Source organism: Amblyomma maculatum, chromosome 1 (assembly GCF_055883805.1).
Source record: "Amblyomma maculatum isolate TAMU_Amacu chromosome 1, ASM5588380v1, whole genome shotgun sequence".
Lineage (NCBI taxonomy): Eukaryota > Metazoa > Arthropoda > Arachnida > Ixodida > Ixodidae > Amblyomma > Amblyomma maculatum.
In genome coordinates, this window is record NC_139344.1 from 348,322,267 (window position 1) to 348,449,533 (window position 127,267).

At 42.9% G+C, this 127,267-nt stretch overlaps 5 protein-coding genes across 5 annotated transcripts in view; 4 read left to right on the forward strand and 1 right to left on the reverse strand.

Moving 5' to 3' along the window:
* Window positions 1–3,679, forward strand: part of LOC146207708 (nose resistant to fluoxetine protein 6-like) — a 36,718-nt gene extending 33,039 nt beyond the window's left edge. Inside the window, exons 12-13 of the mRNA XM_084577330.1 lie at window positions 1,494–1,645; window positions 3,434–3,679. Of these exons, the coding sequence (XP_084433456.1) occupies window positions 1,494–1,645; window positions 3,434–3,679 (398 nt within the window). The remainder of the gene's footprint in view (window positions 1–1,493; window positions 1,646–3,433) is intronic.
* A 5,336-nt stretch (window positions 3,680–9,015) lies between these two features.
* Window positions 9,016–50,240, forward strand: LOC146207709 (nose resistant to fluoxetine protein 6-like). The gene is made up of 15 exons (XM_084577342.1): window positions 9,016–9,304; window positions 15,094–15,305; window positions 16,109–16,220; window positions 20,687–20,771; window positions 23,374–23,459; window positions 24,045–24,224; window positions 24,696–24,789; window positions 27,126–27,212; window positions 30,990–31,155; window positions 32,844–32,926; window positions 35,856–35,978; window positions 43,363–43,483; window positions 45,723–45,912; window positions 46,756–46,898; window positions 49,922–50,240. The coding sequence occupies exons 1-15, from the start codon at window positions 9,016–9,018 to the stop codon at window positions 50,174–50,176; spliced, it is 2,226 nt and encodes a 741-aa protein (XP_084433468.1). The 3' UTR covers window positions 50,177–50,240.
* An 11,015-nt stretch (window positions 50,241–61,255) lies between these two features.
* Window positions 61,256–79,792, forward strand: LOC146207710 (nose resistant to fluoxetine protein 6-like). Its single transcript, XM_084577356.1, has 11 exons — window positions 61,256–61,379; window positions 64,279–64,487; window positions 65,322–65,427; window positions 67,991–68,165; window positions 69,814–69,902; window positions 70,651–70,830; window positions 72,082–72,175; window positions 74,583–74,669; window positions 76,959–77,124; window positions 79,503–79,585; window positions 79,693–79,792. Exons 1-11 carry the CDS (start codon window positions 61,256–61,258, stop codon window positions 79,790–79,792), a joined length of 1,413 nt encoding a protein of 470 aa, XP_084433482.1.
* Window positions 79,793–82,960: 3,168 nt separating this feature from the next.
* On the forward strand, window positions 82,961–92,708 carry LOC146207711 (nose resistant to fluoxetine protein 6-like). The gene is made up of 5 exons (XM_084589809.1): window positions 82,961–83,077; window positions 86,413–86,533; window positions 88,885–89,074; window positions 90,739–90,881; window positions 92,454–92,708. Exons 1-5 carry the CDS (start codon window positions 83,052–83,054, stop codon window positions 92,706–92,708), a joined length of 735 nt encoding a protein of 244 aa, XP_084445935.1. The 5' UTR covers window positions 82,961–83,051.
* A 21-nt stretch (window positions 92,709–92,729) lies between these two features.
* LOC146207712 (defensin-like) lies at window positions 92,730–99,595 on the reverse strand. The gene is made up of 3 exons (XM_084589821.1): window positions 98,948–99,595; window positions 97,213–97,310; window positions 92,730–94,784 (listed from the first exon to the last, which is right to left on the reverse strand). Exons 2-3 carry the CDS (start codon window positions 97,307–97,309, stop codon window positions 94,672–94,674), a joined length of 210 nt encoding a protein of 69 aa, XP_084445947.1. The 5' UTR covers window position 97,310; window positions 98,948–99,595; the 3' UTR covers window positions 92,730–94,671.
* Between the last annotated feature and the right edge of the window lie 27,672 nt (window positions 99,596–127,267).

The following is a 127,267-nucleotide window of genomic DNA, read 5'->3' on the forward strand; positions in this document are numbered from 1 at the left end:
TGCTAGTGCAAAAACACTTTGCATGCATTTCCTACAGCCTATGTAGATTTGAACCCTTGAATATCGCGAAATTCTCGAAAAGTGATGCAGCTGCTCTTTAAAGTTTACTGAGTTGAGCGAACGTTTGCATTCGTGCTTCGTAAAGACACATATATGTAGATTAAACATATTTACGCACGTCATTTTCCGGCGTGTACAAGAACATTGCTTCAAGGCGCCTCTGTACAGTGCGATGTTTATTATTTATTTATTTCCGATACCCTCAAGCGCCGAGGCATTACAGAGGGCAGTGGGCAAGCAAACAACGCAAGAAAATGTTTCTTTATTTTTTAAAGGCGGCACAACAACATAGTTAAAATGTAGGAATATACAATATTCTAAACAGTCAAGGAAATGCAGAAAAAGAAGTATAGAAACAACAACAGTAACAAATGCAACGCAGCAAGCAAAGTGATCATGGTGAAAAAAATGATAATAAAAACGAAGAAAATAACAAAGTACAAAGAACTAACTGTTCGCATCAGATAAAACCAACCTCATCAGAAACTGACGATTTGTAGCATAATCACGTATACAAACCACCGCAGCGGGAAGGTGATTCCACTCTTTTGATGTGCGAGGAATGAAGGAATGCAAAAAAGTGCTCGTATGGCGAAAAATAGATCCAGTTTTGTGTTGATGGTCGACACAAGAAGAGCGATAGTTGGATGTAGTGATAAAACGAGAGTGCAGTAGCTGGTGATAAATATAATGAAAAAAACATAGGCGTAAAAATTTCCTACGTTGTGCGAGAGACGGTATAAGGAGAGATTAGATTTCATAGCTGTGACACTCGCGGTCCGGTTAAAATTAGAAAGTATAGAACGAACAGTATTATTTTGAACAAGCTCTAGTGAAGCGCAAAGCAAGACGTGATGAGGGTCCTAAATGGGGGCGGCATATTCTAATTTAGGAAGAACAAGTGTTTTATGCATTTTAATGGATTCAAGGGGTTCGAAATGTTCTAATTTCAGGAGCCCTCCGCTACAGCGTCCCTCATAGCCTGAGCCGTTTTGGGGCGTTAAATCATACAGACCAAACCAAACCAAAAGCCCTGTTTCGTTCCCTACAGGGGTTTTTGGTAATAGGTGGGACGAAGGAGGCCCCCCTGTCGCTCGCTTCGCGGGAGTCCAAGCCATAGCAATTGGGCTCCTCGAATTGCTGTTCCAGCTTTGGGACCGCAGAACTGCATATTGTTTCGTATACTCCCACTTCAAATGCAACTTCACCACCGAGAGGCAGCACAGTTTCTTTGTCGGTGAGCAGCCAAGCCGCAATGTGGTCAGTGTTTATTATGATGTTATGTCCTTAAATTAGCAACAATCAATCCGCGTTTTCATTCCTCACATGGTTCGCATTTGTGCTATTACCACTTTCTCAGTTGCGTCATTTTGTCAAATTTAGATATTAACCTAAACTTCTTTTCTTTTCGAACCCACTCCACTGCGGCTCAGAACCGCTGAGACAAATATTGTCTTGGCAAGGGCTCCTGCCGCTGAGTCGTCTCTCGTTCGGGGTCTACCTACTGCACTTTCCAATACTGAGCCTAACCCTCCACATCGCCAGGGAGCGCACCTTTTATTCCCACTACACGTTGGTGAGTAGTGTCGCCTCAATTTCTTTGCTTATGATGACGACCAATCAAGGTGTGGCTCGGCTGGCGTTCTGACTCGAATTTTGGGCCGTATTTGGGCTCCTGGATGCATGTGGTTTTAAAATAAGTATCATACTACAAATCTCAGCGTAGTCTCACAACTCGGAACAGCCTTATAGTATTCAACCCCTCCCCCCCCCCCACCCCACACACACACGCACACACATAAGAAAGTTTCATTAAAATCACGGAAAATCTACGCTTTCTTCTGTAACGGGCAACCATTCCCCTATGACACTAAGCGAGTATATCCATCAGTCAAGAAAGAAAAGACTTAAAATGGTAACGGTCGCCTATAGGCTTTTTTTGTTTTGTTTTACAAAGTTTTGGCGGAAAAAAAATTGGCCAAGAAAATCTTGTTTTCTGTCGTCTGATTGAATTTTAGCGCGCGTACACACACGTGTGGACTGTGCCTGAGTCTGTGCACGTTTGAATGGGGTATGTGGTACATATTTGCAGCAGTTACAAAATGAAACTGCTTCCTTTTAAAGGGAACTTTCACGAGTATCTAAGCAACGTATACCGAGTAGTAAAACACGCGGGAGCGTTCGTTGGCGCAAAGAAACACAAAAATGCTTTTTATATCTGGTTGCGAATACATTACCTTCTTCAGAGGCAGCTTTCGAAATTCAAAACATATATTAGCACAAATATATCGGCATTTAAAACAGATGCTCATTTACGCTTGCCGCTATAGGTCATGCAAGTTCCACGTATCATCTGACTTCCATGCACGTGCTCTTCATAACGCAGAACACTAGGGATTTTTAAACATTCAAAGCTTTTCAATCGCAGCTGAGATATCATCATATTCGATTCTTTTGTAAATTAAATAGTGCGCGTAGAAATTTAACACAAGCACATGGAATGGGGTCTTAAGTTTTCAAAGAGTTCTCGAACAATTGGCACGTAGTTCTACGAGTAATAATTTATGCCTCAGTTTTCTCCCATGATTTTTCCAAAGACGGTCTATTTTAAACTTCGAATCATGAAGCCCCATGATTTGTCTTCACCAAATTAAAGGTTTATGCAGATCATGGACGCGATCTGTTCGCGTGGCGGAACTCGCAATACTTGGACTCGGCTTCTATGTTCTGGCAGTTCTGGTATAGATATGTCCAATCGAGCCTCTATGCACGATTTCGGAGGCCATGGTTCATACGTAGCTCTGGCCCGTCTTGTATCCAGAGAGGGACCGCTAGTTCATTTGTTGCCGTAATCAGCAGAAAACAGTTGCAAAGGCGAAAGCCTTTCTTGATTCACGCTTCGTGTGATCAGATGTGTCCAGAAAATGTCCTTCGCAACTGTCAATCTTCTATAAATCGAGAATAACTAAATCAATCACTGATATGTGATCACTAATTAGGGTTTAGAGGCCCCAGTACAGTGTCAAAATGTGGTACCTCTTTCTGTAACCTTCTGTATAATCAATAGATTTGTATATACTTCTGAATAAGCTTCGAACTTTGAACTTTGATCAGTGGAGTTGTGAGTAGTCATAGCCATTGTCATTTTTGCAGTGTCTGACGTCATTTGATTTTGTTTTTTGCATTTAATAACACATACTTTCACATTTCTCGCGCCTATAAATCCTGAATACCATTGGAAACACTATTTGTCAATTTGTAATTCAATGCCCTTTTGCCTATTCTTATTACCAATCCTATTTGCAATATGCGCTCAACGAGGTGCGAATAACACTTATTTCTGAACGCTCTCTTTATTTTACAGGTATCTGAGAGCTTTGCAGTGCTCATCTGGAGCTGTGTCCTCAGCTACCTAATGTTTGTGATGTGCGAAGGTCCGACGGCGAACTTGGAAATGTTGTTGTTCCTGGGTCACAAAGCCAGGCTAAATGAAGGCAAGAGTGTCGAATCTACGAATGGCCAGGTTGAACCAAAGGAATTGCAGCCCTCCTCGAATATTGGAATGGCCTTCGCCGCCACTGAAGGCTGCTCGGTTGCAGAAAAAATATGTCGTCTATGACATTTGGTTCTGTAGCTATGTGCAAAACTGTGATTTGTCATAAAGAAGATGGCCCACATTTTATGTACGCTTTTTAGCTTGTTTTTGTACCAAAGCCTGGCCAGTAGTAAGCACCGATTCTCATCTTCGTGTGAGTCGACAGCAACATGGCGTAGGCTGGGAGCTTTTTCAGCCAGCTTGAAAAGCTGCTGTGGAACTAATGCAAAAGAAATGATGCGCTACAAATTTGATTCGAAAGTAAGAAGATCAAGCATCGTGGTCGGTCGGCAGTTTTAAAGCCGCCGCTGACAATTTAGCAAGCAGGTAGATCATACGAATATTGTAGTGTAAAATAAGATTGTAGGTAACATAGGCCCGGAATAGTATAAACGCCTAGAAATTTTAACCTCTCCGGACGCATGAAAGATGCTGCCGTTGGCAACGGAGAGGATGCCTCACTAATAGCCAGACCACACAACATTGCGCGAAATAAAAAAAAATTAGTTGTGGTTTAACTCCGGTTAACCCTAGTTGAATTGCGATAGCAACGGCGATAGCTTCTTTTGCCTGCTACATTATTTCCCTATCACGCCCTATCACTTAAGCTCATTCTTTAAGAGCACGACGCGAGAGCGTAAGTTACCAGTCTTCTTCTTCTTCTTCTTCCGCTCCTACTCCTCCTCCTTAGCTCTTCAAGGTCAAGCGTGGCCTCTGCCGGGACTACGCAACGGCTCGACACCTGACGCAGTATTGCTATCGCAATAAAAATTAAACATCCGCTAATACAAGGGTGCTGAATTCTCATGAAGCATAGTGAACCTTGTTAGTGCCCTGGTTGTCTCACTTTTGCCTCTACCGATTGGCCAGAACCATTGTACTGGATAGGTATTAACTGAATATGGCCTGCATGAATAGGAAAGGCTTGCATGAATAGGAAATCAAAGAGCTCAATTCCCTCAAGTTGAGTTTCTGTGGTTGCTCAAACGTAGGCTCAGGCGATGCTGAATTGTATATTGGAAAATCCGCCTTTGCTGTCGTGATTTGCGCTCGCGTTCTTGAGATCATGTGAGCAAAGACTTCGGACATCCAAGATCTGAAAGAACACAGAAGACTGAATTAGCAACAGTCAGCAGCGCATAAAACCATAACTTGGCGGTAATGCTTGCTCTCCAAATCGGCCTGTTGATGAACAAGTAAAACATCTTGCTCCCGTTGAGCCAGTGAGATTTCTGCCCAAAAAATACTTGCGCGAACATAATGCAACCACCGTTTGCATTAGACTAGTCTTTCTGACAGGAAGAGGCAAATTATGCGAGGTTCATTGTGAATTCAGACACCATTCTCAAGGTTTTGAGTTAAAAGCTTGACAAAGTAGGGCCACGCATTTTCCATTATGCAAATACGCAAACTCCCCAAGCTACATGTGATTACATGAGGCGACACAGTAGCTATAGCAGACCGAATGCCAGTGCAAAATCCGCTTCTACAGTCCGCACATATTACTTCGCGCTTCAATTGGAGCCAACAACAGGATATTTGTTCACGAGGAGGTACCGTTCTTATTGCAAAAACCTGACACAGAGAACTACATTGGCTAGGCTGTTTCGCTTTCTTTTTTATACAAGAACGGAGACCTACGTACCGTAGGTGACGGTGTAAATTTGTGGTTCACGTGCTTCCACGTCATCCTAAAACAGGCAGAACTGATTAATGATTCATGTGCATCTGGTAAGCTATAATATTGTTACGAAGCGGCAAGCCGATGAAAACAGGAGACAGAACATGACCGATGACGATGGTAGATGACGTTTAATGAATGTTCGCGGGCCTAGCGCGAGCGCTCCTGCCCGCGCCACTGCCCGCTTCTTCTTCCTTGTCGTCCGTAACATGACCCGGGGCCACCGAGCGATCGTCCCGATCGTGGACGAGGAAGTTTAGCGATGTTAATGATTTTATGACATGATGATGGGCGTGTCTGGATGCTTGAAGAAGAAGAGGAAGAAGGAAGAATAGAACGGCTTGCCGGTACGATGTCTGATGCGTGGGTGATCCGCCTTCCTTGGAGCTGTCAACCATCCGTCACCAGAGTCCATGGGACCGATGGCTCGAGGTCACGTCGGGCAGCTTGGGCGGGAGTTGCGTGTTCATGTCCATCGGTTCCTTCGGGTCATTCGGGTCTTTGGGTCCTTCATCTCGGTTCTGATTGGTATGTTTTTCTCCTTGTCTTCAGGTCCGGGCTGGGGGCTAGGCGGTGGTAGTTGTTCAGGTCTGGGCTTGAAGGGCTGGGGCGAAGCTGCTCGGCGATGTCCCTGGGCCCTCGGTGATGGTTCCGGCTTGAAGATGGCGTCGATGCTCCAATGTGAGGATGGGGATGTCGTACGCCGCACCTCCAACCAAATGTTACGAAGCGGCAAGCCGATGAAGACAGGAGACAGAACATGACCGATGACGATGGTAGATGAAGTTTAATGAATGTTCGCGGGCCTAGCGCGAGCGCTCCTGCCCGCGCCACTGCCCGCTTCCTCTTCCTTGTCCGTAACAATATGTTTTTACAGTCCTTGTTTTTGTAGACGACATTTCTCACACAATCAAGGGGGCGCCAAAATACAAACTGCCAAAGATGCTTAATACAGTTCCAGCAGTGTAATATCTGCCAAACTTACTCTATAAAACTTCATTCCCAATAATAATGATGACTTTTTTATAGATTTTTCTGCACTGCTTTCTCATTTTTGAACTCTTGCGTTCAATGCTAAGTTAGCGTAACCATTACTCTTGCAGTGTTGCACAAAGACCCATGTATCGTATTTGATATCTCGCTTTTGCGAAGTCTCCCTACAACAGGAGTCAACGAACCTTCAGTTCACTCCAGAGGCTACTCCACACGGGTTTTGTGTAACAACTGCATGGCCCCTTTCCCCAACCTGGTCTTTTCACACGCCCCACTGCGTGCCTGCTCTGCTCCTTTGGTTCGACGAAGTGGAATTTGTGGCCGTTCTCGAAGCATGTTTACATGGTAAAATTGTATGTCACTGCGCTTGTTGCACTCAATGGCATCAATGGCTCGCTAGTTTCGCGAAGGGTAATGTAAAACAAGCTTCAATGACCAGAAGCCAGCCATCACGAAAGCCTTTAATCTAGAGTAGGCATTCACACAGTGAAGAAGCGCCGTGCCCCCTATACTTATTACCTGTTGAGAAATCGCAACCAAAGTACACACTCGCGCCTACTTACATACTAGCACCTTCCTTTACAGCTGCGCACATCCGTCCCGGCTCACAGGCAGAAAACAAGCGGATCGTTCTTTTTCGTGTTTGTTTCATGGGTGCTACAACATGAATCATTGCCACCTTGACAAAACTTAAACCCCAAGGCAATTACGAACGGGTATGTGTAAGTCGTCTAGGCGGTTATTTTAAAGCGAAAACTTTACTAGCCTCGTGGAGCCAAGGTCATCGGCGCAGAAGGCTATTTTCCCCTCCAGAACAGTACTAATTTTTTGGGAAGCAATGATGATCAATTGGTGAGGGAAATCTTCGAAGCGCATGAAATTGCGAAATACAACAGTGGTTGCATTAGCACACCATCTGTTTGTTCAATGGAAAAGGAAAATAATATTTTTTAACCGTACTTGTGGTTGAACCTGTTTTCATGAGCCGTCACTGTTCGTTTTCCTTTTAATTTAGATCACCAGTGGTGGGTGTTATCAATTTTTTTGAAGGTGTGCACATGCGTATTGTTCCTTAATGATGGGACGTTTTTTTCGACGTATGATTCCGTTCCGTTGTAAGTTGTAGCTATGTCCTGTCCTCGTTTTCATTTTCCTGTCAAAACGCTGCGTTTTTTGCTAAACTAATGTCTGACCAACTTTCCCCACTTTATGCTGTGATAAATTTCACTAACCTTGGAAATCGACCAAAATCAGCATATTTCCATAATATTGAAGCGTTCGTGATCATTGTACAGTACTAAAATAGGCAGCTATTTATTTTCCTTTATTTCGCGTTTTATTTGCTCTCATGTACACGGTACTGATCCCTGAGCAGACAAGGCCAGAATCGGTGGCTTCCAGGTCAAGTAGCCACGTGGGCACATGATCTGCCTTGCGACTGCCGATCGCTAAAAACGCTGAAAGTCACAAACCGATTTGACAAGCACTGTGAGGAGAGCAAGTTCGCCATTCTTTATCGCGTCAGATTTGCCCGGCGTACTTACTACACACTGCGACCCTCTTCGTTTGTGGTAGAAGGTCACTACTCGCATAGAAAAACCAGTCGCACGAACCTATACTGACCCGCACCACCTCAGCGAAAAACCAAGGCAGTGATTTCTCTCCTCTGCAAGAATCTTACAGATAGAGGGTATGATATCCTTATTGAAGACAAATTGTTAGTGTACTTGTAGTCCTCGTTTCAATGGTGCCTCGGAACGAAGACGCTACTAAATTTCGGTGCTGACGTTCCAGATAAACATGCCGCTAAGCACAAGACAGGCCTAGTGCATGCGATTCTCCTTTGCATATTACTGCAGCCTCTTGAACGGATGAACGAGGCGACATGAAACTAGCTGTACCTCGTAAGGTCTCGCATTCGTTTTCTCCCCCTTGTCCTTCAAAGGGTCAGTGATCAACCGTGTCATGTTTTAACATTTTCAAGGGTCAGCAGACTATATACCATTACTGCGCCAAACGCAATCAATATCCCTGCTGATTTGCAAGCCCTATCGGCTACCTGCAACACGTGTGCTACCGAGCAGTGATGAAATGATAATGCGTGTCTGCATGATGCTTTCTGCATATTCACTGGACGGAAGAGGCGCTTTGCGGCAGCCCTGTGCAGTGGAGCGGCGCTTGAATGTGTCGAGAGTGCATCAAAGAGAGAAAGAACAATCCGGACCGCTCGAAAGGTCTACCGCAGCGGCATTACCTCAGGACACCAGCAGTCCATCTAGTGTGCTCTTGAGCGTGCGGTGCGCCACACTGTGGCTATCATCAGGCGGGACAGATATACAGTGGATGCTGGGCCTTAATCACTGTTTTTGCTCGATTTGACGACTAATTTGCATACCTCAAAGCAATATATTTACAATCAATTGACTGCGGCAGTGTTGCCTTGCTCCAGTAGCGCTGGACAGAAGAGAGCAGCTGACCTAAACAAGGGAGTGAGAGTGCGGGGAAAGAAAGTCTAGAATAATCTCTCGGACGAGCTACTGATGTGCAGTAATATCGCTATCTGGCACAGCCCGCTGCAACAGTCGAAGTGAGGCAGTGTTTGAGAAAAGGTGTTCAAAATGCGTCTGAAAACTAGGTGGATTTTTTTCCCCGTATATCTTTACGTGGCTGCAAATCTTCCAAGAACATGCGAGTGCACGGCACAGTCTTCCTCAACTACGCGAGCTTCTGCCGTTTCACAAAGTGCACCAAGTCATCTCTCTACGACAGTACCCCCGACACGACTACCAGCACAACAACCACAGCGAAGCCCAGTCCTTTGGACACTTTAAGAGCATTCATCGCTAAGACGATGTCCGGCGGCGGAAGTGGAATCGCTCGCAAGCTCCTGCAGTCAGACATATCCAGCCAGTGCAGCATCGGGATTCTGAAGTTTATGAGAGCACTGGAAAATGTGGAACCATGGGCTTTGCGGGGTAAGCAAACATCCCTTTTGTACGGCTTATAATCGAAAACCGGCTAGATAGTAGTAACTATAGAACGTTGGTCTGATTGCCTTCTTATTTGCGTGAGTCTTCTGTTGAACGGGTGAAATGACAAATGCTCTGGTTATTTAAAGAATGTGTGTTTCGTTGCCATGGCTAGAAAACCCATTATAATATATTCAGTTCTCTAAAATATGTACGGAGTTGTTCTGCAATCCTAAACTCATCGAGATATATATTGAAGGTGATACCATTATGCACTGCATCGAAAGAGTTCCACAAGACATTGGTTTTCAATTAGAAAACGCAACTGCAGAACTTCGCAATTTGGACCTAATATTTTCGTCGCCTGAATTACTATCGAATACTATGAGAGCTTTAACATTTCTTCTCTCTGAATCGTAGAGTTTGACGTTTATGCATACCTAGCTTCTGCTAAAATATGCGAAGGATAGAAATTCAACGAACTGCTTGCTTACGTATTATTTTTGTGTTAGGTATTGTAGTAGTTCGCACGTTTTACACAGGAATTGATACCAAACGTAAACCAAACTACGGATTCCTGCATCACAAAAAGCGTTAAGCAATGTGTTTTCCTAGTAACATCAAGCATAGTTTTACCATGACGTTTATCGATCACGTAAGACACAGTTCATGGCGTGTTCCTTGAGACATTGATGGCCTCCTAAGACCCAGTACATCAACTATTGTGCCAGGTTTTTTTTTTCTTCTTTTAGCGCTTATAGGTTGCAATAATTGAAGCGGAAAACCTTGTTTGAAAGCCGAAATGATGCATTTTTCGCATTTACCTAATGTCAGTTGCATTCTTACTATACCAATTTATCAGGCAAACGAGAAAAGGCCTGCTTTCTTTCCTCAAATACATGATTCATTGTGTTAACTACTGTGTCACAAAGGCTAACAGGTGCTTAAAAAGGCTCAAGCTGAAAGTATGTGAAAGCAACGAAGACCGCGGTGAGCGTCCGGACTCGAGAAGCGCACCGGGCGGAGGAGGTGGCCATCGCCTTGGCCGTTTCCGACCCCGGATGCACTACAGTGTTGTGTGACTCTAGAACGGCAGTGAAGAACTACGCCAAGGGTAGGGTATGTAGTGAGGCCGCGCGCATACTGCGCAAGGCCGAAGACATCGGACACAAAAGTCCTGTGGTGATCAAGTGGTTTCCGGCCCACATGGGCAGTGACGTGTCGGAACGCGGAAACGTGAACCACAACGAGACGGCCAACACGGCCGCGCGAGGACTAACCAACCGCGCGGCTGCAAGCACGGCCGACTCGGAGTCTTGGTCGCGACGCAGTGCCAAGGACAAGATGACCACCTTCAACGAAATAGTGAAATGGTACAGACTAAACAGACAAACTATGCCGCCACCTCACCCGGCGCTTACCCGGAAGGAGGCAGTGTTATACAGACAGTTACAGACGGGGTCCCTGCTCACCCCGGTGCTAGCTAAGCACATGTGTCCGAGTGTGCACGCGAGCGACATGTGTAGACTGTGCGCGAAGGAGAGAGCCAGCGCGGCTCACATCCTTTGAGACTGTAGCGTAAATCCGCGCGAAGCCAGCGAGAAGACGACGATCCCGCCGCAGCTAGAGTCTGCAACGAGTAGCTGTGATCAAGAGACACAACTCAAGGCCGTCCAGCAGGTCTCGGCAGCTCTAGAGAGGCAGCGACCGAGCGAAACCGAGGAGAGGGGGGGCAGCACCCCCACGAAGGGGGCGGCGGCCCTCTCGAACCCGCGGAAGTAGCGAGGGACGTAACAAGACCTCAAGGAGCACAACGCACGAGACTGACGTAGTGGCCGCGTCATGGTAAAAGCTTGTCCTCCCTGCTTGGAGGGAGCCTAACCGATTCTGCAGGCATTTTAAATAAAAGTTGTTCTCTCTCTCTCTCTGAAAGTATGTGCCTAAATCAGCTTACATTTTTGGTTACTCCCTCGAAACGCGCCCAACCTCACTCCTGCCATTCTGAAATGCGGCTTTAACCCTCAGTTCAGTTCAGTCGTTCAGTCGTGTTCCACTCTTCGTGACCCTATGGACCATATCACGCCACACTTTCTGGTCTCCCACCATCTTCCTAACATCACATAACTTCATCTGCAGCGCCTCGAGGATGCCATCTAACCACCGTGTTCGCTGCCTACCCCTTCTCCGGTGACCGTCAACCTTTCCCAAAATCAAATCTTTCTCCAGCGACTCCTCTCTTCTCATCAGATGACCAAAGTACTTAAGCTTTAACATTAGAATTTGACCCTCCAATGAGCAGTCAGGGTTTATGGCCGACAATATCAACTGATTTGATCTTCTGGCAGTCCAAGGAACTCTCAAGAGTCTCCGCCAGCCCCACAATTCAAACGCGTTAATTCTTCGGCGGTCAGCCTTCTTCACAGTCCAACTCTCGCATCCATACATCACAACTGGAAAGATTATAGCACGAGTTATACGGATCTTGGTTGGCAGTCTAATGTCTCTGCTCTTTACTAGGCGGTCAAGGCCAGCCATGGCTCTCTTTCCCAGAAGCAGGCGTCTCCTAATTTCATGGCTGCAGTCTTCTTCCAGTGTAATCTTGGAGCCCAAGAAAAGAAAATCTCTCACAGCTTCCACTTTTTGTCCCTTGATGCTCTAGGACTTGACAGGGCAAGACGCCATGATCTTTGTCTTTTTAATGTTCAGTTTAAGCTCAAACTTCTCACTCTCTTCTTGTACGCGCATCAGAAGTATCTTGAGTTCTACTTCACTTTCTGCCAATAAAGTGGTATCATCCGGATATCTACGGTTGTTGATACGTTTTCCAGCAATCTTCACTCCAGCTGAAGACTCGTCCAGACCAGCCTTCCTCATGATGCACTCTGCATATAGGTTAAATAGGCAGGGCGACAGTATGCAGCCTTGTCTCACTCCTTTCTCAATCGGAAACCAATCAGTAAGACCATGCCCAGTTCTGACTGAGGCTTCTTGCCCTTCATACAGATTCCTGAGGAGACAGATGAGGTGAATTGGAACTCCCATTTCTTGGAGAGCTTGACACAATCTGCTGTGATCCACGCATTGAAACGCTTTCGCATAATCAATAAAGTAGATGATAGATGAGTTTCGGGAACTCTCTTGCTTTTTCCATGATCCAGCGAAGGTTGGCAATCTGGTCTCTAATTCCTCTGCCCTTGCAAAACCCAGCTTGCACGTCCGGATGCTCCCAATCCACATACTGCTGCAGCCTACATTGGAGGATTTTCAACATCACTTTGCTAACATGCGAAATAAGCGCGATCGTGCGGTAGTTGGAGCAATGTTTGGCACTGTTTCTTTGGAATGGGCTTTAACCCTACTCGTTGATTAATTAGCAGGATGGAAGTCACTGAGAAATATTTTTTTTTTTTGCTTTCAAACATCACGAAATTACTGAGTCACTACGCTGTTTTCATTTCAAATACAGATATGCCACACATGCAATGAAGCAGAAAAAAAAGTGTTGAAACTTAGGTTGCATATTGATGCATTTGCTGTTGCAGGGTTGTTCGACTTTGTATCAATATGGTCGACCTGTTTGAAATGCGTTCTTCTAACTAGACTGGAAATCGAATCGCACCTCTAAATGCCTGGAGAACGCAAGAGGACAGAAACGCACTGCTTGAATATTTTGATCGGGAGATATTTAGGTGTCCTGGGCTACTTTACTTTCCCTTCTCAACTGCGAAATCATGACGATGCTCCGATAGGTTTTCCTGTCCCCTCATATTTGCTTGCGTTGCTTCAGCCTACTGGTTAGACATCTTCAGGTCTATATAATGCACATTCTGTCACTTCTCAATTGAAATCAGTACGCCGCCCTTTCAGCGCACTGGGCATACGTGTTTCAAAACTTATTCATAAATACATGTATGCAACTGAAGAATGGATGCATCAACTCGGGCAGCTTGGCTACCTTCTCTGCGGTCGAAAAAAATTATTAGTTCATGCGCAGGCCGGGGAAGGTGAATGAGGGACTCGTTACAAAGAACTATCAGGGACTAAAGTCTCTGGGCCACACGTCTGGATATTTTGGACTAGAAGGTCGATACAAATTACCATTTTATTTCTCTAGCACGAACTGCAGTCTGCATTGTCCATAGACGTTTGTTTCAGATAGTACATATCAATGATGCCGACCGAAACCTAGGAAATCATTGATAATGTCCCCTTTGTATTTTTGATGTTCACAATGGGAGATCAACAGTGTAATAAATTTATGGTTGAATATTTATTATTTAAGAGAAGGAAAACAAAGCACGCAACCCTGGTGAGCTCCGAACCCGCGACCTTTGAATTCCGCGACGATGCTAGACCAAGTGAGCTATACTGAGGCGGTTGTCCGCTCTGCCTGGTTAGGAGCTTCTTTTAGGTTTAACCAAACTCTGAAGATGTTCACCAGCGGCACCGCTGTCCATAGGAGCCAGATTAGAACGTCAAATATTAGGGCGAGTCTCGAGTCTCACGCGACATGTGATCGAATTGGGAGGGCGGAATATGGAGCGGGAACCATATTATGCGACGTATGCGACAGTGCCAAAACCGAGCCCTCTGAAACTTTTAACCAGACGGCTCATTATAAACAAAAAACAAACCAGCAGCCACACTGCAACATATATATATATATATATATATATATATATATATATATATATATATATATATATATATATATATATATATATTGTCACGTGCACGGTGATTCAGCATACCAAGGATAGCAATATATATAGAGTGTGTGTGTGTGTGTGTGTGTGTGTGTGTGTGTGTGTGTGTGTGTGTGTGTGTGTGTGTGTGTGTGTGTGTGTGTGTGTGTGTGTGTGTGTGTGTGTGTGTGTGTGTGTGTGTGTGTGTGTGTGTGTGTGTGTGTGTGTGTGTGTGTGTGTGTGTGTGTGTGTGTGTGTGTGTGTGTGTGTGCGTGCGTGCGTGCGTGCGTGCGTGCGTGCGTGCGTGCGTGCGTGCGTGCGTGCGTGTGTGTGTGTGTGTGTGTGTGTGTGTGTGTGTGTGTGTGTGTGTGTGTGTGTGTGTGTGTGTGTGTGTGTGTGTGTGTGTGTGTGTGTGTGTGTGTGTGTGTGTGTGTGTGTGTGTGTGTGTGTGTGTGTGTGTGTGTGTGTGTGTGTGTGTGTGTGTGTGTGTGTGTGTGTGTGTGTGTGCGTGCGTGCGTGCGTGCGTGTGTAGGGTGCCCAGCTGACTTGGGCCAAATTTAAAAAAAAATGTGGTTTGCCCTAGCACAGTGAAACAAATTAAGAGATGTTGAGAGTCGCCTATGCTAACCTTCATAATTTTTCTCGTTCACTACAGTGGAATAATCAGTAACGATTAGTTAACTATTTTTTATTCTTGGCTTGTGAGAAATAGCGTGAATGCAAAATTTGTATATATATATATATATATATATATATATATATATATATATATATATATATATATATATATATATATATATATATATATATGAATTTCTTCCACGACTCCTATATCTGACGTACTGTGCACAACCAAGTCAGCTATGGTGGCGGTTGTTCTATCTTTTGTTATGAAAGTAAACTTTAGTCGCAAGTCAGCGCTATATTTTATCCTCGCATATCGATGTCCACGTCTGCCATGCAGCTTCATCGATATGAACAACCAGATATCCCATTAATCAGGCGCTCTGAGCAATGTAGCCACCTCGAAAGGATGTACGACCATTCACTGAGAGAGTAAGATGTGTTGTCGGCCTGAGAGAGATACTGCCTGGGTCTCCTCGCTTGCAGTGATCGATGCAACGGCAAAGTTCCCGACCGGCCTGTTCCAAGCGAACACCGTCGAAGCCGGTGCTTACGACGAGTGCGTCGAGACGGTGGTTCGAGGCGACGACGGAGCAGAGCGAGTGCGGGCCCAGTACTGCAACTTTTATTTCCAATCGGGAGGAAACCCAAGGGAAATGGAGGAAATGCAGCCGATGTTTCAAATGGGTCACAAACGGGTGAGGTTCTATCACCTTCAGTGATTTCACTTTGCGGCAATAGAGAACGATATGCCATAAATGTTGCTAAAAAAATCCACCAATATTAAAACAATTATTTCGCAATATCCCAAGCTCACCTAGAAAAATCTTTGAGGACAAGCAAACATCAAGAAATATCACTTGGTGAAAATTCTGCACTTGTACAGTTCGAACAGCCTCAGTGTTGTCAGTAAGAAAGTAAACAAAAAAAATAAATGAAGCTCAAGTTTCATAGCATTATTGAATTCAACAACCAAACACACAAAAAAAAAACAACCTTAATAACGGTCATCGGCTTTTCAAAGCACGTGGATTGCCTTTCGTAAGTCTAAGGGCATTCTTCGAGACGTCACACGGCATTTTTAAAGTGTTTTCGGTTTATTCAAAATACCAACAAGATGCTACAGCATCACTTGAAATGTGTTTAAAAGGATTGGTTGTAACTCTGTTTATTATTTTTTTCTCAAAGAAATTCGATTATCTCTCCTTCAACGGCTCCCGTGGTACTCGTTCAGCATCAAAACAAACATTCATTGTGAACAATTGGAGAGTTGATAATGGAATTAATTTTTTTCCTGGCACTTGGTGACCGCGGTCCGGGGCCTAATCGCTAATCGCGCATTGCGCTACCGGTCCCGGGGGGGGGGGGGGGGGGGGGGGGGGCGCACCATGCACAAGAGGAGTCTTGAGAGATGATATCGCGGCAGCACGTCGTGTGAGCCATCTTTCGACTTCATATGTTTCGGTGGTCCTAAACGTCTCTGCTCGATTTTTCCACTCAGGCTAGAAACTTCTCAGCGTACTTGACAGGAGAAAAGGTTCCTGGCCTGCGTCTCGGTGTGTGTTTCATAAGCGACTGCACGGAAGGAGATCTACAAAAGATTGTGGACACACGTGAGTAGAACCTCCCTGAAGAGACATGCCTCTCTGCCACCGTATCCCTTATTGTACAGTGTTGCCAGTGGTACAACAATACACAATAAATGAGCATGGACAAGCGCATTTATCCCCAAGCAAACAAGAGGTTACTTTTCACAAGATGCTAAGCATGCGAATCCGCCCCATTTCTCACCTTATGAGCTCAGTGTATTGTATGCATCGAACGTTGTACTCATGTCAGCGGTAGATAATGCTAGCGCAGGTAATGTGGTTAACGTGCCAACCAAATCTCTGGAATTAAAAATATGCGTGGTTTCAATATATCCTAATAGAACTAAACGATTGACAATTTGCTATGCATTGGCTCAAACTAGGACTGAACCACTTTCCAGGTGACTCTCGCGATAACACGACGTTCCACATCAGTCACTATGGAAGAGAGTGGCGCTGGTGAACACTCTCAAGGTCCGGTAACCGGCAACATTAAAACACAAACAAGTAGAAAATTGGACAGCCGTCGATGTAGCCCAGTTGGGAAGAGCACTGGACGCGATATTCGAAGGTCGTAGGATCGGTCCTCATCATCGGCGCGTTGCTTTCCCTTCTACATTACCTTCATCTTTCACCCAAAGCTGATTGCAGTGCTCCTTTAGTTCTATAACAAAGTAATGATTTTAAAAAAAGTCCCCTACGCTTTCTATGGCCTGCCGACTGCTGACTTGTTTCTTTATGTATATATATAGTATATAGTGCCACCTGGTGTTCCTGATGTTGTTAGGTGGCGCCTGAAAAAAGAGGACGTTGAAGTCGGCTCGCGTGATGTGTGCGGAGCTTTTTCTTTATATCTATATATATATATATATATATATATATATATATATATATATATATATATATATATATATATATATATATATATATATATATATATATGTATATATATAGCATAAGTAAATAGACGGACTTGGTTGCTAGAGGTTACATACAAGTGAAAAATTGCTTCATACTGTTTCCAAGTTTATTTGTAGTCGACGTTTCGGCAGGAGCCCTGCCTTTCTCAAGACAGAGGGTACATGATTCTTGTTCGTTTTCTTATAGCGTTGGCAAGAGGTGATGCAAACAGAATATGGGCACATACAGATGAATCAGCTGGACACGCACAACACATACATACACACACAGGTGCGGAGAGCAGGCTAGGCCCAAAGGGTCATCAACCCAAGGCACCGGCCGCCAGGAGTCATCTGTATACAATACAATACACAAAACAGGCAACCGCGGAACAACCTTGAAAAAAAAAAAAAAAACAGGTGGGGGAACGTGTTTGCTGCAGGTGGTGAGAAAATTATTTTTCTTGTTCTCACTAAAAGATGGGAGCGCCCAGCGTGATGAAAAAACCAGGTGGACATTCTTCTAACCAGCAATGTCCACCTGGTTTTTTCATCACGCTGGGCGCTCCCATCTTTTAGTGAGAACAAGAAAAATAATTTTCTCACCACCTGCAGCAAACACATTCCCCCACCTGTTTTTTTTTTTTTTTCAAGGTTGTTCGGCGGTTGCCTGTATTGTGTATTGTATTGTATACAGATGACTCCTGGCGGCCGGTGCCTTGGGTTGATGACCCTTTGGGCCTAGCCTGCTCTCCGTACCGGTGTGTGTATGTATGTGTTGTGCGTGTCCAGCTGATTCACCTGTATGTGCCCATATTCTGTTTGTATCATCTCTTGCCAACGCTATAAGAAGACGAACAAGAATCATGTACCCTCAGTCTTGAGAAAGGCAGGGCTCCTGCCGAAACGTCGACTACAAATAAACTTGGAAAAAGTATGAAGCAATTTTTCGCTTGTATATATATATATATATATATATATATATATATATATATATATATATATATATATATATATATATATATATATATATATATATATATATATATATATATATATATATATATATAAAGAAAAAGCTTCATACTGGTTCCAGTTTTATTTAGAGTCGACGTTTCGGCAGGAGCCCTGCCTTTCTCAAGACTGAGGGTAAATGTTGTTTTTGCTGTCTTCTTATAGTGTTGGCAACTCACCAGGTGATATAAACACGGACGACATAATATGGGCACATACAGGCGATCCAGTGTGCGCAGCTGGATCGCCTGTATGGGCCCATATTATGTCGTCCGTGTTTGTATCACCTGTTGAGTCGCTAACACTATAAGAAGACAGCAAGAACCATTTACCCTCAGTCTTGCGAAAGGCAGGGCTCCTGCCGAAACGTCGACTCCAAATAGAAGCGGGCCTTTTGATATCTGAGCCGCTCAAGAGAATGTTCAGTGTCATAGACTCGACTGTTTTCCTGTCGCCCTCAGCACCGCATGTTCCACACACATGCATCCGGCGGTCCTCTCGCAGCTTCCTGCAGAAACTCATTAGCCTTGGAAGCTACAGCGAAGTAGGTTGATGTGGACGGCAGGCCTTTTCATGTGCCTTGGTAAAAACAGAATCAGAACAATGAAAAATACTAGCAGTAAATGAAAAGCACTGTGGTTCATAGAAATTGTGTAAACATAAAGTTATGGTGAAGAAATCCTCTGCAAACTCAGTACAAATATAATAACTTCACAAAGGAGTTAGTAACTGAAATTGGAGAAAAAATTACGAGTAACACATTTTATGGTCTATGGACCGATTTAGGCATCTAAATGATATAGACACACAAATCCAGGGCGTGTACGTGTCTTGCCACAACTGTTGTAGAGTGCACAGTATAGGGGAGCCAAAGGTGCCATAATAATTTCACTTTCCCTTGAGTTGTTGGATCCCTTTGCAGGTGCCAGCATCAAAGGAGCAAGACAAAACTGAGGCTGACGAACCCTGCAAGACAGCGGAAAGCAGACTTATGGTTCCCTTTCCTGTCTGCCATTTTTGTCATTTTCATAGCACCTTTTTTAACTCTGTAACTGGGTTGGATGTACTTCGTCAAAAGGTCGAAACAAGCCAGACGGGCCGAGCAGCGTGTGAATAAAAAAAAAATACGGTATTTATGCTAACAAGCTTCTCTGTCACAGACTTCTGGTGAGAACGAAACTTCCCGAGTGCCTAGCTAGGGAATGAGTTTATGGTATCCGACAGCATAGATGTAAATACGCATGAGAAAGAGGCGATGAAGCACGCAGGCTTTTCGAAGGCATCTCTTATTACTCTCGCATTCTTGAGGAAAGCAAATGCATACGTGCACGACACACAGAGTCGACATAGTAACATAACACGCAAATGCAAGGCACTTGCGTGCTGAAATTGACATCGATAAGGGCGACACCATCAGCCACGAAAGAATTATTGCACTATTTCAGTGAAATGTGCTATTAATGTAAGTGCACTATCGTGAGCAAGCCAAATCTCGTCAAAAACCACATTTGTATTAAAATCACCGTGATTACTCCTCGCCACGAATAGCTTCATGTTATCTTCGGAAACAAAACATACCGTAGACTAAAAAACAAAAAAACTAAGGTTTTTCTGGTGACCACTATCAAACAGCGGCAACACGATCGACGACTGGAGGTTCGTACAATGAGCGCAGTGCCTTTCCATTCATGCTGAATAGTGGCGAAATCGTTCAGGTGGTAATATATATATGTACCTGTGGTAATATATTACCTGTGGTAATATATTACCTGTGGTAATATATATACAAAGTGCAGTGCCAATATACTTCTATTTCTCGGAGACATCGGCGACACAGTAACACGGTGCTTTTCTTCGCTGTAGATTTCGTAAACACGTTCTGCATTTAGATCGCGATTTCTTGGGGATTCCCATTAACGCCGGTGCCAGAACGTCAGTCTGATAGTACGTGGTGCACTTGGAGCATGTCAGAATGAAGCGTGAACCGTCATGAACACGACTACTCTCCACAAAACACAACAAATTTTGTCACAAGTAAGGCACGGCAATAAATTTACTAGGGACGAGTTACGCGCGGACCTCATTATTTCCGCCATATTGCCCAGTGTATCCAGACTTCACAGCGCCCCGTGTCGTTCATTAACGTTGCGAACACGCACACACACACGCACGCACACGCACGAACACACACACACACACACACACACACGCACACACACGCACACATAGGTATATATATATATATATATATATATATATATATATATATATATATATATATATATATATATATATATATATATATATATTCAAACCAGTTGGGCAACCACTTAAATCTTGTTCTCTCATCCCTCCTCTCATTTCTAGATTATTTCCCCTTGTATGCATGCGATTGACAGATTGGAGTCGCCGAATTATTGTGCATTCATCTCCATCAGGTTCACAAATTAATAAAACGCACGCACTCCTTGTAATGAGAATGCTTCTAATTGCAATGCTTGTAACTGTATATCTGGAGTAAGTGAAGATCTTTCTTTTTGTCACGTATCTTTTTTTTTTTTTTTTGCTAACTTTCAGTTCTGGGAGGAGTGTCCAAAATAGTCGTTAGAAACTGTGTCACCAGCGGAGCCGAACCTGTTAATACCACGCAGGTGTGCATAATGTAAGTACATATGTTGCAAACCCGTGCCATATGTGCTGCATGTAGACTGAAGTGTTTCTGCATTGATTTCTGTTCTTCTCACAAAAAAGCTTCAAACTCGCACTACAGTCCGATATAGCTGGAAAAAAAAAAGAGCTCTTCGTGCATCAAGACATTCATTTGCAATAGCTAAAGTTTTCTCTTGTGGGCTTGTTCACAAAGCCATTACCTCCTCCAAATGAAACGTTGATATCCAGGTCAGTTTAAATACTCAACAATATTACTATTTCAACAGAAAAGCATATACGTTTTGAAGGGCTCAATCTGTTTAATTGACTTAGAGCTATCGCGAATATGGTAATTTTTAATGTTAATGAAGCACACAAGAAAAACGAGGATAACACAAGACCGTATGCTAAGAACCTCAGCATAGAATGAAGTCGTGTCGGCTTTTTAACAAGTATAATTTTCGAACGCCTAGTGACTTCTTAAATAATGCAAAACTGCTGACTTGGAATGTGGGCATGAATACATCTTCGCAAGTGACCCTTTTCTCACTTGAAGCAGATAAATGAAGGGGAAATGAGGGTGCTCGTTATAATACATGAAGGAAAGAAGCCAACAGTCGGCGAGGCCAAGGAAAGCATTGCGGATTGTACTTTGTCTTTTTTTTTAATTTTTACTTCATAATTACGTAAATTAGTAATGTAATGTGTTTAGGGGAAAGATAAATAAACACAAAGTAGAAAGAAAAACAACGTGGCGATGGTGGGAACCGAACCCACGACCTCCGAATATCGCGTCCGGTGCTCTTCCAACTGAGCTACATCGGCCGCTGTCCCCTCCCTGCTACTTTCTTGGGTAGTGGTAGTAATGTTGTCTGTATACGAACCTTGAGAGTGTTCACCAGCGCCACCCTCAACTCTAGCGGTGGACGTGGAACGTCCTGTGTTGCCGCCAGCGTCACGTTCTACAACATTAATACCCAAGAAAGTAGCAGGGGGGACAGCGGCCGATGTAGCTCAGTTGGAAGAGCACCGGACGCGATATTCGGAGGTCGTGGGTTCGGTTCCCACCATCGGCACGTTGTGTTTCTTTCTACTTTGTGTTTATTTATCTTTCCCCTAAACACATTGCATTACTAATTTACGTAATTATCAAGTAAAATTTAAAAAAAAAGACAAAGTGCAATCCCCAATGCTTTCCTTGGCCTCGCCGACTGTTGACTTCTTTCCTTCACCTTCTCACTTGAGGCACACGTGACAAGAGGCACTGCTACCCATGCAAATACTGAATAAACAGAGGTAAAGCCTAATCGGGTGATTGCGAGCGTCTTCCACATTGAAAGCTGGAAAGGTGGTTATGAGGACATGTGCAAGCCATCATTCGGGAAGCTTTGTTGCAAATGAAATGGTGCTCCTCGGCTCAAAGCAGTGATGGCAAAGCGAGCGGGAAAGCAGGTAGCAGCTATCATCTAGTATTTCTTATCAGATCCGCGTCTCGGGATAAAGACCCCCGCTCTATGTTAAGCAAAAGATACCGCTTCTTCTCTAAAATATAAACGGTTTGTAGGGAGAGCCTCCTGCACTCTAAAAACGAAGTACCTTATAAAGAAGTACTAAGAGAATAAGCGCTCCTCTTGCGAACTCCTGACAAAGGAATTTTATGATGACCAAGGCCTTAGAGGGGCAAATTTTCATAACCATAAGTACGGAATACTTACGGTTGGCTAAGGAATTAGATTCTTCTTTCAAAACATACAAAACTATTGCAGTCATATAGATTTTAAGTCCAAGTTCAATAGCTTCTATTTGCTAACCAAGAGACCTCTGGCGCAATGGTTACGAGTCTACTTCTCTTGCTAACTGCCTCAAATTTAGATTTTATTTATTTATTTATTTATTTATTTATTTATTTATTTATTTATTTATTTATTTATTTATTTATTTATTTATTTATTTATTTATTTATTTATTTATTTATTTATTTATTTATTTATTTATTTATTTATTTATTTATTTATTTCAGATACTGTTAATCCCCACTGCGAGTTTTACAGGATGGGCATATAATTGAACAATGACTACAATAATGGAGATACAAAGGTTGCAAATACCCGAATATAGAAAAAAACACAGTTAGCAGATGATAAACAGTGTCATACACAGTATACCTGCTAGGTAATAATGCAGTTAAATAAGGTAAATAATGTAATAATACACTAGCTTTCATGTAGAGTATTGTAATTGCCTTGTTATATTTGGTTGAAATGGTTTACGTATTGTGTAGTAGTTCTTCTAGAAGGGTTACAAATTTCGGCAATGATGTGCTGTTAGTGATGTGTGGATCCAAACCATTCCATTCGGTAGTTGCACGTGAAAAAAAATGAATATCTGTTATGATATCAAGTGTTGTAATATTCCTCTATTACCAACAGTAAAGCAATCGGTATATTTATTATTTGGCCTGGCCTGCAGATCGTAGCTCACCTAATATGCATATCATATTTACTGGGCAAGAAATAACACATCGACTGACTGCTTCATGTCACAATATTGGCGGACGCAAACAATATATGCAGCCTTCTTCTTAACATGCTTGCATTTATTTTGATTCCATTCAGGGCTGTGTTGGGGACAATCTTGGCAACAGTCATATTGAGCACTGCATTTGACTACTCGATGAAGTGGAAAAACTGGAAACGTAATGGTAGGTTGGACGCAACATTTTTCAGCATTTATCTTTTCAAAATTTAGTTGCACATAAGCGGAGTAAAAATGATAGGCTCAGCAAAAAATTAAACTTAGAACCACTCTGAAGGGTGCCATAATTAAACATTTTCGAATGCTGTGTAGAATACAATTCAGTTCCTTCGTCAAGGCGAATAAATATCGAAGTTTCAAAGTATTATCAAACAAATATGTTTTTATATCTCTCGAATACGATTTCGAATAATTCGCAAGAATTTCTGATAAGGCCTCTGTTGCTTTCCTGAACCACTAAATAAGTATGCCTCTCTCCGACGCAGCACAGTACGCTGCTGTGTCCGCACTGCGCAGGAACGCCGATGCAAGTAGGCAGTATTTTCAAAACATGTTTATTCGCATTCTGTTCACTCTAATCACTGTTTGTGTCACTGTCGAATTATTTTCAGCAGTGGTATTTGTATTCAAATGGGCACTAAAAGTACACTGTTCGCGCTTACTTCTGCATTCAACAGGTATAATCGCTCACCCCTGGCTCCCTCCCCCAGCAATGTTTAATGTGTTTCTTGCTTTTTTTGTGTGTTTTCAGGTTACTTGTTCAACTTCTTGACTGCGTTCTCGCTGATCAAAAACACGAAGTATCTTTTCAAGGCCAACAAAAACAAAAGCTCGGAGACGTACGCCTATGGTTTCGTACATGGACTTCGCATTATAAGCACATTTTGGGTCATACTCGGCCACTCGTACGCGGAAGCAATAGACAACGCTTGTAAGCATCACTGCAAAAAAAAAAAACAAAAAAACTTTTGCATTCTCCATTTTTACTCAGAGCCGCCGCTGCTGACTTCAACCGTATAGCGCAGTGACAAAAAATCTGATTTCGTTCTCTAAAAGCAGCCATCAGTTTCTTTTTTTTTTTGTGACGAATATTGGTTGTTCTTGTTCATGACAGCCCTACCTGCACTACATCCAGCTCTTTAACCCTAACTGATGATGATGATGATGATGATCGTGTGGACCATCACTATGTTATTCAGATTTTTGCTCAAACCAAAGATGCACATAAAGAAAGACACCCCGACTGTTGAACCCATCGAAGTCACAACTAGGCAATGTAGCCTTCTTTCCTGGCAGACGAAGCTTTACGTCATGTTGTTTCACTATTGGTGCTAGATATTGCAGCCCTTTCTTTTCGCGAATGACACAGTACTGCTTTTCTTTCTCTCACTTTTATTTTCAGCGAGAATGCTTAACGCGATGTACATGTTTGAACACTGGCACGGCGTGATCGTAACATTCGGATTCCAGGCTGTGGATACGTTCTTCTTCCTCAGGTTGGTCTCATACATCAGCGTTGCTCCTTGGGGTACGTACAGTCGCCAGCACACCTGTCCAGAGCGCTGGACCGATGTTCAGAGGAGCAAAGGATGTGAACGCTTGGCTCACTTACTCTATATTCGGTATAATGTAGTTGTCACGGCAAAGTGCATGCCTACGTGCCTTCTTCCTGTCACCATATCATTGCCTCGACAGGCGGGCACATGATCAAAATTTCCCCTTTCTTTGTGCGACAAATCGGTGTCCGAGCGCTCTTGACAGGTGTACTGACGAGTGCACGCTACTATGATATTGTTTGTGAACGAATAATTTCACAGCATTCCATAGGCTCTTGGTTTGACCTGCTTGCAGGAATAAAAAAATAACATGGTTTAACTCAGCTATAGCTTATGCCTAATAATTCCAGACGAAGCTTTGTTTGACATGGAGAGACGCAGTTACGTGGTGAATCTCTTGAGTGACGCACTCGGGGATGCTGCAACACTCAGCCTAGCCTGGCTTTCTTGATGATACTTTCGTTGTTTTGGTCAAGTGAACTTCCTTCTTTTCAGGTGTCTCCCCGTTTATAACATAGCCTTCGCAGAAGTTCTGCAATGCAAGCAATGTAGGCCGGGTGGTCCGACACAACTTGGCGACTGTATTTAACGTTCTTGCATAAGGTTCCTGCCCCTCTATGGCCCCGCTTAGAACCATCATACTATCTGATACTGGTACTGGAGCATTGTTAAACAACGGCGAAAGCAACTGGAAAGCGAGAACAGTTTGCGCCCTCAACATACGGCAGGTCACGAAGTGTGGCGATTACGAGGCGTAGCGAGCAGGAGAAGCAAGCGCAGTGGCGAGATGCGGCTAGTCACGTGGTTGAGGATCGCGTGGCTAAGCGGAGGAGGGATGGCGATAGCGGCACAACTCCAGTCGCTACTACTGGTTTGAAGGTCACTGAGTGACCTTGTTGAGTTTGCAAGTTGTCGGTCACAGAGTAGAGCTTTGGCTCTAAAAGATTATACCGGTAATATTTATTAAGACGAAAGCCTTTTAGGCTCATGAGTGTGGACCGGATTTGTGCGTCCGCGGATAGAGCGTCGTTGTCGAGAAATGAATTGACTGATTAGTAAAAACATGGTTTTGTATTGTAGAGGGTAACAAAATGTGTCTACGTGCAAACTTTTGCATGTGGAGTAATTAGTTGACTAATTAAAGCAAAAAAAAAAAACGTCAATACGACATTAATATAGCCAAAAATGTTGATATAGTGCGCAGACGTCAAAACAGCGATGGAAGCCGAAAATGTGTAAAAAATGTATAAAAACTTTGCTAAGCTTTAATGTCAGGCCTAGTTCTTGCGTTACACCACCGAGAACAGTAACAGAGGAAAAAAGTAGCAAAAAGTAAGGAGAGCTCAAAGAGTAAAAAAATGAAAACAACCAAAAGGCAAAAACTACAAAGAGTAATAAAATATAAAAAACAAAAATAGATACAAATGATCAAATAAGGAGAAAAGTGAAGCAAAGGCGTGAAAGGGCGGCAAATAGTGCAAAGAGTCGCATGAAAAGCTTTCTCCTTACCGCACTTAAGAGAGGTCATCACAATAGAGGACATCACAATAAACAAACTGTATTCTGACAGCTACGGCTGGATACTCGCTTTACGACTGGCATCATCAGTCGACTTGTTAGTTTGTTGTTGTGTTTCATTTTTTTTTTCACTTGCGACAGAGCAACGCCACTGATAGTAATGCAGTATCAAGAAGATGGTGATGGCATACTTTCACATTTCAGGACTTTGTCATGTGCCTTCAGATGAACCTGAATCTAATCGAAGACACCTTTAAATTGTCCTAACCTTCACGTTATCCATGTGTTTATAGATGTTTCACTGGGATAAAGGTTAAAGGTCTCCGACGCTGATTATGAGGGTTCAGTACTTTTCGAAGTTATCCACACATATGTCTTAGTGCGCTCTGGGTGCGGCTTTCGGGTCTATTACCTCTCAATGAGTTTGCGTGCATGTCGCGGCAGGTTGCTTACTGTTGTAATGTGATAACGTTGAGTTCCCTCTCGGGACACACGCCGCTTCTATTACATGTTGATGTATCTGGCATAAATGAATTTCTGTACTCCTGAAGAAAAATGTAGTGAATCCCGGTGCTTAAATGTCCATTGATCGCCTGACCACCTTTTTTGTTCAATATGTCCAGGCCCTGATCACTGATACATCAATTCGTTAGTCATTGTCATATTTCATCAGAGATAAGACTTCGCCGAACTTGCCTTTGTGAAAAGCGCCGGCATGAACAGCATTCGTAATGAATTGTTTTTCTTTCTTTTTTCAGTGGCTTCTTTATTTTCTTCAAGTTAGATAAGGAGAATGGAAATCGGATTTTTGTAAGTCTCGTCGCAGTTGTGCGCAGATATATAAGGTAAGGTTAATTAGTGGTGCCTATTATTGCGCACTCATAGTAACAACTTTCTAAGGTTTCTCGTAAAGCGGTCACGGTGGGCGCTTTTCGATGGAGGTGAAAAACAAGGCGTCCGTATGCTGTGCATGCCATTGCACGTTAAGAACCCCAGGTGGTCGAAATTTCCGAAGCCCTCATCTACGACATTTCAGATAGCCTGAGTGGCTTTGGGACGTTATACAGCACAAACCAAACCAAACCGTTTCTTTTTGGGGGCCGTGGAGTAGGAGTAGGGTGTATCAATCTACATTAATAGCAAGCGCTATAATATCATAATACGATAGTTCTTGTTCAAACAGCAAATCGAACAGCAGCTAGCCTTAACAGACCGACGTACCAAAATGGCTAAAAAGAGCAGTACCGGTCATCTATTTATTTTAATTGCTTGCGTACATACATACATACATACATACATACATACATACATACATACATACATACATACATACATACATACATACATACATACATACATACATACATACATACATACATACATACATACATACATACATACATACATACATACATACATACATACATACATACATACATACATACATACATACATACATGCATACATGCATACATGCATGCATACATGCATACATACATACATACATACATACATACATACATACATACATACATACATACATACATACATACATACATACATACATACATACATACATACATACATACATACATACATACATACATACATACATACATACATACATACATACATACATACATACATACATACATACATACATACATACATACATACATACATACATACATACATACATACATACATACATACATACATACATACATACATATACTTGCTCAGTCTTACTTTCTCACTCACCCACTCACGAACTCATCTACTTACATCTATATTGCGGCCCCGTCGGAGCTATCGCAGGAGTCGGGGAAAAGTACGGCATAATTAGCTGTCAACTGTAAACCACACATCATAATAAGACAGCTGTAGAATCAGGTATTAGCAACATGAATGCTAAAGAAGAGGTCTAATTGGCACACTGAACATCAAGAACCACAGAGCATAAAAAGTGAAAAGCAAAATCAGGAACCTGCAAAAGGGTTCAAAAAGTGTTCTAATAGCAACGAGCGTTCATAACCGGACAGAGGATTTCGCTACTGAGCGACACGAGGGAAGAAACTAATTTTGAAAGTGTCTGTAAATGCGTAAATAGGCGACACATTCAAGAATTGATAGTTTCTGTCAGATTAAGGTTTTCAAATCTTCAGGCATTCATTCAACAGAGTAAAACGAGATAAATGAACAAATTGCGAAAATACTTTTAAGCCCTCATCTTCGTGACGAATACACAAAAGGGTAAGAAGAACCGATGCTGGTGAAAACTTCCTGTCACATGTTCGACATATAAACCGCACTAATTTCCTTTAAAACGACTCAAGCTTAATTATGTCGCTTTGTCTATGGAGATTCCAAATTATCGACCCATAATATAAAACTGTACTGATTGCAATCTTTAGCGACCAATTTATTTTCCTCAAAGAAAAGGGAGGTGGGGGGGGGGGGGGGGAGAAGAAAGTTTCAGGTACCCTAGCTTCCTTATTGCATTCATGCATATCGTGTTAATGTGCGTCGACAACAACAAATTTGAAAAAAGAGCCCCTAAATATTTGTATTTCGATACATGTTTCAAAGATTTACCATAGCAGGAATAGCGGTAAGAAGACCCTGTACGGTTACAAAATGACATGCAGACAGATTTACGAAAATACATTTGCATTTGACACATTTCACCCCATGAGCAGAAAGATAAAAATAAGCATTCGTTTTCTCATGATTCTCAGGTGCGTTAACTGAGCGGTACACTGCACAATAATCGGCATACACGCATAGTTTAGAAAAAATATTTTGTAGTAAAGTATTGTTCTATAAAGTAAAAGTATCAGTGGCCCCAGCACGGGTCCCTGTGATGTGTCGGATGGTACGTCAGCAGTTTCAGGTGAACAAGAGTTTAAAGAGATATACTGCTTTCGCCAAGAAATAAAAAACTCATACAGTTCATAACTAAGGGGTATTTAGGTATTGTATTCATCTTGCAAAGACATTTAGGTTGAACAAGCGTATTGAAAGCTTCACAAAGATCAATAAATGAAGCGTCAAACTCAGAGAAAATATAAAGGGAACTAGCAATACCATATGTGAATTGAACGAGTTGTAAATCAGTGTTAAACCCTCGTTAAAACACATGCTGAAAAATACACGAAATGTTACTGACTTCAAGAAATTCCGTAGTGAGCTTGTGAACTATATTTTCAAGTAATGTACATAATTTTGAAGTTAACAAAATTGGGTGGTGGCAGCTGGACAAGATCTGTGTGCTTACAGATTGAAGCAAGGGAATAGTTTTTGCAAGTTTCTAAGATACGGGAGCTGGGCCAGATGATAGGGAATTTTAGGTGATAGTCAAATATCGGCTACTTCAAAGAGAATAATGGTGTAAAAACATATTAGGGATGTCATCGAGGTCACTGCTCTTTGTATTTTGGTTCCGTATGAGGTTCAGACCATCTTGACTGCTTTTTGAGACATCCCCAACGGAGCATTCTGTGTTGCTTGTAAAATAATTAACTTCCAGGTATTCTTGAAATGACCGGCTGAAAACATGCATTTAAACCAGTTGATATGGCTAATGAATCAGAGAGAGGTTCATCATTAATAATAAAGGTATTGGGAATGATGCCCTTTGATATTATGTATGCCCAGAATTTTCTGAGATGGCGTTTCATTAATTCCTGCGATGTATTTCCATAGTAAAAGCTTTTGCCGGTTTAACCTTAACGCAGACTTGTTCTTTAGCATTTGCGAAGAATGTAATAAGCAAAGAGTCCTCATTGCACTTGCAAACGCGTAATCTAGACACAGCTAGAGCAATGCAGTATATGTTTTGTTATCGACGGCATATTGAGATCCTGGCTACTATTCTTTAGGGGAACAAAACGCTGAATAAATACTTTCACAGTGTTTCCGAAAAGTTTACTAGAAAATTCACATTACCCAAGTTGCTGAGGTGTTTAAATTTCTCGAATGAGTCTCGTAATAAGACCTGTGTGCCCTCACCATCGGCAGAACTAAAATCTGAAAATGTTGAATAAATGCAATGCTACTCATTAACAGAACATTGAATAGAAACAAGGACAGAGTTGTGATTGAATATTGCTTTGATGACCTCACATGTAAACTGTTTGCGAAAAGAGAAGACTTTAAAAACCCCACATCCACTGTTGCAGCAAGCCTTGTGAATTTATCATCTGTCTTTCAAACCAACTGACTAATATTTATAAACTCGGTACTTATTGTGATGTCATCACCAGTAATAGATAATTTAGGCCAGTGGATTCTGGAAAGTTGAAATATGCTAGAGAAATTATAGTTTCATTTCTTATGTGATAATTATACATGAAGTTACTTAAACCATGAGAGCAAATTTTACGGTTAACTTCGAAGTTTTGAGACTCGCTCCTAGCAGCCGACAGAACGCACTGCCAGATAGCATCTATCACTTATTCATCACGACAACCCTGAACGAGTGTGAGGGCGCCAAGGTACATCATATTTTAACACTACGGTAGGTTTATAATAGTAATTAGGCCTACAACAATGTTTCATTATGCGCTTGTACATTCAATAATCTAAAGTATAACCTTTTTTTTTTCCTTTTTTTTTTGCAGGATGACCATCCCGACATTTTTTATGATCATGTGCATGTATATGCTGCCATTGATAGCTTCTGGCCCGAATTCAAAAGAACTTTACAGCAGATTTTATGCAGAAATCCGAGACACCTGGTGGAACTTATTGCTCCTAGTACGAAACTGGAAAGAAGACGCCGTCATAGTAAGTTTAGCCTCGTGCCTATTCTAGAAGGAACCGCTTCACAAATCAGCACTATGCAGTGGGTCAGCCAACCATTTTTAGATGAGAAATATACACGGCATCCACTGATTACGGTTTCGGTTTTCTCATGAACAACAAATATAGCTAATATGAGGACGACCATATTTGGAAAACGGAATGCGTGAAGCGTAGGGTGAGCTCGAAGTCAGCTGACACCACCGTGATCTTGACAAAGATAGCGCACCCCAGCAGCCTACGTCACGACTGCGTATGTGCGATAAAGTTCCAGCAAATGAAACTGAGAGCGCAGATCTGAGTCGTCACATGGCATCTCAAGCCGATGCACGCAGACTCATTTACACATCTTTTAGCACCCATACGCAGTCGTGACGTTGGGAGAGAAGGTCATGCCCCGGCCTTGTTCGATTGTCGGTGGTGAAGACTCAGCCTCCACTTCGTCTCTATTACTGTACCCGTGAGACAAATGCTACTAGTTTCGTCTCTGTGCTTTCGTGTTTAAGAGCCAATGATCTCAATCTCTAAACGTTGTGTGACAGGCTCTTCTCACTATACACCTGTTGCCTATTTTTAATGCAGTTTTGATAGTTGTATCTTGGGGGAAGTCTCGTATTCAATTCGTTACCTCAAACTCTCAGGATGAGGAACACTACAGAAAATAGTGTTATCATAGTTACATGTAGTTATTAGAACTGATTTTGGGGGAATACGCACTTGACGCCATTTTTAATTTCTGATGTAATAGTAAATGACTCGCTACGATGGTAGCGGTAGTGCCAAACAACCTTTGCTAACTATGATGTGACGTGAAATATCCCAAAATCCCATATGCTTGAGAACTGCGCTGAAGTTGAAGCCATGTAAATATCGATCATGTATTGACTAACAGGGTTATGTGGCGTAGCAGATACGAGTCCCTTTGTGTAGTACTGAGTGATGCAGTGATTATTAAAAAGTGAATACTTAGGCAACCAGCGCAGAGATCCTTTCTTTCCACTAAGAAACACAAACATGTTAAGAGACTACAGCTAGTGCCACAGGAAGTGTCATGCATGAAATGAATATTCTTTCCCTGCCTGTTCCAAACAGTTCACTTGGAGCCAAAGCATACAAGTACCAGACCAAAAATAGTTAATATTTGCTAGCAAATATTTTTATTTCGCCTCTCCTGAGAATTGTACCAACCTGCAATTTGTTCAGGAATAAGAAAACTGAACTTGTACAGTCAAAACTACCTGCACACCCGATTTATAAGAAAATGATGAAAGATGTACATTCCTAATCCGGGCAAAACGATGTCAGTATACTGTCAATGTCACACTCGTTTAAAGGAAATCGTAATAACGACAATGAATAATGCAATGAATACGAAGTTAATGCTTGGAGCTTGGAATAGCGAAAGTTCTGTAAATGCTTTTTCTTCAACAGTAATTCAATAAGACCGCAACGAAAGCGGTTTATGAAATGCTACCAGGAGCAAAGCTTTCTTTAAAAGTATCCGGCGCAAATAGTTGCCTTTACCTTGAGCCCTTTATATATATAGCCCTTTCTTCAAAACCAATTTGAGCGTACTGGTATATATAAAGTATACGCATTATTGTCGTGCTAACCTTCGTCTATCTTATGTTTGATACAAACTGTCACTATTTTTATGTTGCTCTGAATTTCAGCCCATTTTACCTCATCTATGGTACCTCTCAACTGATTTCCAGTTATTCTTGGTGTCCATGATAGTTATACAAGCCTTCAAAGCGTAAGTTCTTTGTTTGATAAATACTATAACTGTTTTGTATTTAAGGCACGGGATAGGTCAAAATGAAACAAAAAAGAGATTTAATTTTATTTCACTCGCAGTGATCGTCCAGGACAGAGTTCAGTGACTTGCTTAGTTTGCTGCTCTTCAAGGATGTAACAGCGCAATGACGGACCAAGAAAGAAAATCATAGCGCTGAAGATTCGTTGCTTTCACTGGTCCTCCGCTTATGTTGTGCTGTTACGTTCATTCGAAATGCAATGCCAACTCGCCAACTGTGCGATGTTACCAACTCGCCAACTGTGCGATGTTACCGCTCTTCAGTTAGCTTTTAGTTAGCCTGTAAGTTCAAAATGGAGGCTGTAGGCTAGCACGCCTGATTTTTCTTTTTTACTTTGCCTAATCATATGCACGCTTTAAAATTGAATGAAAAAGGCAAAATTTTGCATTTTAATGCTAAATCATTTCTTAGCTCATAGACAGCGTGCACAATTGTGTGACCGAAAATTATCCACCGTAGTGGGGGTTAAAGATCAAAGGTCACAGCTAAAGGTCAAATTGCAATTAGACTGTAAGCTGTTGCGGGCAGTCTAGTTGCATGACGGACCTGCCGTCATAGAGTTTCTTACTCTTACCTAGAGGGAAAGCTGTGCTGCCGTCTATGGGCGTTTACATGGAGTTTCCAGACGGCCAGTTCAGCCACCATGGGCGCTCAAAGCATCATGGGCCGGTGAGCTACCGAGTGCAGAACTACAACTTTTGGCCAAAACTAATGCAAAGATAAACGTTGTTCTACCGTAAATAATGCCCTAAGATTGAATATTGTGACTATAAATTGTAAAGAGAGAGAGAAACAGCATGTCAGTGTGATATTTATCAAATATAAGCGATGGCTCTTTCTCCTATTGGCTTAGTTTTGAGCAGCACAAATACCAATATTTCGCACTTAATATGCAAACTTTGAAATAAAAAAACGTTATAAAAATATTTATGGTTGCGCAATCACTTCAGGAAGTTTTTAGTGGCATTTCGGGAAACAGAAACCATTTATTGGCGACGTCTGCTTTTGAGCCTTCGCTACTATGGCTTTCGCGGTCTATGTACGCACCTTCAAATGATGATTATGACGAAAAAGAAACATCGCAGTAACGCCACTCCACGTACCCGAGAAAAACCGACTGTCCCGCAACAAGTAGCACACCGGCCCATGATTCTTAGCGCGCCCATGGTGGCTGAAGTGCAGCGCCCTCAGCTTTCCCTCTAGTTAGTGTAAGGAACTCTATGCCTGCCGTAGTCCCAGAACGTTCGCAGTGTCATTTTTAGGAGGTCTCAAGCGCCTCCTCGAAGTTTTCAAAACTCAGCTGAGATTTCACGGGATTACCAAGAAGTGGCCATCTTACTTCTTGTGAGGAAGCTGAATCCTTGACAACTTCGACACTATATTAAAGGTTCTTTTTTAATTTTGGTGTTTCGGTTAGCCATGGTTCGGCAGAATGACTAAAGTTTACGTCCTGGAAGCACATGAGTATCATTGAGGTAGAAAATCGTGATACGGCTGCGCGAAGTGGGCAATTGTAAATACTATTTGGATAAATACTGAAGATATATAAAATGGTAGACATATAAACATAGTGACTGACAAAGGAGCGCACTACTGGCTACTCATCTGGTGGAAGCTAAAATGATTTTAGTGCGTATTGCTTGTGAAAAGGTGACGTAGACTTAACTTTTTTATTTGTGTTTGATCTTGAGTGTCACAAAGTACCATGTTTTGTTGGAAGTTGGTTATCATCCCATACCTCTACAGAAACTGAAAAAAGAAAAATTAGAGGTAGAAGAGATTCTGACGCCAATCGGCGCAGATGTGCAGAGCAACTGAAAATGAAATGACAAGCATAGATGCAGTCGTTGTTGTTGATGTTTTTTTTTTTTTTTTTAAGAGATTTATTCCTTAAATACTTACAAAATGGGTTCCAACAAAATTAGAAAGCTGTGCTCAGTAGAGCTAGACACAATAATTCCACTTCAATTAAACTAATGAAGCACGTAAGAATGATATTAAGTAAAAATGAATAGACGATTCGTCGAAGTTGCTAAAGAAACAGGTACACGAGTACATGGGAAGTAGAGGACACAGCCATATGGACTTAAACAACGCCAGCAAGATCAGAAGTCGCGTAGCGCAGAAAGAAATAAATGTATCTCAAATATCGCTTTCATCTAAAGCTAGTGTGCCATGGATTTTACACAATGAAATATTTGCAATATTGTAAACAATATTTACAATATCTACAAGGAACGCTGATCTATTAAAAACACGGGGCCAGGAGCTGCTGGGAACATATAGGTCCCGCAACTAGGGAACTACCCCATCTGGTGCAAGCATGCACCACCGAATTATTTGGGGCACAATAAATGTTGATTCCTCCTCCTCCTCCTCCTCCACTTAATTTACTAGGTCATTTTCGTTCCATATTTCCTTTTTCATGACCTTGACGTTTCTCATGAGTCGCACTAATTTTTTCATCGAGGTACCTCAATAGGTGATTATACACAGGCCTTGAGCTCCACGTCTCTTTTATCTTCCCCTCTTTAATGCCCTTACCCTCTTCCCCAGTGTAGGGTAGCCAACCGGAGGCCTGCCTTTATGATTATCCCTGATTTCTACATTTTCGCTAAGAATATATTTACATACGTTGCCGAATTCTCACCCAATCCAACATGGCTAATTATTCACTTTCTCTGATGCCCTTAATGTCCAAGGAGTGACAGGACATTAGTAACAAACTTCACTTATGTATTCTTAATTATTCTTATCATGCTGTGATGGTATGTAAATAATGCCACTTTTATTATGCCTCCTGAAGCACTTCTGCTCCTGTTCGTTATTTTATGATTTGCCTGTAATCAAGTCTGTTTCCATTTACAGGAAAAAAGCGCTAGCTGTGTCTCTTTTCGGTGTGTTGTCCTTGGGGTCCTGTGTTATTGCTGCCTGGCAAGTGTACGGCACCCGTTTACCGCCCTTCATTATTGCCCTGACACAGCTCCTCAGGTGGGTCCCTCACTTATTGCCAAGAGTAAAAGTGAAAAAAATTAAAGATATCGCTGACGAACAAGCATTCCGCTTTCACTACGGAATAAGTCTAAGTGGCCACGAAATGAGTGATAGCCACACATTTATTTATTTATTTATTTATTTATTTATTTATTTATTTATTTATTTATTTATTTATTTATTTATTTATTTATTTATTTATTCGCTTTTATTTACATTTATTTGTTTTTATTTATTTATTTAGTTATTATTTATTTATTTATTTATTTATTTATTTATTTATTTATTTATTTATTTATTTATTTATTCGCTTATATTTACATTTATTTGTTTTTATTTATTTATTTAGTTAGTTATTATTTATTTATTTATTCATTTATTTATTTATTGTTTCCTTGGATGCACCCTGAGAGTGCCGAGCCTAAAGACGACAAAGCACCAGAGAAAAGCATAAAAACCATCTCATAAAATAAACACAGAAAACATATAACAAAATTTAACAGAGTCTGGCTCAGCGGTCGTCTGAGACCCAGGAAGTGAGAACTGATACAGGAAGGAACTAATCACTGCTAGAATGACATACCATAACAAACAATTTGATTTCTGGTGCAATAAAGCAGTCAAAAATAACAGTTATTGAACAGTACATCGGTAACAGGTGTGCGTCAGCAGAACAATACGTAGAACAGCAGTCCCCAATCGGCGCTTCTCTACACCTTCACGCATAGCCATGTTAAGTGTCGAATGCCCAAGGCACTGAAGCAAAATTTCAACACAATTCATGACAACTGTACGAAACATCAGGAACATGACATAAAACACATTTCTTTCAATAATTTATTATTGCTATTCCCAAGAAACTCCTTCCAGTACTTCTTAAATGTCCTTTATTAGAATCAACCTGTAACATAAAAAGGAGTGCTTGTTTTCCTTTGTTAACTCTGATTTGCGGCATTTTTCGTTTTTGGTTCTTAAAGGTTGTTTAGTATCTCTATATTTCACTATACGTAATAGTCGAAATAGTATTCATTAGACTTATAATAGAAATTACAGAGCTCGTTATCGTTACTCAAATCAAGATACCACAGCTTATTTTGAGGGCTAACAAGCGTGTAGTATAGGGCCTCTTTTAAGCGTTTGGGTATATTATTATTGGGTATATTAGCGATTCCTAGTAGCTCCAGGACGGATGAAGCGGCTGGGCTAAAGCCAAAAGGACGCTCAGTTGTGGATGTGTCGGGAAGCGACCGGAAAGTCCGATGTTGCAAGGAGATATATCACATAGCAACATGGAATGTAAGATCTATGACGCAAGGTAAACTGGATATCGTCAAGGGAGAAATGGACAGATTGAACATTGATATCTTGGGTATCAGCGAGCTCAAGTGGACCGGAATGGGAGAATTTAACTCCGGCGACCATTATGTCTTTTATTGTGGGCACGAATCCAAGAGAAGGAATGGGGTCGCTCTCATAGTAAACAGAAGAATGGGCAAAGCAGTGATAGGGTACAACCCCAAAAACGACCGAATGATGTCACTTCGGATCCATGGTCACCCTTTGAACATAACAGTTATCCAAGTTTATGCACCGACCACTACTGCTGAAGAAGCTGACGTTGAGAGATTTTATGCGGACCTACAATGCCTTTTAGACCGCACCCCATCATCAGACGTCGTTTTTCTCATAGGAGACTGGAATACTAAGGTCGGGAGTGAAGAAATATCCGGAATTACAGGCAAGTTCGGTCTTGGTGAGCCAAATGAAGCTGGGCAGAGGCTAGTGGAGTTTTGTCAAGAAAACAAACTGACCATAGCGAATACTCATTTTCAACAGCACAAGAGGCGCCTTTGCACGTGGATTTCACCGGACGGTCTGTACAGAAATCAGATCGATTATATTATTTGCCGGCAGAGATGGAGAAGCGCTATACAAGCAGTAAAAACAAGGCCTTTGGCCGATTGTGGCACCGATCATCAGCTTCTTGTTGCCAAAATTAAGCTTCGATTGAGGAAAACGCAGAAAACTAGAAGGCCTTTCAGGTATGATCTGGATCAAATTCCATTAGAATATGCTGTGGAAGTGAGGAATCGATTTCAAGAATTAGATCTAGAAGACAAAGAGCCCGAAGAGATGTGGACTGATGTTCGTGATATATTACAAGAAGTTGCTACTAAGGTAGTTCCAAAGCAAAAGAAATGCAAAAAAGCAAACTGCTTATCTGAAGAGGCTTTGCAAATAGCTGAGGAAAGGAGGATGGCAAAAGTTATGGGGGAAAGAGAAAGATAAAAGGTTCTCAATGCGGATTTTCTGAAAATAGCAAGGAGAGATAAGAATGCCGTCCTAAACATACAGTGCCAAGCAGTTGAGGACAACAGATAATTAAGGAACACAAGAGCTCTGTATAAGACAATCAAAGATCTCAAAGGAAGCTTCTGTGCCAAGCTGGGCGTGATAAAGGACAAACGAGGCAAGGACCTCACTGAAGCCTCACAGATAAAGAAGAGGTGGCAGGAATACACAGAAGAACTGTACAAGAAGGACCCGGATGTGCAAACCCAACATAAGACGGTTGTGATTACTGATCTCGAGCCGGGCATCCTGAAGAGTGAAGTTGAATGGGCCTTAGCCAGCCTTGCTAAGAACAAAGCTAGCGGAATTGATGGTATTCCAGCTGAGTTACTTCAAAACCCCAACCACGACGCTGTTAACACTCTGCATACATTATGTCAGAAGATTTGGACAACCCTGCAGTGGCCACAGGATTGGAGGAGGTCAGTTTACATCCCCATTCCAAAGAAAGGCAGTGCCAAAGATTGTTCCAACTACCGCACGATCGCGCTTATTTCGCACGCTAGCAAGGTGATGTTGAAAATCCTCCAAGGTAGGCTGCAGCAGTATGTGGACCGGGAGCTTCCGGACGTGCAAGCTGGGTTTCGCAAGGGCAGAGGAACTAGAGATCAAATTGCCAACCTTCGCTGGATCATGGAAAAAGCAAGAGAGTTCCAGAAACCCATTTACTTCTGCTTTATTGATTATGCGAAAGCGTTTGACTGCGTAGATCACAGCAGATTGTGGCAAGCTCTCCAAGAGATGGGAGTTCCAATTCACCTCATCTGTCTACTCAGGAACCTGTATGAAGGGCAAGAGGCCACAGTCAGAACTGGGCATGGTCTTACTGATTGGTTTCCGATTGAGAAAGGGGTGAGGCAAGGCTGCATACTGTCGCCCTGCCTATTTAACCTATTTGCAGAGTGCATCATGAGGAAGGCCGGTCTGGACGAGTCTTCAGCTGGAGTGAAGATTGCTGGAAAACGTATCAACAACCTTAGATATGCGGATGATACCACTTTAATGGCAGAAAGGGAAGTGGAACTCAAGAGACTTCTGATGCGCGTACAAGAAGAGAGTGAGAAGTTTGGGCTTAAACTGAACATTAAAAAGAGAAAGATCATGGCGTCTTGCCCTATCAAGTCCTGGAGCATCAATGGACAAGAAGTGGAAGCTGTGACAGATTTTCTGTTCTTGGGCTCCAAGATTACCTCGGAAGGAGACTGCAGCCATGAAATTAGGAGACGCCTGCTTTTGGGAAAGAGAGCAATGGTTAGCCTTGACCGCCTAGTAAAGAGCAGAGACATTAGTCTGCCAACCAAGATCCGTATAACTCGTGCTATGGTCTTTCCAATTGTGATGTATGGATGCGAGAGTTGGACTGTGAAAAAGGCTGACCGCCGAAGAATTGACGCGTTTGAATTGTGGTGCTGGCGATGACTCTTGAGAGTTCCTTGGACTGCCAGAAGATCAAATCAGTCGATATTGTCGACCATAAACCCTGACTGCTCATTGGAGGGTCAAATTCTAAAGTTAAAGCTCAGCTACTTTGGTCATCTGATGAGAAGAGAGGAGTCGCTGGAGAAAGATTTGATGTTGGGAAAGGTTGAGGGCCGCCGGAGAAGGGGTAGGCAGCGAACGCGATGGTTAGATGGCATCCTCGCGGCACTGCAGATGCAGTTATGTGATGTTAAGAAGATAGTGAGAGACCGGAAAGCGTGGCGTGACATGGTCCATAGGGTCACGAAGAGTCGGACACGACTGAACGCCTGAACTGAACTGATATTATCTTGCACTTTATAAGCGCACTCAATGATTCGAAAAAGTCTTCATTAAGTTCAATAACACTCATGTTTCATGAGAGGTCGGGGCTGATTCAGTCCCGAGAAACATTTGCTGGGTTACCTATTACATAGAGCATTCTTCAAATCGAATGATAACCGAGTTTCAGTCATATTTGTCAATTGACTTAAAAATATATACTTTATTATATATGCATTTGGACTCCAGCTGTTTCTTTAAAGCTATTTAGATAGCTTATTTAAATTATTATTAACAGATTTCTCTATACAACCAGCAGTTTCTCTAACTAAACAATGTTAGTAGCATCTGCACACAATATTATTTGTGAGGCTCCAAATATCGTAGCCATGTCATTTATGCAAACAAGAAAAACTTGGGGTCTCGAAATTGAGCCCTGGAAAACGTCGTGTTGCACTAGAGTTCTCTGGGGATGCAGTTATTAATACGTACATATATATTGATAACATTTTTCAAGATAACTTCGAATCATTATCAGCGCCACTCCACTAAGGCCATGTATTCCAAGTTTTCTTGACATATCACGATCGACAGTGTATAATCTAGAAATATTCAATACTAGGCCTGTTCCTTCCATATATTCATTTACTTTATTGCTTATATTATTGAGCGCAAGTTCTAATTATCCTTTTTTGCTTCAAAACCACTTTCTACTACTGTTACTACTCAGCGTTTGAAAAAAAAAAACGCAACCTGTCACTTATGGCATTTACAAATACCTTGGAAAACGCTGTCAGAACTGCAATTGGCCTGTAATTAATAATGTTGGTCTCACCTCCGCCTTTGTAGATAGTTATATGTCTCGCAATCGTCAATTACTATAAAATATATGCGCAAAAGGGCATCTGGTTTATTTTGTATGATGATGGGCTTATCTAGGATGACACATGTTTAATAGAAAAGGCTTAAACTGTCATTGACAGATTAGACTGATGCTTAGGTTTTCAAGAATATATTATATGTGTTGTAGGAGAAAGCATAATTGACTGTAGCAAGCCATTCGTGTGTAAACTCTAGAACGGAAAGGTTTACCAGGCTTAAAAGAGGGCAGGTATCCTACAAGCAAGCGCGAAGACACTGTTGAGTAAGACGCACACCCCAAAGAGTAAGAAGAACAATTGTATTATCAGTATGGATAATAGTCAAAATAGCCGAAAAAGTCAACACGCATGTGTGCAGCAGCCAAAATAACCAAAATATAACAATGAATTTGAGGGAGTCGACGGATTCGTCATCCCGGTGGTAACTGGAGATCACGTAAATGAGGCCCTACGTGCAAGGCAGAAAGGGAAATCGGCTGTTGAAGGCCAAGGGACCACATGCTTGCTGAAGGACGGTAGGACATAGTGAAAGGAAAACCGACCACCCTGTATACGATGGGCCTACGACCTCGAAAGCACCATAGTCCCGGAAGCATGCTAATCAAGTAATTAAAAGTCTTCAGGCCGATAAGGTTGCTATTCGTTAGCAAACAAGGTGCTATGCGATGGCAGATGGGCCCCATTGCGAAAAAACGTCGCCATCGCGGCGTCCAGTATCACATCTGTCACCATGACCAAGGTTGGTAAACGCAAAAGATAAGAGCTTTTTGATCAGACCAGTTGGGAAACTCCTACTCAAAAGGTGACTAGCTTTAGTAGACATTTCTCGGGTGCTTGTGAGGCGTCCTCTAAGACATTGAGTCTTCATAGATAAAAAGAAGGCATTTGACGGACTGTCAGAACCTCAGCAGTAATATAGGCTTTCCAAAATCAGAGTGCACCGAAGGTCTATGTGGAGGTCCTGCAGAATATCTATAGCGATAACACAGCGGTGATAGTTTTTCGCAGAAAACGTTATCAAGTTCCATTCCAAGCGATGTCGAGCATGGATGCAATTTTGTGCTATTAACCGCAAGTTTAGAGGAATTATTCAGCAAACACGATCAAGAATTGTTATGTCAGATGCAAAATACCTGGCGTTACTAGGTATGCCATGAAATTTTCTTGGTAATTATTCTAGGGCCACAATTCCAAGGCATGGTCAATGACATAGGCAAAAGAAGGTCGGTGGGCTTGAAAGTCAAAATCAAGTACATCTAGAGTATATTTCTAAGAAGAGACAGTCTCGGAGCAAAAGGCCAGTTTATGATAAGCTGCGAAGCATTGGCATAGTAAAGGAATATACCCGGTCATGGCACGTAGTCACAGCAGATCTAGAACGTGACAGTGAAATAATGGGAGAATACGAACGAGACTGAGCGCGTTAGGCAAGTACCTTGAAATTTTCCATGGCAGTTCAACAGTGTCCTTCAAGTGAGAGGTATTTAGAAGCTGCATTTTGCCAATGCCGATCAGGATGTCAGGAAAGCTCAAGTTAACAAAAAAAGGATTCAGCTTAAACTGAGGAAAACGCAGCGAGAAATCAAAAGAAGAATGATCGTCTTAACCCTAAGAAACAGAGAGAGAACAGACCGAGTTTGGAAAAAAGCGTGAGTTAAGTATATCATAGGTGAAATAAAGAAAATAAATCGGTATGGCTAGGGTAAGCAATGCAAAAGGAAGAAAACAATGGCTCCTTCATTTAATACGGTTAACTGAAAGAGAGTGGAGACGTGTCAGATGGTGCCGGAAATTCAGGTAGGTTCATAAGATTATGAAGCTTGCAGGGACGAAGGTGGTTCTGGATGGAGAAGTCCCGGATTAATGGGAAAGATTTCGGAAATACGTTTGTCCCGCAACGGATGTAGTTAGGTTCTGCATGATGACAGCAGATATTTGTAATGTACGTTACTATCAGGAACGCTGCTCAAACTGGATGCTTTCTTGAATATATCTGACCGTCTTGTAGCCCCTGTAAATCCAATCACGCACTTAACGACAGTGGTGACAGGGGCGAACCATTCACTTTGTTGAGTTTCAGCCCAACAGAGAGCGAACTCAAGAGTAAGCACAAAACCTGTTTGTATAATCTAAGCAATGCAATCGAAAAATATATTGCGGTTGCCTGGATAGGTGACGGTTACGTTCAGTATTCAATTTAGGTCTGTGCATGCATTATAAAGACAGGAATGGTAGCGGATATAACTAGATTTTCATGCAAGCCTTCTACTTCTGACATTACTTAAGCCTACCATCCTATCTCTCTGTTATCCCTTTCGTGCCTTTCCACATTCCCCTTCTTCGAAGGAAGTTACTCCCTGGCCAATTTCTCCGCCTTTCCTACAACTGATGTTTTCTTTTTCTTACAGCCTATTCATGGACCAGTATAATAAGTACTACAAGCTCCCGTTCTACCACGGCGTCTGCTTCTTCTCCGGTTGCATCACATTCGTTATTGTGCAGAAGTACAGCCACAGAAGAATGTCTCGAGTAAGCAGAACTTCATACGATTGGTAGCGTCTAATTTCTGCAAATTATGACATAAGAAATGATAGCTCATTACATACTAAGGTTACAAACGCACAAGTCGTTAAAAAAAGCAACAATTTACAGCACGTGTCCACAGCTTCTCAAAAAAGTTTCTTGATTACTACATGGTAAGTTACTCGTTTTAGACAATAGACCACTCCAGCGATAAAGGTATTAAGCTGTGCAAGTTTATTTTAATAACGCGTCATAACGACTGAGCATATGAACAGCGAGAAAGAACAGCAGTGGACAAAAGGTTGAAACTTTCGGAAAACGGTTTCACTTGAATTGCTAGAGCACGTGATGGCCTTCAAAAAAATGTTGTATTCGTGAACAGTGCTGCGCGTTTTCTTTCCTTCTTGCCCTGTTTCTCTTTTTGCAATGTTCATCAAACTTTTGTACATAACGATGCGCATGACCGTTGCGTATTGTTTCTTTTCTCTTTTGATGACAAGGTAGAATCGTCGTGTGCGCAGCTAACGTTTTCACATTGAAGCGTTTCTTGCTGTGTCAGTTATACTGCCAAATACTCAGCATTGGAGCATGGTATAAGCCTCGTGATAGCGTAACATGTCGACGAGAGCGTGCAGTTACATCTTTCCACACAACCTTGCAAAGCGGGCGTAAACTCAGTTCCGGCTATTAAGCCCAGCCTGAAATTCTCCGGCAATATTTGTTTCAGTAACAAGAAAACTCAGTATTGTGGGAGTGGTTGCTGCAGTACTCACTTCTTATTCTGAACTTAACTCTACTCATGAAGGCTGTTAATAATTGGCAGACACCTTTTTTTTTTTTTTAAGGAAACAAAGGGGTCAACAAACGCTGCGGTGTAATGCTCGATATAGCTGGTGGTGTTAAAGCTGGTGGAGCCAATAACTTTGGGAAAGATTAACCGAACTTGCTTGCACAGGTTGCGTTCTATACTTGCTAGTAAACTCTTCAGGTGGTGAACAAAGCCAGTCAAATTTCTTGCGTTTAATTGTGGAGCCAGTTGGTAACCACACTTGAATTAAACCTTTCATAGAACAACAAAGAAGTTACATGGACCCCAACGCTCCCTTGTTATGCTCCACGCGACGTTGGTCCGCGGCCACTCAGTATACGTAAAAAAATTCTCTATGGTACTATCGCCGCCTGTAACAGCCTTTGAAAGTTTGTTTTAAAAACGCCGAAATAAAACATGGCTAGAGCATAGTACATTTACGATGGGAAATTTCCCACTGTAAAATAAAATAAAATGAATAAATAAAATAAACCGCCCCTAATAAAATAAAATAAATAAAACGCCCGAATAATGAGGTGTGCTGAAAGCAGCGCATTTCTTTCGCGAAGTTGTGTTACGAAGAAATTGTTGTTCACCCTGAGAACTACGCACAGTAGGAGGAGTCGTGTCAACCAAGTAACATGCATATACGGCATTCGTCTTCTTTTCTTCTGCCTATGCGAGGCATACGGCTGCCATGTGCGCCATCAGTGCCCATCAAGCCATCGCGCGGGGTCGCATAAAGTTCTCATTGCCAATCAGTTAAACGCGTCTTTTCGCAAGCGTCCAACCCTCAAAGTGTTTCAGATATCAGACTGTTTCTAGTCACTTAACTCACCCAGTGCCATCAACCAGCTGCAACCCTGATGCCGCATAGCCAGTGCGCTGGCAGATAAGTATGCCAGATATATGACAGATGAAGAAAGATCGACTACGGTGATGACAACCACATCCGTTCTTTGCTTTTGTGGCAATGCGTGTGTGCGTATGGTACCGTCACCCCCTCTAGTTTCGCGGAGCCCCAACTAATGCCCTAAAAGGGACGTTGCTGTTCATTACCAGGTGGATCAGTTCTCGCTAGTTCTTGAACTGCCGAGTTGCATCTGATCTTCTCTAGCCTAAAAGGGATTTTTGCATTGCAAGAACGAGGATACATCTCCAGTTTAAACATCACATCTAGAGAAGCATCAAAATATTAGACACCAAAACGCAGAAAACTTTTCACGCGGTGAAATCCGAAGCCCAGTCACACTTGCAACAGCACGGTCGACGCCGCATATCTTTTATTTTTTTATTTTTGTCTCGTATTTGTTTAGTCCTTCCCAGACATGAGCTATTGACTTATCTCCGGATATTTACGTGAGAATACGAGAATACTTACATGAGATTTACCTCCGAATATTTCGTGGTAACCCATCTCTTGTAACTTTTCTTCAGATTTTCCAGGCTGCTTGCTGGTGCGTGGCACTGTTCTGCGGTCTTTTCTGCCTCTTCGTGAAGCACGAATGGTACAGACGCGATGGCCGAGCACCCGAGCCGACACGGATGTTCTACGCCTTCACTGACCGAATCTTCTTTTCCGTGTTCTTGTTCTGGTTTGTCTTCGCCTGCGCCACAAGAAGGGCAGGTGAGAGGCAGCGAAGCTGCAACAGTAACTGAATTTTCGTCGCAATTTTTTTTTTTGTATTTTAGTGAAGTAAAGAAAGTGCAGATCACAGTACGTTGAAAAACATCGCTTGAACGTTTTGCGGACATCGCACTATTGCTTTATTTTCCTCTTCATGTTCTTGATATGACAACACTGTTCAAACCAGTCAGGCCCAGTACAACCAAAGCATGCAGCCATGTTCCAGTGAGGCAACGAAGTGGTGCTTCCAGTTTAAAATTTCACTTTAATATTTTCTTTTCATGCCTGCTCAGTATCGTTCGGCACTCTGTTCGCGCACATGGAACACGGCAAATGGAAGCGTTTCATCGTAGGAAGTTCTAAGCAACAACTCCGCAACCAAAGATCAGGGGGATAATAAAAGCGGGACATGAATTACTCCTTTGAGATTAATTACGCCGCTACAAACCACTGGTCTCTCAAAGAAGTTACTCGAAGGGAGTAACATTACTCTTATTTACAATGGTCACATTAGCCGCATTTAGTCAGCATTTCCGAATATCGAACTACCACTCTGACAATGAGACCACAGCACTTTCCTTCGTATTGTTTCGTAAGCTCCCAATTTAAGCGCGATTTATCCACCAAAAGTCTAGCTTCCTCGCCTGCGAGCAGCGTCGCTGCAACGTTGCTTGTATGTTTATCTATAGATTGTTTTTGTAAATTAGCAACAATCCAGTCTTCTTACCAGAGATTACATAATTTGCACTAGTGCTCTTACTGCTTTGTCTGGAGAACCACTCTATCACGCTGAGGAATTAACCTGAATTTTTTCCTTTCCCAACCCACCCCGCTGCGGACCAGAACCACTGAGACGGCTGCTGTCGTGGCAAGGGCTTCTGCCGCTGAGTCGTCTCTCGTTCGGCGTCTACCTACTGCATTTACCAATGATTGTTGTAACCCACCACATTGCCAGGGAGCGCATCTTTTTCTCCCACTACACGCTGGTGAGTGGTGTATCGCCTCAATTTCTTTGCTGGCAATGACAACGGACGACTTCATTAGTTCGCCAAACCTTGTCAATACAACCGGCTGGCATCCTTACTCTCATGTTGAAATGCGTCCGAGCTTCTGGGTGTGTTTGATTCTTGATGCATTCGTCGCAGCCAGGACGTAAGTTTAATGTTCTGAATTCTGGCGTAATCTCTCAACTCGGAGTAGCCATATAGTAATTGATCAGAAACTAGTTCAAATAAAAAAAAAACAAAGCTTTATTGTAATCTTAAAAAACCTACGCATGCTTTTGAAATACTGAAACACCTAGACTGTCGTTCTGCTACATTTTTTCCGCCAAGGATAAAGCAATAATGTGCAGGTTCGCTGTTTGCTTTTACAGTATTGAGTTCCAAATAGAATAATAAATCCAAAGAAAACTAACCTTTTTGCCCTTTTAGTCTCATTTTAAGAAGCGCGCATACATATGTGCACTGTGGGTCAGTCAGTGTTCATTATAACGCGCTGAGTGGTGCCTATTTTTAACAATTACAAAGCGAAATATGTTCGTTTTAAACTGTACTTGCAAGAGCCTGAAAGCAACTTGAATCAACGCTTAGTTGTATGGAAACACGTGGGCACATTCACCCGAGCAAAGAAACAAATAAATAGGTTTAATTTCTGGTTATGATCCAGGAACGTTCTTGAGGTACAGCTCTTAGGATTGCTACGCTGTGCGATTTACCCCACGCCACACACTTACCAAACAAAATGTGGCCTCGTGCGTATGAAATTTTACTGTGTTGTCAAAAGAGTTTATCTTTCTTCTTTGCTGACGACCCTTTACCGTCTTCTGCTAACTCGGAAGGAGCTGCAAATTTTTATTTGGAATCACTTCCCTGCCGTCGACGCTCAGCTGCAACATACAAATTATACAAACACTAAATAAAACCGCACCCACTCTATGTCTATAACTCACAACCTCCAGAAAGAGTGCATTGAGATTCTGATGCACTCTTTATTGGGTGCAGCAAGCACCAATGCACCCATTATAAGGGCGTATCAGTACCTCAATGCGCTCTTTCAGGAGCTTTCTAGAAGGTGTGACTTATAAAAACGTAAATGCAGCTTTAAATGTGCGATTTTGTTTACAGTCGACTGAACCTGCACCACCTGGTTATTTATTATTCTCTTATTTATTTCAATATACCTTATAGGCCCCAGTTCAGAGCATTGAGTAGGGGGCAACAACAATGTACTTACACAAACTAGAATTTACATAATAATCAGACAGCCAACGAAATGGAGAGGCGGTAAAACAAAATAACAGCTGAAAACAATACAAAAATACAATATATACAAATCAAAAAGTAAAATGCAAAAAATACAGCACCGGAACTAAAAAAGCATTCATCAAACTCAGACCACAAAGGGTGTATGAAGATATCGAGGGAGAAAAGTAAATGGAAAAGGGCGAACCCACAAGCGAATAAATAAGCGTGACAATTGAATGAAAATAATAATAACCGCGTGGAAATTTGATAATTAGCGTCGGTGTATGTAATGCTGGGGCAACCTGTCTTAAAATGCATCGCTGTAAGCTATGGATAATACCGGAAAGATCATTCTAAAACGATATGGCCCGTGAAAGCATACACGAGCTATACCGCGAGTGGTACTAATGCGTGTAAAACTGAAATTATTGTGCAACCCCCGGAATGTTTGTCAAGGAACACTATATAGTAGAAGGGGACGTGTAGCGGTGCTGTACACAGGTCTATGAAGTAAGGAAAGAAAAGAAGAGAGACTAAACGTCGAAAGCCTAATGATTCAAGGTTAAGGTCACATTTTTTTGTGCTGTGCTCAGACTACGATCATAATTTCTGGATATAAATATTGCGGCATGGTCCTGAATGGCTTCAATCATGTTAGGTAAGTAACGTTGAAAAATGACGCAAACTCACTGAGTGTTGTGTACCACCTAATGGAGATCATTGTAACATTTATTTTTATAAAGCCACAGACCAAAACCCATCCATACATTTTTCTGCAGTACCGCGGCGTATACGATAGCATTCGGTTGTTTTTCACTATTATTCATTTATTGCAAACATATTCAGCATGCGGCGTCGGGACCTACATAGCGATGTATGCAGTAGCCACTTGCATGACAGTGGTTGGAAAGAAGACTTTGGAAGCGTTTAAAAGTATGCCGATAAATAGGATTAAATGCAGCAATAAACGGCAGCAATGCGGCTCTTTTGGTTTGTTTTTTTTCCCGTTCTGAGGAGTTCTGATCACTCATTAGAAAAACTTGTCCATATGCAACATTTTCTTTCATTTTTTTTTTTTTTTACTTTTCGGGGCTCTTCGATTTATTTTTTTTTTTTACCTTCTACACTATTCGTATTTTTCTTCGGTCACAAAGTAACACTAAACCTGTTGTCATCAGTTATAAAAAATGTTATATCGTATCGATACACAGTAGAAGAAAACTCACAACGTTTTGGCGTTCGTGATGCGCGTGTCAGTTTCATGGCTCGTGAGTGAAGACATGCCTAAATGTGGCTCTGTCATTCCCCAAAAGGAGATTTAAGAACTCCGGAGATCTTATGGGAAATCCGGACGTCCCGCAACGTAAGGAATGGTCGGTAAGCCAACTAGTAACATCGCACAAGAACGCTTAAAATAATTAGTGGCCCGTTCTTAGCGGTTCTCCTAAGAGATTGTTAAGGAGTACGACCCTTAAACTAGGAGATACAACTATTTGAAAAAGCCTCATTGCACCACAGAGAGGGCAGTGGTCAGATATATTTTTGCATCCAACTTCTTTCATCCTATGCAAGTTCCTGTTTCTATTTATTTTGTAAAATATCTCACTTCCGTCCCGCCTGAATCTTGAATATTGATGGAAACACAATTCGTCAAGTTATAGTGCAATGCTGCTTTGCCTATTCCTATTGTCAGGAATCACGGGAATCTGAGTTAAAACACCTGGAAACAACACCTGTTTGTGATTGTTTCATTTATTTTACAGGTTTCAGAGAGCTTCGCAGTCCTCATCTGGAGCTACATCCTCAGCTACGTAATGTTCATTATGTGTGAAGGTCCAACGACCAACTTGGAAATTTTGCTGTCCATGGGTCACAAGCCCAGGCAAAATGAAGAGAAGAATGCCGAATCTACGAGCGACCAATTCGACCAGAAGAAATTGCAGCTTTCCTCTAATAATGCGATAGTCCTCAGTGTCACCGAAGAACCCTGTATTGCAGAAAAGATGTGTCGACTTTGACAGTTGGTTATGTACCCATGTGTGAAACAGCAACTTTTATCAAATAAAGAACATCGCATGCATTCAACGTACACGTTCCAGCTAGTTTTTATACTACTGCCTGTGTGGTAGTGAGCACCGTCCCTCGTGCATGGCTGATACAACAGCAACAGAAAGCAGGTGAGAAGTGTTTTCAGCATTCTTTCAATAGCTGATGCGTAATTGATAATGGAGAAATTCGGCACTGCAAACTTCACCAAAACGTGAAAAGATCAAATCATCGTGTTGATTTGGCAGTTTTACAGGGTAATTTTCAGAACCATTTGTGTAATTTTATCTCTCGGCAATATTGTCGGCCGAAGACGCTGTCCTTCCAACAATAAAGTCGTTCATACAACTACTGTAGTGAGAAATCGTGTTGTGTATTTAAATACGGAAAATTGTAACTGCCATAGTTTCGCGCATCTATCGAAATTTTGGCTCTCCGTGGATATACAAAATGCTCTCTAAGGCATTAAAGAGGATACCAGTAATTAATTAGATTATTTAGAGGTTAATTATCTTGTTCATGTGTAATATTTGACCATTGAAATAGCATTTGACTGCTACAGTCCGTATACTGTCGAAGAGCAGCAATAAAATGGTAATTATCCGATGTCAGTTTCCGCACAGGTGCACATTTAGTCTGTTTTATAATGTCCACCACGGATGCTCCAGTTACTTGAAAGAAAAATGAGAGCATTTGAAAGCAGCAACCTTTGAACATTACCACATTTTGCACCGCGAACACCGTGTATTTGAAAATATTTTATATGACTACGCATACCCGCGGGAGCAAAAACTTTCTTTTTCAAGCTTCATAGCAATACACTATAAGTTAAGACCTATTTAGAAATGAAGAGTTTTTTTTTTTTTTTTTTTTTTGTACCTTGGGGGAAATCACTGCTTCATATGCCACAAGCCGGAAAGTATCGAACACGTTTTCTTAGACTGTTGGGAATCCTTTTTCTTCTGGGAATTTCTACAACGAACGATTAAAAAGACCTACCTATGGATGCATTTGAAATTAGATGTTTACCAATTCAAGACGATGCTGGGCTACACCTGGACATGATCATGTTACTGGGCTTGCACAGTATCTGGCGATCCAGAATGGCTTTCAGGAATTCAGATATTGATGCGAGGAAAATACGGCAGCATTTTCGAGAATCCGTTGCTAGTGTTATTGATGTTTTCAAGGCACAAGACCAAGTGTCTGAGTTGCTTCCGAGAATGAAAACGTTGCTACACATGCCTGAATTTTATTAGGTCACGCAGCTCGAGCTAATATTGCGTATAATGCGTTAGTGTAAAATTTGGTTTTGGAGGTGGCATAAAGAAAAAAGAGCCGTGGTAGCGCACTGGTTAGGGCATCCGTCTACTGTTCCCGACGATGCGGGTTCGAATCCCGGTCTCGGCGGCCGTTTTTCGACGTAGGCGAAAAGCACGGCGCCCGTGTGCTGTACAATGTCAGTGCACGTTAAAGAACCCCAGGTGGTCGAAATTTTCGGAGCCCTCCACTACGGCGTCTCTCAGAGTTTGAGTAGCTTTCGGAAGTTAACCACCACAAACCAAACCATGCCTACACATGGCTATAGCTGTCGCCGGACGAGGATTTTTAACTTCATTACCAACCGGATGTTCTTTTGTATAAACGACGCAGCATAGAGAGAAATAACGTACATTAACGTTCGCTCAGCACAGCTGTCGAAGTAACAAGGTGATGAATTCGTCAGGATTGCATATGAGAGCACCGTGCGCCGGTCTAGCGTCGTGGCTCTTATTTTTGTAGCGATTGGCCTGAGCCATTGCACTGGCTTGCTAGTAACTGATGTGCGCGAATGGTGTTAAGGATTCAGCCTCTACTTGTCTGTGCCAGAATCACAGTTAGCAAACAGTCGCATAAGTTTCAGGGGCACTTCCTAAGTTGATTGGGATTAATTGCATTTATAGTTGATTTCAGAACAACAGATAGGAGCATATTATTCGAGTATTGTATTTAGGGGAAACCCCGTGGTGAAGTAGCTTTGTAATAAAAGAGTATATACTCTTTGAAATCCACCGAAGTGCAGCCATACAACTACAAAGGAAAGCTATGCAACTTTCTTAGAAATTTCGTAGTTAAATAAATATTCATTCTGGTCCAGAAATCAAACGCGGGACCACCGCTTTTCCGGGGCAGTGGCTCTACCAACTGAGCTAACCAAGAAGGCCATTGTTAGCTCAGTCAGCTTATTATAGGAGCACATTTTACTGTACCTACAGAAAACGTGACCATTTCTCATATTACCTGCATTCACGTAGAATATAATATCACGTGATACATGCTTTTTTTTTTTATCAAACACCAACACAAGCGCTTATTCCAAAGTTGTGCGGGACATTGACAAATTCAAATTTCCGCTGCCCAACTATCGCAGCTGTCAAGGAAAATAGACCGAGACGAAGCTGCTCCAGCGATCTGGACAAGGAGCAGAAGAGCAGGAGCCGGTTGATCCTTTTGCTAGCCACAATAAGTTTTACTTGAAAAGCTCGAATGAGTACAGTACACTGGGTCGAAATAAATAACCGCAACTAAGTTGGCGAACTCCGTAAGTTTCGAAGCGTTTCTTAACATAAAGCAACTTCCTATCACAGATAGAATCGGAGCATGATGAGTGACGAAACAATTCGTGGGACTTTCTACAAAACAAGTGAGTGTTATCAGCATGAGTAAAAAATCAAAGGACTGTAATCTCAGAGGTTCAGTTTTCGTGGTGGTTCAAACGCAGGTGCAGACTATGTTGAATAACCCGTTGCAATATCCCCATCTGTGGTCGTAATTGTGCCCGCATTTTCGAGAACATGTGAGCAACGACTTCGGAAATCCGGGACCTTAAAGAACACAGAAGCCTCGCTTAAACACCGTCGACTGCGCAGGAGGCCATAAAATGACTGCAGAGCTTTCTGTTTGTGTCTTGCTGCCTATATGCACAAATAACACGTCTTACTCTTATAGAACCAGTGTGATTTCTATGCTAATATAGGCGCGCATATTATGTGGCCATCGCCGTTAGACCCATTTCTGTAACAAAAAATAGCGAAAACTACGAACTGACTCACGACTTCAACTAAATTTGGAAGGCACTGAGTCAAAAGCATAGAAAAATGGTCATCACGCATTTTTCGAATTGCAAAAACACAAACTCACCAAGTCACTCGGCGAATTCCTGGACGCTGCAACTTAAAATTGGCAATAGCTTCTCACGTACGAATGAAAGAGAGTATTTGCAAAGATAAAATTACTAAATTACCGATCAGAGATATTGGCCTTGGCTTTTGATGCTATTTTAGGCGGCAAGCTAATCCTCGCGGACCAAACGCCGTGGTAAAAACCGCTTCTATCGATCGCACATTTTACTTCACGCTTCAGTGGAGCAAGAACAGGATATTGTTTCACGCGGAGCTCGTGTGTGCGCGTGTGTCACACCAAGGGCTTTGACGACGTCCGGCTTTTGGACAACGTAACTTGTTTAGTGCTCTCGTTTTCGGCCGCTTGGCGTTACGTAAGCAGCGAAACCTCGATGCCATCAAGCACACTAAGTGTCATGCAAGACTTGATAATCATGTAGCCACCATGCGAAAGTAGAAACCAAATCGCACATCCAATGAGAGAGTTAAAGCACTCTCGCAGTGGGACATGTGAAACGAGCTCGTTCAAGAATGAGGCTAGTGCAATTTACCACACTGTATACGCGCACAGGTGAGCCTATTTTGGTTCGTTTGGTGTGAGGAAGCCAACTACCCAAGTACGATGGGTGCCATTGCCATTTAGTGGTTTACGCGTTCCTATACCAAACAGGAAAAAAAAATCCCATGTACGAGGAAAGTTACAGTAATTTTTGTTTTCTATTTTCAGTTCTTTTAGGAGAGGTTTCGCATACAAAAAAGGCACGAAAATGGAAACTGCCAGATAGCTGTCGTCAATGAAACTGGTTTTACGAAAACAAAAATCGTAAAAAAAAAAAAAAAGAAAAAGCGTAAAAGTGAGAAGAGCTCCCTGTTGAGAATATCATTCAATATTGTCATGTTCCCTTCTTATTCTTATTATTATTGTTGTATTCTTATTTCATTTTTCTCAACACTGATTTGATGTTTAAACGCTCGCGTTCAATACAGAACGGCCTCGCTGAAACAAAATAACGGTTATAACAATAGAATAGCCATTTCCCCTTGAAGCTCATAGAAACCTCAGCCTTTATTATTCTTTTTTACGGAAAGAAGTTTTCTAGCAATGCGATACAATGAGCCTCCCATGCCTCCCTCTGGGGATTTCGTGCTATGTCCCTTTGTAGCAATATCCAACATTTCTGGGCCGGTCAGCTGCGAAGAAATGCAGTTCCCCGTTGTCTAACCTGCTCGCTTCGTGGTGTGCTGCGCGGGTGCACCGTTTAAATAGGCAGTTTAGTTACTGTTTTTGCAACCTTGTTGCATGGTGAATTTGCTTGACGCTATGAAGATTTTTCTTGTTTTGCACGTCCAGGCTATTAAAGACAATAGCGTGCAAGAAGTTGCAATAAGCAAAAGCAGGCCATTAGCAAAAGCCTGTTCTGCACCGTGCGGTTTGCGCATTCTCCAGAACACATTATTCTCAAGTGAGGAAGTGTTGTGTCCCGCATGCACGTAATCTGTGAGCACAAGCCAACCAAACTAAGGCAAGCACGTGGTAATCGCTGCTTTGCGTCTTCTTTTACAGCGACTTGCATCAACCCCCCTCCCCCCCCCCCCCCCCCCTCGCACACGAAAGATCATGAAACGAATCTTTTTTGAGCAGGTGGAATATGTTAGGCTCCGAGCAATGCGCGGTCATGCAGGAAAATATGGGTGCGCATTGGAAAGTCTGGAATATGTGGTTAGTATGGTCAAATGCGGTTTCGTAGTAAAAGCTTAACGAACATGATAAAGAGGTTAAACTTTATGTTTACTGTAGATAGCTCAGTTCTGTAAGGATAGAGAATTGTTGCCCGTATCAAGTGCTCGTAAACAAATTCCCATCCAGTCTCTTTCCCTCTTCTTGAACGGAAGAAAAACAAAGCTTCCCAAGTGAACACGAATCGCCGTCAAAACTGCTAATATTAGTACCACGGCGTATTTCTTTTTCTTTTTTTATAAGCACGTGTTTCACTCATAACTCACCGATGTCGAAGAGTGTTACCTCATATGTTGCCACAAAATTCAATACGGCGGCAGCGGCAACTACCAGAACCACGAACACCAGCAACATTGTGTTAAGTCTGAACTTCAAATGATATATATAAAGTGCTTCATCTACAGGCTTTTTTTTTCTCTTTTTTCTTATCTTCCCCTGATTTTGCATCGAAAACAAAGCCGTACACCAAGCTACTAGGCGTGCCGTACGAAGAGACTCCACGTTTATTTCAGATGATTTGGGCCTTGAAATATGCAACAAAACATCATTATACCGGCATCACTGTATTTTTTTTTTTTCATTGAAATTCGAACGATGTAAACGGAATAAAACTCGCAGCATCGTCGGCTTCAGTTAAATGCCAGCACCCCTGCGTCTGAAAGCTGTGACAGCTATGAGGTTAGCATCACAATTAGAAATAACGCTTCACAGAACAAAAATCATTTTTACAAGAAGGTTGGCTTCAGGTAAGGCAACGCGAAAATACTTCAGACGCCGGCATTCATTTTAGTCGTACATTCTCGGGAACCAAGGCCTTAAAGTGTGCTCTGATTTCAACACTTACATGTTATCGCTAACTGACCCCTGAAAGCTCAATATTGAACGCCTGTATTCTAATCCCCACATACAACGGGTATTCCAGATCGATGAATGGAGTGAAGGACCACCAACATATTATACGTAATGACGTACAAGTTTCTATCTCCAACCAACACGCACATACACAGAGAAAATAAACCTGCTTCCTTAACTTTTGATAGCTCTTTGAGTGTGTTTTCCAGTATCTAATTACCAATCAATATTCACTAACCAACAAGTCAACCAATCGCACTATCAACTACCCCCAAACGCTCCACCAACACTCACTATAATCAATAAATCGCACTATCAACTACCCCCAAACGTTCAAACAGCATTGCCAATACCGTATGCACTCCATACAAGGCTTCTGTAATTTTCGCGGCAGCTTTTCCGGCTCAACTTTGAAGCGCAGTTTAATAACAATGCATTAGGACTCAAACAGGACATTTACCTCTGCGAACGCGTATCACGTCCTTAGTTCCTGTGGCTGCCGCATCCTATGACGGCGCCACTCAAACGTTTGCGCCAGAAGGAGTTGAAGTCATTCTTGAAAGCTTCTTTTCAAGCCGGGGTACGGCGATTGCTTTCCGACGCAATAAACCCAGTACGCTTCGCGTAAAAAAAAAAAAATAAAAAATGGTAAAAAAGAAAGACTGGCATGCATGCGACGCAATTGGGCCTAATAAAAGCGCTGGAAGTTCCCATCCTGTCCTGTCTTTCTTGTCTGTTTATGTGTCGAGTTTTTTTTTTATTATATTTTAATTTTTACATACTGCAGCTCCTAAAGGGACTATCGCAGGAGTGGACGTATGCAAAACATGGAAGGTACAATCCACGCTATAAAGACATAGGAGCAGACATTTAAACAATAAAGTTGAAAACGTACAAAACAACGGAGGTTGGGTACGTGGGAACAGTAAACAGATTATGAATTAGTTATGACATGCATAAATCAATGTATTGGCAAAGAATGCACAGAACCTGACAATGGTACGCGGTTAGAAACTATAGTTGAACAAATCAATGCGAGTTAAGCATAATTAAGATTATCCTAACTTCTTGTTGACGACGGTACGGCACTCAGGGTGTACCCGTTGCTTGAGAGTCGGTAGTCCAAAAGAACAAAGAAGAGCAAAATTTTTAAAAATTTTAGTTGCCGGTAGATGGCGAGGAAAGTTAATTTTAATGACGGTGGAAACCAGCAAAAAACGACTGGAAGATTGGTGGCTTAAATGCAGAGAAGTGACATAATGTTAGTAATGTAGGAACAAAAATTTAATAAATAGAATGATGGTTTAGTTAACCATTCTAAATCAATAATTAAGATATATGGAGAAAAATGAACATGATAGCTACTGCTACCACCCCGTTTCAAAGGGGACGCTCCTATATTCCATCCATCCATCCAATGAATCGAGGAAAGAAGAAGGTCAAAATTTATTACATACGAAGCGAAATAATTTCCTTTGGATGGCCTCAACATTCTCAATCTCTGGTATGTTGTAAGCATTCCACACAAAAACAACCATAGTCAAGAATTCGGCGGATTAGGTATTTGTACATTAGTGTCCTCCCTTCCTTCGAAACCTGGTTATAGTTCATCCTAAATATCCTAATTTAATATTTAGGGCTTCGTTATAATGACACCAATATGTCTGGGTCTTGATAATTCGGGGGCAAACATAATTCGTAGACACTTATGCTCGAACACCCTTTCAAGGCGTATACCTTATAAAAATATTAGTCAGAAATCGCGGAAGAGCAACTATTGACGAAGTGCATCACAGTAGTTTTGCGGGAATCCATGTTCATCTGCCAACTCTTACCCATCCCAAAGAAGCTAGAAAATGATTCATTAGTGCGGGAATGATCCTGTGAAGAGTGAAAAATGTAATGTCGTACAAAACGCAATCGTCCATGTAATTCCAATGTTCGAGAGGATGTTAAAAGGCAGCTCATTAATATGCAATGTAAATAATAAAGTTCCTAAAACCTAACTAAGTGGTGCACCAGATGTCACAAAGGCAACAAAATACAGGGCTGAATTTCAATAACATACTGTAGACGCTCAGAGAGGAAATTCGAGATCCAATTTGCTAAGGTTGAGTTCTGAAGTAAAAAAATGCAATTTGAACATTACCATGAATCACAGCGTCGAAAGCTCTTGAAAACTCAATTAATCACGTGTCGATCTGATGCCCACTGTATAGATTAAAAGCAACGTATGCACGACTTCTGATTATCGGGTAGATGTGCTAAAATCTCGCAAAAAAACTATACTAGACAAGAAGAATTACGATCGGTTACTCGAGAACCCAGCGTGGTACTTTTAAAACAGTATAATCTGCACTGTGAACAGAAAATAAAGGAACAAAAAGCCAGCCTGGAGTAGCGGTTTTTGCGCGCTCGGCTAAGGAGAGGAGCAATAGTGGTTCGATTCCTGGCGGAGACAGATTTTTTACTTTGTATGTGCCAGTTTGCCTGAATTTTTCCTGCAGACGTTTCCTGCGAACATTTCAGCAGTACATGACCCAAGAAAGACTTTTGTTTTAACAACGCAGAAGGTTCGCCAACTTCCAAGACTTGGGTAAAATATCAGAAGTAAGGGGGATTTATTAAATATAGCATGTAGCTAAGGACATGTCCAGAGTGAATATCCAAAAAGGGATGCACTGAATATTCCATCAGGCCAACTTAATTTCATCCCATTAAATTCTCTGTCAAGAATCCTCCAAGGAAACTGTTACATTATCAATTAACAAATAAGTGCAACGGAAATTACCATGCTGAAAAACAGACTTCATGAAGGAAAGAGCTAAAATCATCTGAAATGCATTTGCGGTCCTGAACTCGTTTTTCGCTAACAATAAATGAATTCGAAGAAGTATATTTTGGAAGGATCGCACGTCAAAAAACTTTTGGGGGTGCTGATCAGTAACTTTTGCCGCTTAATAATAAAAATCTTTCAGGGGTAGCCTCAATACGAAGCTCTTCTCTCGCTTTGTTAAGACGGGCAGTGCTCTCGGGATCAGAACTTGATCTCGATGACCGTAACCTGTTTATCGGACTTGACAAATACAAAATGTCACGGTTAATCCAGGGTACGATTAAGCTTTTCTTTTCAATTTTAACAGGGACAAAACGATTAATGAAGTTTTAACAGTGTTCTAGTAAGGGCAACTAAAATATCAACATCACGTGCTTGTTCTTTTTTGTTTTCTAGCATTAAAATCTATCGAAACCATAAGCAGGACCCCCAATCACAAAGACATCGTCGGCACTTTTGAAATTTATAAATGCTTAATACCTCAGCACAAAAAGAAAACAAAAAAACTTTAGAGCACTGTTGAGGTCTACCTTGGAGAAATGCGAAAACATATACGTTGGCTGCTCTTTAATAACTCCTTGAGTGTCACGACTGAGCATTTTTAAGGCAGCATGACTGCACTTCTTGAGGCGGCATGACTACACTTTCTGGGGCGTAATAGCCACTAACCGGGGCGGCATTACTCAGCACTTTTCGAGGCGGCCTGACGCGGCAATTGTCTAATGTCTGACCAACTGATCCCACGGTATACCCTGTTAAATTTCACTTAACGGTTGCCATTTAGTACCAGGGGCATATTACTAATTGCTCCCCTATTAGAAATATACTCCACCTTGTGGATTGCCTAAACTTCTACCAGAACTAGCATTATTGCATAATATTAAGGCATTCGTGCTCATTGTATTGCAGTAAAACAAGCAGTTAATTATTTTCCTGTATTTTTACTTCGCGTTTTATTTGCTCTCCTGTACACGGCACTGATCCCTAAGCAGACAAGGCCTCAATCGGTGGCTTTCAGGTCTAGTAGCCACGTAGGCACATGAGCTGCTTTGCGACTGTCGATTAATAAAAATGCTAAATGCAAATCTAAAACCGCTCAGCTTTTACAAGCACTGTGAAGAGAGCAAGTTCTCCCTTTTCTATCAGGTCGGAATTTCCCGCTGTATTTGCTACCCACTGCGACCCTGCTAGTTTCTGGTAGAAGGTCACTACTCGCATGGAAAAACCAGTCGCAAGAAACCAAACTTGCCCGCACCACGAAAGCGAAAACACAAGAGAGGGCGTTTATCCACTCTGCAACAATCTTAGATGTAGAAGGTATGGTGTCCTTTATTTCGAAGACAAATAGTTCGTATACTTGTAGTCCACGTTTCAATGGCGCCTCCGAATTTTCTTCGCTGACATTCCAACTCCCGAGATAAACACGCCGCTAAACACAAGACAAGCTTAGTGCATGCAATTCTCCTTTGCATATTACTGCATCCTTGTTACCGAGTGAGTGAGGGGACATAAAGTGACGGTCTCGTATGCGCCTCTCGTCCTTCAAGGGGTTATTTATCAGCTGCGTCATGTTTGCCCGTCTTCAAGTGTCAGCAAAGCAAAATTCTATTTCTGCTCAAAACTCTATCACGATCTTTGCTGCTTTGCAAACCCTATCGGCTACCCGCAGCACGTGAGGTAGCGAGCAGCGATGAAGGGATGATGCGCGCATCGGCACGACGCTTTCTGCATATTAACTGAACGGAGGGGGCTCCCTCCACGTTAGCTGCCCCGTGGAAGGGCGAGACACTTGGATTTCTTGAGAGTGCCTCAACGAGAAAAACAGCACCCTAGACCAGTCGAAAGTCGACCGCAGCGGCATATACCTGCGCACATCAGCAGTCCCACCGGTCTGGTTTTGAACTTGTGGTGTGCCACACTCTGGCTATCTTCAGGCGGGACAGCTATGTAGTAGGTGCTGGGCCTTAATCACGGTTTTTTGCTCTATTTAGCGACGATTTTATAGAATGCAAAACTCGTAGATTTATAACCAAGTGATTGTGGTGCTGCTGATTTGTTTCAGTAGCATTGGACATAGGTGTGCGGCCGACCTAAACAAGGGAGTGAGAGCGCAGCCAAAGAAAGTCGAGGATAATCTCTCGGACGAGCTACTGATGTGCAGCAATATCGCTACCTAGCTTCGAAGTGAGATAGTGTTAGAGAAAAAGTGTTCAAAATGCGTCTGAACGCTAAGTTGATTATCTTCACCGTATATCTTTACGTGGTCGCACATCTTCCAAGAACATGCGAGTGCAGGGCACAGTCCTCTTCAACTACTCAAGCTTCTGCCGTTTCACAAAGTGCGCCAAGTCACCTCTCTGCTCCAACGACGATAACCGACCGTAGCCTCAACACGACTACCACCACAAAGACCACAGTGAAGTCCAGTCCTTTGGACACTATAAGAGCATTCATCGCTAAGACGATGTCAAGCTCCGGAAGTGGAGTTGCTCGCAAGATCCTGCAGTCAGACATATCCAGCCAGTGCAGCATCGGGATGTTGAAGTTCATGAAAGCACTGGTTAATGTGGAACCGTGGGCCTTGCGCAGTAAGCAAATATCCCTTTTCTACGACTTATATTCGAAAACCGGCTTAATAGAAATGCTTATTGAATGTTGTTCTAATTGCTTCCTTATTCACGTTAGACTTGTGTTCAACGGATCAAATGACAAATGTTCTGGTTATCTAACTTCTTTAATTAGCAATGTGTGTTTCTCTCCTATATCTAGAAAACTCATAGTAATATATTCACTTTTCTCAAACACGCACGAAGTTGTTTAGCGATCCTAAATTAAATGAGATGTATGTTGAAGTGGATACCCTTTTGCATGCCATCGGAAGGGTTCCATAAGGCATTTGTTTTAAACTAGAAAACGCAACGAAGCAAATTTGTTTGAATTGTGGATCTAATATTTGCGACGCCTGCATTACTATCGAATTCTATGAGAGCTTCAATCATTTACTCTTTGAATTTCGCGGAGGTTGACGTTTATGCATACCTAGCCGCTTCTGAAATATGTGAAGGTTAGAAAGACAACGAACAGCTTGCGTTTCGCATTGTTATTGAGTTAGGTATCGCAGTAGTGCGCACTTTTTACAAACAAGAATTGATACCAAATGTAAGCCTAATAATGAATCGCTTCATAGTAATATACCAGCAATATACCGTGGTGGTTCTGGAATACGTAAGACATAGTTCATGGTGTGCTCCTTGAGCCGTTGATGTCCTCCTAAGGCCAGTTACAACAATTGTTTTGATCTTTTTTTTCTTTTCACATTTGTCAGTAATGACAATGGTTATGATAATTTATAAGGGAAATCGTGTTTGAAATGGCAAATTGGTGCATTTTTAACATTCAACAGTGCAGTAAAGTGCATCCTTATTTTAAAGAATTATTAGGAAAACCAGAAAAGACCTGCCTTCTTTTCTCAAATACACTAGCCCTTGCATTAACGGCTATTACAAAGACTAAAACGCACTTCACAAGGCTTCTACATACATCCAGCTCAAGCTGAATGTGTGGCTGAATCAGCTTAGATTTTTGTTACTCCCTCAAAACGCGCTCGACCTCCCTCCTGTCATTCTGGAATGCGGCTTTGACCCTACTCATTTATTTAATTAGCAGGATAAAAGTAGCCGAGAAATAAATGTTGTGCTTTCAAGGATAACAAAGTTACTCCGTCAAACAGTTGTTTTCATTTCAAACACAGATATGCCGTGAATACAGTGCAGTAGAAAAAAAAAAGTATTGAAATTAAGGGTTGATATTGGTGCATTTGCGGTTGCAGAGGTGTTTGTCTCAATACGGTGCACCTGTTTGAAATGCATTTTCCTGGTCACCATGTTAAATTGTTTTTCTAACTAGACCGGAAATCGAATTGCACCTCTAAAAGCCTGGTGAATGTTAAGAGGACAAAAACGCATGGCTTGAATATATTGATTGGCATTTACCTAAGGAGTATTTAAAAATGTAGGTGGCCTGGGCAAGTGGAGTTTTCATTCCAACTACGAAATCTTGACGATGCTCCAATAGGTCTTTTTGTCCTCTCACATTTGCTCGCGTTACTTCAGTCTACCGTTTGGGCACCTTCAGGTCTGCACAATGCACATTCTGCCACTTGTCAGCGGAATTCAATACACCGCCCTTTCTGCAAACTGGGCGTATGGGTTTTAAAACTTATTCGTGCATACACGCGTGCAACGTAAGAATGGATGCATCAAGTCGCAAAGCTTGGCTACCCTCCTTGCGGTCGAATAAAAATCCTCACTTCATGAGCGGGAAAACAGTAGGTGAATAAGAGGTTCGTTAAATGTATTTACATATCAATGAAGCTCACAGTATTCGAGACCTAGGAAAGCATCAGAGAATGTTCCTTCTTTTAAATTTTTGGTGACCACGAGTGAAAGATATCGAGTGTAATGATTTTATGGCGGAATAAGCATTGATTCCCGCCGGAGAAGGGGTATAGGCAGCGAACGCGATGGTTAGATGGCATCCTCGAGGCACTGCAGATGAAGTTATGTGATGTTAGGAAGATAGTGAGAGACCGGAAAGCATGGCGTGACATGGTCCATAGGGTCACGAAGAGTCGGACACGACTGAACGACTGAACTGAACTGAAGCATTGGTTAGAAAATAGTAGGAAAACCAAGCACACAACGCTGGTGGATTCCCAACCCGCGACCTTCAAATTCAGCGTATTATGCTAGACCACCTGAGCTACTACGGCGCTTTTCCGATCTTCTTCCTTGTTGAGAACTTATGTTAGGTGCAACCAAACCCTGAAGGTGTTCACCAGCGCCACCGCTGTTCATAGGAGCGGGCCTATTACCCCCAGTAATCATGAAGAGCGAGTCTCACCTGAAACGTGATCGAATTGAGAAAACGGGAGATAAGCTGGAACCATGTTATGCTACATTACGGCGCCAACAGTGCCGAAATCGAGCCCTCCTTTAAGCTTTTGAGCCGACGAGGAAAGGTACAGAGGGGCTCGTTGTAACATAGAACAAACCAACAGTCACTGTAACAAAGAGAAGCATAGTCGATCGTTTGCATATATTTTAATTGATAGCGTTAACGGATCAGAATTAGTGGTTTAATTAATTTATGGCTGAGAGATAACTAATTATAAATACAAGTTAAACTGATCACATCCCACAAGTAGGATGCGAGCCTACGGCCTCTGAATATTATGTAATGTGCTCAAGCAAGTCAGCTGTCGTCGTAGTTGATCGCTCGTCAGTCATAAAAGTAAAATTTAGTGGCAAGTCAGTCTGTGTTTTCAACCTCGCACATCAGTGTTCACGCCTGCTGTGGAGCTTCATCAATATGAATAACCAGATGTCCCAGTAATCAGTCGCGCTGAGCAATGTACCACCTCGAAGGGATGTACGACCATTCACTGAGAGCGTATGTGCACTGCCGTCTGGGTCTCCTTGCTCGCAGTCATTGATTCGACGGCAAAGCTCCCGACTGGCTTGTTCCAATCGAACAACGCCGAACTCGGTGCTTACGACGAGTGCGTTGAGACGGTGGTTCGAGGAGACGACGGAGTGGAGCGAGTGCGGGCCCAGTACTGCAACTTTTATTTGCAGACGGGAAACCCAAGTGAAGTGGAGGACATTCAGCCGATGCTTCAAGTGACTCACAAACGGGTAAGGCTCATTCACTTCCAGTGATTTCACATTGCACCGATAGAAAACGATATGTCATAAATGGTGCTATAAAAATTCAGGAAATATTAAAACAATCTTTGAGCGGTATTTTAAGTTCATATGAAAAAACCCTTTGATAACATCTAAGCATCACTTGGAGAAGATTCTGCAGTTGTACAGTTCAAATAATAACCCCAGTGTTGTCAGCGATGAAGTAAAAAAAAATTTAAATGAAGCTCAATTTTTACAGCATTACTGAATCCAACAATCAACCATAGAAACATTCCATAACACCCAGCGGCTTTTCAAAGCACGTGCGTTCTCTTTCGTGAAGCTAGGGACGTTCATCGAGACGTTAGTCGGCGTTTTTAGGGTGCTTTCGGTTGGTCCAAAATGCCAACAAGATGTTACAGCGTCAGTTGAAATGTGGTTAAAATAACATTGATCGTAACATCAATAATGTTTCTCATAGGAATTCAGCTATCCCACATTTAACGGCTCTCCTTGTATTCGTTCCGCATCAAGACAAAAATTTGTGGCAGACAAATGTGGAGTTGATAATGAACATTAAGTTGTTTTTTCTGTAACTTGCTGCAAACATCTATGATGTTGATGATGTCGACAAAATTATTTAGTACGTGACCACCTTCTGAACATTGACTGCGGGGCTCTCATCATGCATCGCGATCATCTGCTACCGGTCCCGTGGTGGCTCGCGCCACAGAAAGAATCTTAGGGAGAGGATGGCGCGGCAGCACGCTGCATGAGCCATCTACGCCTTCATATCTTTCGGCGGTCCTAAACGTCTCTGCTGGATTTTCATTTCCACCTCAGGCTAGAAACTTCTCATCATACTTGACAGAAGGGCCTGGCCTGCGTCTCGGTGTGTGTTTCATAAGCGACTGCACGGAGGAAGATTTACAAAAGATTGTGGATACACGTAAGTAGAACCTCCTTTTAAGAGCCTTGCATGCCTGACACTGTATCTTTTATTGTGGAGCGCTGTATATGGTATAGCAATGCACAATTAATGAGCGTGACTAAACGCGTTTCCGCCTGAGCGATCAAGAAATTACTTCCACAAGAGGCTAAATATGAGAGGTCGAAACATTTCTCACATTATGTGCACAGTGCATGCACCGTTGTGTCCCCGTTAACAGTAGATAAATCTAGCGCAAGGAAACGATCGATAGTCAATTCTTCATTGGCTCAAGGTAGGATTGAATCCCGTTCCAGGGGACTTTCGCGGTAAGACCTGACGTTCCCTGCCCGCCGCTATGGAGGAGGGTGGCGTTGGTGAACACTGTCAAGGTCAAGGTTCGGTAAAATGCACCACTAATACCCAAACAAATAGAAGATTGGAAAGCTGTCGATGCAGCTTAGTTGGTAAGAGCACAGGACGCGATATTTGGAGGTCATGAATTCTGTTCTCACTATAGGCGCGTGTTTTTTTCTTCTACTTTGTATTTATATTTCACCCTGAACAAATTACAGTAATAACACGGTAAACATTAAAAAAATACCCTACGCTTTCTTTGGCCTCCGCGACAGTTGGCTTCAACTTTTGTGTGTATATATATATATATATATATATATATATATATATATATATATAATTTTTTAAAGCTTTTACGCTCACACTGCTACTGTCATTTCTACATGTCTCCCTTGTCTGCATGCGAGTCACAGGACAGATGGGAGTGGGCGAATTTTTACGCATTCGTCTCCCTCAAGTTCACGCATTAACAAAAGCTATAGGGAGCCCAAGCACAAGTTTCGCCGCGCGACGGCAGCGCCGCATTCCTGGCGCGGTGGCGAAATGTGAAACGATGGGGCTTCGCCGGAGCAGACGCTCCGCTAGATTCCTGTGCACGCGCGGCGATCGCGTTGCGTGTGGCGGTTATTTGGCGATACAAAAACGCTTCCGCTGATGCGGAACGGATGTACTAAGTAGCATTGTGTCATGGGAAGCCACAATAGTAGGCGAAGCACCAAAATTCGAGGCTCACGTGTGAAACTTTGCAGATTCCTGTGGAAGCGTGTCCGCAAGACCTGTTTTCCAACACCATGACAGCGTTCTGAGAAGTCTTGCGTTCTTTGTGGAAACGAAAAGAGCCAATTTCCCCTTTCTTCGTAAACTCAGAAATGTTGACAGTTGACAAAGACGGCTTGGAGAGCCATCAAAAAAGTACAGTGGTTAAACACCATGCATAAAAAGTGAAGAGGATGGAAGATTATCCTGCTCGTCGCTCCCCGCGTGTCTAGTTTTGCCGATTTTTTGTGCTCTCTCCCTGCTCTGAGTGCTCTGAGAGCAACCAAATCAACAGATGTGACGTCCGCAATCGAGACTGATGTGTGAATGTGCCCTAAGTGTCCACAGCTGCCTTTTCATTTTTAGATTGACCAAGAAAATATCTAGGAACGAGGCCTTTTTGTTTTTTTTTCGGGGGTGGGGGCGGCGTTGGAAAACATGCCTTGCTGAGACGCTTTTACAGATTTTCGCAAATTGGCCAATAAGTGTACCAATTATTATTATTATTATTATTATTATTATTATTATTATTATTATTATTATTATTATTATTATTATTATTATTATTATTATTATTATTATTATTATTATACCCCATTCGCGTCACAAGGTTCGTGAGTGCAAACCAAATATTACCATAAATGAAGCGCAGCCGTTTAATAAGAACCGAAATAAAACACTGTGTAGTACAAGCTTGGATTTCACCTGCCTTCCGAGCCAGCGAGCGCGGTTATATCGCGTGTAGCGCACGGAGCACGCATGTGCTTATGAGATTGCTAGCGTTCTTGTCTTTGATGAAACACCTCCTTCGGACGATATACTTATTCTTCTACTGCGAAATTTCCTTTGCTAACGTCGTAATAATAAAAAAAAAGAAATCCGTATATAGATCACATGCTACAGGCTAAAACGATGGTCAACGAGCGGGCCACTTTATTCCACAGTACTGATGATACTTTAGCAGTTTTTAAAGATATTATGTACGATAATATAATTACATAGCGGACTTACCTCGAGATGCATTCCTACCTTTTTGCTAACGTGGGACGCATTCACAATCAGTATTTACTCATCCCCGTCTGTCGTCTGCTCCACAGTGCAGACGTGAATAAAAAGTTTCCCGCTTATAATAAAGTACTCTTCATGGAAGTACGCGTCAGGTTGCCCAATAAAGACGGAATGCGGGTTGCATGTCGCGGTGCGCCTGCGGGGGCGCGTCAATGCTCGTGCGAGAGAAAGCGCGCCGCGCAGCCGGCGGCGTCCGGTGAGTGCCCGCGTGACAAAGCAGCGCGAGACGTCTGCACGTGCGCAGAAGCGAGCGAGCGAAAGGAGAAAACTTGCACGGGATGCCTTGGTGGTGCCGCCGCGTTTATCCCCAGTTTCTATTTTTCTGTCAGAGAGGGCGCTCCCTGTCAGGAGCAGCAGCGCCGCTCGACGGTGCTTTGGAAGCCTATACCCTCCTTGAAATGAGAATGTTTCAAATTCAAGGCTCGTAACTGTATATCTGGAGTAACTGAAAGGTCTTTCTTTTTGTCAAGTATTTTTTTCTACTATCTTTCAGTTCTGGGAGGAGTGTCCAAAATAGTGGTCAGAAACTGTGTCACCAGCCGAGCCGAACCTGTTAACACCACACAGGTGTGCATAATGTAAGTATATACGCAACAAACTTATGCCATATGTGCTGCATATAGACGTACGTGTTTTTGCGGTGGTTTCTGTTGTTCTCGCAAAACGTTTCAAACTCGCAATACAGTCCTATATAGCCGGAAAAAAAAAAAAAGGCTCTTCGTGCATAAAAAAATTCGCTTTCAGCAGCTAATATTTTACTTTATGGAGTTGTTCATATAGACATTACCTCCTCCGAACGAAACTGTCCTTTCAATTTAAACAAAGGTTAGCCTAAATGTTTCAACGATATTGCCTTTGCAACACCAAAGCATACATGTTTTCAAAACCTCAACCTGCTTGAATTGTCTTAGGCTATAGCGATTATATTAATTTTTTATGTGATTGAAGAACAACGCTGAAATCACAGGAAAAGCGGGAATAACACAATGCCGTGTGATAAAAACGTTGTCATAGTTACAGTGGAGTCGTGTCAGCTTTTTAACAAAGATAATTTTCAAATGTCTAGTTTATTCTTAAAGAAGTACAAAACTGCTGACTTAGAGTGCGGGCATGAATACATCCTCACAAGGACCCTTTTCACTGGAGGCACACGTGACAAGCAGCACTGCTGTCCATGAAATGCTTAATTAAACACGGAAAGAAACTAATCGGGTGATTCCGAGCGTCTTACACATAAAAAGCTTGAAACGTGGTTGTGGGGACATGTGCGAGCCATCATTCGGGAAGCTTCGTTACAAACGAAATAGGGCTGCTCAGCTTACAGCAGTGATGGCAAAGCTAGGGGGAAAAATGGTATCAGGTGTTTTTATCATGTACATGTGTTGACTGCCAGCTGTCACCTTGTATTTTTATCGCGTCCTCATCTCGGAACGTAATCACCGCTCTATGTTAAGGCAAAAATTACCGCTTCCCCTCAAAAATATAAAGGGCTTGTAGAGAGGGCGTCCTGCACTCTAAAAGCGAAGTACCTTGTCTTCTTTGCGCTACGTTTCCTAAAATGCGAATGCACCAACTCACCCAATTCAGCATTCTTATGGAGGAGTACTACAAAAGTGAGAGGTCCCCTTGGAAACTCCCTAGCAGAGGAATGTTATAGTGACAAAGTCCTAAAAGAGGGGGTGGGAAGGGGGGCAAATTTCCCTAGCCAGAGCTACGGAATACTCATGGTTGGCTACGCAGTTTGATTCTTCCTTCAAAGTATGCAAAACTGTTGCATTTATCTCGGTTTAAAACACAACAACGTCAATATGATTTATTTGCCAGCCTTGAGACCTCTGGCTTCGCGGTTACCAGTCTTCGTCTACTGCTAACTGCTTCAGATTGTTATAATATCAAGTGTTGCAATATTCCTCTAATGTCAACAGTTAAGCTTTCAGTATATTTATTGATAGGAATATCACCACTTTATTGGCGGCGCGCTAAAGAACCAATCGATGCCGTCTCTACAGATTCTGCGCGAGCATTTTAGCACAGAAGTGTGATCCGTAATTATTTGGCCTGGCATGCAGATCGTTCTTCTTACGGCAGCTCAGCTAATGTGCACATCATATATATTGGTCAAGAAATGTGCACACCTATTGGCTGCTTCATGTCATATTAATGGTAGACGCAAACCGTATAAACCATTCTTCTTAACATGTGTGCATTTACTTTCTTTCCATTCAGAGCTGTGTTGGGGACAATCTTGGCAACAGTCATATTGAGTACAGCTTTTGACTATTCTTCAGCGAAGTGGAAAAACTGGAAAAGTGATGGTAGGTTGGAGTTAACATTTTCCAGCACTTATCTTTTCAAAATTTAGTCGCACACGGGTGTAGTAAAAATGAAAAGGTCAGCAAAAAAAAAATAAATATTAGAACCACTCCGAAGAGTGCCGCAATTTATAATTTCCGAATATTGCTTAGAATATAATCCACTTCATTCATCAAGGGGATCAAATATCGAATTTTCGAAATATTCTCAGACAAATATGTTTTTTACATATTCGATAAATTCTGACAAAGATCCAGTACCTTTCCTTAACCACTATTTTAAAATGCAGGCCTCTCTCCGACGCCGTACAGTATACGCTGATGTTGGTTTGTGGGGTTTAACGTCCCAAGTCAACTCAGGCTATGAGAGACGCCGTAGTGGAGGACTCCGGAAATTTCGACCACCTGGGGTTCTTTAACGTGCACTGACATCGCACAGCACACGGGCGCCTTGCTTTTCGCCTCCCCAGAAAAGCGGCCGCCGAAGCCGGGATTCGATCCCGCGTCCTTGGGAACAGTAGTCGAGCGCCGTAACCACTGCACTACCACGGCGGGGTCATACGCTGATGTGACCGGTCTGCGAAGGAATGTTGACACAAATAGGCAGTATTAAAATTTTATTCGTATCCAACCTGTTCCCATCGCTATTCGAATCATCGTCGATTTGGTTCTCAGCACAGCTGTTTGTATTCAAATGGGCACCAAAGACACACCTTTCACGCTTGCTTATAGTCTTCTTTTTTCTTTTCAGGTTACTTACTGAGGTTCTTGACTGCGTTCTCGCTAATCAAAAATACGAAGTATCTTTTCAAGGCCAACACCAACAAAAGCTCGGAGACGTACGCCTATGCTTTCGTGCATGGGCTTCGCATTATTAGCACATTTTGGGTCATACTCGGCCACTCGTACGGGACAGCAGCGGAGAACGCTTGTAAGCATCACTGCAAAAAAAGTTTTGCATTCTCGATCTTTATTCTGAGCCACCGCTGCTGACTTCAACCGTATAGCGCAGTGGCAATGTTATTTGGTTTCTGAAAGCAGCTTTGAAGTTTTTTTTTTGCTTTTGTGACAGATATTAAGACGAAAGCCTTTAATAACTTATACTGTCGGCGTTCGTTCGCCCGGACACACTATAGCTGTCAATTTAATGACGCGAATCCTGAAAACGAAGCTAATTTCATCAGAAGAATAAAAATCTGGTGTCCACTGAGAATCTAAAACCCATCCATCGAATCTCCAGCCGAGCACTTCACCCAGCTAAGCCATGCCCGGGATCGTGAAACGCAAGTCATAATACTCCTTGTCCGCAGTGAGAATGATAGTAGTGATGACAACTACACTACAATTAGTGATAATGACAATTATGGAATTGACAATGATAATGATGGTGCATTTAGTTGATAATGACAATGAGAGCAAACTTCATCTATCGTGTGCGCCAGCAACACTCAGACTTTCGCATTTCTTCAGTGTAGATTCCACAATGCTCTCGGATTCTTTTATTTTTTATTTTTTTTGTTATACTTGTTGGCTCACGACAGCCCTACCTGCACTGCATCGTATTCTTTAACCCAACCTGATGACGATGATTATGATCACATGGCTACGCCCCGCCACGGTTACTGAAAAATGAAGAAAAAAAAATGTGGTGACTCTGTAAGTTAGGGCGATTGAGTGCTGAGCCATTAGACCCGGGCTCACTCCCGGCTGCAGCCTCCGAGTTGTGATCAACACGGAGGTAAAACGCAAAGCGCACGTGTTCTGAATTATGTCACGCCATGTGCAAGACCTCCGGGTGGTCTACATTCTCCGCAGCCCTCTACTGATGTTTCCCACAGTCCCTATGTCACTTAGGTATGTTGAATCCCCCCCCCCCCCCCCCCCCCGCTTTGCGCCAAAAATTTCCGATCAAGCAAGAGGAGCACGTACGCGCGTAGCTCAGCCTGTTACAAGTATATCACACCAGACATTATCTGATTCAGTTTTTTTCTCAATCCAAAACGCACATAAAAAAACATCCCGACTGTTGAACCCATTCGGAATCACTACTAGGCAGTGTAGCCTTTTCTCCTGGCAAACGAAGCTACGTCATCTTGTTTACACTATTGGTGCAAAACATTGGAGCCCTTTCTTTTCGCGAATGACACAGTACTGCTTTTCATTCTCTCACTTTTATTTTCAGCGAGAATGATTAACGCATTATACATGTTTGAACACTGGCACGGAGTGATCGTAACATTTGGATTCCAGGCTGTGGATACGTTCTTCTTCCTCAGGTTGGTCTCATACATCGGCGTTGCTCCCTGGGGTATGTATAGGGGCCAGGACACCTGTCCAGAGCGCTAGAGCAAGGTGCAGCGGAGCAAAGGATGTGAAACCTTGGCTCACTTACTCTATATTCGGTACAACGTAGTTGTCACGGCAAATTGCATGCCTACGTGCCTTCGGTCTGTCACCCTTATTCTCTCGACAACCGGGCAAATGCCAAAAAAGCTCACTTTCCTTGTGCAACAGGTTGGTCTTCGAGCGCTCTTGACAGACGTGATGACGACCGCACGCTAGTGTAATATTGTTTGTGAACAAATACTTTTACGCTCGTGATTACGTAAGCGCTTGTTTGACCTGTTTGCAACAAGAAAAACTTACCAAGTTAACTCTGCTATTACATATACGTGATACGAGAGAAAGCTGTTTGGCATGGAGACACTTGGTTAGCGGTGAACCTTATGGGTGCCGCACTCGCAGATGACGCAGCACTCAGCCTAGCACGGCGATCTTGATGATACTCTGGTTGTCTGGCCAAGCGAACCTCCTACTTTTATGATGTCTCTTCTCGTTTAGCACGTCGTTTTTGCAGAAGTTCCGCATGCGGGTCAATATCAATATCAGTCGGGTGGTAATACGCAGCCTAGCGACTGTACTGAACCGTTTTTGCACTGGATCCAGGCACCTCTGAGGCTCAGCTAAAAACTGTCAGACTACTGATGCAGGTGGGTTGTTAAACAGCGGCGAAGCAACGGTAAAGCGAAAAGAATTTCGGCGCCCAGCATACGGCTAGTCACGAGTTGTGAGGATCAAGTGGCCATAGGGAGACTGGAGAAGCGAGCGCAGTGGCGAGGTGTAATTACGTGGTTGGCGATCGCGTAGCTGTAGCGAAGCGGAGAAGCGACTGTGGCAGTGACGGTGGCACCACCACGCCTGTGGCTAGATGCAGCTAGTCGTTTCCTAGTGTGCCGTGACTACCGCATAGGCGTTTCTACTGGTTTAAACGTCACTGCGTGACATTCCTGACTTTAGAAGGTGTAGCTGGGAGAGTATAGATATGGTATAGAGCTTGGACTCGAACATATGATACATGTAATAGTTAGGACGAAAGCCCTTATAGGCTCATCGGTGTGGACAATATTTGTGCGTCCGCTGAGAGTGCCACACCGTCAATCTCGAGAAATGATTTGATTGATGAGTAAAAGAATGGTTTTGCAATTAAGAGGGTGACAAAATGTGTGTGCAAAATTTTGTTCACGTGGAGTAATTAGTTTAATTATTTTGCAATGTAGAGGGTGACAAAATGTGTCTGTGTGCAAAATTTTGTTCATGTGGAGTAATTAGTTCATTAATTAGAGCCCAAAAGTAAATTCGACTTCAATAAAGACAAGGACGTCGATATAGTGCGCAGACGTCAAAACAGCCATAGACGTTGAAATTACGCGAACAAACGTGCAAAAACGATGCCAAGCTTTAATGTCAGGTCTCGTCATTGCGTTACAAAATCAAAAACAGTAAAAGAGGAAAATGTAGTAAAAGCGAATAAATAGTAGAAACAGAAAAAAAAGAAAAAGCAACTAAAAAAAAATAGGAGAAGTAGTAAAACAGAAAAATCAAAAAAAAAAGGAGCAAGAAAAGAAAAAAAGTGTTACCTTCTACTATACAACAAAGATAATACACTTTATCCGCTATGGCTGATTATTGGTCACACGACTGGTGTCATCGGTGAAATTCTTTGTTTGCTGTTGTTTTTTTAAACTCCCACTTGCGACAGAACAACGCCACTTACTTTCAGTGATAGTAATGCTGTATTCAGAAGCTGGTGATGGTATACTTTCAGATTACAGGACATATCTTGTGCTGTCATATCAACCTAAATCTAATGGAAGATACTTTTAAAATTGCCCTAACCTCTTACTCAGAGTCATCTCACATTATCCATGTGTTTGTAGATATTTCACAGTAATAAAGATTAAAGATGGTTGATGCTGAGTAAGCAGGTTCAGCATTTTTTCCAGGTTGTCCACACAGTTTGTGCGTTTGGGTGCGGCTTCAGCACATATCACCTCTCAATGAATTTCGCGCACGTCGTGGGAGGGTGCTTCTCGGTGTATTTTGATAACGTCAAGTTCCCTCTCGGGACTCACGCCTCTTCAACTACATGTTGATGTATCTGGCACAAATGAATTTCTGTACTACTAAAGAAAAATGGCAGTGAAGCTCGGGGCTTAACAGTACCGGTCCATTAACAACCGCACCACCTTGTTTGTTCAATGTGTCCAGGCCCTGATCACTGATACACAGAGTGATTAGCCTTTGTCTTATTTCATCAGAGATTAAATTTCTCTGAAGGCACAGTTGCGAAAAGTGCCGGCACGAGCAGCTTTCGCAATTACTTGTTTCTCTTTCTTTTTTCAGTGGATTCTTTACTTTCTTCAAGTTAGATAAGGAGAATGGAAATCCGATTTCTGTAACCCTCGTCGCAGTCGTGCGCAGGTTTATAAGGTAAGGTTACTTAATGGTGCTTATTCATTACGCACTCATTAGTGACAACTACTTTTCAAGGTTTCTCGAAAAGCGGACGCAGCGGACGCTTTTCGAAAGGGGAAATGGAAGGCGCCTGTGTGCTGCGGAATATCAGTACACGTTAAAGAACATCAGGTGATCGAAATATTCGGAGCCCTTCACTACGGCGTCTCACATAGTCTGAGGGGTTTCAGGACGTTAAACACCACAAACCAAACCGTTTCTTTTCGTGGTGAGGAGTGTGTGTGTGTGTGTGTGTGGGGGGGGGGGGGGGGAAGCAGGGTGTATCAGGCTAAATCAGTGGCAAGCGCTGTAAAATATCATAATGTGATAATTCTTATTGAGACAGCTACTTGGACAGCACATAGCCTTGCGGTGTAGACCAGCGTGCCGAAATTGCTTAAAAGTACAAAGGACTTTCAAGTCACTCATATAATTCTGGGATCGCATTTTTTTTTATTTGAAATACTGCGGACGATCTGCATTTCATTAAATGCTCCGATGAACTTCCATATTCGAAACCTTAGGCGGATTTAACCTTACCACGGACTTCTTAGCCATTTTTGAAGAGCAATAAGTTAAGGAGCCTCATTGCGCTTGCAAACGCGTAATATAAAAACGCGGCGAGAGCGATGCAGTATATTATTTGTTATCCACGGCATACTGAGATTCTTCCTTCGACTCTTTAGTAGAACAAAACGCTGAATACAGACCTTCGCGGTATATTCGAAGAAGTTAAGAAAGAATCCAGATCATCCAAGGTGCTGAGACGTTTAAATGTCTCGAATGAGTCGTAATAAATCCTGGATACCGTCATCGTCGTGCGTAGTAAAATCCAGAAATGTTTGGATTTGGTTTGTACGGTTTAACGTCCCAAAGCGACTCAGGCTATGAAAGACGCCGTAGTGGAGGGGTCCTGAAATTTCGACCACCTGGGGTTCTTTAACGTGCACTGACATCGCACAGCACACGGGCGATATGCTTTTCGCCTCCATTGAAAAGCGGCAGCCAAGACCGGGATTCGATCCCGCATCCTTGGGAACAGTAGCCGAGCGCCGTAACCACTGCGCCACCCCGGCGGGGTTAAAAATCCAGAAATGTTGAATAAATGCAATGCTACTCAAGAACAGAACATGGAATAGAAACAAGAACAAAGATGTGATAAAATATTTCATCGATGACGTCACATGTAAGTGTTTGGCGAAAAAAAGAAGAGCCTAAAAGTATTCCAACCATTGTTGCTGCAAGCCTTGTGAATTTATCAACTGTCTGTTTCAAATCAGATGAAAAATATTTATGAGGTCGTGGTGATTGTAATGTCATGACCAGTAATAGAGAATGAAGGCAGTTGATTCCGGAAAGGTAAGATCTACTAGAATAATATTTGGATTTCTTGTGTGGTGATTAGGCAAGAAGTTACTTGAAGCACGCGAGCAAATTTTACGATGAATTATGAAATTTGGAGACTTGCTCCGAAATTCTCGACAGTAAGCACTGCCAGCTCACGTTTGTCACTTATGTATGTGTTAAGAAAAGTCTTATTGGATATTATACTTTTACATGGGCGGCAACAAATGACCAAAGCAGAAAATTTACATGGTTAAGAACAGATGAAAGTGCATAGACATAGATGAATAGACATTATAACGAGGAAAGACATCAAGAATCAGCACTTACATACAGAACAAAATTTGGCTGTTCGTGCTGATGATATTACAGGCCCCTACCCTACACAGGCCCGTACCGTATCTTGCGCCGAGTCCCCGACGTCACATACGAAATCAAACCTTTGAACCCGAAGTCTTCTGCATCACAAGCTTGCGACATTGTGCATGTGACACGACTCAAGCCGTATTATTCACGCCCTGCTTCGTTTACCTAGAACGCACCGGGACTGTGCTTCTGCGGCGGGGATAATGTTATGTGGTGTACCATGCTGGCATTCAGCAAGCGAAGAAAGAAGTGTCTGGGTGTGTGGATGAAGACAACGCTCAGTGTTGAGTTGTGCGGCTAAGCGGTGCCCAGCGATTTCAGAGTGGTGTTCCCCATCAGTGCGTGATTTCCACTCGTAACAATATATGCAATTTTGAAAGGCAATGTACATGAACAGCTGAATAGCATGTACATGAACAAGTATGAGAGCGCAAAAGCATATCCTATATTGACACTGCAATTGATGTATAATAGTAAAATAAGCCTACAACAATGTTTCAATAGGCGCTTGTATCTTCAATAGTATAAAACATAACATTTTTTTTTTTTTTGCAGGATGACCATCCCTACATTTTTTATGATCATGTGCATATATATTCTACCATTGATAGCTTCTGGCCCGAATTCAAAAGAATATTACACCAGATTTTACGCAGAAATCAGAGACGTCTGGTGGAACTTATTGCTCCTGATACGAAACTGGAAAGAAGACCCTGTCGCAGTAAGTTTAGCCTCATGCATATTTTACAAGAAGGCACTTCGCACATACGCACTATGCAGTGGATCAGACAACCATTTTTTGACGAAACATAAACATGGCATCCACTCATTACTGTTTCGGTTCTCTCATAAACAACCTATAGAGCTAATATGAGGACGACCATATTTGGAAAACGTAGAGCGAGAAGGGTAGAGTGAGCTCGAAGTTAGCTGTCACCACCGATATCTTGACCAAGACAGCGCACACCAGCATCCTACGTCACGACTGAGGATGGGCGATAAAGTTCCAGCAAATGAAACTGAGAGCGCAGATCTCAGTCGAGTCCCGTGGTATCCCCCAGCCAGTTTACCCAAGCCCGTGCATGCAGATTCAATTGCTGGTCTTTTATCGTCCACCTGCTGTCGTGACGTCCACTACTGGAAAAGAAGGCCATGCACCGGCCTTGTTTAATTTTCGATGGCGAAGCCTCAACCCCCCCCCCCCCCCCCCCCCCTCCCTTCATCTCTATTACTTTACCCGTGGGGCAAATGCTACTAGTTTTGTTTCCGTGCTTTGGTGTCCAAGGGTCAATGATCTCAATCTTTAAAGGATGTGTGGTAGGTTGTTCTCACTACAGACCTCAAGCTTATTTTCAAAGCGAGAGTTTTGATAGTTGTGTCTTGGGGAAAGCGTTCTGTGTGGAAGTTCTGTGTAGGCGAATTCTCTGACTGGTGAGAGAACTGTGACGTCATCAAGGCCATGTGACATGAAGAAACCAACCATATGATGACGGCAAAGTTTATAAATGCTCAAGGAGCACCAAAAATTGGTTATACCCCCAAATATTTCGCAGTTCGCTATGCCTTTAAAAAGAGTTACCCAAGAAATTCAAAGCTGGTTCATAAAACGAATCAGATCCCAGGACATTTAGGAGATTACACCGAATGGGTAGCTGGCTTAATGTAGAATAAAGGGTCATATTAGTATAATCCGTTAGTAGATATTATCAATATATATACTCCAAAAGAATTGAAGCCCTAGAATTTACCCATGCAAATTAAAACCTATATCGCATTATTGATTCCACGAAGTCCACGCTTTTTACGAGAATTTGCTACATTATGCCCTATCAGCTGCTCTCAGTCCATATCAGTTCAATTTTGTCTCAAAATCTTTGTGAGCGAACACTACAGAAATGGTGCTCGCATAGTCGCATGTAGCTATTGCAGCTGACGTACGTTAGTGGACATACGCTCCTGGCTCTATATTTAATTTCTGCCGCAACAGTAAATGACACACTACGATGGTATCGGTAGTGCCAAACAACTTGCTAACTTTGAGAAGGCGTGAAATATCTCAGAAACACGTGTGCTTAAAAATTGCACTGAAGTTGAAGCCACGTGTTTATCAACCGTCTATGGGCTAACGGGTTTTGTGGCGATGCAGATACGAGTGCCTTTGTGTACAAGTGAATGATGCCTTGATTCTTTGAAGGTGGATTGGTAAGCAGTCGGCGCAGACACCCTTTCTTCCCGCCAAGACAAATCTTTTAAGAGACTACAGCTAGTGTCACAGGAAGTGTCACACATGAAATGACTGAATGATTGATTTAATGTCCTTTATTGAATGGGAAGACTCATTGCCATGAATGGGGTTAAAGGGGAGTAGACAGAATCTTCATTGTTTAGGTCGTCACTCAAATAATATTGGTCTAACCAGGCCACTAAGGGAGCCATACTTGGCAAATATCATCTGTGTGTTAGCATCAGTTATTCTTTTCCTACCTGATTCAAACAGTTCACTTGGAGCCCGAACACATACAAGTATCAGTTCAAGAATAGTTAATATTTTCTAGAAAATACTTTATTTCGCCTCTGTTGGGAAACCTGCAATTAGTTCAGAAATAAGCACATTGAACAGTCTTATATTAGTATAGCTTTTTGTGTGTCAGAACTATCCGAACACCCGATTTATAAGGAAATGATGAAATATCTACATTCCTACTCCGACCGAAATAATGGCAGTATGTTATAATTGTAACCCGTGTTAAAAGAAAATCGTAGCAACGATGATGGAGAATTTAATGTTTGTAATTTGGAAATAGTGGCACTTCTGTAAATGCTTTCTTCTCAACAGTAATTCAATAGGACGGGAAAGAAAGCGGTCTATGAAATGCTACCCGGGGTCGTCTCACTTTAAATGTATCTGGCCCAAATAGAAATAGTTGCCTTTACGTTGAGCCCTTTTTATATAGCCCATTCTTTAAAACCAATGCGAGTGTACTGGTATCCATAAAGTATGAGCATTATTGCAGGCGCTAACGTTCGTCTGTCTTATGTTTGATAGATACAGGACGTTCATACAAACTGTCATCATTTTCGTGTTTCTTTGCATTTCAGCCCATTTTGTCCCATGTATGGTACCTCTCTACTGATTTCCAGCTGTTCTTGGTGTCCATTATAATTATACAAGCATTGAAAGCGTAAGTTCTTCGTTTATTAAATTCTATAACTGGTTTTATTAAAGACACGGTACCGGTCAAAATGAAAAAAGATGAGAAGGTTAGATATCATTTTGTTTCACTCACAGTGATCGTCCAGAGCACAGTTCAGTGACTTCCTTCGTTTGCCGCTCTTCAAAGATGCAAAAGTGCAACAAAGGATCAAAAAGGAAAAAGTACAAGAGATGAAGTATCGTTAATTTCCCTGGTCCTTCGCTTAAGTTGCGTTGTTTCGTTTATTCGAAATGCAATACCAACTCGCCAACTATGTAGCATTGCCGCTCTTCAGTTAGCTCTCTGTTAACCTGTTAGTCAATTCAAAACCAGGCTCTGGGCGAGCACGCATGATATTTTTAACTTTGCGCAATCACATTCCTGCTTTAAAATTGGACGAAAAGGCAGAATTGTGCATTTAATGCGAGATAATTTTTTAGCTCATGGGCTGCGTGCACAGATTGTGTGACCAAAAAGCGTCCACCGCAGTGCGTGTGTGTTTGCGTGTGTGTGTGTGGGGGGGGGGGGGGGGGGGGGGGGAATCAAAGGTTAATGTCAAAGGAAGAAGCTAAAGGTCAAATTAAATTCAGACTCTAAGCGGCTGCGGCCCCTCTTGTCACATGGCGGTCCAGTCGTAGCCCTAAACGCACTCGCAGTATTGTTTTCACGAGATCTTAAAATCTTCCTCGAATTTTTCACAACTCAGCTGAGATTTCACATGATCGCCTAAAAACGTTAATTGCATGCTTTTACATGGCGCTCATCTTATTCCATGTGAGGTGCGTGATTCTTTGACAACTTCGAAAGTACTTCAAAATTTTTATTCTACTTTCGGTTTTTGGTTGGCTTTGGTATGGCAGTATGACTAAATTTAAGTCTTGGAGGCACATATGACTGAGTTGGCATATCGTGGTACGGTTGCGCAAAATGGGCAACTGCAGATACTATTTGCATAAATGCGCAAAATATATAAAATGAAGGCCATAGGAAGAAACTGACAGGAAACGGAACGCAAAGTCAACGCAGCTACTGACTACTCACCTCGTGGGAGCTAAAAATGTTGTTTAGTGCTTTTTGCATGCGAAAAAGTTAAGTGGACACATTTTTTATTTGTATTTAATCTTGAGTGTCACAAAGCGCCGTGTTTCGATGGATATCGGTCATCATCTAATGATGGCCCACATCTAAACAAAACAAAATGGGAGGTTGAAAATATTTTGGCGCCGATTGACACAGACATGCAGAGCATTTGAAAAATAAAATGATTTGCACAGACGCAGTCGTTAACTTTACTGAAGTTTTATTCCCTAAATAGTGACAAAATATTGTTCAATAAATTACAAAGCTGTGTAGAGTAGTGCCAGAAACAATACTTCGATTTAAATTAAAGTAAAAGGACACAAGTGAGATTAAACAAAAATACTTATGCGTCGTGGTTGCTAAAAATACGGATCTGGAAGGCATGAGATACATAGGGCGCATGGAAGTAAGGTGTACACGATTACATGAGAAGTAAAGGGCACAATGGTATGGACTTAAACAAAGCAAATAAGGATCCGAAGTCGCGTAGCGCAGAAAGAAAGAAACTTTTTATCAAATCTCACTTTCATGTAATGCTAGTGTGCCCTCCATTTTGCTTACAAGGAACGCTGATCTCTTAAAGACCTTCGTGTCCACTTTCACGACTAGTTTATTCTCATAATTTCCTTTTATTGCGAAAGCAATACTAAGACAGCCAAAGCGAGACCTCGAGTGGCCGCAACTACGCCGTGAAGAGGCGCAGTGAAGAGGCGTGAAGAGGCCTCTCCGCGACGTAGCTACGGTCTCCTCATAAAACAATCAGTCTGCCATGACATTTGAATTCACATTACCCTTATTCCGCGGGCAGGAGCTGCCAACTCAGGTCGCTCCTTTCATATGGGAGTGTGATATCAGAATCAGTCTACCAGAACCATTTGCATTCTCATTACCCCTACGACACGCAGGCACGTTCATACGGCTTGGTTGAAGCGTGACTTTATATGTGGGTGGTAGCTTACGCTCTCGCGTCATACCCTTAAAGGATGAGCTTAAGTGTCACCAATAATGTAGCACCTTACACTAATAGGGCGTGATAGGATAATAATGTAGCAGGCAAAAAAAGCTTAAGCCGTTGCTTTCGCAATTCAGCTAGGGTTAACCAGAGCTACACCACAACACATTTTTATGAAAACTTTTCTTGTGATTCGCATTAGTTTTTTCCTCAGGGTGCCCCATATCAGTCATTGTTCATAGGTCTAGTGCTTTTACGAGACAGCACATGCTGTTCTGTATTTTTATTGAGTTAAAAAAGAAAGAGAGGATGTAAAATTACAGTGATGATATGCAAACAGAAGCGTAGCCAAAAATTCAAAACAAGAAGGGCATGTACATCCTTAAACAAGAACCCACATTATCCTCCTAGCCTTCCACGCACAAGCACTAACCTTTTTCCCACACCACTGTCTACGCCGTGGTGAACGGTGGCAGCAAGAATTATTGTACCAGCCACACAACGCGCAATTGCCTTAAGCCTACAGCACTGAAAACACCATTCGCTTTCTTTGATTCGCCCCATGATTACTCGCAATACTTAAATACCAAGCTTAGCATAGGTAACATTGAAAAAAATGAGACGGCTGCCGCCGTAATTTGTTAGTACAGAATCAAACGCCACATTTGGAGGTAGTGGGTTAGTGTACCAACCCGCGATTTTTCTCTTGTACATGCATCCATTTCGTTCAAAATGATTGTGTTGTCAAAAAATTCTGAATCATTCGCTATCATTAACAAAAGTGCAGAGAAGAGAACCAGAGTAATATTCCTTTATTATTCCTTTCGTAGCCGCAAATACTTATGGATTCTTTCTGAGCGTCCTTGAACGAGTTCCAGTAATTTATTTCATGTAAATAAAATAGATAGGCTACCATCTTAGATCTATCGCATATTGTACAACGTATATATCTTTTAGGTAGGGGTGTATATTAACATTTCATTTAAAAACAAATAAAAAAACTCCTCATGTGCAGATTCTGTGAAGTTCCATCGCAATCTCTCAGCTTGCGACCATGCCATTCGTCTTTAGCTTCATAATAAAATTCAATAAGAGAAATGTTTTTACATTTTCGGCAGCAATCTGTAACACATTAGCAACAGGAAATAGTAACAGGTCTCAATTATGTATTCATAATTATTTTGTCATGCTATGATGTTAAGTAAACAACACTGCTTTATTATCCCTCCTGAAGCACTTTTGCATCGAAAATCAAGACGTGCACTCACTCCAACTCTGTTCGTTCTTTTATGTTGCGTTGTAATCAAGTCTGTTTCCGTTTACAGGAAAAAAGGGCTGGCAGCCTCACTTTTCGGCGTGTTATCCTTGGGGTCTTGTGCAATTGCTGCCTGGCAGGTGTACGGCACCCGTTTACCACCCTTTATGATTGCCATGACAGACCGGATCAGGTAGGTCTGTCGATACTGGAAAGATGAAAAGTAGAAAAATTCAAGATATTGATTATGAACAACCTTTTTTTCGTTTACTGCAGAATGACAATCTGAGCGGTCACGAAATCAATGATAGTCATATATTTCTTTGTTTCTTTCGTTCTTTCTTTATTTCGTTCTTTCTCTCTCCTTTTCTTCCCTTAGTTCTTTCTTTTGTTTTTTCATTCTGTTTTCCTTTCTTCCATTTTTCTTTTTTTGCGTCTTTATTTATTTATTTATTTTTTCCTTAGAAGCACCCTGAAAGAACCGAGCCTAAAGGTAAAAAAGCACCAGATAAGAGCCCCAAACCTCTTGCACAACATATACAGACAACATATAACAAAATCTAACAAAGTTTAGCCCAACAGTCGTCTGGTCTCACACTCTGGCGATGGGAACTGATACAAGAGGAACTAAACACTGCAGGAATGACACCATCACGAATAATTTGATTTACGGTGTATTAATATGACAGTTAAAAATAACAGTGATTAAATGGTACATCGGAAACATGTCTGCAGCAATAGATCAATGCGCAACACACACCAGTCCCTAGTCAGCAGTTTTCTGCACCGTCACCCATAGTTATGCTAATTGTCTACCGAGGGCAGCGAAGCACAGTTTAAACACAGTACATCGCAACTGTAGGAAACAACAGGAGCATGACATTATATACATTTCTTGCAATAATTTAATACTGCTGTTCACAAGAAACTCATCCAATACTCCTTAACTGTTTTCAGGCCTTTATTAGAACAAACCTGCGTATTGTTTGTATCCAAAGCCTTAGTATATGAAAAAGGAGGGATTGCTTTCCGTAATTAGTTCTGATTTGCGGAATTATTAGTATTGGGTTCTCAAGGATTCTTAATTACTTCTATAATCATTCAGCGTACGCAATAGTTGATTTAGAATTAATTAGGCCTACAATACTACTTACAAAGCTCGTTGTCGTTCCCCAAATCAAGATACCACAGCTTATCTTGAGGAATAACAAGCGCACAGTATAGAGCCTCTTTTAAATGTTTGGGTACAGGCCCTTTATAAATGCACCTAATGATGCGAAAAAGTCCTGATTTAATAACAATAACAATAACACTCATGTTTCACGAGAGGTCGGGGCTGCATCAGCCCCGAGAAACATTTGCTGGGTTACTCATTGCATAGAGGTTCTTCAAATCGAATGATAACCGAGTTGCAGTCATATGTTTGTCTATTGGCTTAAAAATACTTACTTTTCTACATTACTTTGATAAATTTCTACAAACCAAGCCATACAAAGCCATGCTGAGACCCCCTTTGGAGTACGTGAAATTGTGTGGGACCCTCACACAATGGTATAAATAGAAAACTAGAAAAACTTCAAAGGTTGGCCGTTCGTTTTATTTAAAACCGCTATAAACGCCGAGACTCTCCATCTGCTATGTTAAATGACGCAAATCTGGAACGATTCAATGAACACAGAAAAAATTTGCGAATTAAATTCCTTAATCGCTTATATTTTTTTCGAAACTAGGTATTGATCCACAAGAATACATAACTAAACACTCCTCAAGGAAGTCTCGTCATAAGCACAAGCACTACATAGAACCTATTTTTGCTCGCACAGATGTCTATAAATTCTCCTTTTATCCTCACACGATATCGGATTAGAATGCACTGCCGCATGATTCCCCACTGCTTGTTTCCGACGAGTGACTGCATCATTAATTGCCACTGTCTGTAATGCGGAGTGTTGTTGACTTTGTGCAGTGTTTCTTTCAACTAGAGTAGTCTTTTGATGTGGGATTTCACCCCATTTAGTTTTGTATAAGTATTCATTATTCGTTTTTTTTTTTTTGTTGTTTTTTGTTTTTGTGCGTGTTCTGTCAATACCAATGCTGTCCAGGGCCAGTTTTTTTTTGTACTTTGTTTTGTACCGTGCCTCTCCTGCTTGGGCCATGTTTGGTCCGCGGTATGTGATGAATAAATAAAAAAAAAATTGTATTTAAACTCAAGCAGTTTCTTTAAGAGCATTTATATACTCGTGTCAAATTATCATTAACGAAATTATGTAGACAGTAAGCAGTTTCTCCGGTAAAACAACACCAGTATCACATGCGCACATTGTTAATTGTGGCGTTCCAAGTATTGTAGTCATGTCATTTATGCAAACCAGAAAAAGGAAAGGTCTAAAAAGTGAGCCCCGAAGAAACATTGCGTTGCGCTTGGAGTTTTCTGGAGATCCAATTATTAACGCCCACATATATATCGATAGCATTTTTCAAGTTAACTTCAAATCATTTCAGCGTCAGTCCACTAAAGTCATATATTCCCAGTTTTTCAACACTAGGCAGTTTTAATCTATGTTTTCATTTTTCTTGTCATTCAATGGGCGCAAGTTCTGGTGATATCTTTTTTTGTACTTTTCTTAGCAGACTATCACCTTCGGCACTGTCAGGAAACGTGCTTAAATCTAGAAAAAAAGATCAACACATAGGCAGTTTTATTTATATGTTTTCATTTGCCTTGTCATTCAATGAGCGCAAGTTCTTATGGTATCTATTTTTTATTTTTGCTTTAAAACCGTGTTCTGCTTCTTTTACTACTCGGCGTTTCTAGCGCAACCTATGACTTATGATATTTACAAATACCTTAAAAAACACTGTTGGTCTTCCCTGTCTTTATAAATAGATGTATGTTTCGCAATCTGTAATTAATAAGGGAAATCGCAGCAAAGGGCGATCCGGTTTATTGTGTATGATGATAGGCTTATCAAGAATGAAACATGCTTAATAGGCAAGACAGAGAGATTTGGGAAATGTGTTTGTCGCGGAACGGATGTCATTGATGTCAGCAGGAATTGTAATGCAGGTTATGCTATTAGGTACGCTGTAACCTGTATGTTTTATTGAATATATCTGGCTATTTTGCGCCCCTATAAATTCACGCACGCACTTGACCACAGTGGTGACAGAGGCGGACCATCCACTTTGTCGAGTTTCAGCCCGACAGAGAGCGAACTCAACAGTAAGCACAAAACCTGTTTGCATAATTTAAGCAATGCAATCGAAAAATATATTGCGGTTGCCTGGATAGGTCACGGTTACGTTCGGTATTCAATTTAGGTCTATGCAGGCATTATAAAGACAGGAATGGTAGCGGATATAACTAGATTTTCATGCAAGCCTTCCATTTCTGACCTCACTTAAGCCTACCTTCCTATCTCTCTGCCACCATTTTCGTGCCTTTCCGCATTTCCCTTCTACGAAGGAAGTTGCTAACTGGCCGATTTCAGCGCCTTTCCTGCAACTGATGTTTTCTTTCTCTTGCAGCCTATTCATGGACCAGTATAATAAGTACTACAAGCTCCCGTTCTACCACGGCGTGTGCTACTTCTCCGGCTGCATCACATTCGTTATTGTGCGAAAGTACAGCCACAGAAGAATACCTGGAGTAAGCAGAACTTCATACGATTGGTAGCGTCTAATGTCTGTAAATTATGACATAAGAAATGGTAGCTCATTACATCCTAGGGTTACAAACGCACAAGTCGCTGAAAAAAGTAACAATTTATAGCATGTGCCCACAGCTTCTCAAAAACGTTTCTTGATTACTACATGGTAAGTTACTCGTTTTAGACTATAGGTCACTCCAGGGATAAAAGTGTAAGGCTGTGCAAGCTTATTTAATAAAACGCCATATGATGGAGCATATGAACAACGAGAAAGCTATACCAAAAGAAAGCAGAGAGCAAAGACTTCAAACTTTCGGAACCCGGTCTTGCCTGAATTACTAGAGCCCGATGTACCTGTGAAAGAGTCGTATTTGTAAACAGCGCTGTGAATTTTCTTCCCTCCTTTTTGATGCATAAGAATACACCTCGCCCTTGAGTATTATTTCTTTTGATTTAGACAACAAAGTAGAATCCTCGTTAACGCAGTTAACGTTTTCACCATTGAGGTGTTGCTTGGTGAGTCAGTTACACTACACGAATGCACAGCATTAGATTATGTTAATTTATAAGCATCAGGATGGCATAACATGTCGCCAAGTGCATGCAGTTAGATCTTTCTGCACAGTCTTGCACAGCGTGCATAAACTCAGTTATGGCTAATAAGCCTAGTCTGAAATACTATTACAATATTTGTTTCAGTTACAAGAAAACTCAGTATTGCGGGAGTGATTGCTACAGCAGGAAGTTTTTATTATTCTGAAGTTAACTCTTCTGGTCAAGGCAGCTTATCATTGGTAGATGCCTTCTCTTTTTTTTTTTTTTTTCGACAAACAAAAATATCAGCAAGCGCCCGGTCAAGTGTTCGATCCAACAGATGGTCTCAAAGTTGGTGGAGTCAGTAACTATATAAGAAGAGTTAATTGAAAGCCGTTGCACAGATTACATTCTATACTCACTAGTAAAGTTTGCAGGTGGTGCGCATAGCCAGCCAAGTTTCTTGCATTTTAATGGTAAAGCCAGTTGCTAGCCCCACTTAAATTAAACCCTTCATAGAACAATGAAGAAGTCATACGGACACCATTGCTCCGTTGTTACCAATTGATGCTTTCTTGCTCCATGCGACGTGAGCCTGCGACCACTTAATATACATAGACTATTCTCTATGAAACTATTGAGGGCTGCAACAGCCACTAGAAGCAGCCGCTAAATGTTAATTCTTTAGAACAAGTTAAAAATGCGGCTGGGCCATGATACACTTAGGGTGGAAAATTACTGGTGTTTTATGAACCTCTCTCTTCGCTCAGCTGTTACTAAGGCTGAGATGTGCTAAAAGAAGCGCATTTATGTCGCGAAGTCGCAATACAAAGAAATTGTTGCTGCACCCCGAGAGCTACACACAAGAAGACGAGTCGTGAGTCAGATCAAATCCATGTATGGCCTTCATCTTCTTTCATTCCGCCTATGCGAGGCATTCGGCTGCCATGTGCGCCTTCAGTGCCCTTCAAATCATAGCGCGGGGTCGCATAAAATTCTCATTGCAAATCAGTTGAGCCCGTTTTTTCACAAACATCCACCCTCGGAATGATTCAGTTTCTGGTCACTCGACTTATCATCCAGTGCGGTCAACCGGCTGCAGTTCTGGTAATACGTAGCCAATGGGCTGGCATATAAGTGTGCCAGATATGATAGATGACGAACGATCGACTATACGATGATGACAACCCCATCCGTCCTTTGGTATTGTGCCAGTATGTGTGTGCGTGCTGTAGCCGTCACCCCCTGTGGTTTCGCACAGCCTCAACCAGTGCCATAAAAGGGGATCCCTTAATTGATGTTGCTTGCACCTATTCACTGCCATGTGAAGCAGTTCACGCTAGTTCTCGAACAGCAAAAGCTTTCGTATGCAGTTGCGGTGATTGCCGAGTTGCATCTGATCTGCTCAAGCCTAACAATAATCTTTGTCATGCAAGCACGAGGACACCCCTCTAGTTGGAACACTACACTTGGAGAAGTATCAAAATCTTAGAGACACCAAACACAGAAAACTTTTCTCCCGTTGAAAACTGAAGCGCAGTCACACTTGCAACTGCGAGTTCAACGCCGCATGTCAGGTTTGTTTGTTTGTTTGTTTGTTTGTTTGTTTGTTTGTTTGTTTGTTTGTTTGTTTGTTTGTTTGTTTGTTTGTTTGTTTGTTTGTTTGTTTGTTTGTTTCGTATTGGTTTATACGTTGATAGAAATGAGCTAATGGCTTACCTCCGAATATTTACTTGACACTATGAGAAAACTTACAAGAGACTAAGACTTACCTCCGAATATTTAGTGGTAACCCAGCTCTGTAACTTTTCTTCAGGTTTTCCAGGCTGCTTGCTGGTGCGTGGCACTGTTCTGCGGTCTTTTCTGCCTCTTCGTGAAGCACGAATGGTACGCCCACGATGGTCTAGCACCCGAGCCGACGCGGATGTTCTATGCCTTCGCTGACCGCATCTTCTTTTCTGTGTTCTTGTCCTGGCTAATGTTCGCCTGCGCCACAAGACGGGCAGGTGAGAGGCAGCGAAGTTGCAACAGTAACTGAATTTTTGTCATGAATTTTATGTATTGAAAACAAGTAAACCGGGTGCGAATCAGAATACATTGAAAAAAATCGCTTGAAGGCTTTGCCGACGTTGCCCTGTTCCTTTGGTTTCCTCTTCGCGTTCTTTTCTTGATAACACTGTAGCCACAAGTCAACAGCGGTAAAACCAAAGCATGCAACCACGTGCCAGTGACGCATCAAAGCGTTGCTTCTAGTTTTTCTTTTCACTTTATTCGTTTTTTGTTTTTTTCACGTACGCTCTGTAGCGTTTGCCACACTGTTTGCGTACTATGGAACACGGGGAATGGTTTGGTTTGTGAGGTTTAACGTCCCAAAGCGACTAAGGCTATGAGAGACGCCGTAATGGAGGTCTTCGAAGGTTTCGACCACCTAGGGTTCTTTTCCGTGCACTGACATCGCATGCACAGCACGCGAGCGCCTTGCTTTTCGCCCCGAATGAAAAGCGGCCGCCGCGGCCGGGATTCCCACATCCTTGCGCACAGCAGTTGAGAGCCGCAACCACTGCACCACCACGGCGGGTACACAGGGAATGGAAGCGTTAAGCAACAGCTGTGCAACCAAAGGCGAGAATCAGGAAGAGAATAAAAGCGCTACATGGATTACTTCTTTCATAGTAACTACGCCGCTACAACCCCTAATCTGTCAAAGACGGGGAAGTTACTCTGTGGGAGTAACGTTATTCCTCTTTACAAAGGTGTCTTTAGCCACAATTAGACTTCGAGAGTAACCGTTTGTGGCGCTAAGCATGCCAACAAATATGTTGATTGCTGCAAAAATGTTGTATATCAAATTCCGACTTCCTGTGGCCACGCTTACATTGGCCAAACTGGACGATGACTAAGCATACGCCTCATGGAACACAAGAATTCATTCAGCCAAGACCACTCTAACCTGACTGACCACTGCCGGGATTGTAAAAGATTAGGAAAGCGTACGCGTTGTATTCCAAAATTCGAGAATATTACTGTTCCTTTTACTCACCCTAACAAATTTTTAACACCCTAACGAAAACCTACTACATCGCAAAATCAATTGACACATGTGTTAGCACCCGCTCTGTCACACTAACAACCTCTGAAATTGAATTTCTTGATGACAAATGAGTTTGCCGCGTGCTTGATCTGTGCCGGTGTTCTCTATTTTACTTCACGTTTTATCAGGCGCATGTTTTCATGCCGTAAATAGATCCCTGATGCGGCTTCAGGTTTTGTTTGTTTTTCCCCTTCTCTTGTGTTCTTGAGCTGTCTTTGCCAAATAAACCATTCACTTGCTAGTGAGCGCTTGTGTTATGCTTTATTCTCTTCCATGTTTGTTCTTTCGCACTCGTTTATCACGAACTCAGTCATATTGTTTCGCAAGCTTCCAATTCAAGCGCGACTTATCTGCCAAAAGGCCAGTTTTTTTCGCCGGCGATCAGCGTCACTGTAACGTGGCTTGTATGTTTATTTGTGGATTGTTCTTGTAAGTTACCTATAACGCAGTTTCTTTTCTACAGGTTATATGCTTTTAACTTGTGCTCTTAGGGCTTTGTCTGAAGAACCAATTTACCAGGAGGAAGGATTAACCTGAATTTTCTTCTTTTCTTTCCCAACCATCTGCGCTGCGGCCTAGAACCACTGAGACGGCTGCTGTCGTGGCAAGGACTTCTGCCGCTGAGTCGTCTCTCATTCGGCGTCTACCTACTTCATTTCCCATTATATATGCTAACCCACTACATTGCCAGGGAGCGCACCCTTTATTCCCACTACACTCTGGTGAGTGGTGCACCGCCTCAATTTCTTCAATGGCGATGACGACGGACCAGTTAGTTATTTCACTCATCCTTGCCAATACAACCGGCTGGCATTATCTCATATTGAAAGTAATCTGAGCTCCTGGACGTGTTTGATTCTTAATGCATTCACCGCAGCCAGAGCTTAAGTGTAATGTTCCGAATTCTGGCACAATCTCTCAAGCCGGGCCATCTAGCAATTCATCAGAAAATAGTTCAAATCAAAACGTTTCAGCGACATCTCGGAAAACCTATACTTGCTTCTGAAACACGTAGACTGCCGTTCGGCTCCACCACAGCACCAATATCTCCTTCAGTCAAGTATAAATTAATAATATGAAGGTTCACTATGTGTTTTTAGAGTATAGCGTTCCAGAGAGAAGAAATAATCCGAAAAAAATAACTTGATGTTTTCCCCTTTTAGTCGGATTTTAAGACGCGCACATACGTGTGTGTACTGTGGTTCAGGTAGTGCACATTAGAATACGGTAAGTGGCGCCTATTTATTGCAAATACAAAGTAAAATGGATTCGTTTTAAACTGCAGTTGTAGGTGCATCAAAGCAACGTGAGTCAGCGCTTATTCATAGTGAAACAGGTGGGCGCATTCACTGGAGCTAATAACAAAAGAAATATTTTTACTTTCTGGTATCGTTCCAGCAACGTTGAAGTGCAGCTCTCGGGATTGCAACGCTGTGCGAATTGCCTCGTGCCATACACTTACCAATCAAAATGCAGCCTCGCGTGGATGCAAATTTACTTTGTGGTCGAAATTGTTTATCCTTCTTAGTTGAATACCCTTCACCGCCTTCTGCTAACTGAGAGGGAGCTGAAAATCTTTATTTGGACTTCGCTGCCGTCGACGCTGAATTGGAACGTACAAATTATACCAATATTGTAAACAAAATTGCACCCTTTCTGCATTTATAACTCATACCCTCCAGAAAGAGTGCATTGGGACTCTGATGCACATCCTAATTGGTGCAGAAAGCAGCATTTCGCCCGTTACAAGAATACATCAGTACTTCAATGCACCCTTTCTGGAGCTTTCTAAAACCTGTTTCAAGCGTAAATGCACCTTTAAATGTGCGATGTTGTTCACAGTGAATGAACCTGCACCCACATGGCTATTTATTATTCACTTGTTCATTATAATATAATTTACGGGTCTCAGTTCAGAGCTTCAGTAGGGGACAACAGTGTTCATGCACAAGCTAGAATCCACATAAGAATCAGGCAGCCAACGAAATGGAGAGGCGGTAAAATAAAATAACTAAAAACAATCCTAAAATACAATTTACAAGATCATAAAGTAAAATGCGAAAATGGTTCGCAGGAACTGAAAAAAAAAAAAACTATTAGTCAAACACAGTCCAAAATTATGTTTAAAATATATTACTTCCATCCTAGTTGAACCTTGAATATCGATGGAAACGCTACTCGTCAAGTTACAATGCAATGCGCATTGGCCTATTCTTATTGTCAGGAATCATGAAAATATATGTTCAGACAGCTGCGAAAAACACCTGTTTGTGAATATTCTATTTATTTTACAGGTGTCAGAGAGCTTTGCAGTCCTCGTGTGGAGCTACATCCTCAGCTACGTAATGTTCATTATGTGTGAAGGTCCAACGGCCAACTTGGAAATGTTGCTGTTCATGGGTCGCAAGTCCAGGCAGAATGAAGGGAAGAATATCGAATCTAAAAACTGCCAATTTGACCAAAAGAAGTTGCAGCTCTCCTCTGATAATGCGATGGTCTTCAGTGGCACTGAAGTATCATGTGTTGCAGAAAAAGTGTGTCGACTTTGAGAGTCGGTCATGTACCTATGTGTGAAATAATAACTTGTATAAATTAAAGAACATCACATGCATTCAACGTACACTTTTCAGCTATAGTTTTTGTACCACTGCCTACGAGGAAATGGGCACCAACCCTCGTCCATGTGTGAGAGAACAGCAATAGAAGGCGAGTTAGAATTATTTTCAACCCTTCCTTCAATAGCTGCTGTGTAACTAAGGCAAGAGAAATTCTGCACTGCAACCTTCACGTGAAGGTGAGAAGGTCAAATCATCGTGGCCCCGCCGGGGTGGTGCAGTGGTTAGGACGCTCGACTACTGTCCTGAAGGATGCGGTACCAAATGCCGTCCGCGACGGCCGCTTTTCGATGGAGGCGACAAGCTAGGCTCCCGTGTGCTGTGTGATGTCAGTGCACTTTTGAGAACTCCAAGTGGTCGAAATTTCCGGAGTCCTCCACGAAGGAGTCTATTATAGTCTGAGTCGCTTTGAGACGTTAAACTCCATAAACCGAACCCCTCAAATCATCGTGTTGATTCAGTAGTTTTAAAGGGCACCTTTCAAAACCAGTTGCGAGATTTTATGTCTGTATAGTACTCTCGGACGAAGGCGCTGTCCGGGAATCAAAAAAGTCTTCCATATAAATCTGTAGTAAGAAATCTATTTGTGTATTCTGATGCGGAAAAAGTGTAATTGCCAGCGCACTGCGGTACTATAGACATTTCGACTCTCCGGACGTATGAAAAATTATCTTTTGGACAAGGAAGAAGACACCTGTAATTAATTAAGTTAATTAGATATTTCCATGCACGATATTATAATGGAAGTTACAAATGACTGCTACAGACTGCTTAATGTCAAAGTGCGACAACAGAGTGCTATCAGATGTAGTCAGCTGCCGTACAAATGACACTTTTGATCAGTTTTATAATCTATGCCACGCAGGCTCCAGTTACCTCAATGACAGCATTTGAAAACAGCAACTTTCGAACATTACCGCATTTTGCACAGCAAGCGCCCTGTATTAGAAAATATTTTATATAACTGCATATGACTATAGCTGTCGCCGACGATGAGGGTTTTCAACTCCATTACCAACCGCATGTTATTTTGTATAAACCATGCCGCATGGAGCGAAATAACCCAAATCAACGTTCGCAGAACACAGCTGTCATAAACTAACAAGATGATGACTTTTTCAGGTTGCCTGTGAGGGCACAGTGCTCCGTAGTCTAGCGTCATGGCTGTCTTATTTTTGTGGGTAGCGATTGGCCCAAACCATTTTGCTGGCCTGCTAGTAATTGATGTGAGCAAACGATGTTGTCAACTCAGCCTCTGCGTATCTGTCCTAAAATCAAAGCTCGTTAGCAGTCGCATACGTATCAGGGATAGTTCCTAAGTTGATCGGGATTAATTGCATGTGTAGTTGATTCGGGAACAACATATAGGAGCATATTTTCCTGTACCTACAAAAAAACGGGATCATTTTTAAAAAAAGGTTGTTGCTTGTGTTGACGCTAAATGTAACAGCACGAGATCGTATGCCTCTTTCGCGAACATCAACAAAATTAAGCACTTATTGCCAATTTGAGCGGGATTGCGTCGAAATAAATAACAGCAATTAAGTTTGCAAACACCAGAACATTGAAAGCGTTTCTTAATATAAACACACTGCTAGCACAGACAGAATTCAGGAGCCGGTTGATCCGTCTGCTAGCCAAAATAAATTTTATTTGAAAGGCTCGACTAAGTAGTGCACACTGCGTCGAAAAGAATTAACAGCTGTTAAGTTTGCAAACGCCAAAAAAAATTGGAAGCGTTTCTTAATATAAAACAAAAACTTGCTATCACAGACACAATCTCAGCATAATGAGTGGCGAAACAATTCATGGGGTCTTCTACAAAACAAGTAAGTGTTATCAGCGTGATTAAAAAATCAAACGACTGTAATCGTGGGGGTTCAGTTTCCGTGGTGGTTCAAACGCAGGTGCAAACGATGTTGAATGGCCCGTTGCAGTAACCCCCTCTGTGGCCGTAATTGTGCCGGCAGTTTTGAGAGCACGTGAGCAACGACTTCGGGCATCCGAGACCTGAAAGAACACAGAAGCCTCTATTAAACACCGTCGACAGCGCAGGAGGCCATAAATTGGCTACAGTGCAGCCTATATGCACAAATAACATGTCTTGCTCTCATAGAACCAGTGCGATTTCTACGCGAATTTAGGCGCGTGTAATGTGTAGCCACCGTTTGCGTCAGACTCATTTTCGTAACAAAAAGTAGCGAAAAAAATACAAACTAGATCCCAACTTGAAACTGCATTTTGAAAGTTATTGAGTCAAAATTATGGGAAAAAGACCATCCCGCATTTTCACATTATAACAATACAAGCTCATCAAGCTACTCGGCAAATTCCAGCACGCTCCAACTTAAAATGGTCCAATAACATCTCATGCATGACGACGAGCGACTATTTGCTGGTATCAAATTACTGCACTGCCGTTCAAAGCTATCGGCCTTGACTTTTGAGAATATTTTAGGTGACAAACTAACCGTCGCAGACCAAATATCAGGGTAAAAACCGCTTCAACCGGCCGCACATTTTACTTCACGCTTCAGTGGAGCAAGAAAAGGATATTTGTTCACGGGGAGCTCGTGTGTGTGTGTGTGTGTGGGTCACACCAAGGGCACTTTGATGACGTCCGGCTTTTGAACAATGTAACTTGTTTTGGGCTCTCGTTTTCCACCGTTTAGCGTTACATAACTGGCGAAACCTCGATACGATCAAGTACATTAAGTGCCATGCCAAACGTGCTTAACCATGCTATAGGCGTCCGTTCGATGTCAGTGCAGGTTAAGGAACCACAGGTGGTCGAAATTAAACGAACACTCCACTACGGCGTGTGTTACAGCTTGAGTCGCTTTGGGACGTTAAAACCTTACAAACGTACAAACGTACAGCCTTTATCTAAAGTTTACAGCCCAGGGGCACTACTTCTGAGTGATACTATGTGGCTTGTAATGCATTCCCAGGTTTCCATACTTGCTGAAGGCAAGAAGATTTTTCGTCCTAACCTCTCCATTGGCTAGGACTTCTACGATTAGTAAAAAAGTCATATTATTCGGCTTAAAAGCAAACCCTCTGGGCTGCAAACTTTTGATAAAGGCTGTACATGCTTAACCACGCAACCACGACGCACAAGCAGAAACCAAATTGCGCATCCAATGGGAGAATCAAATCACTCTCGCTGTGGAACATGTGAAACGAGCCGATTCAAGACTGGGGCAAGTGCAATTCACCACATTGTACACGCGCACAGGGTACAACACCAGTATGCCTATCATGTTTTATTTGGTATAAGAAGGAGCCGACAACGTAAGTACGATGGGTACCGTTGCCATTTAGTGATGAAAATAAAAAACGTCAAAGTGAACAGAGCTCGCTGTTAAGAACGTAAGTTAATAGTCACTTTGCAATTTTTATTTCATTTTCCTCCACATTTCTTTAACGTTTAAACAGTCGCGTTTATAACAGTACGGCATCGCTTTAACAAGACAGGATAACCATTCACCCTTGAAGCTCATAGAAGAATTTACATTTCGTATTTAGTTTTTGCGAAGCAAATTTTTTAACAAGATACAATAAACCTCAAATGTCTCCTATTCGGAATTTTGCGATGAGTATGTCAATTTGTAACAATATCCAACATTTCTGGGCCGATCAGCTATGGAGAACTGCAGTGTCCCGTTCTCTAACCTGCCCGCTGAGTGGCGTGCTGCGAGAGTGCACCGTTTAAATTAGCAGTTTAGCTACTGCTTTTGCAACCTTGTTACATGGTGAAATTTGTTTGACAGTCAACTAGGTGTGCTTGACGCTATCGAGATTTTGCGTGTTTTGCACGGTTAGGCGATCGTAGACAATAGTGTGCAAGAGGTTTCAATCAACACAAGCCGATCACCATCTAAAGCCTGTTCTGTACCGTGCGGCGTGCGCATTCTGCATAACACGTTCTTCTCGTGCAAAGACGTGTTATTGCCCGTATCCTCGTGAGCTGAGCCTAAGCCAACCAAAGTAAAGCGCGAATGTGATACGATGTAGGCCTTCTTTTACAGCGGCCGGTGTCGACCTCCGCACCCGAAAACCCAGGAAACAAATCTACTTTAAACAGGTAGAATGTGTTTAGGCTCCGAGCCTTGCGGGCTCAGGAAATATGGGTGCGCGTTGGAAAGGCTGGAATATTTGGTTAGTATGGTCCTATGCGGTCATGTGCTAGAAACTCAGTGGGCATGATAAAGACGTTAAACTTTATGTAGACCGTATATAACTTAGTTCTGTAAGCAGACTAAATTGTTGCCCGTATAAAGTTCCTGTGAAAAAATTCATCCCGTCTCTTTTTTGGTTTTTGCACAGAGGAAAGGCAAAACTTCGCACGTGACAACAAATCGCCGTCGAAACTGCTACTGTCAGTGTCACTGCGTTTTTGTTTTCTTTAGAAGCACATATTTCATGTATAACTCACCGATGTCGAAGTGGGTCACCTCATATGCTGCCACAAAATCCAATACGCAGGCCCCGGCAATTGCCAGAACCACGGACACCAGAAACGTTGTGTTCATTCTGAAATTTCAAATAAATAGATATAGAATGCATAATCTACAGGCTTTACTTCCGCTTTTTTTATCTCGCCCTAATTTTCCATCCAAAACAAACCCATACGCCGGGCTACTAGGCATGAACTACGAGGGGACTCCAGATTAATTTTAGATGACTTTGGTCTAGAAATATCAACAAAATTTCATTATATCGGCACCTTTTTATTCGTTTTCATCGGAATGCGAACAATACGACCAGAATAAAACCCGCAGCATCGTTATCTCCAGTTCAGTGTCAGCCCCTGCGCCTGAAAGCTATGTCAGCTATGAAGTGAGCATTACAAAAGAATAACTCTACGCAGAATAAAAGTCATTTTCCCTACAAAATTGCCTTGAGGTAAAGTACAGCAATATACTTCAGACTCCCGTAATCATTTTAAGTCGTTAATCCTCGGGAACAACGGCTTTTAATTTTGCTATGATTTCAACACTTCGATGATGTTGTTATATGAACCTGAAAGCGCGATATGGAGAGCCCGTGTTCTGCTCCCCACTTACAACAGGTATTCGAGATCGCTGAACGCAGTGAAGGCCCACCAACATATTATACATAATGACATACAGGTTTCTATCTCCTTCCAGCACGCACATAAACACAGAAAAGAAACATTCTTCCTTACTTTCATTAAAAGTTTTTGTGTGTATACAGTATCTAAAGCTAAGTAACCACGAACGTGCTTGAATATAAAGCCACTGCACTTTTTATTACCTAGCTTGTACCTCTGAAACTACCTTTCCAGCTGCGTCTCTCTGTGATTAGAACACGGTATCCCATCGAACAAATTCAACTTATGTCCTCTTGGTGACGCTCCATTAGCTATTCTTTCAGAATATGCACACGTAATATATAATGAATGTTTAGTCAGATTGCTGAACTTCTAGCGACAATGGCTGAGTCACGCAAGGTAATTTTCATTTGACCACTTCTGTTTTAGACTACATCTTCAGTGTCCTGCAGCGACTACTCCAAGTAGCAATCGTTCCTCGTGGTAATTTTGGTCTATGTGCGCTATCGCATTCGGCCTTCCTTTGTAAATTGGCCGCTAAGAACCGCACAAATATGTGTTCACCGAGCCGTGCCCGTAAGTATAAATTATAGCGTTTTCATACAGCTCGGTATTTGAGGATACGCACAAACGGGAAAAACAGATTTATACGCCACTTCCGAGTAAATTTTTCCTCGTAATAATTTCTTCGGGTTCACTGCATTATCGCACGAATCGCTCTCTCGCGGATAGCTCTTCGTATTGTAGACAGCCTCCTCTAGTCTGCACTCCGGGCCAAATCTAGCAAGTTTGAACTCTAATTTCATTACCATGAACAGATTACACATACAACACCCGCCAAAGGGACACGCGAAAAAAAAAAAGGCTGCTGAACAAAGCAGCTGTACAAATGCTACGAGGGAGTCCGAGCCAAATTCTGGTAAACTATAAAGTGTATAGGTAAAAGAAAAACAGCACTCAAATGCTGAACATGGTCAAGGGCAGAACTTTCCCTGATGCTACGCATTTTAGACGTGCACTCCGACAACGCAATACGCCATGAACATTATGTTCTAGCTTCACAAGCACAAAATAACCATACAGCGAGCTTACTCACTCGATTCTCTGAGAAGGCCGTACCACTACGGTTTTCACACTTGGCTCTCTCCCGTGCTTTGAGCTTCCGTGCGCCACACAGCGAGTGATCCCGTGACGGCGGCCCGGTTGCCTTAAAAACTCGGCTACGACGCTCGACACGAGACGTAGTCAGTCCGGGAAGTCCGGTTCGGCGCAGCTGCTAACGGTGTGCGCAGAGCGAGACGTAGACACGTGCCGTTTGTGATCAATGGGCTGCTTCGGTTGGCGTCTTCGGTGTGTGCGTATATAAGGAGTGGGCGGTTGGGCTGATCTCTTGCCCTCTGAGATCCTCCTTTCCATTCACCCCATCGCCAACGTTTGCCAACGCTTGGTGTGTACGGCCCAGTGGTCGTATCACCGAGTTCGAAGACTGAGGGCTTTCCAGCCGGAGATGCACCTCACCCCTTTCCCACCACACCAGTCGAGATCAGATAGGGGAGAGGACTGTGACGCTAGTTGTTGCCACGCTTGGTCGTGCACCCTCACGCACGAGCAAGGTTCATTCAGCCAAGAATGGATCCCGTGACGAAGATCGTCGCAGAGAGTGCGGAACTATCGAGTCGCCACTCGGCAGGATACCACACCTGTATCGGGGTGCTCCCGCTCGAGCTACCACATGTTGATCCGTATATGCACGTATCCAGGAAGAAAGCGTCACGAGGCGTCCTCATAGTTGCGTCCTCTCATTGTTTGCTCAGCTTTATGGAGGAAGCGAGTGAAATTGTTTGAAAATTTTAGGGTGTGCTCTATTCCTTTGAAAGCCTAAAACGTAACAATCGCATGTTTTCATTCGCTTTTTTTTATTTCTTCACTCGTGCTGACGTTTAGTTTTTAGTCTGCGCCGTACGTCATTGCATATGATGGATGTAATCTATATGTGTCATCTGTATCACAAGAAGAAATACGTCCAACAAGTTTTGAATATCATTTCTCTCTACTGAAGCATTTCGAAGACTCTGACTTAAAAACTTTCTTGTGCGTCTTCAAACCGCGAAAGCATCATAAGCAGTTGCGCATGAGCAGCGCAGAAAACTAAATCGGTAGTCATAGTGCAGAAAACGAGTGACCATTAATAGAAATTTCGAACTAAACTCAGGCAGTTCAATTATTTAACTATCTATCTCTCCCCTTCGTTTTATTTTCTTCTTGTAACTTCGTGTGGCCTGTGCACCGTACGTTGTTTAGCCCACTTTACTACAGGACATATAAGCGCGTACCTAATACAGCTGCAAGCAACAGCTTCCCAAATCTTTAACTGGCGTGTGTGACGGCCGCATTTTCTGTGATTCTCAGCGTTGTAAAGGAGCTAACTAGCAAAAAGTCCAAATATAACCAAAGGTTAACCAAGTGCTTGTTTAATCTTAACCTTCCGGTAAGTTTTATTCACCCCAAGGTGCAGGAGAACAGAAAAGGCGGCCGTCACGCACGCCATTCGAAGATTTGGGTGACTGTACATAGTCTCAGTTCAGTTCAGTCGTTCAGTCGTGTCCGACTCTTCGTGACCCTATGGACCATATCACGCCACGCTTTCCGGTCTCTCACTATCTTCCTAACATCACATAACTTCATCTGCAGCGCCTCGAGGATGCCATCTAACCATCGCGTTCGCTGCCTACCCCTTCTCCGGTGACCCTCAACCTTTCCCAACATCAAATCTGTATGCAGCAAACATAGTCTGCTGCATACATTTCAATATAAGGAGGCTCGACATTGTACTCGAGAAATTTCCCGCTGATGGCTACACTGTATTCATTTCTGTTGCATTTTGCAGGCTGTAAAACCGCCGTTATCAAATATACTGCCTCCCTTCCTGATTACACTGCTGTGCACAAGGATGCGGGATCGAATCACGGCCGCGGCGGCCTCTTTTGATTGAGGCAAAAGGAAAGCACGCGTGTGCTGTGCGATGTCAGTGCACGTTAAAGAACCCCAGGTGGTTGAAATTTCCGGAGCTTTCCACTACGGCGTCTCTGATAGCCTGAGTCTCTTTCGGATGGCAAACCCCATAAACCGAACCAAACCAAACCGTTTTGATTAGAAGGTTGTATTGTGTCGATACTACATACATCCAATTTGTCCTCAGAGCTACTTTGACATTTAAAAAAAAAAAGCCGAAGCGTTGGTCTTTTTCAAGTACCCTCCACTGGTGATGCGGAACGATGCAGTCATACACTTGCTACCTGGATATTAACTTCCTTTTCCTTGGTGCAGCACGTCCCCTTTAGCACAGCACTTATAAACTATGTAATTTAAACTGTCCACCCACCCTCGTTGCCAAGCCCAAAGTCAGCCAAACTTTCCTGCTATTTTAGGAAAAGTAAACAGTAACTAACACTTCTCATGCGATATGTCTGAGGTTGCTTCCGTTCCCGTAAGAAGAAGTTGCTATAAGTTAGCTCTCTTCGCTTGTTATAAATACCCTAAGAAGGGCGGAAAATTGAATATCTTGTTCAGGCTGTTCCAACGCGTTTAGGACATCTGCACAGATAAAAAGTGTAGAGGCAAAAGAAAACAAGAGCGCGAAATGTGCGCCAACGGAACATACCGCAACTGCTTTCAACTATGCGAGGACGTAAGCTTTACAGAAGGAAATAGTTGCATTGCAATCCAGGTGTGCAATGCCATGTGCATTCATGGTGAACAGAGGAATTATCGTTGGATAAACATCAGACTGTTCGCCAGACAGGCAAGCTAATCTTAAGGTAGAAAGCCGATTATTAATTTTGTTTGCGAAAAACCTGGTTTGCGTGCTCGCTTCCTTGTAAGTGTTCACACGCGGTCATGCCCGACACAGTTGCTCTTCCTGTCTGCAATCGCATGGGAGGAGTGCCGATTACCAAGAAATAAATGAAGGAAGCGGATTACACTTTTACGTTCCTGTCTTCCATTTGCCCTCGTTTCTGTTCTTGAAATTATAAGCAGATATCAGTGTCTAAAAATGCCTCCTCATTCTTTTTCTCAGGGATAAGAATAGTACAGAAAAGTATTTATTTTGGTAAAACTGGCAGTAAGTGATGCCGCAAAACCAGTCCGCTATTACAGACATGGAAACAATTAAATTCCGCAGTAGCGACAGTAACGAAGGTAACAGTAATCTTGAGGCAAGCATCAAAGATAAAATCACGCGCACCATATTTGTGTAGCCGCCTTCTTCTCCAAAGGTTAACCCTATCCGACGACTTCAATGAACTAAATAGTGTGACACAATTCGGATACAAAGCAACAGCTACTGTTTTGTAAATATATCTTGATAATACAAGACCTCGATATATCTGTGTCGCATGGTACCTCCGTTTATTCTTCTCTGCGTTTTTGTTTCTGCATTTAAATAACTCATGCATGTCAATAAAAAAAGGTGGCCATATCAGGTTTCTTGTGAAGTTCTCATGAGCAAAGTAATAAGTAATATTTTCTTTTCGGGGGCAATTCAGTCAAACATCCTCAGTAAATACGAAGCCTTACGTCGTCTATCTTAGCCACGTCAGCGTTTTATTATATTTGGTTTTCTTGCTACCTCAGCGCTTGCCTACCTCCTGCGACAATTCTTGAAGAAATTCATCCATCATTCTATCGCTGGTGTGTAGGCCAAGCAGTTCCTGTCCTTACACGAACTGGTCGTTCGCAGTTAAGCACAATGGTAGACTAGTTAAACCTCAGCTGGTCAGAGGCGTCCAGTATCATGGCTACTTCCCCTCATATCAAGCTAACTCTAAAGATCTCCTAAGCAGCATGTGCTCCCCCTATTGTGACTACGTTGTCTCCCTCTATGTTGCGGACTTGTAGGGTGGTGGTTGTGACTGCTGGCAGTCTTCACGTACCAGAGCTTTGTGGCATCATCATCGTCGAATGGCAAGTTCAGATGCTCGACTTTTTTTTCTAACCTGCAGGACCGCCACCGTCTCCACCTGCCCTAACCTCCACAGTTTCATTCAATTGCTGTCCCTTTCATCAAAACACTTCCCGGCACCGGTAGACCTAGTCATCTAAGGTTTATTGGGTTCAATAAAATAACGGCACTCTCAGACCTAGGCATCAGTGTAAATTTAGATCCATGCGCCCTGTACGACAAGGCTCCATATGCCAACCTTTGACAAACACATTTTTGCCTATTATGTGCGCACGGCTTCGTGTGAAATTGTGCGTATTCGTCTGGCGCTCGTATATTCATGTATTTTGTGATTAACTGACCTGCACTGTTCGAAGACAATGAATAAAATGATTCCCCATCCTCTTATGAAAATGTTAGCGTAAGCACTTAGAAGAGGGAGGAAGGGAGGAAGGAAGGGGACAAAAATAAGGATTACTAGCGCTAGCTCCGCAACACGCTTTCCTGAACTTTCAAAGCCTCTGTCGTGGAACATTTCTTTCCACAGTAGACCCCTAGTTCCCGGTTCATTGCTCCAACATCTTCATTAGCCGCTTGTTCACTGCTTTCTTACATAAAATTGGTTTACAGTAACTTCTCCCTGGAGCCAACATGAAGTGCACACTTGTTTTCGAGCTAACATTTCTGGTGAGATTAATATAGAGAACGCTGACTTTCGCAAAAATAGAGGGGTACACGCTAATTAGAGGAATGACTTAAAAACACAACAGCAAAGCGAGTAGCGTAACAGTAAGCGCCCCCATTCAACTGTTTCTTACCGATTCCACCTTTCACTCCCCCAACACCCTGGCTCAGTGTCAATATGACTGACTTTCCGGTCCACTGAGGACACGTAGTCTAGTCCTCCTGAATGAAGTTGCTACATGCTCCAGATTCTCATAAGTGAGACCGCAGATCTATGCCGCACTCAATGGCGAGGAGCAATGAGTGCGTCGTCTATGATACTCGTGTTATAAGGTATAAACTCAAAAAGTGCTTGTCATGAACGTGTCATCTTAAAAGGTGTATTCTACGAGCACGTTTCCTGCATGAGGGCAACCACACCGGATGCACGAGCAGTGGCATGCGGGAATTTCTCAGTCACCACGCGGAGAGATTCTACCCATAAAAATTATGCTCGTAACACACATGCTCGACAGCGCGATTGACGGGACATGAGAAAAAGAAGAACGAGGAAGGACACACAGAGACATCTTCATTCATAATCACATGTTTTACTCACGGACGTCACTATCTTCTGGACACCGGCGACCGAGCATTACAGATGTCGTTGTACCACCGCTTATTTCCGTCGCTATATGATCTGTTTTTTCGAAATAAAATTCAGATGGCAGTCAGCGCCTGTGTGCTTCCTTCCTGGTTCCTCTTTTTCTTGTGTCCCGTCAATCGTGCTGTTCCGTCACAATTGTTCATTATGTTCTCTGGCTTCATACCCTCATTCAAAATACTTCAGCACTTGGCCTCCAAAAATTATCCTCGGCCTTCAAGTATAACAGGAAAGATGTCATGCGTGTTACGCAGCGTTCGAACTCTCTTACAGCGCTCCAAACGAATTTGTAACGTTTAAATGTTCGCGCTCGTGCACACAGCAGCTCGATGGGCAAAGTTCGGCCCGTTCATATCATTCATATCGAAATGTGGTGCCCCCTTTTGCATCGAAACTGAACTAAGACCTCATCCAGGCGGGAAGTTTAAAGCTCTGGCTGGCGCTTAGCTATGGAGTGCAGTCGCGGTTCCGCTTGTACACAGAGCACTGTTTTTGAATGAGTATACCAATCCAATTCCATGCGCAGAAACACGTAAGGCAACGTTGGCACATTGCATAAAATCAACAGTGCAGATAGTGCATAAAACAAAAAGTTACGCCTGAAAAGCTTACAGCACGCAAAACGGCAGAACTTTAGTAAGGCGATGTATATCAGGGGGTCATATATGCTGTCAGTTCATTTCGAAATTTATTATTTCGCCCCTATATTGCAATCAAACATATAAAGAACCATTTTATTGCACTGGACCGCTGTAGTCATTCTTACCTGGTGCTTTCGTTTTCTTGTCATTTCGCATTTTGAAATAGCTTTTGGTATTAATGAGAAATAATACTTTTTAACACACAGACTATGTAGTGTACAGAAGCTCCTCGATTTACACGCCTCTTTTAGCGATTGTTCTTTGCCTGCTCTTTATAATTATTTAACTTTTCTTTTCACAATTTGATAGGCTTGGCTAGTAGTGAAATTTGTTAAAAAGACTGCCCTGTAGAGGTGTGTTCATAGTTTTACATTCGCTATTAGTAAGCATCGTCGATTTTTCGAAAGGCAATGAACCGACAGGCTCGGGCGAATTTTTTTCAACGCTACTTCTTTTCTCAGCCCCTCCCACGTAAACCTCTATTCCTGTTGCCAAAACATAGGAAGGATTCTGAGTAGCTACCTCGCTTTTGTACAGCTGCCTGCTAATATTTGTGCAGGTAAAGGAGCGTCATTAGCTGTCTTTATTATCATTACTCAGACGAACCCACACTAATACTGGCAGGAAGTAAAGAGGTGCAGAGCTCCTTTTAATAGTTACTATATCAACATTCGTTGATCTTATACAATTATGGGTTATGGCGGGTATGTATTCAAGTACATAGACTACAAGAGTAATTGCTGCCACCCGACACGCTTCGATGGTCCGTAGCATATATAAGATAGGACGCGGAGAAAAATAGTATGGAAAATATAAGCTTGTGTGACTAATTGGAACAACATCCGAACATCAAAAAATATTTCAGTGTTGCTGTCATGGGGAAACTCTGCTCTGGCCTGACGAGGGTATACTGAGCTCTACAAGACCGTTATGCACCTTGTCCCACATGTATGCATGGCTCGCAGCTACAAAAAACAACCGCCCTTCTATGCACGCCACGGAACGCGTAGTCTGGCAGTGTCTGGCAGAGACAACTCCAGAGACAAAGCAGGCATAAACAAGCAGCACATACCGGCTGCTCGCGTCGGCAATGCGCTCGAGAGACTCGGCTCTGTAATTAGGCGACAGACGGGTTGACGGCGAGGCTTCGCATGACTGACGTCTTCGTGCCTGAGTCATGCGCAGAAGACACCGTGAGAAAGAGCCACGGCTAGACATACACTCTCTCGGCTGCCTGATGTTTGTCTTTTTGTTGCCCAGAGTCCATTGGCGCGGCGTCAAATTCAGAGGAGCCCGCCCTCGTCATATCACCATCTCGTTATTGTGACTTCCATTAGGCTAACGCAAGCTTGATCAGGCGTCCAGCTAACATGCACAGGTCAGGTTTTGTGAAACGAAATACACAAAGTGCTGTGGCCATGGCGAACGCGGTTATACGCCTACAACTCAGGCAAGCCTGCGTAACAGAGGGCTCTCTTGCCTTCTTCTTCGCTGTCGCCTCTGACTTCATTTACCTTAATGAAACAAGCTGCCCCGCCTGTACATCTGCATTGCCATTATAGGCGCCGAAAACAGCCCTCTAACCCAACAGAGGTCTGTTACTCGTGACCATGGGCGACGTTTTTAGTCAAGCAAACAAAACGAAAAAAAAAAGCCATCACGAAACTGCGACAACCAAGTTTAGTAATGTCGTATACACAAGCAGATGGATCTGCGTAAAAAAGCCGACCAAGTGATTAGCTCTTCACATCACCGCGTTTCACAAAACAAGTGTATTTAAGGTAACGGTGATGGCTATACCGTTCTATAGTTTTATGATTCTTGGTGCTTATTACTTAGTTCGCTTAACAAGTTCTCTGAATTCATTTAACAAGCGAACTAAGTTTGCTGTTTGCACGGGCGCATCCAGTCACAACATACGGAACGTGCCGGGGCTTTAAAGCCTTTTACTGCGACAACAAATCCCGGTTTCATCACCTTGGCGTAGAACTTTTCATCCTCCAATATTTCAAAAATAATCCGCCTTTACTGAAGCCTGGACTCAGCTCCCTGCAGTGCACAAAGCATTGCGCATGGGTAAGCTAGAATCAGCCAGAGACTGATACCTGCCTTTGTCATCAAACGGACACAGTAGCTCGAGTGCGTAGCCTTCGAGCATTTCTGCGCTGTGATGAAACGCACATACCAAAAATGTTCCACTGGTAGCAGTTTGCCCAGTTAAAAGTGAAGGCACCTTATTTCTTTTTTATTATTATTAGAACCTCCTAACGGGTACTGCAACTCTTGCAAGGCCGCTCTGTCGGAGTATCTTGTTCTATTTGTTGACGACTGTGCATTCGCAGGTTGCCATTGTTTTGGCGGTAGCATAGGCAGACTTCTGCGAAGAAGTCTGTCGGCCGCCCCTCAGCCGTACCCGCTTCAGCGCACCAATTGAGGATCGGGGTGAAGGCTGAACAGCGGATACGGAGAGAGGGGAGGAAGATAAAACACACACACACACGCACAGACAAGAAGCCGCAGGAGAGCAGGGCCTTTGAAGTCGTGAGCGTCAAAACGAACCCTTCCGCCGGTCTCCCGCGTTTCTTCACGGCAGTGGTGTTTTCTTCCTCTTGCGTTGATCGACGTTTCCTCCGCGTTTGTTATGATTGGTTTTCCGGCGTTTTTGTTGTCCCTCTGCTCTCGGTTTTTACGCTCATGCGATCATTGCTGTACTTCATTTTTCGCCGATTGTTGTGGAAGAAAACGCACCCCGCTTTGTCGGCTGGCTCGAACGCGGCAAATTGCAGGGGCGTGGAGAAGGGGAGAGGGCGCAGGGCGCAGGGCGAAGTGGTAGAAAGGGTTCTACCGGACGCCGCTGTGCGCAACCATATCATCAGGCAGCGAAGCGATCTGCTCAATTGACCACTCGCGTCTGGGTAACTCTGGTATTTTCCACTCATTCCGCCTCTTTTGTTGAAGGCTTTGCTGTGAATTTACACGGTGTTACAAAAGCCAAGCGCCTACATGGAACTGCATGGACAAAAGCGTGGCTACAACTGTTCGCTGTACGACCGATTAGTGAAAGCTGGTTAATGTGAACAAGTGGAATGTTAGGCCGTAGACCGTGACGCCTCTTTTTTGTTTTCCCACCGAAGCACCGTGTTTAAGTTGGCTTTATTCGGCAGCACTGGCTTCTCGCGTTAGCACCCTCTCTAAGCGCTTAATTCCAGAAGCATTCAGGAAAGTCACACAATGCTCAGATTCTTTTTTTTTTATTTCCCATGATTCTTGGGTTATCTAAGCATTAGCCTTTGTTCTTTCTCGCAAGATTTACGGGTGCCACCACAGGTCTAGCCGCCACGCCAGATCGCGTTAAAACTGTAATGTGCAAAATCTAAGGAAAAGTTGTGGTTAGAAGCTCTAAAACTGAAGCACCTTAGCTGAATTGTCGAATTGTGTGAAGCCAAAGTCAACGCGATCACAAATATTTTAGGGCTGCCGGTAATGCAAGAGCCTATGTTAACAGCTTGTCACAGCCTGATACTCTGATTACTTAACGAAGCTTAGCCCTTCTTATCTAGCCGAGACTATAAGTTCGTACTTTTAAATGTGTGAATAGGCTGCAGTAAAGTGAAGCTAATTTTCGAGCACTGCAAAATAAAATAAAAACACAGACGGTTAACTGTACAGAAAGCAGCCTTCCTTATGATTTGGCGTTCGGGTAGAGTCGAGGTCACCGCTTTCCCACCGTTACGGCGGAAATCAAAATTGTCAAGGCGACAAAGAAATGGACCATGAACAGGCTTGCAAATTGTATGGCGCCGCCCAGATTACACTGATATAACGCAAGCGCGCCGTATCGAAAGTACAATTGTGCGTGAATAGGTTAAAGTAACAACATATCTTTCAATTCCATGCTAGCCACGCTGCGAGGTCACGAAGTCCAACACCGGTGAGCAATAATACGCCAAATAAACGGGGGAGCGGAAGACGGACAGTAATATAAGCGCGCAACAAAAACGTGACAAAGAGGTGAAGTGGACAACGACGGCGCAGAAGGAAGAACCAGAACTATATTCTAGCTGATAGAATAAACCCTGCGCTAAGGCACGGCACAGCCAATCCGCCGACTTTGCATGTGGATCGAGTACGGCAAAACATTTAGAAATTGTAGAAATTTTACTGTATTGCAATTTCTTGCAAGTATGTAAAATAAACTCGAAATTTGAAAACATGGCATGCCGGGAAAAAGGAATAACAAGTAAAGGGCGCATTCTGATCTCTCCGCTTTTTGCAATGTAAGCTAACTAACATGAGTAAGGCATTGAAAGAAGGCGCATAACACGCTCATGTTACGACTATTATTAAATGTGCATAGCTGGTTGGGGTCCGATTGACCGCGTTCATGTTAATGGAGTTGAGAGAACTGGCTCTTAATACCAGGTTTGTCATTAGAAGGCATGATCGCCTACTTCACTCACACTGCGTCACAAAAAGAAAATTTTTCATTCTCATTTCCTTTATCGTAGCCTCGAGGCCGTTAGCCTTTTGTGGAGGGGGGGGGGGGGGGGGCAGAGTTTCAGCACAATAATGTCAAAAAAAAAGGCAGTGAACCAATGATTTCAAAAATGATAGCATAAACAAGGCTAAATAAGAGTAAGACACCTATGACAGAAAATAATAAGACAATGTTAGCTACGATTACAAGAATCGGAATCACAAAATATTTGAAACTGTGCTACAAAACAGGCAGTGATCCTTGATATCAGTTCTAATGCCCGGAACATGAATCCTATATTTGGAAATTTTCGAGAGCGACGCAAAAGTAGTCCTTCCTCATGGCGATGACCGTATAAAACATATCATGGTTGGAAAATATTTCAGTGCGCAAAATATGGCGCTGAAAATAAAATAACGAAAGTCTAAAATATTTAAAGCGATAAGCAAAAGGTGGTAATTGTAAGTAATTCTTTAAGTACGTAATATTAGCTGCGCGTTTACTATTACGTACAATGAAACAAGCTGCGTTGTTCTGAACGAGCTCAATTTATTTGATGATAGTGTCAGACATATGGGATCCTATGCGGCATACTCAAATTTGTTTGGGCAAGCGTTCTATACATTGACACTTTTACCGAAGTAAGCTGCAGAAATTACAGGGGATGTAGCAAACATGCAAAGGCCGGGTAGGTTGCACGTGATATGGACACCGATATGAATTTACAGTGTCAAAGCGCATAGTTGTCGAGTATTAAAGATGCAAAATAAAATTTTCTTTATACCCCACAGCACACGGATCCCCACGTCGGAATGTTCCATTCTCCAGGTATAGTACAGCAGTCCAAAATGACGTTTTTCAAGAGTGCAGTCATGTAATCGAGATTACAAATATTAATTGCACGAATAATAAAACAATACTAAGCAAATAAATTAATATCACCAGGAACACAGCAGGCAGGTCCTTAATGTAAATAAGGCAAAGAAGTGCATGGTCCCAAGAAGGCACCTTGCGGCACAACACCAGTGTGGACAGGACTTCAAGAAGTACTTTGAAAATGGGCGGTAACAAATTGTGTTCGATATATTAGGAAATGGTCAAGCCCTGCGAAAAGATAGGTATCAAAATAGTATTCAGGTAATTTCAAGATAAGTAGTTTATGACACATCTTTTTGATAGCTTTAGGAAAATAAAGATAAAGAACGATGCCGCCAGCGCATGATAGGCCGTCTAGAATAAGGTGAAGCTTGTGAGTCAAAGAAGATAACTGTGCTTTTCTTGACACAACTCTTAGTTCCTTTCTGCACGCTGAAAAATTCCAGGGCACAAAATTTTGTTTTATTTATCGCGACCAAGCGAGAATCTATAGGCTAATTTCATCCACTGCATTTTCTATCACCTGGAAAAAGTAAGAAGTATAAAAGTCGCCCTTATGCCTACAATATTAATATTTTCAAAACATTCATGATGTGTGCGTTATTGAAGCGCCTTATTGTTAAATTATTAGATTTACCTGTGAATGCGGTGAACAGAAGCTATGCAGATGATTTCAACAAAGCAGTTGGCCTCTGCAATGATGACGTGGGCATTGTGGATCCTTTTTCAAGAAAGAACAAATAATGAATAACGAATAGCTAGCGATATAGTATCAAATTATTCATGAAAAAAACTTCAGAGCACTCTGAACAAGCCATCGTTACCGTTCGCATCACTGAAGCTAACTCCGAATTTTTTTCTGCAACCTTGTATTGGCTCAAGAATCCAGGTATCTCCTCTTCAGCCTCTCGTTCCGTTTTGACAATTCTGGCCACTGGCTGATGTTTCTTTATCAATGTTTTCAGCGAAAGCTGATTTAAAATTTTCCTGTTTCGTTGCCTAACATAACACGAGCCTTACGGGCAATGATTAATAAGTTGGCACGGGCTAGTGGGGATTTATCGTAGAAAACGGGCTTCATTCTCTGTCTCATGCATTTGCTACGACGTAGCATTCTCTACACATCGCTTTTTTTTTCTTTTTTTTTTTCTGGCATACCTCGAGTTCAGTGCTTCTTTCTTGAGGGCGTGTCATGCTTGTACTTGATATTTGATAACGTGATGATTTCGGTTGTTTAAATTGCGGCCTGCATTTCAATAAAAATTCAGTTGATAGTTTAGCGTTTGTCCTGTCGTCTATCTGTCTTCTTGTGTGTCCTTGTTTTGTTTTTTGTTTTTTGAGCTGCCCCTTTTCTGCGTATCACGAACAACCTTTGGTGCGTGAAGTCAGAATCTGGAAGCCCGTCAATAATCACCGAATGAAGAAAAAAAAGATCACTCCTGATTTTGTACATTTAAAGACTAGTGATCAAAGCTGTCTCACTATTTATGAGTGCACCCGAGGTTTTGTGGTAATATCCCTAACGCCCTTCGCTACAGCGACGCACGCAGCACTTTTTTCTTTTTTGAGGGCCTTGACACGTCTTTATTTTTCATGACAGTATATAAACGCACTTCCATTGAAGCACATTCTTGAGCGATCTCAAAATGTGTTACAACTTCGGAAACGTGAATGTATCAGGGGGCATAAATATGGGCCTGTCTGTTCAATAATTTTGTCTTAAAAAATTGAGTCTTGCAATCAGTTGCTGCCATCGGGAAGATGATAACCCCTTGATATCCCCACGCGCTTCGTGTAGATACAACCCTTCGGAAGGGTTCATGCCTGCACGTAGCCCTTCCCAAACCGCAACAGTACATCAGCGTCACTTACAGTCGGATAAATGTCGGCCGACTAAAACTTGGTTGTTTTTCTCATTATTCTCTATTCTTCTCAGAAGCGTATTGACACCGGTTGCAATGAGCTGGGCAAGTCTTCATTAACGTGCAAATTGCTTCCGTCAATTCGATCTCGGAAAACTGCGAGATTTAGGCGACATATTTATTGACTTTGTCTTCACTCCGCACCCCATATTCGCGCTTGTTATTGCATAATCACAACTCCGAGCATCCGTTCGGTCATTCGCCTTGTAAGCCCAGTTAACCAGGTCTACAGCGCCGTCTTCGGGACCAGCTTTGCGACCAGACGCTACCGGTCACGAACGACGCGAACTGCCGGTCGAGCACGGAAGAGCGGACAAGCCGGATGTAATGTCCTCTCTTCAGCCACTGGTCTAGCCAGCGTCCTCCGAACGAACGGCTATGATATGTCCTTCCGCTGCACTCTTCCGGCATATCCGTATTCGTACAAGAGAACCCGGGCGGCCTCTCGGACATGTCGTTGTTGCTTTCCTACACTCTTCATTTACTTGCTTATGAGTTGGCTCGTGTCCGGAGACCCAGTGACACGCTTTCTTCCTCCGGCTCTTCCATGACAGTAATCGTGGGAATCCTATACATTGCTGGCGACCTCGGAAACAGGCGTGCATTCGACACCGGCGCGGCTGAAAGGGTCGTGCAGCCTTTGTGTCCTGCATATGTATTGTTCGCGCGTCAACAGCACCCCGCCCAGCTGAATGGGCCGTCCATTTCGTCTTTCAGGAGCAGAGGATAGAGGCGCAAGGTGCTGTTATCCACAAGTTTTATTATTTTTCTATTCGAGACGCTGCCCACGTCAAGCCACTATGCCTAAGCAGAACGTGAGGTTGCATTGATGCTGACGCAAGCAAGAAGTTTAAATCGAAATTTATGCATGGATTTTGTTGGCTGATACATGACAAGCTTGTTGCCGCTACTTTTTTTTTTTTTTGTAGGCGAATTAGTTTCCTTGATAACAGAGAGCGATAGTCACAAGTCAGGGATTTCCACCCTGAGGCAGCAACCTATAAGTTCAATGATGTTCTCAGCACATACCTTGTCGCCATAAAATTTCCCTGAGATGCAGCAAAATAAAGGTACTTTGTACCTCGCTTACCTGCAATGCAGTGACACTTTGAAGCTAACGCACACTATCACGAAAAAAGAAATGAAGTCATGTTTTTTTAACCGCTATTATTGTACACGGTTTGCGTAGGCAATCAAGTAAGTTTTTGTACCTTCTAGAAGTGTAATATATGTTTTCTTCACGCGAAGTATTTTCACTAACCTTATTTCAGATTCAGATGGGGAAAGCAAGCGGTAACGCAAAGACATACTGCAGAAACAGAAAAAACTGAGAGACTAATGCTATAGGCGCGAAACAAAAATGGCATTCAAACGTTGCTGCATTATTTCTTTTATATTGCTGTTTCTCTTCTTTCCTTTTTTTTTTTTCGTTTTTTCCTCGGTACTTCCGATTTTATAGTTGAGTTACGTACGTGCAGTGCAAGTGCCATATCCCGACCGAGCTACACACTGCCACAAGAAGGACTATGCTTTAAAGATGAAGTGACAACTGTTTAAAATCTAGTTACAAAGACTAAAGCAAGCAGTCAAAATCACACTGATAACGAAAAAATCCATGATGAACAAGCAGTGCGAAACAGCAGTGGCCCTGGGCGCGCATCGAGGCTAATAAATTTCCTGAAATCATCGTTCTGCAGCGCGGTCGCTGGCGGCCGTTACGTGTAAGAGTAAGCCCGGCTGTACCTGCTCCGGCCCTCTTTCTTCACATTTTCCACACCTGAAGCTTAGATGAGCGAATTATGTTTTATATGCGTTGAATAGAAAATAATGGTGATAACGATCACGCGTACCGGTTTTTGGCCACTGGTCCAAGCAATAAAAAAAAAATAACTCGACAGAGAGCTCGGGAGCGGCCGGTTGTTGTTGTTGTTGTGGCTGTAGGAAGAAGGAAAAGAAAATGCACGGGTTGCTACTGGCTCTGCAGCTGAGCCACCTCCACTGTCTCGTGCGGACAGAAGAGAAAATAGAGAAGAAGAAGAAATAAGAGAGAAAGAAAGACGCGCGCCGCAACAACAGCCGTCGTCCACCACCGAAGCGGTGGCGGGTGCAATGACGGCCTAGAACAGATAAAAATTCGGTGGCTGGCTAGCCCCCGCAACAAGCGGCGTTGACCTACCGCCCCAGCCGCGTATGGCCAAGAACACCTTTCCCGGGCGGTCAAACATTCCGCTTGGCTTAAAGGGCGTTGTCGTTCTATCTTTTTGGCAATGATGCAATATTCAGGCTGCGAAAACACCAGAGAGAGGAAGAGAGAGCATAAAAGGGAGGAAACGTGAAGAACAGCGCACCCGCGATAGAATTACGGCGCGCGCATACCACTGTCAGCTGGAGATGGAGTTGACAACTGAGCCCTCCGTCACGCTCCTCCCTCATAAACACACTCAGGCCCGTTGCAAACTCAGTGGGACAGCTGCGTAAAGCGCGCGGCGCTGGAGCCAAGGAAACGATACCCGAAACGCCTTCAGCTAGCGATCTTCTTCGCTATTTCTTTTCTTTAATTCCTCTCGCTTTTGTCCTCAACCCCTCCATTACGCATGTCTTCGTTCCGTCACAGACGCACCAAGCTTCGTTCACGGCATATGCAGCCTCAGTCGGGGCGGTTGTTTTGTTGTTGCGGTTGTCGCGCCCTCGAGCCGCGATTTCGACACGAGAACTCAGCTTTTCGTTTTTCTCCGCCTAGACAGGCCGTACGCGTCACTCAACGTATAGCGGCTCTCGACGAGCCCAGAAGAAATACCGCCGCAACGATGGTCAGAAAAGTACGGTTCTCGTGTTCTCCGTTGGAATGACTTTGTTTTCCTTCGGCTCGTTCACTGTTCTCATTCTGAGACGGAACGAACACAAATATGCGCTTCAGGCGGATACTGTGCGCTGCGGAAGGAAGCAGGGGTATATATATATATATATATATATATATATATATATATATATATATATATATATATATATATATATATATGCCCCAATCACACTCTCATGAAAAACAGAAAACACCCGAAAAGAAGAGTCCCTTCAACAGGAAAGAAAAATAAAAGAAGAAAGAAAAAAATACAGCCTACCGGTCCCCCAATGACTGATAAGACAGGATTATTTGAAGCGCTTCCTGGAGCTAACGCAAATTGGCAGACAGCTGAATAGGGTATGTATGAAGGGGTCCGGGGACTCGTTGCAGCAGGAAATGTGCCAATCAGCTGCTTGGTTTCCTGGCTCGCATTGGAAACCTTCGTCATATTGTTCAAGAAAACTAAGCCCAGCAGTGCCTAGCTGCAGCCGTGTGTGTGGTTGTAGGCGTGTATGCTGCAGTGGAGCTCGGTTTTGACATGCAACCCATATTTAGCAACCTAATGGGGCTAGAAGCCGGTTCACAACAAATACTGCTTCCTCGGTTAGTGCCTCTCAAATGCGACTTTGATCGTACTGACGCCGTGGGACGACAGGGATAATACAGTGCGCCTTGCCAGAAAACTAACCTGGTCTGGTGTACTAACTTTGCCCAGTTTAAGCACCTTACAAACAACTCATGTGCTTAGTTCTCAAACCCTTGCTTTATAACATACTCCAATGTCCCACGTAATGTGAAAAGCGCAAGGCAGCTATTCTGCAAAAGCAACGATGCGTACACGGCGTATACAGAAAATTCTGGAGCGCACATTCTATCGATTTGGGGTGAAACTTGGTGAGCATTTAAATTTGCTTAGCCTCATCGGTCGCAGATCTATCAGGAAGTACTGCAAACTCGCATGCTCACTGATACTTTGGCGCGCGTCAAAAATTCTCCGCTATAAACAATTAATCAATACAGAGCGCTCCTCCAAGACCTCCATCTTATTCCATGGTATTGCTAATATGTCTTGTAAAACTACATTACTCATTAATCTGAACTCAAAGTGCCTAGTTTGTAGAAACTCTTTCAGCACCTATCATTAGTTTTGTAAATACCATATTAGCGTTATTGAAAGAGAGCATGTGTTAGTGGAGAATCTCCGACAGGAGATTTCTAATCCTGACATGCTGCTGAACGCAACTTACCACGGCTGTGCATAATAATCAATGGGAATGGCAAGTCTGCTGATAGTAGGTAACTATTTTCTAAAGCGCATTTTATTCACGGAAATAATTACCTTCCATCTCCGCGAGACAGACCACTGGTCGCCACTTCCATGTTTTGTAAAAGCAAATGGTAAAACCAGCTTACATTCCAGGACGAGCTGCTCCTTTCTGCTGATTATCCAGAACTCACTGAGCGGAACACCCCGTGTCTGCATGACCGCTCAGCCGGCCGATCTAGCCTGTTGGGGCTAAAGAAACATGATGAAAAGTTAATCAAAGGTGGAGAGTAAGAAAATAATACAAAAAATCTCGAACAGGTACGATACACAAGGCGCACAACATACAGGAAGTACAATAGAAGCAGCACGGAAACTTTAGTTTGAACAGTGAAGTCACCCTACTGAGCGCACCGAAATAAACACTGGAAGAAAACGCCTTATAAGCTTTTCACAATTTTTCCACGACTTTGAATATGAAGCACACTTGTTTCCCTACATTGAATTCTTACTTCTCTGCGTGCCTTTACAAACGACGGTAGCTTCGCATCTTTGGCGATCGGCTGCTGATTCGAAGGTCGCCTTTTCGAATCTAGGCCTCAGCGTCCGCATTTTCTTGCGGCAGAATAATAATAAAAAAAAAACGAGTGCTGTGCGTTGTCAGCGCATGATAAGGAATGCCAGTGGTCGAAATTAATTCGTAGAACCCGACCACCGCGGCTGCGTTTCGATGGAGGCGAAACTAAGTGGCGTCCGTGTGCTGTGCGATGTCAGCGCACGTTAAAGATCCCCAGGTGGTCAAAATTACTCCGTAGCCCTCCACTACGGCTCCCCTTTGTCTCTTTCCACTTTAACTCCCCCCTTCATCCCTTCCCTTAAGGTCCGGTTCAGGTGTCCACATAGCAAGTGTGACAGATACTGCGCCTTTCCCTTCCTGTGAACCAATAATTATTTATTATCACTTTCACTACAGCGTCCCAGGTTGCCCATTTCAAACGCATAATTTACATGAATTATACGTTTTGTCTCCTAAATAGCATGTTGATTTGCCTTTCAAAACAAAGCTTTTTTGTGCTTGATGACCAAAGATTCGAGACGCGTTGCATCTGTTAGCGTAACCATTGGTTTGGTACGGCTTATCTCACGACATGTCTGACAACGCTAACGCAACTGGCTTGTCCCATCGAACGTTTCGTAATGGGGCTTCTAGGGCAGACCGAGCGGCGAGCGGCTGCTTGTGCGTTTCCTCTTGAGACAGCTGTGTATGTGGAGACTGACTGATAAACTTCATTGGGAAGTAGAGATGCGCGAATGGTAGCCACGATTAGTATTCACCAATAGGGCACAAGCATTTGGGCTAAGCATGCACTCACGCTACGGGGCTGGCAACGAAACTCTTGTTATTTGCAATAACAGCGTTTTTTTTTTCCTGAAATAAATGGCATTATGGATATAGCGAATAAGCATCACAGTCTTTGATGCGATTGTGATCATGTGTTTCACTTCGGCTTGTGGGTTGGAGCTATATGCAAGAGGGGAAAGAATCGGCCGAGCGATGTAATATGCCGGGGCGTTTAGTCAAGTTTACGTCTGGTTATGATACCTTTGTTCAGAATTCGCATTGTAACTAATACCCATCTCACTCCATTATCAGCCGAATATAACTATGCGGAAGTATTCATTGTTTTCTTTTATTTACACAAGTCAACTGAGTTAGCGAACAATGAGTGAACAAAAAGGAAACAATAACTTGTTCTGGCCCCCTTTTATTTTTTCATAGCCACTTCTCCAAAAGAGGTGAACGACATTTTCCACAGCAGTGTTTCGTAGATATCTACTTTCTCAGCGGCGTCAGGAGACGCCCAAACAAAGCGCAGGGAAAAAAAAGAATAAAAGCTTTGACTCGCCTCGTTCGAGGTGGGTGACGCAACTCCGCAGAGCGTCGACCGCTGAGCGCATGCATAGTGCGGGTGCGACCTTTCTGCCAGTGACGGATCGGCGATGCCGCACGCACCTTATCTGCATACGCCCGCTGTATACAGCAAAGAATTATAAAAAAAAAAAAAAAAGAAAGGCACGCCAGAAGGAATTGCGTGGCAACGCCTGGAAATCTCGCGCGTACAGAGCTGAGAAGTGCAAGTGGGAGCCCGTTAATGCTTTCTGTGCGATTAGTTCGGCGCAATACAGTGAAGGGAACAGGCCCCTTCAAGACATGATGATCACCGTATTTATTTATTTTTTCGCGCGACCTTTCAATTACGTATTGTTTTCGTGATGTTCCTTATCTATTATAGGTGCTGTTACACGATTCCAATAATTTTGAGCATTTGGGGCTGTTTCGGCAAACTTAATAGGAGCAGTTAGTCCGCTGCTTACACTCGTCGTGTGTAGCCCTAAGTTCAGAGTGCGCAGTACTGCGCGTAATTATGCCTCCAGCGTACGAAGCGCGCTGTGCGCGTACCACGGATGCACTGCATACTAAACTGGAGTTGACGGCAGCAGCATAACAGGAGCTTACAGGCGACGCGTCACGCGTGCAGAGAAGCATGAAGGCGAGGCACGCTCGGGATCTTTTCTTTACTTCCAACCCCTGTACTTCTTATCGCCCCGAAGGCCGCAATGAGCTATGAGGCAGGAGCTAGCTGATAAGATAGAAAATTTCTGAAGTTCGTGCCTCAGTATAAGCACAATAATTACTGAGTGCACCCACTGCAAACAGGGCACTTATTTTACGGAGCTACGATTTCAGAGTGTCTTGATTTTGTGTTATCTATGTCGAGCAGCCGCCTACGTTGGGGGGAGTAGGCGGTACAGCCTTTTAGCAGGCAGCCAGAAGTACGACAGCTTTTATTCATTCATTCATTCATTTATTCATTCATTTATTCATTCATTTATTCATTCATTTATTCATTTGTTCATTCGTTTATTCATTCATTTATTTATTCCTTCATTTATTTATTCATTCATTTATTTATCCATTATTCATTCATTCATTCATTCATTTATTTATTTATTTATTCATTTATTCATTTATTCATTTATTCATTCATTCATTCATTCATTCATTTATTTATTTATTCATTTATTCATTCATTCATTCATTCATTCATTCATTTATTTATTTATTTATTTATTTATTTATTTATTTATTTATTTATTTATTTATTTATTTATTTATTTATTTATTTATTAGGGCACTTACAGGCTAATTGACTAAATTAGAAGAAGTCGACAATAAGATGTGGTTTGGCCTTCCTTTAACCGAGAGGGGAAGGCTTTGTGGTCATTACTAAAAGGCGCCTCAGGACTCGAGACCGCTGCCTGCTGTAAAATGTGGTATTATATCAAGTAAACGTGGTTAGAGATCGTTGCTGATCACGTTGAGGAAAGGCAGAGGTGAGAAGCTCCGCTGATCATTTCTGTGCAGGCGCTCTAAGACCTCTATTGATGTTCTCATCGTTGCTGCAGGTGTGAAGAAAAGAGAATTCTAGCATAGTCTATAGTTACAGTTGTATAGTCAATAAATACAAACTTCTATTCGCCTTCTGTGCCATTTTAGTGCAGATAGCGGTATCTTTCCAGCTATTGCTTAAGACATTTATATCATCTATTTTCCGTACTTCTGGCTGCCTGAGTTCTACTTAAGTTGAGGACGACCCAGAGGGCTATGGAACGAAAAATGGTAGGGGTAACATTAAGAGATAGAAAGCGTGCAGAGTGGGTCAGAGAAATAACTCAAGTTACCGACATTCTAGTGGAAATTAAGAAGAAGAAATGGACATGGGCAGGACATGTAGTGCGAAGAGAGGATAACCGATGGTCGCTGAGGGTAACAAACTGGATTCCAAGGGAAGGAAAGCGTAGCAGGGGGCGGCAGAAAGTTAGGTGGGCGGATGAGATTAAGAAGTTCGCAGGGGTCAAGTGGATGCAGCTAGCACAGAACCGGGTTAAGTGGAGAAATATGGGAGAGGCCTTCACCCTGCAGTGGGTATAATCAGGATGATGATGATGATGATGATGATGATGATGATGATGATGATGATTTTCCGCATCGCATTCCACTGCCAAGACATGCCCTCACTTTTCTCATTTGCAATGAGGTTCTTAAGTACTGGCGGCGAAGTATTGCACCACCTTCTGTTGGCTATAGCGCCTGTTCTGATGAAGGTGTTCGTGTTAATGTTTAGTGAGATAGACGTAGTTGTTTTGGTGCTCTCAGGCAGAACCGGCCTCGCTTCAAGCTATCCATGACGCGGTCAAGTGGCCCCCGAGGCCCCGGCCAGGCCAATTTCGATTACATTCGCTGTTTTTTTTTTTCAAGATGTATGCAACAGCATCTGTATTCGAAAACTATACTTTACGCACGCGAAGCATGAGGTCTATCCATAGTCCGTTGGTGTCGCATGCTGAAATGCAGATTGCGCCATGCATTACATTGAAACAAACCGGAAAGGGCAGCATGCAGGGTATGTTTCCACGCGCTTTGAAGAACAGGATTCTTCACAGACTGTACGAACTGAGCCACATACGCTGTAGCCGCCTAAACGCTCAGAAAGGTGGCAACAAATCGTTATCCAACGCCACTTCTACGGGTTTACCGTGCGGCTCCACCCCTTGTGGCGCCCTTTATAATCTATCCATAAGCGCCCACTCGAAGACAAATAGCCTTGCCAAGACAACCGTGATAATCGGTCTTGTACAGCTCAAACGTGGAAGTGAAATTTGCCGGCACCCACGCCACGTCTGCTTCCGCGGTGTGCACTTCCGCGTCAGCGGGAGCTCATACGGGTGACGAGCGCGCGCAGCGCGGGCAGCTCCCGCGTGTCACGCTCAGCGCGAGCGTGGCTACAAAGTGACGCTGAAGAAAGCCGCATCACCTGGCTTCCGCAGAACCCTCCGTTGAGAACTACGTGGACTTCGTGCGTGAACTCTGTAGAAAAAGGAAGTAGCTCCAAAGAAAGATATGGGCTCTAGAGGGATAAGGGTTCAGAATTGGTGCGCGTCCTCCAAATAGTGTAGTCGCGTTAAACGATCTTTAAAAAATCATAGCAGGTGTTACAAAGCCCACACATATAGTCCTGCTAGGCGGATTAACCCAACAAGTAAGCGCTAAGGGCACATCAGGCGTAGATAGCTCGGGCAATGCACACTTTGAGGCTGGACATGTCTATAGTGTGCGCACTTTGGTGTCAATGCCGCAGCTATCAACGAGGCCGTGGTCGAAACGAAATTGACAACGAACCATAATGCGCCCATCTGGCTCCCAGGTGATTCCAGTGACGAAATCTCTGGGTGAAGCGATATACGTCCCAGGTGATGTGCTAGTGTGTGAAGCTTCCTATTAGGGTGACATTTGTAGGACTTGTAACGCGCGCTGCATTTTTTTAATGGAAAAAATATTTTCGCGCCTATACCATTTGGCGAACGAGCTACATTTTTTGCAAATACAACATACACCCTAAAATGATAATTTAAAAATGTAATGTACCTGCTTAATTAGTGAGTTTAGTAAAAGCAGTTCGTCTCTTAACTATAGCGTCCGCCATAGCCCCGAACATAGCGTCATGGGTTAAAATAAATCTACAGGCGCCGTCACCGCCACGGAGGAAGAGGAGGGCCGAGCTGGGGGGCTGAGAGGGGGCGGAGCTGGTTACGAGGCCGACGCCAACGCCGACGACGACGCGAAACGCAGGATTGGGCGGCAAAGAGTTGCGCTCTAAAAATTTATAGTTGGAAACTTAGTGTTTGAAAGAAAGAATTCTGAATACACCAGCTTTCCACTATTGGGTCTTTACAGTGATTCTGTTTTTGGAATCATAGCAACCTGAGTGAAACCTGAGGAATCATAGCAACCTGAGTGAGTAAACATTTCAAGTCAAAAACAAAATCAGTGCTCCTGCTCACATCAATGCTTTTAACGTTCGAAAATATGCAACACAAAAGAAAGAAAACTCCCGAACATCTCACTCATTTGCGGTACAAGTGAACAACAATGGAAGCTGCAAGGCGTCTCAGGCTCATGCGATGGCTTATCAGCTCGGCTACTTCGAGGACGGCATGGGCCTTCCCAAGCAACACAAGCCATGCTCTATCTCAATATTGGTACTGTATTGGAATTACACTGGTCCTATGTTGGGCTGGACATAGCCAACACAGTACTGATATTGGGCCAATAGTTCGTGCTGTTGGATTCTTATTCATAATGCGGTTCCCCAGACCTAGACGTAAAGAAAGCCATGAGCGAAGGAGTGTAAAGAGAAGCTAAGAAAGGGTCACCGTAGGGGTTCTTTAACGTGCTATGACATCGCACAGTACAAGGGCCATCATTGTATTTTCGCCTTCGCTGAAACTTGACCTCTACGGCCCGGAATCAGCAGCCTCGTCACAATCCCCGCCGTATTCCCTCAGCCACCATATGCAAAAGCAAAAGCTGCATTAGCGTTTGTTTGTGTAAGCGTTTTCATCTTCTCAACAACCTAAGGCGCCTAATGGCACGAACTAGCGAAAGAGACAAAGATGTCACTGTTCCGTGCGAATGATTATCGTGCCTCGTGTTCCCGTTCCGCATTTTCTCTGTGGAGGCCGCAAGCCGAACTTTTAGTGACTGTTCACCATCGCGCGCCTCAATTTCAACTCAGCGCCTCAATGTTAATGCTACCTGCAGTGTAAAAACTGAGGTTAAGTCCACATTGCAATGTCCGACTGCTACTGCACCGAGGTGGTGGTGCAATGGTTAGGGAGCTCGACTACTGTGTCAAAGGATGCGGGATCGAATCCCGGCCGCGGCGGCCGCTTTCCGATAGAGGCGAAGATCAATGCGCCCGTGTGCTGTGTGACATCAGGGCGTGTTAAAGAATCACCGGTGGTCGAAATTTCTGTAACCCTCCACTACGGCGTCTCTTATAGCCTTGAGTCGCTTCGGAACGTTAAACCCCATAAATCAAACCAAACTAACCTCTACTGAGAGGCAGCAGTCGGCCATCAAAGTAGAATATCAGCAAAGACAGAATAATGGGGTTCCTGTTTGTACGTTTCGACAAATCTCCAAATACATTAGAATTCGAAGCTGCTAGTACAGTTTTGCTGCTGCATTGTTCGCACGCTAGACGCCTCTGAAGGCCAAGTGACGGAGTAAAGTAGAACCCAACGCTAACACAGCACAACAGTTTTCCTTGAATTCCGCTCCTGGCTAAATCACTACGTGTAACGGGGCATTAACGTCAAGGCTAGAGAATCAATTACCAAGCCAGGTGCCCTTGTTCGAAATGGAGCAGCGAACCGAGGTCGTCGTTTAACGCAAAGATATAGTATTCTTACTATTTTGTATTGTTCTGCTTCACGGCAAGCTTCGTGTTAGTTTTTCGGCACCGACGTAACCATACATTGACGCTGGACACACTTTCGTTTATATGCTGACCGTTACGAAAAATATGCCAGTAATTCAGGGAATGGCAGCTGTCGAGAATGAGTGTTCTATATGGTCAATGACTGCAATATATATAAATATCAGTGCCAATATAAGTGTCCGTTTTAGCGACGTCAAGCAGGAATGTAGCTTCCGTAGCGAGACATGCTGCACTGGAAAAGCAAGTGTACGAAAATCAGAGAGATACCGAATTCTTTATCCAGCTTTCTAGCATTTACCTCAGTATACTGCGATGATTTTGCTTTGCTTTGTTTTTTATATCGACGCTTTCACGGCAGTGTATTCGTTTGCGTGTAGACCCTTGTCATCAGAAGAATTATAGGAAGTATTTAAGCTTTCTCTTTAGTATCAAGATGGTAGCTCCAGCAAAAAAAAAAAAAAAAAAAAAAAAAAAAAAAAAAAAAGAACCAAGAGCCAGACCATACCTTTACCCACTCCCCCCGTTAGATTTGCACAGAATGGCAGTGTGAATACTCAAGACCGAACGTGCACAGGCCGACAGGTTCGCCCTCATGCGACCAATGAGTCCAAAACGTGGCTCCGACAAGGATGGTTGACCGGGCGTTTGGTGCTCAAAGGTTGTTTCGAGAGTAGTCAATTTCTACTCGGATACATAGGTGGCGCTGGTCCAAGCTTTTCGCTACGATGCTGGTGTGCGAAGTACGGTGTGCAGAGTGTGCGCAGTGAGCGAGGAGACTATCGACCACCTGATTCTCGACTGTGCTGGCCTCACACCAGCGCACAGAGGGCACTACACTCCCACAAGCGCTTGGCTTCAATATACGTGACGCTCCCGACAGCGCAAAACAATTCAAAGAGGTGGCCAAGACCAAGTGCCGCTTGAAAGAGTGGTGGAAGCTAGTGCGACCAAAATAGTGGCTGAAATCGTTAACGTGTACCTATGCAATTGTAAGTGTTTGTGTGCAGTAGGTGAAAGTGAGTCAGGCCAGGATATTGTTCTAATGTAATATCCACCCGTTACAAAAGGGAAGGCCACAACATACATACATACATACATACATACATACATACATACATACATACATACATACATACATACATACATACATACATACATACATACATACATACATACATACATACATACATACATACATACATACATACATACATACATACATACATACATACATACATACATACATACATACATACATACATACATACATACATACATACATACATACATACATACATACATACATACATACATACATACATACATACATACATACATACACCCATCCACTCATCCTTCCATCCATTCATCCATCCGCACTTTCGAGCGGTCCTCTCCTTTTTTTTCTTTTTTTCTGTGCCTGGAGCTTAGAAGAATTTTCATTGAAGTGAATAACAGCCAGACGTGACCTAAAAAGAAGGTAAATATGAATGAATTTCCCATACTTTGTAAAAAAAATGTGTTTCCCATCTAAGCTACGTTTTGTTATATCCACGAGTGAAAAACAGCGATCGTCTCCGTCGGGTCAATTCGACCTTGAGCGTAGAACTGTCTAGCAGTGATCCTATTTGCGTGGGGTTTTAATTTTTGTTTTTTGTTCCCTGCTTCAGCGCTGACCAGGTGGCTCAGTCTAAGGTGTAGGTAATGAGCAACGCAGGGAAAGCGTGCAATGTGACGGGAGGAGTGGTGGAACGCACAAGTGTCCACAACGCGCACACATAACGCTATACGCTATGAATAGTGGCGGATACTAGCCCTATGGCAGGCAAACACAGAAGAGAAAATGAACACGGGACAGGTGCTTGTAACCGCGAACCATCTAGCTGTTCTACAACTTCTCATACATTCTAGCCCTAATTAACATCGTTCGGAGCTGATGGACCCTTCGATTTTAAATATCCAGCCGAATGTAACTGATAGGAACCACGCTGCGTAGTCGATGCTTCCGAACCAAACAACTCTGCTGGGGGAACGACTCAGAGCGCTCTCCAGTACGGCACTGCGCCCTTAGCTGTAGGAAACTAAATAGCTGCTCTTGTACCTGCGAAATAGCTCTCGTAGACTCCCCTGGCCCAGCACGTGGATGATGCGCCCTAAAAGAAGAAAGTAACGCAATCGTAAGAAGTGGGGCCTAAAAAAATATTTTCGTTGCTCGCTCTTTCTCCCTCCTCTGCGCGCAATTTGTCTACAATACACAGCTAATGATCCGTAAGGAGCCCTTTTTTTTTTTTCGTGTTTCGTTATGCAGGAACCTCGAGTCCGGCATTCGTTAAATGCCCTCGAGCTTCGACGCAAGTCCTTGTCCGTTGGACTACCGCGGTAGTGTCTAACAGCTGCAGTCACTCCTGCCGCGTTCCAAATAACCCTGTCGCCAGTCACCACAGCTATAAAAAAACTGATCGATTTATAGGTAGGGAAAAGGGGCGGTAACTGTCTCACTTTTTTTCTGTGGACACCTCAACCGCGCCGTAAAGGAAGGGAGGAAGGTGGGAATGAATGTAGAAAGAGAGAAAGAGGAGCCGTAGTGAAGGGCTACGGAGTAATTTTGACCACCTGGGGATGTTTTACGTGCGCTGACAGATCTCCCCTGATGGGGCTGGTACAGGTGGGTCACCGCCGCTTGCGGCGGGGGCTAGCCTGGCACCGAATTTTTATCTGTTGTAGGCCGTCATTGCACACGCCACCGCTGGTGGTGGACGACGGCTTTTGCGGCGCACGTCTTTCTTTCCCTCTTCCTTTTCTTTCTTCTCTATATTCTCTTCTACCTGCACGAAACGCAGCCGCCGAGGTCGGGTTCGAACCCGGAGTACCCGGGTTCGAACCAGGCGAAACGAAGAGGCGTCGTGTGCTGTGCGATGTCAGCGCACGTTAAAGATCCCCAGGTGGTCGAAATTACTCCGTAGCCCTTCACTACGGCTCCTCTTTCTCTCTTTCCACTTTCACTCCCATCTTCCTCCCTTCCCTTACGGCGCGGTTGCGGTGTCCACAGAAAAACAAGTGAGACAGTTACCGCGCCTTTCCCTTCCTATAAATAAATCAAATAAATAAAAAAAGGCGTCGTGTGCTGTGAGATGTCAGTGCACGTTAAAGATCCCCAGGTGGTCGAAATTACTCCGTAGCCCTCCACTACGGCTCCTCTTTCTCTCTTTCGACTTTCACTCCCATCTTCCTCCCTTCCCTTACGGCGCGGTTGCGGTGTCCACAGAAATCAAGTGAGACAGTTACCGCGCCATTCCCTTCCTATAAATAAATCAAATAAATAAAAAAAGGCGTCGTGTGCTGTGAGATGTCAGTGCACGTTAAAGATCCCCAGGTGGTCGAAATTACTCCGTAGCCCTCCACTACGGCTCCTCTTTCTCTCTTTCGACTTTCACTCCCATCTTCCTCCCTTCCCTTACGGCGCGGTTGCGGTGTCCACAGAAAAACAAGTGAGACCGTTACCGCGCCTTTCCCTTCCTATAAATAAATCAGTTTTTAAATCAGAGGCAGCGGAGTTGGCTCAGCTACAGAGCCAGTAGGAGGCCCGTGCATTTCTTTTTCCTTTTTCCTACAGCCACAACAACAACAACGCTGACATCGCACAGCACACGGACGCCTCTTCGTTTCGCCTCCATTGAAACGCAGCCGCCAAACCACAGCTATCAAACGGCATGTCTATCGGCATCCATTACCGCGGGAAGGCCATGAATGAGCATCACTGCCGTCGCTTCGACACCTCG

Coding starts and splice junctions, on each gene's coding strand:
- LOC146207712 (XM_084589821.1), bottom strand. CDS start 97,309: ATGAACACAACGTTTCTGGTGTCCGTGGTTCTGGCAATTGCCGGGGCC. Junction 94,785..97,212: donor GGTGACCCACTTCGACATCG/GTGAGTTATACA, acceptor GTGTTCTTTCAG/GTCTCGGATGCCCGAAGTCG.
- LOC146207709 (XM_084577342.1), top strand. CDS start 9,016: ATGCGAGTGCACGGCACAGTCTTCCTCAACTACGCGAGCTTCTGCCGT. Junction 15,306..16,108: donor TTCAAATGGGTCACAAACGG/GTGAGGTTCTAT, acceptor TTTTCCACTCAG/GCTAGAAACTTCTCAGCGTA. Junction 27,213..30,989: donor GTTGTGCGCAGATATATAAG/GTAAGGTTAATT, acceptor TTTTTTTTGCAG/GATGACCATCCCGACATTTT.
- LOC146207710 (XM_084577356.1), top strand. CDS start 61,256: ATGTCAAGCTCCGGAAGTGGAGTTGCTCGCAAGATCCTGCAGTCAGAC. Junction 68,166..69,813: donor ACCACACAGGTGTGCATAAT/GTAAGTATATAC, acceptor CTTTCCATTCAG/AGCTGTGTTGGGGACAATCT. Junction 72,176..74,582: donor GATACGTTCTTCTTCCTCAG/GTTGGTCTCATA, acceptor TTCTTTTTTCAG/TGGATTCTTTACTTTCTTCA.
- LOC146207711 (XM_084589809.1), top strand. CDS start 83,052: ATGATTGCCATGACAGACCGGATCAG. Junction 89,075..90,738: donor CTGCGCCACAAGACGGGCAG/GTGAGAGGCAGC, acceptor GCTGCGGCCTAG/AACCACTGAGACGGCTGCTG. Junction 90,882..92,453: donor TTTATTCCCACTACACTCTG/GTGAGTGGTGCA, acceptor TTTATTTTACAG/GTGTCAGAGAGCTTTGCAGT.